The 144,179-nt window shown below is 41.7% G+C and overlaps 1 protein-coding gene across 1 annotated transcript; it reads right to left on the reverse strand.

Annotated features, from left to right (window-relative positions):
* Positions 1-8,668: 8,668 nt before the first annotated feature.
* PGR (progesterone receptor) lies at positions 8,669-94,995 on the reverse strand (the record flags this gene model as incomplete). Its single annotated transcript, XM_081327737.1, has 8 exons — positions 8,669-8,924; positions 10,425-10,582; positions 13,988-14,118; positions 16,646-16,790; positions 25,672-25,977; positions 64,398-64,514; positions 83,852-84,003; positions 93,509-94,995. The coding sequence occupies 8 exons, from the start codon at positions 94,993-94,995 to the stop codon at positions 8,769-8,771; spliced, it is 2,652 nt and encodes an 883-aa protein (XP_081183863.1). The 3' UTR covers positions 8,669-8,768.
* Positions 94,996-144,179: the final 49,184 nt, after the last annotated feature.

A 144,179-nucleotide genomic window follows, 5' to 3' on the forward strand; every position in this document is an offset into this window, starting at 1 on the left:
TCCAGTAGCATTTTTCTCCCTGACTTTAGTGAACAAGATAACTCATTTTCAAATTCAAGCTTAGATTCCAGGAATTAACATAGAAGTAAGCAAGCAATCTTCTTATTAAAATATGATTTTAAAGTTGAGGGGAGCAGTTGTCTTGATTTTTTCCAATGAAATGATTTTAAATTACAGTGGCTTCAAAAATTGGATCATTTCCAATAAAGCCATTTTATTTTACAGAATTGTTAAGGATCCACATTGCTTTATTCCATAGTTAGACTAACATTTCATGATTAAAAGTAGCACATTTATTTCCTGAACAAATTCATTTACACTATCATTTTAGGGGGGTTATCATAATGCAAGTTTTGAGAATCCCTACAGGTCACAGATGGAGTTGATTTTTTTTTCCATTCTAGTCTAGAAGACAGGAAAGATGGAGCGATATTCAGAATTTCATCTTTTGTTATATATGACATACTGAATTGTGAACAGTGGTTGGAGAACTACATTTCTGTATTTTTCCAGGCATTTGTGCATTAAAGAACTAGGCTTTTGAAAGAGGCTACCTGCTAGAGCAGGGGTGTCAAACTCAATTTCATTGAGGGCCACATAAGCATTGTGGTTGCCCTCCGGGGGCCGGGTGGGTATGGCCAGGGAGGGTGTGGCCTACTGGGTGGGCATGGCCAGCTCTACATCATTGGCATCAAGGGTGCCTATGGGGGCCTGGGCAGGAGTGGGACAGATGTGGGGGTCTCTGGCAGAAGGAGGGTCTCTGGGCCAAGGCAGCGGGGGCCGTTTCCTCACTGTTTCCAGGATGGCTTCAGGGGCCACATGAAACCACTTCGCGGGCCAGATCCGGCCCCCGGGCCTTGTGTTTGACATGTCTGTGCTAGAGAATATAATGAGGAACTAACTGGTATAATACAAATCTGATACTGCACCATACTCTTTCCTATAAAATAGCCTCCAAGTTGCTAAAAAAATCTTGCTAAAGTTTTTTACTGTGGTGTGGGTGGATTGATGCATGGATGGAAGGGAGGGAGAGAGGGTGGGTGGATAGGTGTATGGATGGACGCCTATATACCGTAAACCAGCTTAGTATAGTAGTTCAGGATAAACGTCTTCAGGAAGATCTTTGCAGACATAGTCACTCACACTAGACTGCCTTACAAAGTTGGTAAAATCCATGGGGAACTCTTAGATCATCTTCTGATGAATATCCAAATCCAAAGCATCCATGACAAATGTTGAAAAGACCTTGGAATGGGAGCCTACCTCTTTTCGTGGAGATTCAAATGTTCAACTGCCTTTACAATAAGGATACACTTTCCTATTCGTTGAGCCATAATCTGCCTTTCAGTAGCTTAGCAGTTGTTTGGCCTTTGAGATAATTTAAAAAGACGAAACAAAAAAGTCAAGGCCCTTTTTCTGTGTAGTGAGTGATTCTCCAGGTATTTGAAACGTCCCTTCATACTTATCTTCTAGGGCACAGGTCTGCAACCCACGGCTCCGGAGCCGCATGCGGCTCTTTCAGCCGTCTCCTGCGGCTCCCAGTCCTCTGCCATGTGCAGTCCAAAAAAAAAAGTGGGACTAAAAAAGTTCAACCAATCAATTCAAATATGCAGGGTAGGTGCATATCTTGCTTTGGATCCACTCTTCAGTCAAACCCTGTTCTGCGCATGCGCGCATGTACGCGCATGCGCACACACTTTTTGCGGCTCCCAGTTTTTCCTTTTGTGAGGGAACCGGTTCCAAGTGGCTCTTTCACTATTTCAGGTTGCTGACCCCTGCCCTATAGCACATAGCAGTGTTCCAATATCTCAGGGACTGCCACAAGAAAGAGGGAGTCAAGCTATTCTCCAAAGTGTCTGAAGGCAGGACAAGAAGCAACGGATGGAAACTATTCAAGGAGAGAAGCAACCTAGAACTAAGGAGAAATTTCCTGACTGTTAGAACAATTAACCAGTGGAACAACCTGCCTCCAGAAGCAGTGAATGCTCCAACAATGGACGTTTTTAAGAAGAGACTGGACAGCCATTTGTCTGAAATGGTATAGGGTTTCCTGCCTGAGCAGGGGGTTGGATTAGGGTCCCTTCCAACATTATTATTATTATTATTATTATTATTATTATTATTATTATTATTATTATTATTATTATTATTATTATTATTATTATCTGCCCTATGGAACACCTTTTCCCTTGAGATCTGAGAGGTCCCCTACCCTTTTAATTTTCCAATAAGCACTTACAACCTGTCTTTCTCCCCAAGCACTGGCATAGCGTGGCCTTGCTATAGGGCAGGGGTCAGCAACCTGAAACAGTGAAAGAGCCACTCGGAACCGGTTCCCTCACAAAAGGAAAAACTGGGAGCCACAAAAAATGTGTGCACATGTGCATACATGCGCAGAACAGGGTTTGACTGAAGAGTGGAGACAAGGCGAGATATGCACCTACCCTGCATATTTGAATTGATTGGTTGAACTTTTTTAGTCCCACTTTTTTTTTGGACTGCACATGTCAGAGGACTGGGAGCCGCAGGAGACGGCTGAAAGAGCCACATGTGGCTCCGGAGCCACGGGTTGCAGACCTGTGTGCTATGGAAATGGCAAACTTCCTAAGTTGCACCAGAAGGCGTCATTAAGAGAAGGACCTGGACTGTGTCCAATCTGATGGTCTTGGTGGATGTTCTCAGAAAGAGGCAACCCTACAAATAACCTAGTCCTATGCCATATAGGGCTTTAAAAGGAATAATCAGCATCTTGAATTGCACCTGGAAGGAAACTAGGAATCTATATAATCTGCCCAGCAGGGGTGTGATGTGGACCAACCTAGACACTGCATTCTGGACTAGTTGTATGTGGTTTTCAGGGGAGCCCCATGTAGGATGCAGTGCAGTAATCCAAACAGGAACATGATTGACCATGAGCAAAACCTCCAAGCCCAAGATCATCTGTTCCTAAAATGACAGAATTAGAAATTGCCATTTAGGCGATCAGATCTTATCCCCTACCAAGCAAATGAAGTGACATCAATCTCTTTTTTCAATGGATATTTGGTTCCACCATCAAACTACCCTTACTACTGTGTTTCCCCCAAAATAAGATGGGGCCTTATATTAATTTTTGCTCCAAAAGAGGCATTAGGGCTTATTTTTTGGTTAGGTTTTATATTCAGGGAAATACGGTACTAAATGTGTCCATCTGGCTGACAATCTTAACTGGGGCTTATTTGGGGGTTAGGGCTTATATCACAAGCATCCTGAAAAATCATGTTAGGCTTTATTTTCTGGTTGAATCTTATTTTAGGGGTAATACAGTACTATTAGTATTCAATCAGAATATACCACATACACAAGCATGTATATTTGTGTGTATGTATTTATGTGAAAGAATAATTTCTATCCAAGGAACAGCTTTTATGACATCCTTTCAAATATTTAAAGAGTGCTATTATATCCTTATTTATTTTTTTCCTCTTCAAGTCTGAACTTTACCAGTTCCTTCAAGTTCTTTAAATGAGGTTTAGATTGTACTTCCCTAATCATTCTGGTTGCCTTTCTATAAATTACTTCCTTCTTAAAATGTAGAGCCCAGAACTGGGAATAATAGTTGTGATGGAATCTGACCGATGTAGAATGCCTTGAACAATGCCATACCTTGATTTGGGAAATGAGCAGGTAGACCTCGCTTACTGATGACTCATTCAGCAATTCCTCAAAGTTACAATAACTCTGAAAAATGAGACTTATGCCTGACCCTCATAACTGTTGCCAACACAGCTTCTTGCAGCCAAGTAATCACCATTTGCAATCTCCACGGTAGTTTCCTGCAAGCAAAGTCAATGGGGTAGCCAGCAGGAAATCACAAGTTGTGGTCATGTGGCATCACGCTTAACAACTTGCAGAGATTCACTTAATTACAGCCAGAACTACCAGCAGAGTTATGTGTGAGTTATGTTCACTTAACAATCATGTCACTTAACAATGGCATTGCCAGTTCCAATTCCAATTGGTAAGTGAGGACTACCTGTAGTGCTTCTGTTGATGCAGCCTATAATTTTGCTTGTCTTTTTGTAGCCATACTACATGACTGACTCAAATTCAATTTCTAATAATCCTGCATTCCAGTACTATCCCAATGTCATCTACTGTATAAGTATTTCAGCATCATATTCACAATGATTCTTATGAAAATTAAGATGGTCATTGTATTAATACTTTTGTAATTTAATATAAGAAAACCCTTTCTGCTCCCAATGTGGTTTACAGTAAATGAAAACAAAAAAAAAACCAATCCTAAAATTATAATGTTCGGTACAGAATAATTCTACAATAAGGGACTTCCCTTCCCAACCCCAAAAATTATGATTGCATTTCTCCAAAGTGCATGGCAGAAACATTAGAACAATGCTACAGTTTTCTTGCTGTCCAACATGTTTAATAGTTGGATTAATGAGCTTAATTTACTATAGTCCTCAACTTACAACCACAATTTAGTCCAGAATTTATGTTGCTGAGAAATCTGTTAAGTGAGTTTTACCCGATTTCATGACTTTTCTTGCCAGTTTTGTTAAATGAATCGCTACAGGTCTTAAATTAGTAACGCAGTTCTAAAGTGAATCTGGATTCGCCCACTGACTTTGTCAGAAGGTTGCACAAGGTGATCAAGTGACCGCAGGACTCTGCAACCATCATAAATATTGTTGCCAAGTCAGTTGTCAAGTGTCTGAATGTTGATCACATGATCATGGGGGATGCTGCAATGGTTGTAAGTGTGAAAAATGGTCATAAGTCACTTTTTTCAGTGCCGTTGTAACTTCGAACAGTCTAAATGAACTGTTGTAAGTCGAGGACTACCTGTATTAATACTATAATCATAGGATGGGTATAACCTTGTACTATTTTTAATTTAATTGCATCAGTTTAATTTCCACTTACTGCCTTGTTCATATCAAGGATAGCGAGATTTTTTTTTCTTAATCAACCTTCTGACAGAAACAAATGAAAGTTCATATAGCTTAGAGGCCAGCAAATGAGTTGGTAACTGATGGCCATGCCACTAGTTTCAAAGGTTGAAGCTGTGTGGATGATTTGCACCTTAATGAAGCAGCTGCTTCACATCAGTCACCACAAAACCTTTAACACAGTTAGCATGGCAGCTTCTCCCTGTGCAAATGCCAGTTCAGTTTTTCCTGTCCTTGCAAAGCAATGAAATGAGTTTAGATTCACATCTTAAAGACAATGTCTCTTGCTTGCATAGCCAAAAAAAAAGTTGAGTAATATGTAAATAATCTGAGGATATTTCATGAAGTATACCACACTTACAATGGTTGGGTTCAAGCAATTTAGCAATTATTGCTTGGGAATATATAGCAGCCTGGGTATGTAACACTAAACTATCATGCAATCAGTCAACGACCACTGCATTGTAGAATGTATAGAAAGCCAAGAACCTCAAAGGCTGAAACAGTGATTATTATGAAATTCAATTAAACCAACTTAAACCACAACTGGAATGTTATTATATGAGGTCATATTTGTTCATCATAAATATTGTTTAGCCTACAATAAATCTTGGAAACAGCCTCTGTAACACTTCTCAGATTGAAGGGTAATAAAAGAACTTCTTATCTTATGAACTCTTTCCAAACTGAGGAATATTTTGTAAGCTTAACACTTTGTATGTGGTTGATTCCACAGCCATGGCTCATTGGCAACTTGCAGAGAAAATACATGGTGACTGCCATCAACAACAGAGCGTAAAGGAAAATAAATGTAAAAATACTGAAATATTTATTGCATTACTTCTCCTGTTTGGAAGGTTTGTAATTAACTAAAACACGCCCCTGCTGGCATATTTGCCTAGGGAATTCTGAATTCTGTATTTTGCAAGCTCCTGAGATAGCAGATTAAGTTCCATATTCCTCACCTCTGCTGAAGAGCTAGGGGTATAATGCCAGCCAGCATGGCATTGTCTGATGCCAGTGAAAAGGTATACATTAGTGGCAGCTGCAAAAGCCAATTTAAATATTTAAAATATTTCAATATTTTATTTAAATATTTAAAAAAGACAGCTTGTTAAAAGAATTATTATGGTGGTTGTAATTTACATTACCCTCTTCTTAAAGGAGTCTGTTGTCTCTTCTTCATCTCTTTTTAACAAACCAATGAAATTTCGATGTTAAATTACAAGGACCTGTTTCAATTCCTGTCTTCATTCAATTCTACATACGGTAATTGCAATGCTTTCCGTATCTCCTTTTGAACAAACCTATAGGATTCTGGTTTCAGTCTTGAAGAATTTCTGTCCTCTGAAATGCTTCTTTTTAATAACTAAGTGGTTTCCAGTTCTTTCAAGCTACTCAAAGTGCAAAACACCCCAAGAAGAGCTTCAAGTTAACAGAGTTAGTTTGTGATAGTGGTAAAGGTAATAACCTAGAACCAGGACAGTGTGAGTTCTAGTCTTCTCTTAAGCATGAAACCTGGCTGGGTGACTTTGGGCTAGTCATTCTCTCTCAGTCCAATGCATTTCATAGGGTTATCACGTAGAAAATAGGAGTATTGACCAAAATTATATTTGAAAAGGCAGGATGAAAAAAATCTAATAATAATAATATTTTTAAACGCTGCAGATAAAAGTAATGGCTTAAGTTCTCAACTCTCTTAAAATAATATCCATCTCTCTCCCCTCTTGAGTAGGAGAGGAAAAGAAGAATTAAATTAGAAACAAACACTGTACTTGATACAAGGTCATCTTGACATGAAACAGAAAAGCTCAACACACATAAAACAAGGCCGACAGATCAGACTTATTTGGACAGTATTTCCACAGAGGTTTGAGAAAAGCTGGGATGGTTTCGGTCAGCTGCAAAGTCTCCCTTGAGCAAGAACAAGAAACCAGCTCTTTGCCAGAGAGGAAAGCAGTACTTCATAACAAAATCAGACGTTTACTGGGTGAGCTGTAGATGTGACGTCCTCAATCAGGATTGGACAGGTTACCTAGAATTATTCATTCCTTACCTTTCATCTATCTTGTAAGGCTCTTGCAGGCATAGTTTCTTGCCTGAGCAGGGAGTTGGACTAGATGACCTCCAAGGTCCCTTCCAACTTTATTATTATTATTACCCCAACAGATGATGGCAGGAATAATCCAAAATAATTACTTTCATTAAAATTGCACCCCAAAGGCTTTATTTCAATATTGTGAAGCACTGCAGTGCACGCTCTGCAGCAGTGCCTTTTTTGATAATGGCACCCATCTTGTGAAATATTCCTGCCAATTAAAATTTGTTAAGTCAATTGCCACCTTTCCCAATCTTATGTGGTCCAGAAGAACAAAAGAATATATCTCATTCTTAGGCAGAAATGGTCAACCATGCTATTTTGGGATTATGGAAATTATAATATGACAGATTTTGCTCTATTGTACAGATATCTGAGCATCTTGCCTTCGGCTCCTAGTAGCGAAGTGAGATATAAATGTAATACACTGACATTACTTGGAGGAAAGAAAAAATCCATGCATAATGTCAAAATAAAAAATAGAACAGAACAGAGTTGGAAGGCACCTTGGAGGTCATCTAGTTCAACCCCCTGCTCAGGCAGGAAACACTATACCATTTCAGACAAATGGCTGTCCAATCTCTTCTTTAAAACTTTCAGTGTTGGAGCATTCACAGCTTCTGGAGACTGGTTGCTCCACTGATTACAATTAATAACTGTCAATATCACATTGTAAAGACTTTACACTTAAAAAAGATTAAGATTTGTATGAGTTGGCCTTTGTGCCCTAATTAGATGGATTGGTGGAGAAGCACACGCCTCTGCAATAAAGACACATTCTCACATTTTGCTGGTGCCTTGTGATTATTCAAACAAGGCTCACTTTTCACTTCCTACTGGAAATTAAAGGCTCCCATCCCTTACTGCAGGGGTCTTCAAACTTGGCCCTTTTGACTTCAACTCCCAGAATTCTTCAGCCAGGCACGCTGGCTCAGGAATTCTGAGAGTTGAAGTGCACAAGTCATAAAAGGGCCAGGTTTGAAGACCCCTGCCTTACTGCCTCTATAGGAGATTTGAGTCTGAAATGGTTTCATATGCAGCTGAATTCATGAGGAATATTTATATACATATACACATGTAACCACACACAGAGACAGAAACGTAATAAAAGCTGAAGTTTTACTCCATTATAGCAATTTAAAAATGAATAATATGAAGGGAAAATGTACAAGGTGACTTCCTGTTCTTAAAAAAAAACAACCTTATCTCAAAGGGATATCTGAGCAGAAATTTAATCAGGCCTATTATAAAATACTTCTTATGACATGTATTGGTCATTCCTTGGGCGAAAAATTCTTGCAAAGGAATTTTTAAAAAAGTTCATGATGTGTGAAGCGGGCTCAGCAAGTAAAGGTTTGCAAGCAAAGTGGACTGGCTCTAGATTTGGCCAGACACCAAAGAGATCCATGAAATCAGTGTAAATTACCGATCCATGTTTGACCTCTCTCTGATTCAGTGTGTTGCTTCTAAGTATGACCGAATCCAGGTCTTATCCATAAAATGTAGGCATACAAAATGACACAGAATTGGGGATGTCTCAACACTGCTAAATCTCATCCATCCAAAAAAAAATCTCCAACAATTTTTAAAAATACACAATTTCTGTATGTTATCTCTACAAATGATGAAAGTGAGAGAGAAAGAGAGGGAGAGAAAGAGAGAGAGGAGACATAGGGGTGGGTGGGATGGAATTGTGGACAGACAGATGGAGAAGCATGTCACTTTTTGTGAAAGAGAAGTGGTTTCACCATTCCTGCCAATATCTTCGGAAGCTGGGCAGCTATCACTTCTGACATCATCTCTGGGAATTCAACACTCAGCGCCCGGGACTGAAGAAATGTGTTGAGACAGTATAAGTGAAGTTGCTTCACAAGCTATATCAAAATAAAATAAGAGAGAGAGGAGGACAGAGGAAAGAGATGAAAATTATATTGCATTGGGTCAAATGGTCCCTGTGTTGTGCCCTTAACCTACATTATTGTTTTGACATATACATTGAGTAAGCATGATGCTGAGCCAAAATGGGATTGCTTACTGTAAATTAGTACCATGTTGGTGATCTGTAAACCAAGATTTATTTTTGTTTAGCAAAGGATGACTTAGTAGGTTTGTGTGAAGATTCTGTATTGTTAATCACTGATTGGCATGTGGCAATTTGTTAGCAAAAATGTGTTAGATCTGACTCTACCAACCCAAACTGACCACTGGGTAATTACACAATAAAATCATTTGTGCAATATACACAATTCTTCAATTTGAAGTTGTAATGGCTTGTTACAAACCCAAGTGTCATTTATCCTTGCTATTCTGCTTTAAATCTCAGTTAACTGATATTATCTGACCAAAGGCTGATGCAAATTGAAGCTTGTAATACTCTCACAATTTAACCAATCACAGCATAACTCAGGAAAACGTTTCTTTAACTTGGTAGCTTTAAGATACGTGGACTTCAATTCCCAGGTGGCTGGAGAATTCAAGGATTTGAAGTCCACACATGTTAAAGTTGCCAAAATTGAGAAACACTGGCTTAGGGATTCGTGTGAATTAAACCCATATGGCCATTTTTTGATTCAGTGTACCATATGAATCCAGAAAGCCTCCCAAAAGTTAGAGTTAAATTATATGGGAATGCAAGCAGAACCAACCACTTTGGCTTACTGAAATCATACTATACAACTCCATTTGATGCAAGAACAACATATGAATACAATATTATTACTCCTAACACTTGTTTTTGGCCAGTGGAAGATCCGGGTAAGTCAAGGGCCATCCTGATCTATAACTGATATGCCGAAGGGCATGCTCCAGAAATGGAATGAGGCCAGTACAAAAGCTAAATATTATACTCTGATAGTTATTCCATTTAACATTAATTAATGCCAACCAATTCAGTCCAGCTGAAATGATTGCAAACTGCCTATCTTGAGTGATCAGGAAAAAAAATATAAACAGTCTAATTAATCCTTGGATGACAGACTTCCAGGAATTCTCAGAGGTGTGGGCTAAATTGAGAAATTGGGTGTACACTCACAAAAGAATGCCATTGTGAATTAAAACCTACAATCTGAAGAGAATTAGGGGAATGAGTCTGGTCTCAGATTACACAGCCTTCTCCATAACAGAATTTTCAACCTTCAGCACACTGGCTGGGAACTTCTGGAAGGTGAAGTCCACACATTTTAAAATCACCCTTTTCATTTTTTCCCCAATTGATAAAAACAAAACAAAAAATAAATAGAGGGAAGAGATTCACTTACTTCTCCGTTCTCTAGAGTATCAGACCATCTGGCGCAAAACAAGAGTAATATCACAGTTCCCGAGATAGTACAAAATTATATTACAACATTATAATATAACTATAAAAGAAAACTTACATCATGCATGGAGTCCATAAGCTTTGTGAGCTGGTAGAAACGCTGAGAACTGGCTACAACCCCTTTCTGTCGCAGACCAATTGCTTTCACCAGCTCTCTGATGTAACTGGTTCTCATCTCATCAAACTGATTTTGGCTTCTGAGTCCTTCCAAAGGAACTATTTTTTTGGAGGAAGAAAAGGATATTTTTACCTCTGAAGCTCAAATTTCAAGCAATAGAAATACACTGTTGTCTCAAATGCATTCAGACTCGACCATTTTGAAACATGTATTCTTCATTAGCCAAGTTTTGAGACTTTAATGCTTGAATCTTGTACTGATTCCTAGTAGTCATAAAAACAGAGACAATCTTTGTATTGCTATTATATTTTATCACAGTTAAGATCACAATTAAGGTGTGCGAATGAATGACAGATGAACTAGTTGAACCAAGCATTAACCATTGATGCATCAATTTGAGCTTTTCTCTGATTACTCAAGGGCCAACTCACTCAGCATTGACAAGGGAGAATTGTCCCTACAGTGCAAGCAAGCTGTCCCCCACCCACCCACCCACCCCGGGCGGCATTACTTGCAATGTAGAAGTGCAAATCTCAAGTAAGTGCTATGCAAGTGGTCCTTGACTTATGTCTATAAATTGGGACCGATATTGCCATCATAAGTCAGAGTAATTGTAAACTGAGATGTCACATGACCACACCAATTTATGAAGCAATCCCGGCCTTCTCCACTGTGGATGATAAGTGAACACCCACCCCAATTCAAGCCATTCTGGGCTTGGTCCTTCCCAGCCCTAAGCCTGAGTAAGATAAGAGACTGCCTTCAACTCCCCCTCCCCGTCTATTCTTCCTCCCCAATTGCTTTTGGCTGTCTTGTACCCTGCCTTGCAGGACAGCAAGCAACCTCAGAAAGTGTAGGTCTGGGGCTGCTTGTCATGCCCCAGCAAGCCTCAGCTGCCCCAGCCTACCCCAACAAACCCCAGCTTCCTTCTCATTCCAATCCCATGTGCTCTCCAGCCCAGCAAACTTCAGCAAGCATTCCTTTGCTCCCCAGTCTGGTCTAGCATGCACCAGAAAGCATTTGTTCACCCAGCTGTCTCCTCTCCCAGTTCCCTGCAGGGACCTTTCACATTTTGCTGTCTTCTTTTTGGATCCAGTTTCTCCACTGAAAGTTTGCCACTTTTTTTTTCCCCTCCCCTTGTTTCTAAAGCACTTTCTTCATAAAGCTACACTGTCTTCAGAAGGCCTTTGGAAAGAGAGCATAGCTTTCAGAACACTGCACTGTCTTTGAAAAGCCACGCTGTCTTTGGAACAAAGCGTTGTGTAGTAGACAGTGCAACTTTCCAAAGTCTTTGGAAATAAGGGGGGAAAAGGTAGGAAAAACAGGAAATATTTGCTGGACAAGCTAAGTCTGAAAATGGACAAGGGCACAATCCAGATCTCTAGTTGTTGTTTTTCAGATTGCTGATTTATTAACCAGGACATAAATTTAATATTAAGATTTAAGATTTAAATTTAATAAATTTAAATCTATTTTTAGAAGATTTCGGATTCCCAGTCTGCAATTTATTGTCTTTTCTCTCATCAATAATTTACTTGAATTTTCCCTTACAATAGAATAGAATAGAATAGAATAGAATAGAATAGAATAGAATAGAATAGAATAGAATAGAATAGAATAGAATAGAATAGAATAGAATAGAATAGAATAGGAAGGGACCTTGGAGGTCTTCTAGTCCAGCCCCCTGCTCAAGCAGGAGAACCTATACCATCTCAGATAAGCGACTGTCCAGTCTCTTCTGAAAAATCTCCAGTGATGGATCACCCACGATTTCTGGAGGCAAGCTGTTCCACTGGTTAATTGTCCTCACTGTCAGGAAGATTCTCCTTAATTCCGGGTTGCTTCTCTCTTTGATCAGTTTCCAACCATTGTTTCTCATCCTTCCCTCAGGTGCTTTGGAGAATAACGTGACCCCCCTCTTGTTTGTGGCAGCCCCCCAAGTATGGGAACACTGCTATCATGTCTCCCCTATTTCTTCTTTTCTTTAGACTAGCCCAGGGGTAGGCAACCTTGGCTCTTTTATGACTCGTGGACTTCAACTCCCAGAATTCCTGGGCCAGCATGGCTCAGCATGGAAACCTCTCCCTTTCCCCTCAGCATGGCTGGCTCAGGAATTCTGGGAGTTGAAGTCCACGAGTCATAAAAGAGCCAAGGTTGCCTACTCCTGGACTAGCCAGACACAAGTCCTGCAGCCGTTCTTGGAGCAATAGGTTATTACATTGGGGGGGGGGGAATCACCAATCTTTGGTTGTTTTTGTTTGTGTTCTGCTTAAGAGTTTATTTATTTAAAACATTTATATAACCTTTATATTTATATTCATACCCAGTCACATTATTAATTGTTGCTGTTGTTGTTGTTTTGTTATTGTTGCTGTTGTTACATTTTCACAACATGATCCCCATTACCTCAGCCCTCTATTGTGATCCAAAAACGATGATACATATGAGAAGAAAATGTAGACTATCTAACCCCCAAGAGGAGAAGTCTCCTCCTCCTGATTCCCCTGAGCCTGAGATCATAGCTTTTCCATTTCATTAGAGCTAAAGAGCAATTAAATATTTAATCATATTTCCATGCAGCGGACTGCAACCACTACAAAATTAACAAGACCACTTTCCAAGAAGAGCGATGGACATTGTGGCTTTATTTGCACAATGCAATGCAGCCCTTTGGATTCAAATACAAAAAGAGTCCTCTGGAACACACAGAATCTTCAAAGCCTACAAGTCTTCAAAGTAGTTGTGTCTTTTCCAGCACTCGGCTGTAGCTGGACAGTAGTGTCATTCCAAGAAAAGACACAGCTTCTTAAAACAGTTGCAGACAGGAGCTACCTATATATTCCCAAGTGCCTTCTCAACCCTTATTCAAGTATCATACCTTATTCAAAGTGCTGGTAGTCCAACAGCGGCATAGCATTGGATCCCTCAGATACTACCTTGCAATGGTTTAATCCATGTGGACATCTCAAGAAGTCCACCCCACCTCACCAGCAACAGAGGGTTAGGGGGAAATAGACCACACAGCATTTCTTTGTATTTTTTAATAGAGTTGCACTTTTTTAACCTGCTTGAAACCTTTTGCTCTGGGTGGATCATAATACTGGGAATGCATGCATGCATGCATGCATGCATCCATTCATCCATCAACCCTCTGCTTTTGGCTGAGATATTTTTCAGACAGAAAGCTGAGTCAAGGCCCATATTTCTGCTGCCTTGAGACACTTGCCTTGACTTCCTTTCATTATGTTAACTCTGGCAGACACCTTTCTTTTCCTCACATTTGCTCAAGTCCTAAAAGGACAGGATAGTCTTAGAGAGAAATGAACTGATAAGTAGATAATTTGCACAAGACCTTCTGCATTCAACAGGCCAGCCCCACAACAGGATTCTGTAATGTTATTGAAAACTCTGCTTCTTTTCACCCAGGCACCTGGTTCAGTGAGAGGGGTACAACTTAACAACAATTTTGCACAAAGAAGGAAAAAAAGGTAGATATGGCTTACTGGTATTCAAGAGGAGCAAGGCTTTCATGCAAAGGAACTCTTCACAGCTTACTTGTAGCTTGACAAACTCTTGTGGAATTTGCCACATGGTCAGGCACAGAGAATAGAACGATGATTCTTTCATCCTCTGTCTTCACATCCCCCAGAAAAGAAAAGCAAAAGCTGAAAAAATAAGTATCAGGCCTGTGGGTTCTTTAAGGTCCTCACTTTGCAAAATGGTACTACTTGGGATATAATTCTTATACCAAGCCAGAATCAAGATTCAGTGAAAAGAAGGCTGAGCTGAGAAGATTGTCTTCAACCAACATTTTTTTTAACCTGGAGAATCAATCTTCTTTCCTGGGGAAGAAGCTGCATTAACTATTCTTGTAGGCCTCAAGCTTGTTTGCCTACATGCAGTGGTGGGATTCAGCCAGTTCTCACCACTTTGGCAAAACCGGTAGCTAATTTTTTGTTGCCCAGGCCTAGAATGGACTTCCGGAAGCAGCATCCACACAGAGAACCAGTTTTTCACATATTTTCACATATTTGAATCCCACCACTGCCTACATAAGTCCCCATTCCCTGAGTCCTTCGGGAAAGGGCGGTATATAAATCTAAATAAAATAAAATAAATATAAATAAATAAATAATCAAGAAGCTTAGAGTTATAAAAGTGTTGTCTGGATCTACAGATAGTCTTCAACTTTCAACCCTTTGTTCAATGACTGTTCAAAGTTAGAAAGGCATCGGAAAAAGTGACTTATAAACATTTTTCACATTTAGGACCATTGCACCCTCCCCAAAATTTTGATTTTGTGACCAAAATTTTGCTCAAGTAGTAAATTGAGGACTACCTATATATTCTTTAATAAGTTGCAGGAAATAAGTCCGAATAAGTACACATCTAATAAAATAAGAGGAATTTAAATATATTAACTTTCAATTAGTCAAAATTTAACTTTACTGTTACTTTTCATACTTCTGGTTTGGTTTGGGGTTTTTTTTAAAAAAAACTGAAAATATTTTGTAGCCCCTTGACATTGTGCCTAGTGGATAATATAATGCTGGAAGCTGTAGTACCAACATATCAGAGGTAGGTTTTTTTTATATATACAAGTTCTGCTTACTTAACATATGTATAGCTTTGTATACATAATATGTCATTCTTGTCCAGAAGCAATATAGTAATGAACTGCATCAGAAGAGGACCAACAAAGAAAAAACTGAGATGCCTAAGGTCATTCATCTCAACCAGGCTATGACACAATGTTACTTCTGAGTGATAAAGGTAAAGGTAAAGGTTCCCCCGCACACGCGTGCTAGTCGTTTCCGACTCTAGGGGCCGGTGCTCATCTCCGTTTCAAAGCCGAAGAGCCAGCGCTTGTCCGAGGATGTCTCCGTGGTCATGTGGCCGGCATGACTTGACGCCAAAGGCGCACGGAATGCTGTTACCGTCCCACCGGAGTGGTCCCTATTTTTCTACTTGCATTTTTACGTGCTTTCGAACTGCTAGGTTGGCAGAAGCTGGGACGAGTAACAGGCGCTCACTCTGTTACACGGCACTCGGGGTTCGACCCGCCAAACTGCCAACCTTCTGATCGACAAGCTAATCTGAGCTGTTCTCAGATCTAGACATTATTTTGAAGATCCAAGAGGTTTCTATGATTTGAAGATACTTTTATTAGTCAGAATAACAGAGTTGGAAGGGATCTAGTCTAACCTCCTGCTCAAGCAGGAAACCCTATGCCATTTCAGACAAATGGTTGTCCAATCTTTTTAAAAAACCTCCTGTGTTGGCACATCCACAACTTCTGGAGGCAAGTCATTCCACTGATTAATTGTTATAATTGTCAGGAAATTTATCTTTAGTTCTAGGTTGCTTCTCTCCTTGATTGTTTTCCATCCATTGCTGCCTTCAGGTACTTTGGAAAATAGATTGAACCCCCTCTTCTTTGTGGCAACCCCTTAGATATTGGAACATTGCTATCATGTCACCCTAGTTGTTTTCATTAAATTAGACGTACCCAATTTTTGCAACCATTCTTCCTCTGTTTTAGCCTCCAGACCCCTAATCATCTTTGTTGCTCTTCTCTGCACTCTTTCTAGAGTCAAGTAGATTCCCACTTCAGAATCTCTCCTGATCTGAGACAGTCAATGATCAATGCACTGCACATAAGCTGCTCATAGGAGCATTACATAATATGATAAAGCATCACAATCAAAGTCACTTCCAAAACGTACACAGCCATGTGCTTAATTTCCAGTCCATTAATTTAAAACTGGTTTCTGCTAGTGAATCACATAAAATATTGATCAAATTACCAACTCAACAAATGAAAACTCTGCTTTATTTGTCTCAATAATACCTTGTCTTGACAATAGTTTTCTAACTCGTAACACATTCTTAATACTACACTGGAGACTGAATTGCTTTAATGACAATGCTGTACTGTTAAACCATTTCAGCTATTTAGAGCTACAACTTGGGAGAAATAATATGTAAATAAGGAAAGCAAGAGAAAAATTTAAGATTAATAGGGACTTTGGTTGTTTTTATTGGAATATCATTGTTTATCTTTTATTTTGAACTGTTGCCCCCCCTTAAAGCTTTATAAATACAAAAACAGGCTATTAATTAAAAAAGTGAACATGTACAACACCATAAATCATACTTACTCATTGAATATTAAATCAGGAGCAAAGTACAGCATTTGACCACTGACATGTTTATATGATCTCCATCCCAGCGCAAAGGCCATTAGACTCATCCATGAATACTGGATAAGAGTTATCTGGTCATCAATATGCAAGTTCCGGAATCCTAGAAAGAAAAAAAGGAAGAGGAATGCTAAATTCTCCAGATACTCCCATGTTACACCTACATATATATATGAAATGAGATTTTGTCACATTTTTGGTTTACTATCATGTATGACAAGCAGGCTACCCTCACTTAGCTTAGACTGGGCCAGTATTTCAGTATTGTCAACTTTAAGATGTGTGGACTTCAACTCCCAGAATTCCCTAGCCAGGATGCTGGGGGAGTTGAAGACTTCTGGGAGTTGAAGTTTACATACCTTAAAATGGCCAAAGTTGTATTGTTACAACAGAAGAAGTTGCACATACTTAGGAAATAAGAGGCCCACACTATAATCTCCTTTTTCTCCTGGCTTAGAATTCATACAGAAACAGTAAATAGGGTGCATCTTAGAGTGACACTAAATCCAGGAATCACCCGGAAACAATCAAGTTATGATATAATTATTGTAAAATTAAAAACAGTATCTTTTAGTCACCGCAACTCCTACATAAGATGTCTCCTCTAGTCATTCAAGTTTATGTTTAGTGTTTGCAAAGATGAAAAGGCAAGCAAATTTCTACTTCAATTAGCAATGACATTTCTTCAAAGTCCCACCTTCAAACATTTAATGTATGGCTTAACTATTTTGTTGTTGTTGTTGTTCTTGTTAGCTGCGAAGTCATGTCCGACCCATCGCGACCCTATGGACAATGTTCCTCCAGGCCTTCCTGTCCTCTACCATTTTCTGGAGTCCATTTAAGCTCACGCCTACTGCTTCAGTGACTCCATCCAGCCACCTCATTCTCTGTCGTCCACTTCTTCTATTGCCCTCAATCTTTCCCAGCATTAGGCTCTTCTCCTGCGAGTCCTTCTTTCTCATTAGGTGGCCAAAGTATTTGAGTTTTAGCTTTAGGATCTGGCCTTCTAAAGAGCAGTCAGGGTTGATCTCCTCTAGGACTGACAGTCCAAGGGACTCGCAGGAGTCTTCTCCAGCACCATAGTTCAAAGGCCTCAATTCTTTGGCGCTCAGCCTTTTTTATGGTCCAACTTTCACTGCCATACATTGCAACTGGGAAGACCATAGCCTTGACTATACACACTTTTGTTGACAGGGTGATGTCTCTGCTTTTTAGTGTGCTGTCTAGATTTGTCATGGCTTTCCTCCCAAGGAGCAGGCGTTTTTTAATTTCTTGGCTACAGTCCCCATCTGCAGTGATCTTGGAGCCCAGGAAAATAAAATCTGTCACTACCTCCATTTCTTCCCAATCTATTTGTCAGGAATTGAGAGGGCCAGATGCCATGATCTTGGTTTTCTTAATGTTAAGTTTCAACCCAGGTTTTGCACTCTCCTTCTTCACCCGCAACAAGAGGCTCTTTAGTTCTTCTTCACTTTCTGCCATTAGAGTGGTATCATCTGCATATCTTAGGTTGTTGATATTTCTTCTGGCAATCTTAATTTCAACTTTTGATTCATCTAGCCCTGCCTTTCTCATGATGTGCTCTGCATATAAGTTAAATAGGCAGGGCGACAGTATACAGCCTTGCCAGACTCCTTTCCCAATTTTGAACCAATCAGTGGTTCCGTGTCCAGTTCTCACTGTTGCTTCTTGGCCCACATATAGGTTTCTCAAGAGACAAATAAGATGGTCTGGCACTCCCATCTCTTTAAGAACTTGCCACAGTTTGTTATGATCCACACAATCAAAGGCTTTAGCATAGTCAATGAAGCAGAAGTAGATGTTTTTCTGGAACTCTCTAGCTTTCTCCATGATCCAGCGTATGTTAGTAATTTGATCTCTAGTTCCTCTGCCTCTTCAAAATCCTGCCTGTACTTCTGGAAGTTATCGATCCACATACTGCTGGAGGCTAGCTTGTAGGATTTTAAGCATAACTTTAGTAGCATGAGAAATGAGTGCGATAGTTTGAACATTCTTTGGCACTGCCTTTCTTTGGAATTGGAATGTAAACTGATCTTTTCCAATCCTGTGGCCACTGTTGAGTTTTCCAAATTTGCTGGCAAATTGAGTGTACCGCTTTTACTGCATCGTCTTTTAAGATTTTGAATAGCTCAGCTGGAATACTGTCACCTCCACTAGCTTTGTTGTTGCTCAGCTTTTCTAAGGCCCACTTCACTTCACACTCTAGGATGTCTGGCTCGAGGTCAGTGACCACCTCATTGTGATTATCAGGGACATTAAGCTCATTCTTGTATAGTTCTTCTGTGTAATTTTGCCACCTCTTCTTAATCTCTTCTGCCTCTGTTAGGTCCCTGCCATTTTGGTCCTTTATCATGCCCATTTTTGCATTAAACTCCCTTCATCTCTCCTTGAAAAGGTTTCTGGTCCTCCCTATTCTATTGTTTTCTTCTATTTGTTTGCACTTTCATTTAAGAAGGCATTCTTACCTCTTCTAGGTTTTCTCTGGAATTCTGCATTCAATTGGGCGTATCTTTCTTTTTCTCCCTTGCCTTTTGCTTCCCTCCTTTCCACAGCTATTTGCAAAGCTTCCTCAGACAGCCATTTTGCTTTCTTGCATTTCTTTTTCTTTGGGATGGTTTTAGTTGCTACCTGTTGTACAATGTTGCGAACCTCTGTCCATAGTTCTTCAGGCACTCTGTCTATCAGATCTAATTCCTTAAATCTATTTGTCACCTCTACTGTATATTCAGCAGGGATATGATTTAATTCATACCTGACTGGCCTAGTGCTTTTCCCTACTTTCTTCAGTTTAAGCCTGCAATGAGAAGCTCATAGTCTGAGTCACAGTCAGCTCCTGGTCTTCTTTTTACTGACTGTATAGAGCTTCTCCATCTTTGGCTGCAGAGCACATTGAATTGTGCAAGCCCCTTCCCCACGACAAGGCAGACAGTAATCCATGAAGGATTACCTTTACCTTAACCATTTTGGGAAAGTTTTAAACAAGTAGACAAATTTCATCCTTCAATTCTTTACTTATTCAGAGCAGTAATCAGAAAAGAAGCCAAGATGAACTAAATAGAGTTACAAATGAAGGAAAATAGGGCTAAGATATATCAAAGTCAAATAGTCATATATAGATTTCCAAATATCTAACCCACACACTTAACAGCACATATATGCCTACTGTTATATTAGTAAAACATCTGAAACATAACAATACTTTATAAGGATATCTCTTACTAGTTTAGATTTTAAATCATTTAAGTTTTTAAAAACAACATTGTCTTGGCTCCAGTCACTGAGAGTCCCATGTAAGCCAAAATATGGACTAGAATGGTTGAATTCAGCCCATCCAGCTTCTGTTTACTGGTCCTGCATTTTAACATTTATATCACCCTGGCTATAACTCTTGTCATCCTTATCCATCGTGTCGGCTAGCCACAGTGAGTGCTGGCAATGAGAATTCTTATCCAACTTAGGCACTTTAGAAAGAGCTGATGTTATCCAGAGACGGTATTTACCGTCATCAGCCCTGTTTTGTGGGATTCTATTAAAAACTACCCCCTTCATGGATTACTGCCTTGTCATGGCGAAGGGGCTTGTGTAATTCAATGAAGCTATGAGCTATGCTGTGCAGGGCCACCCAAGACGGAAAGGTCATAGCAGAGAGTTCTGACAAAACGTTATCCACTGGAGAAGGAAATGGCAACCCACTCCAGTATCTTTGCCATGAAAACCCTATGGACAGTACCAAAAGGCAAAACGATATGACGCTGGAAGATGAGCCCCTCAGGTCGGAAGGCGTCCAATATGCTACTGGGGAAGAGCAGAGGGCTAGTACTAGTAGCGCCAGAAAGAATGAAGCGACTGGGCCAAAGCCGAAAGGACGCTCAGCTGTGGATGTGTCTGGTGGTGAAAGGAAAGTCCGATGCTGTAAAGATTTTTTCTCCATAGGAACCTGGAATGTAAGATCCATGAATCAAGGAAAGCTGGATGTGGTCAAACAAGAGATGACAAGACTGAACATCGACATCTTAGGTATCAGCGAACTAAAATGGACAGGAATGGGTGAATTTAATTCAGATGACCATCAGGTATACTACTGCGGGCAAGAATCCCTCAGAAGAAATGGAGTAGCCTTCATAGTCAATAAAAGAGTAGGAAAAGCAATACTGGGATACAATCCTCAAAATGACAGAATGATCTCAGTTCGAATCCAAGGCAAACCATTCAATATCACAGTAGTCCAAGTCTATGCCCCAACCACCAGTGCTGAAGAGGATGAAATTGAGCAGTTCTATGAAGCTCTACAGCACCTTATAGAACTAACACCAAAAAATGATGTCCTTATCATCATGGGGGATTGGAATGCTAAAGTAGGAAGCCAAAAGATAACCGGAATAACAGGCAAGTTTGGCCTTGGAGTACAAAATGAAGCAGGGCACAGGCTGATAGAATTTTGTCAAGAGAATACGATGGTAATAGCAAACACTCTTTTCCAACAACCCAAGAGACGGCTCTACACATGGACATCACCAGACGGTCAACACAGAAATCAGATTGACTATATGCTCTGCAGCCAAAGATGGAGAAGCTCTATACAGTCAGTAAAAACAAGACCAGGAGCTGACTGTGGCTCAGACCATGAGCTTCTTGTTGCAAAGTTTAGGCTTAAATTAAAGAAAGTAGGGAAAAGCTCTAGGCCAGTCAGGTATGAATTAAATCATATCCCTGTTCAATATACAGTAGAGGTGACAAATAGATTTAAGGAATTAGATCTGATAGACAGAGTGCCTGAAGAACTATGGACAGAGGTTCGTAACATTGTACAACAGGTAGCAACCAAAATCATCCCAAAGAAAAAGAAATGCAAGAAAGCAAAATGGCTGTCTGAGGAAGCTTTGCAAATAGCTGAGGAAAGGAGGGAAGCGAAAGGCAAGGGAGAAAAAGAAAGATATGCCCAATTAAATGCAGAATTCCAAAGAATAGCTAGAAGAGATAAGAATGCCTTCTTAAATGAACAATGCAAAGAAATAGAAGAAAAGAATAGAATAGGGAGGACCAGAGATCTTTTCAAGAAAATTGGAGAGATGAAAGGAACGTTTCATGCAAAAATGGGCATGATAAAGGACCAAAATGCCAGGGACCTAACAGAGGCAGAAGAGATTAAGAAGAGGTGGCAAAATTAAACAGAAGAACTATACAAGAATGAGCTTAACGTCCCTGATAATCACAATGAGGTGGTCACTGACCTCGAGCCAGACATCCTAGAATGTGAAGTGAAGTGGGCCTTAGAAAAGCTGAGCAACAACAAAGCTAGTGGAGGTGACAGTATTCCAGCTGAGCTATTCAAAATCTTAAAAGATGATGCAGTAAAAGTGCTACACTCAATTTGCCAGCAAATTTGGAAAACTCAACAGTGGCCACAGGATTGGAAAAGATCAGTTTACATTCCAATTCCAAAAAAAGGCAGTGCCAAAGAATGTTCAAACTATCGCACCGTTGCACTCATTTCACATGCTAGTAAAGTTATGCTTAAAATTCTACAAGCTAGACTCCAGCAGTATGTGGATCGAGAACTACCAGAAGTGCAGGCAGGATTTCGAAGAGGCAGAGGAACTAGAGATCAAATTGCTAACATACGCTGGATCATGGAGAAAGCTAGAGAGTTCCAGAAAAACATCTACTTCTGCTTCATTGACTATGCTAAAGCCTTTGATTGTGTGGATCATAACAAACTGTGGCAAGTCCTTAAAGAGATGGGCATACCAGACCATCTTATTTGTCTCTTGAGAAACCTATATGCGGACCAAGAAGCAACAGTAAGAACTGGACACGGAACCACTGATTGGTTCAAAATTGGGAAAGGAGTCCGGCAAGGCTGTATACTGTCGCCTTGCCTATTTAACTTATATGCAGAGCACATCATGAGAAAGGCAGGGCTAGATGAATCAAAAGTTGGAATTAAGATTGCCGGAAGAAACATCAACAACCTAAGATATGCAGATGATACCACTCTAATGGCAGAAAGTGAAGAGGAACTAAAGAGGCCTTTGAACTATGCTGCTGGAGAAGACTCCTACAAATCCCTTGGACTGCAAGGCGATCAAACCGGTCGGTCCTAGAGGAAATCAACCCTGACTGCTCTTTAGAAGGCCAGATCCTGAAGCTAAAACTCAAATACTTTGGCCACCTAATGAGAAGGAAGGACTCACTGGAGAAGAGCCTAATGCTGGGAAAGGTTGAGGGCAATAGAAGAAGGGGACGACAGAGAATGAGGTGGCTGGATGGAGTCACTGAAGCAGTAGGCGTGAGTTTAAATGGACTCCAGAAGATGGTAGTGGACAGGAAAGCCTGGAGGAACGTTGTCCATAGGGTCGCGATGGGTCGGACACGACTTCGCAACTAACAACAACATTAAAAACTACTTTTAAAAGCTGTTATCAAAAGGTAATATGTCATAATCACTGGAATCTATCAGTGTTCCTGCTTCAGGCTTAATATTGAAAACAGATAAAAGACCAGACAAGGTATAGAAAGATTCAATATAAGAAAAGCAATCAAATGGAACCTCAAGATCAGCAACCACCAGCTGCAACATTCCTATTCCTGCTCAAAATCTTGGAGCATCCATCTCCTTACAAAAGGACATCCATCTCCTTACACTGGCCTGTTGCTGGATAGCTTAGGTAAAAGGAATCCCGGCGGATTTGTTGCCGTCTATAGGGGGTGATGCTCATCTCCATTTCAAGGCCAGCACTGTCCGTAGATATGTGGCCAGCATGACATCATGGAGCATTGTTACCTTCCCACCAAAGTGGTGTCTATTTATCTACTCGCATTTGCATGGTTTCAAACTACTAGGTTGGCAGGAGCTGGGGCGAGGACAGGAGCTCATACCATTGCGTGGTGCTCAGGTCTCGAATTTGGTCTGCTGGCTTTCCAGTCAACAAGCCCAGTGTTTTAATTGCTGAGCCATCATGCTGTCCCATAAGCTGGATAGCTTATGCCACTAAAAAATCGGAAAAACTTTCTTATAATCGTGTCCATTCCGAAACAACCTTTCCCAAACTGATATCCTTCAGCTGTGACATACTACTGTTTAACACTGTGTATTAGATTTATATTTCCCCACTTCATTCAGGAGCTCAAGATGGTATATAAAGTGTTCCGCTTTCCTATTTTTTTTTCCCAAACAGTAATGCTGTGTGGTAAGTTGGGCTGCAAAAGAGCGAATGGTAGAAAGGTACTCATTGAGCTTCTGGGGCTGAAAGTGGACTACAATTTGAGTTTTCTCATTCCTGGACCAATATCTCAATTACTAGATCAACAGCTGTGCTTCCTTGGGGTACTTTGAACAGAATAGAGCTGGAAGGAATCTTGGAGGTCTTCTAGACCCTATATCATTTCAGACAAGTAGCTATCCAGTCTCTTCTTTAAAACCTCCAGTGATGGTGGACCCACAACTTCTGAAGACAAACTGTTCCACTGGTTAATTGTTAGGAAGTTTCTCCTTAATTCCACATTGCTTCTCTCCTTGATTAGTTTCCATCCCCCAGCCTCAGATGGGTGACAGGAGCCTGGAAAAGGCCTCCGGCGCTCAGATCGGGCCACCAGAGGGCCACAGAAGCATCCCCCAGGCTCAGATCCGGGCAGCAGCAGCCTGGAAAAGGCCTCCGACATCCTGATCCAGCCTCCAGAGGCACATGGAAGTGTCCCCCAGCTTCAGTTTTGTTCCCTGTTGCAAAGAACAGAGGCCTAAAGTACCATGAGATCACGCAAGATCAGTGGCATCAGTTCTTGCCCCACTGATCTCATGTCATCTTGCGTTACTTTAGGCCTCCATTCTCTGCAAACACACTGAAGGCCTGAAGCAGCCAAGAAAGTGAAGGATCTCGATCTTCGCAGGGTGGGTATTGAAGGCCTGGGGAGACCCAGGGTGGGGGTGGGGAGGGAGGGAATAACCAGGGTGAATGTTGAAGAGCCTCTGCAGTCGCTCATAAGGGCAAACAACTGCTGTAGTGCTGCAATATTTGTAATTTTCAGACTTGCACTAGGGGGCGCTTATCGCATAACACACACACACACACACACACACACACACATATATATATATATATATATATATATATATATATATATATATATATATATATATATATATATATATATATATATATATATATATATATATATATATATATATTGTAGATTTTCACGGGTATAGGTATGTAGGTCTTGGCATATTCGGGTCTTTTCCCATGTAGGATTGAGGGTGTCTTGGCGACGTTTTGACGAGGTCCCACTCGTCATCTTCAGGATGGTGTCTTCGGTTTTGTGCTTGTGCAAGCGAAGTGTGATCAGAGCTGCTGTCTCTCTATAAATACTGGTGGGGATGTTTGGGGTGCTGGCTTTGTTGCTGTAGGTGGATTGGTTGGCTGTGTTGTTACATCTCGATTGGTTACAACACAAAAGACTAACGAGCACACAGCCAACACCTCAGCCACACAGGATGTTGCAAATCAGCCAGCTAATCCCCTAATAATAACCTCATCAACCAATCAAGATGTAACAACACAGCGAACCAATCCACCTACAGCAACAAAGCCAGCACCCCACACATCCCCACCAGTATTTATAGAGAGACGGTAGCTCCGATCACACTTGACTTGCACAAGCATGAAACCGAAGACACCAGCCTGAAGATGATGAGTGGGACCTCGTCAAAATGTTGCCAAGACACCCTCAATCCTACACGGGAAAAGACCCGAATATGCCAAGACCTACACACACACACACACACACACACACACACACTAGAAATAACTTATTTTTTATATAGAAACAATTTATTATGGCATCCAACGACTTGTCAGCATTCTTCATAAACAACGTTGCTCAGAACCGCACACGGTGCTCTTGGTGAGATCTGAAAACAATGGAATCGGGTGACACAATTTCCAACATCAAAAGATCCTTCTTACCTGGTAATGACTTGGACCACTTGACTACAGAGAGGAGCTGCCTCTCACATAGGTAATTGAGGCTGGTCAACAAAGCACTTGAAGTTTCTGGTTTTGTGTTATCATAGCCTGCATAGATAACCTCTGGCTCAATGCTTTGTAAGACAGTGATCAGTGGAGGGATAAATTGAATGTCTTGACTCGGTGAAAAAGAAAGCCTCTGCACCAACGTTTGGCTTTCATTTGGAAGGGCTGCTGGCTGTTGAAGTGCGACAACATCTAAAGCTCTTAGCATTTTGACCTTATTAAACTTCTTAAACTTTCGACCTGCAATCCAAAGATACAAGGGTTAGCAGAAACATAAAAACAAAGCAAATAAAATGTTGCGATCTATAGAATGTGCCATTTAGTTCAATAAGCAAGGTATTTACATCATCACAATGCACCTTAAAAGTGGACCAAATGCCCTAAGTTCTGGGTTAATAATAAACCAAGCCAGGATACCTCCTGTGTTTATCTCATAAATAGTTTGCTCCTTGTCTTAATTTATCTATGAAGCCACAGCAATCTCCTTCTCTCCATTTGAAACTTACCTGGTACAAATAGCAATGATTAGAAAAGGATGGTGCTGCAATCTTCATGAGATTCTACAGGAACAGCATTGTGGATGAACTTGACTAATAATGGTTGCTTATCTCTTGAGCATTTAATATTCTGTTATTATCAATAGAACTAGGAAGGTTCAGTCTATCATTGGCCACTCCAAAGAGCATTTTGATTTTGCCTAGGCCAGAATTGTTGATGCCCGCTGTCATCAGGAGTTCCTCAAGTGGCTATTACTGAGATTTTTGGAAATTAAAGACCAGTCATCTGGCAAGCACCCCAACTGCAGAAGCTAATCTAGATTAATTCTCTTCACAGACTGAAAGCATGAAACAGCAACCAATAATCTTGGTTCAAAATACAAGGCCAACAGCCCTAGTCAACCTGAACAACCATGTCAGATGCTGCGAATTAAAACTCAGCAACATTTGAGGACCATGAGGTCTAAGCCCTTGGAGAAAATTTGTGCAGCTCCATCACACATGTAGTAAATACCCATAATTTTCTTTTATGGAAACGAAAATTACACATACGTTCCCAAACACAGCAACAGATTTATGCATGAAACAGGTCTTACAACTCTGAAGCAATGAGGGAGGAAGAAATGAAGGAAGATGTTTTAGGAAATGGATGAGTTTGCTCGCTGGCATAAGACAGCAACTAGGGAAAATATTAAAATATTAAGCAGTTGGAGTAGAAGACCCCACTGGTAGTATCAAAACTTCCCATTGAATGGGGAATATGATGAGCACTAGTTAAACTGTTGGGTACAAAATAACTGTTGGCCTGTACTTTAAGTTTACTTTGGTGGCCACTTATGTACTTTTATCTGTGATGTTGGTTGTGCTTTTTAATGGCCATTAGCCATGGTGAGATTGGTGGCCATAGAAAGTGGAATTCAATGAAATGGACTGGAATTAAACAAATAACCAGATAGTTGTGATGAGACTTAGGTTAGATGGCTGGTCAGTCTCCACGCCTCTTGGTTAGCAGCAATGTGCAGTTAAGCTAGGACTCTGAATCTTTAAAGATTGCAATCTTAACAAATCTTCCAAATAATAAACTTCAAAGCAAAGAGTGGCATCTATTTCTGGAGAAATTGTGCTGGACTAGTCTAAAGTAAGAAAAAAACCACCCCACCGTGATGTTAGATTCAAGTGGCACATGAAATAATGTAAAATAACTTGGAATAATGATCTATGGATATGTACCCATAAATATCTTTAACCTTATCAGAAGGGAGGGATGCAAATCAGTTAACCCAGATACTCTTCTACATTTCATTCTGTCACTTAAGAGACATCTTGATTTCTGGCTGACTGTTGAAACCAGACTAGGAGACCAAGGTTATGAATACTAATACCTTTATTATTACCAAAACCAAAGCTATGAATACTTTTAATATAAAGTTGCAGTAACAGAATGTAGCTAGTCTCCCTTTATCTTGGTGAGACCTAAGGAGGGTCATGACTGAGATACTTCCTCAAATTACATTTCTGCCCAGGACTCAGATTTCATTTATCTGCCTGTTACCTTGGTTGTGATTTTTCCTCCTGTTTTTTAATCATTAAAATTATTCCTTCTTCCCATTACACTAGCCCACCAAACAACCCTTTTAATTGCTAATGCTTAAATTCAGGCCGAGGCAACCAGTAGAAACACTCAAGTAGTCCTGATTAATATCAACCAGCCAACCCTGAACTTCTTTTAGTGCTTCTCACTCTCTGGCTAACCGAGGTGGCATTTTGCCAGGTATTGCAGAACACACCTTACTATCAAGCTTTAAGGTGTGAATTAATATACCAGTGAGTTCAAAATGGCCCCCAAAGCTCATTTGATTGTTGGATGGAAAAAGCTTTCTCTCTAAAGCTGATGAGAGCTCACTGCAGCTGAGCTATAAGGACAGACAGCAAACTCAGCTGCCATTTTGATGGCTCTAGAAAAATTGCAGGGCAGAAATCAAATTAATACCCACAACAAAAATGATTAAAAAGAAATATTAGCCCTTTCATATTACAGAGTTACTCTCTCAAACTTTCTTCTGAAACATGCAAGGTAGAAATATCCTCAGAAATGAGAGAGATGATATATAAAACAGAATAACAGATTTGGAAGGGACCTTGGGGGTCTTCTTGTCCAACCCCCTGCTCAAACAGGAGACCCTATACCACTTCAGACAAATGGCTGTCCGATCTTTTCTTAAAAATCTCCAGTGATGGAACACCCACAACCTCTGGAGGCAAAACCGTTCCACTGGTTGATTGTCCTCACTGTTAGAAAATTCTGAATTTGGTATATGTTGGTTTCTTTAACAGTGATGGGAAAAAAATGGAGGAAGGAGATTTATAACAGTCTTGCAAAAGAATTCATTCTAGATTTATCCCTTCTCCCCTTCAGCCCTCCGCCCATTGCCATCAGGAAGAAAGGGAAGTGAAAATAAACTGCATCAGACAATTCATCCTAAACAAACTTCTACCACTAAATGTGCATAATCTTTCCAACAGGTGAAAAAATGTGTAGCAATTTGTTACTTCTTGACAGAATACCACGATTCTGCCTGCAAGGTCACTGTGCCCCTGTAGTTTTCTAAAGCAGAGTGCTTTGTGTTCACTCCAGAAGGAGTGTACTCAGGTTGAGAGAACAAAGCAGAGCGATATATTAAGATTTCAGTGTGGAATCTGAAGTAACATCTTGTTAAAAATCTGACTTGGGAAACTATGTCAGGTCTAAGCTAGAGACGCCTCTTACATTTATATTTTTCCAGCAGACATATTTATCTACTAAAAGGTTAAATGCTTTAGATGGATATTTTATTGATAGAGCTCCTTTCTATGTCTCTATTTGCAGGAACTTTTTTATTTTTATTCTTTTGCTAATTAGTGTGATGTCCCAATTTCCAGTTGGAAAATTACCTTATACAGCGGGGGAGGGGGTGGATGGGGTGGTGGACAATGATGGCCCTTTTATGATTTGTGGACTTCAACTCCCAGAATTCCTGAGCCAGCTAAGACTACAAATCATTAAAGGGGCCATAGTTCGCCACCTCTGTTCTACAGAGAGCCCTTCACTCAGTCCTTCACTCAACTTCCCCACAGTCACATGATCAAAATTTGGGTGCTTGGCAACCAGCATATATTTACAACAGTTGCAGTGCCCTGGGATCATATACCATTTGCAACCTTTCCTAGCTGGCTTTCGACAAGCAAAGCCAATGGGGGAAGCCAGATTTGCTTAACAACTGTGTGACTCACTAAACAACTGCAATACCTGCATTACTTAAAACTGTCCTACCCCAACAGAAATTCTAGTTCCCAAATGTGGCCATAAATTTAAGTCAGTACTGAACTGGACACCTTTCACATGTCCTCAACTGCTGTATTCACCCCCCAAGCTAAGGAAGGGAGGGGGAAAATGGGTGCAAAAGGATAGGATAACAATTAGAGTACCTATTGATTAATTACAACTATTGTGCAGGAAAACTGCATAATCAGCTAGTTACATTATTGAAAGGGACCTTGGAGATCTTCTAGCCAATCCCCTGCTCGGGCAGGAAACCCTACACCATTTCTGACAAATGGTTGTTCAGACTCTTCTTTAAAACCTCCAGTATTGGAGCACCACAATTTCTGGAGGAAAGTCATTCCACTGATTAATTGTTCTGTGAGGAAATTTCTCCTTAGTTGCTTCTATCCTTGATTAGTTTCCATCCATTGCTTCTTGTCCTGCCTTCAGGTGAATTGGAGAATAGGTTGACCCCTCTTCTTTGTAGCAGCCCTTTAGATGTTGGAACCCTGTTATCATGTCAACCTAGTCCTTCTTTTCATTAAACTAAATGTTAAATAGCGGGTTCTCTGGCGCAGGAATGAAGACGCTGAACTGAGTACAGGGTAACTCATTGTTTATTTCTTGCTGGAACTGTACTGGGGAAATGCCTGCAACTAGCCGCAATATATAGTCTAGCCCAGGGGTAGGCAACCTCGGCTCTTTTATGACTCATGGACTTCAAGCATAGCTGACTCAGGAATTCTGGGAGTTGAAGTCCATGAGTCATAAAAGAGCCGAGGTTGCCTACCCCTGGTGTAGCCCCTAGGTGGCAGCCAATAGGTTTGAATCAACCATTGCCACCTGGAGATAGCCAATTGCAGCACAGGAGACTTAAAGTCTGGGTTGCTGGAGAGCCCAGTACATAACACTAAACATACCCAATTGTAGCATTCTTTATATATTTTACCCTCCAGTCCCCTAATCATCTTTGTTGCTCTTCTCTGTACTGTTTCTAGAGTCTAGAATCTCCCTGAGTGAGCTGAAGTTCATTAGATCTTTAGGGAATTTTCCAAGTTTCACAGTATCTGTACAGCTGAGTTACAGTTCATTCCACAGGAAATATCTTCAAAAATAACCCTCTGAGCCTAATTTTTGCTGCATTACTCATACACAGATCCTATCCTTGGATTCTTTCCTTTTATTTGTAAGTAAGGAGGTCACCCTTTACCTAAATTTTAGAGCGTACACAGAATTGCTTGTTCACTGAGAGAAGTAAACATATTCTTGTAACAGGAAAGTATACATAAAGGAAGTCCCATATTTAACCGGCCATACAAGAGACTTTTCAAGAGTTTATGATTCTCCTTATGTTTTGCTAATTCTCAACTCTTCCTAAAGTGTCACAGCCATGACATAATAAATATAATTAAGTAAGCTAAAAATCATGTGCAATTATGATCTGATCAGCTTTGCAAGGGAGAAGCACGCTTGTTTCATTTGTCCCTGTGATCACTAATGAAATTACGGTGACCTCACGGGCAAAGCTATTGTCTCCCAGCAGAGGTGGAACAATAGAGAACCATACTGTAAGGAAAATAGTGACAGAGTTGACCAAGGGCCAACTCTTGGAGAAGTGCAGGAATGCAATGTTTACAGTTAACAAAGAAAAATGCTTGATGCTGGTGCTGCAAATTAAATTGAAACACAAATGCCCTGTTGAAGAAAGTAGCTCCACCAGTGCCTCATACCATGATTCTGAAGGGTCTTACTGCAAGAAATGCAGGGGCAATTCAAAATTATTTTCCATCTCTGGTTTCAGTTGACGATAGACAGGTCAATGTTTACTCAAACTGTTGACCTTGCACTGAGATGTTGGGTTTGGCCTTGTAAGCCAACCAAGACTTTGCATTTGCCAGAATTGGGTTGTTGTTGTTTTTTAATATGGTGAGGTTTTGTTTCTAAACTTGTACTGCATCTTGAAATGCAACATGGTCCTTCCCTTCCAGCTCCCATGTATGGAAGGATTCCTTTCAACACCAAATAAGTTTCTGTTCCAAACTGAAAAATAATCAGAGAACATGCTCAGAAAACCTAACTGCAGCCTCCTTTTTTTCCCCCTCAGACTGATGGCGGCGCCTGGAATGGCTGCGGCTGCATTGGCTCTTGAAGGCAAATAGTTTTGGGAGGGATAGTAAGGGCTATAGGCCACAGGATCAGGAAGATTTTAATGTGTTTGAGCAACATGGTGGAACTAAGGTAATATACCACATACGACCAACAATCTTTGCTGGCCTGGCGAGTTTCTAGTTGTTTTGGAACTGTTGGTGAGACCGTTAAAAGTTGTTGGTGCTGTTTGAATTTGTTCTACCAGCAGCAAGATCTGACTGCTGGCCCAGTGATGGATTCTACTGCAAATCAGGGCTGTTTCCAGAGGAGGAAGAGGAGGAGAGGACCTGGAGCTTATGGAGCGAAGGAACTGGATGAGGCTGTCGGCAGGCCCAGAGGAAGAGAGAGAGGCTTTTGGAGGAGTTGGTGGCGGCGGCAGCAGCGTGCTCCAGGGGCGAAAAGAAGCAAGGCCTCTTTAAGGAAAGGGTGGAAGAGTCAGGATCAGAAAAAGGAAAGAGGGCGAGGTTGTCAGAATACAAGCAAATTTGAGGGCTAATCCACATGGAGCCCCATTTCCATCTGTCCTGTGTGCCATCGTTCACTCCCTAGATACTAAAATGGACAATGTGAAATTTGAGCGTGCCACGAACAAGGAGTATATATCGGAGGTGGTGACCCTTTGAGAGCTGTATGCAACGAAATTTCATTTTGATGTATGCCGATTGGTGTACATTCAAAGTGACAATAAAGTTATCATCATCAGATCTGGAGCATCCCAGTTTACTTTGCATTCATATCTACCAGGCTCTTGGTATTCAGAATCCCTGACAAGAATAACCAAGTATATGTATCTCCAGATCATCATTATGACTGGTAATAATCAAGCAAACACGTAGCTGGCTTGGCAAAGGAAGCAGAGGCCACATTCGACTGCTGGACACTCAACATTAGATGCAGGCCTGATCCAACTCAGAGCCCAATATGTGGATGGAAGCTCATGGGTTTGCTCTCCACTTTAGGAAGTGTGTTGGTTTCCTTTTTCCTTTTGGACAGTTCTACATTAATGAGGCACTCTGTGCGGGAGATGAATGGTTTCAAAACTTGATCAAATAAATGATGTATGTTCAACATGAAGACACCTAGTTCTTCCATATACTGTATACTACTGCTAACCTAGGCCTTTCTCATTCTAGGTTTATGGCCTTCCTTTTTTTTTAACCAGACACATAGAACTTTATGTTCCTTTTTATTCATTTCAGCTCATTGCTGTTAAAATGTGGGATCTCACACAGTAAAGATACAAGGAAACACATAAAGAAAGTATCTGTTAGCCTCGTAGCTTTATTGACTGAATAACAGAGTTGGAAGGGACCTTGGAAGTCTTCTAATCCAACCCCTTGCTCAGGCAGAAAACCATATACCATTTCAGACAAATGGTTGACCAGTCTCTTCTTTAAAACTTCCAGGGTTGAAGTATCCACAACTTCTGAAGGCAAACTGTTCCACTGGTTAATTGTTCTCACAATTAGGAAATTTCTTCTCCTTAGTTCTAAGTTGCTTCTCTCCTTGATTAGTTTCCATCCATTGCTTCTTGTCCTGCTTTCAGGTGCTTTGGAGAATAGCTTGACTCCCTCTTCTTTGGGACAGCCCCTGAGATATTGGAATACTGCCATCATGTCCCCCCTAATCCTTCTTTTCATTAAACTAGAAGTATCCAATTCCTGCAACTGTTTTTAATATGCCTCCAGTCCCCGATTACTTAAACTTTACACCTTCACATTCATGTTCCCCAACTCCCACTACTGTACTGGACAACTAATGTAAGGGATGTTGAAGACAGAGTGCTTGGTAGGATGGTGGCATGCATGGATAGTCCTTGTACAGTCCTTCATTTTATCTCATCACAGCAGTCTTCCACCACACATCACATCAGCTATCATTTCCTTCATTCATGATGCTGTTATGGCCAGGCTAAGAATAACTTGATGCTTTGAGGTCACTTTCACTCTTTGTTGACATGTAGAATTGTCTGAATTCAACTGACAATAGCTTGTTTGTTGTTTTGCCCATTTTTCTCTCCTTGGGATTATTCTCAGACAATTTTGCCTATCTTAAAATGGTGTCATCTTTGTTATTATAACACTGCCAAAGTTTGTCTAGATTTTTTTATAATCTTTCCCAGTTTTGTCTTATCTGCAGACTTTGTATTTGTCAGCTCAGTTCCCTCATTCAAGTCATTGATTTAAATGTTGAACAACAAAGGTCCCAGGACAGAACCCTTTGGCATTCTGCTCCACTCTGCTCTTCCAAACTGAAGAGAAGCTATTAATAAGCATCCTTTCGATATAGTCATTGAGGCAACTGGGAATCAATCTAACAGTGATGTCATCCAGCTTATATGTTACTATTTTATTAAAAATATAAGGAGGTACATTATCCCTATAGGATTTCCTTGATCTATTAAGCCAATCATTCTATCAAAGAAGGAAATAAGGTTAGCCTGTCACAATTTATTTGTGACAAGTCCATGCTGGATCTTGTTAATTGTAGCATGCCTATCCAAAAGCACACAAAGATGCTGTTTGATAATCTGTTTGAAAACTTTGTCCAGTGTGGGCATCAAGCCACAGGTCCTCTTGATTCCTCTTATGGAATATAGGGATGAAATTTGGTTTCTTCCAGACTTCTAGGATATCATCTGTTACTGGCAGTGGTTCTGTGATCATCCCTGCTGGAATGTAATTCATCTGGTCTTCAAAGTTGGATTCATTTAAATTAGCTAAGAATATTAATGTTTTGAATTTTGGTGTTGAAAAAAACAACTCCTGAGAATACTGTGGACATCAAATAAAACAAACAAATGGATCATTGAACAACCCCGAATCCTCACCAAAGTACAGATGATCAGGCTCAAATTATCCTACCCCTGACACATTATACAAAGACCTAACTCTCTGGAAAACACTGTAATCCTAGGAAAGATAGAAGAAAAGGTCGCCAGCATCAAGGTGAATTGACTTGGTTACTGTCATAATGAATGTATTGCTTTAAGACCTGAAAAAACAGGTTAGGGACAGTTATGGAGAAAATCTTTCTATGCAGTCTTCTCTCTTCTTGTCTACCCTATACTGGAGTTCCCTTATTTCTGCAATGGCATAATGATTAACAATTATCCTCTTTGACCAATTCTCTCTTGGTGAAGCTTGGAATCAGCATAGCAGATTACCTTGCCCTTCTGTTCCACTTTCTGTTAACTGAAATTGTAAGAACAAGAACTTGTTGGATCTATGACTTTTTGCATGTCTAGCAGACACCAGGATAATTCAAATCTTCCAGTAACATTCTTGCATATTTCTTTGAAAGATTCCTCATCTGGTGTAGAAGGCTTTATTTATATCTTTTGCCTGCCAATGTGACTTCCAACAAACTCCTCCAATGGCTTCACTTGTATTGAATGAATCTTTATTGTCAAAGTACAACTATGTATACATTGAGATTAGCTGAGCCTCCCTTTGTGCTCCCACCCCCCAACACACAGTGACAACAAACCCTCCATCTTACTACACCATGTGAACCAACTACACCACACACCGGCCTCCCAAGTCAATTCTGCATAAAATTCACACAAGTTATTTCTCGTTCAAAAGCCTAACAGCCCACGGATAAAAGCTGTTTTTCAGCCTGTTGGTGGAAAAAAAGAACTCTGTTTCTTTCTCTTTTTATCCTTAACTAAATACTTTCAGTACCAATGCTGAATTTCTATGCAATTATATATATTTTTTCTTTACAGTACAGTAAAAGACCTCTTTCTATTAGGTCTGCTCCTTTAAAGAAAATTGTAGTTTTCCAGTGCTGTAGACCAACCATAGTATCATCCTACCATGTTTCAGTAGCTACCACAGTACACTACATTAGCTACAACATCATATTTGCCTTTCTCAGGATCTCTAGATTTTCCTGTTTATTTCCATACTTTGTTGAATTGGTTAGAAACATCTGCGGTTCTCAGAACCACCTACCACTTACTATAATTTCCTGTGAAAATGAGTTTTCATCCTAAATCCCCATTTCTGTTTCTCCCATTATGTTCTGCTTCCCTGGCTGCTGACCTCGAATGCACATCCTCCTGGGGAAAGAGAGGGAAGCACCTGTCAAATACTTCCTTCTCAGACTTTGTAAAATGTATCCCATCTCTTTCCAGACGTCAAACAACAGAATAATAGAGTTAGAAGGGACCTCATTCTAGTCCAACCCCCTGCAAGAGATCCTATACCATTCTGACAGATGACTGTCTAGTCCAGGGGTAGGCAACCTCGGCTCTTTTATGACTCATGGACTTCAACTCCCAGAATTCTGGGAGTTGAAGTCCATGAGTCATAAAAGAGCCGAGGTTGCCTACCCCTGGTCTAGTCTCTTCTTGAGAGCTTCCAGTGATGAAGCACTCAGAACATCTGAAGGCAAATTTTTTCAGTGGTCGATTGTTCTCACTGTCAGAAAATATCTCCTTATTTCTAGGTTGAATCTCTCCTTGATCAGTTTCCACCCATTGTTCCCTGTCTAGCCTTCAGGTGCTTTGGAAAACAGGTTGACCTTTATGAAGATTGAATAGGACATTGATCTAGAACTCCAATCCTTCTGTTGTGACATGCATAGCCACTTCACTTTCAGAATCCTGTTTTCTCTTCTTGCATCATGACCCTCAAATAAAAGGAACAATGGAAAAAAAATACCTTCCTTCTTAAGACCTTTGTAATCCCCAGAAACTTTTTCAAGGTCTGTTCTAATTATGTCTTTCATCCATTCATGGATTAAGGGAGGAGTGTTAGTTTCCAAACCTTGTTTATAGGAGAAGACAGAACAGTTACAGAAGACAGTGTTTGATGAGTGAAATTTTCTTAGTAACTTTGGAAGTCATATTTTCTCTGTCGCACCTTGGAAGTCAACACTTCTCTCACAATGTTATATCAGTTCTATACATAGCTGCCTCTCCTTAGTAGAGAATCATACACCACTACAACACATGTGTTTTTCTCAGGGTGGCTGCTTGCTTGTTTGTTTTGGTCCATGAAGGTCAAAATGCCTCCTTCTACAATAGTCAATGACAAAGTTTACTTAGGTGACTTTCAATCAACCTCTAGAGGGAGACCTTCACAATGATGTCTTAGTTTCTTAGAACCAAGTACTTCTTAATCCAGGGGTCTTCAAACTTGGCCCTTTTTATAACATGTAGACTTCCGTTCCCAGAATTCCTGAGCCAGTGGTGCCTGGCTGAGGAATTCTGGGAATTGAAGTCCACAAGTCATAAAAGGGCCAAGTTTGAAGACCCCTGTCTTAATCCTTTTGCTTCTTTGGGTCATATTAATCCACATGTGTGCTTCTGCCAAAGGGTTTTGTTCTTGTTCTTAGGTATTCTTTTCACCTCCTGAAGAGCTTAGCTGTCCTGTTCAGAAACCTCTCATCTTCCCTCTTTCCTCAAGTCCTTTCACTTTCTCCTCCAATAAAGAAACAATTTTACACTTGCAGTAGGTGTAGTTTTAGTCCTGTGTAAGCAGGAAGGCTAACATCACAGTGATGCTTCACTGTCCATGTTGCTCAGAGACTGCCTTGCTTTCTCCTTTAATCAAATCTCCATGCAAATATTCCCTGTCTGCTTGCTCTGGCAGCAAGCTCCCCAAAGTTGCTTCTCTGAGTGAAGACCAGCTTAGATTGAATGACCAAGAGAAAAGAAGAGGAATAAAAGGTTTTAAAAAACTGTCTTCCCTCTCCACTTCCTTTGTCAAACTTGTGTTTGCTTTCCTTGTTTGCTTATTAAGTGAATGCATATCTGTGCAGATATGTGCAGGTGCACTAAATGTATTATTTTTTATAAAACAGGTGGAGTGTTTCTTCTGTTTTGAACAAAGGGTCATTTTCTAATTTGGCTCAGTTTCTAGAGCAATCTGCACTTATTTGTGACATATTATTTGTCTCTCCCATTCCTGGGTTTCGAGTAATAATATACCCAGCAATAGTAGCAAAACAGCAAATCTCCTTTGAAACAATGAAAGAAGAAGGAAATCATAGATTTTATTCTACTCCTAATCCTGATCTCTGGCTAGCTTTGTCTCCACCAATCAACAACTAGTATTTATTGTGAACCATTAAGATGAAGTTGCTATTCATTGAACAAAATGGCATGTATCTTTTCAAAATGTGGAGATGCTATAGGATAAAAACAAAGCACTACATTAAATCTGATTCATGTTGAAGTTGTGAGAAAGTAATCACGTAGCAGCTTACCAATATGATATTATGGCCAGCACAATGGATAGTATTCATTGGGTAACAACTCACGTAGCTCAACAATCAGCTTCTGCCAGCAGTAAATTTACCTCAGCTAATCCAATTTTATGTAGCCTGCAAAACTTAGAAACCATGAATATACTCTGAATAAAACTAGATATGACATTAATTGGATGAATTCAATTAACTGGCACAGGTTTTATTATAACTTCCAAAGGGCTATATTAGCCTGCTGTAGCAAAAAAAAAAAATCTTCTGGCCAACAACTTTATTATGATACAAGTCAGAAGAACACAATATGGTGCCTCCTGGCACCAATCAGCACACTCTTGGTCTAACACAGGGGTATCAAACTCCCGGCTGGCGGGCTGGACATGTCATCCGGAAGCCACGCCCACCCCATTGCCAGCAATGGCAAAATAGTCCCGATACGTCTCGCGATGTTACGTGACGTTGCGAGTTTGACATGTCTGGTCTAATAGAGGATCCCTGTCTTAATTATTTAATTAAAATAAATTGATGGAAAGCTAACTGCCTACAGAGCAAAATGTCTCTTGACCTCACATTGGCTCTGTTATGTATGCAGGCACCTGCATAGCAACAGCCACCAGGGGGAGTTGGTCTGAACGGTTTCGGCGGGAAACCCAGTTTCGGCGGGAAACCTAGGGCCAACCCCATTGGCTGTCCGCTTACCTGGCCGGGTATTTAAGGAGGCCAGGTAACCCTCACTCCCCAGTTCACTACCCCCCTCCAATAAAGAGCTGAACTCACACACCGGCTGGCGTCTCTTCCTTGCGTCGGACCCACTACACAATAGGCTCTGTAGGCATTTTCATAAAATAAAAAATTAAACTAGGGGAAAGAGAGCTCAATTGTGCACTTTATTTACAAATTTCGTACAAGATGCACATTTTATACATAAACCGAATACCATTTCATAGAAGAATAAAATGTTAAATACAGTGGTACCTTGATCCTCATCAGAAATTCAATCTGGAATATGTACCAAATACTGTACTAAAACTGATGGGTACCAAGAAAATCACGTGACTTTCAGCTGGAAGAAATAGTGAGTTATGAGGCAGCTGACATAGGCAAGTTTTTTTTCTCGCAAGTGGACTACCTGGAGAAAGATGAGTACTGGGACAAGATTTCGCTAGACAAACCAGACTTTCTCCCATGGAAACCAAGGTCATCGGCTGCTCCCAGGACTCTAGGCTGCGCGTTTCGTGAAAAGCCCGCCAAGTAGTTGTGTTGCGGAACATAGTAGCTTGCATAGCTTTAGGGGTGGGATTTTTCAACTTTGTATTGGGGATTGTTACGTGTCTATTCAGACTTGGTTTCACTTCTGAAGTGCCGATACTTTGTATCAATAAACATGTTCTTTGAGGAATTTGCAAGCCTTGACATTTTGAAAGTATTGGAGAAGAACTAAAGGCAATATTGGAAGAAAATATATGTCCCTTTATATTGTCCACATCACTGTTAGATTTTTTTAACAGCATGCACAAACTTGCTTACAATTAAATTTTGTCATCAAAGTGTAGAGTAAGATTTGTTAAAGAAAATCTTATTCCAGTTGAATGAGCACAAGATAGTGTCCATTTCAATACAGTATTTAGTCTTGGAAGGAGAAGACAGCAAGGTCTTCATTGCCACTTCATTTAGCAGCTCATTTTGTTTCTGCAACTTATCCAAATGTCCTCTGGTAATGATCTCCCTCCCTCCTCTCCCTCACCACTCTTTCTCCCCCCTCTCTCCCCCCCTCTCTCCTTTTCTCTCAATGCAGAGATTTGCTAAAATGTCTCCTTCATTCATTAATAGTGTTGTGACTTGTATTAATTATGAATAGAATGTAATGAGTGGATAATGGTTTTTAAAGCCCTACATGGCATGGGTCCGGAGTACCTCGGGGACCACCTGCTGCCGGCGTCAACTTCCCTCCGCCCTGTGCATTCCCACAGAGAGGGCCTCCTCAGGGTGCCACCGGTCAGAGAATGTCGGCTGGTGGCCCCCAGGGGGAGGGCCTTCTCTGTGGGCGCCCCGGCTTTATGGAATTAGCTGCCGGTTGAGCTCCGGATGGCACCTGACCTTCGCTCCTTCCGACGCGACTTGAAGACCTACCTATTTGAACAAGCCGGCCTGGCCTGATGGGGGATGCGTTGGGGTTTTTATTGGGGATTTTTTACATTTTTCTACTGTTTTTAGTTCGGGCTCGTATTTAATTCTCTTTTTAATTTTTGTAATTTGTATTTTTATATATGCCCTGTTCACCGCCCTGAGTCCTTCGGGAGAAGGGCGGTATACAAATAAAATAAATAAAATAAAATAAATAAATGGAACTAAATGTGTGTAACTAGGCAGTTATTCCAGATCCCATTCATACAGTCTTGGATAAGGACCAAAATGTTTTCAAGGAAAAAACCCCCAAGAAAGTCCAGCTGTCTTTTGAAAAACACCTTTGGGACTAAAGGACAGAAGCTATCCACCAATATTATGGTGCTGGTGATGACCTATAAAGCCCTAAATGGCATGGGTCCAGATTATCTTAGGGAGCACCTGCTGCCAGCATCAACTTCCCATCGTCCTGTGCACTCCCATAGGGAGGGCCTCCTTAGGGTGCCGCCGGTCAGGGAATGCCGGCGGGTGATCCCCAGAGGGAGGGCATTCTCTGTGGGCGCGCCTGCCCTTTGGAATGATTTACCTGTGGAACTCTGGACTGCCCCCGACCTGCGCTCGTTTCACCAGGACCTGAAAACCTGGCTTTTCAATCTATCTGGCCTGGACTGAGGGGGTTTTTAGTTTCAAGTTTTTAACATTGTTTTATTGTTGGGCTATTAATTAATTTTGTTGTTGTTAGCTGCGAAGTCGTGTCCGACCCATCGCGACCCTATGGACAACATTCCTCCAGGCCTTTCTGTCCTCTACCATCTTCTGGAGTCCATTTAAGCTCACGCCTACTGCTTCAGTGACTCCATCCAGCCACCTCATTCTCTGTCGTCCCCTTCTTCTATTGCCCTCGATCTTTCCCAGCATTAGGCTTTTCTCCAGTGAGTCCTTCCTTCTCATTAGGTGGCCAAAGTATTTGAGTTTTAGCTTCAGGATCTGGCCTTCTAGAGAGCAGTCAGGATTGATCTCCTCTAGGACTGACCGGTTTGATCGCCTTGCAGTCCAAGGGACTTGCAGGAGTCTTCTCCAGCACCATAGTTCAAAGGCCTCAATTCTTTGGCGCTCAGCCTTTCTTATGGTCCAACTTTCACTGCCATACATTGCAACTGGGAAGACCATAGCCTTGACTATACGCACTTTTGTTGACAGGGTGATGTCTCTGCTTTTTAGTGTGCTGTCTAGATTTGTCATGGCTTTCCTCCCCAGGAGCAAGCGTCTTTTAATTTCTTGGCTACAGTCCCCATCTGCAGTGATCTTGGAGCCCAGGAAAATAAAATCTGTCACTACCTCCATTTCTTCCCCATCTATTTGCCAGGAATTGAGAGGGCCAGATGCCATGATCTTGGTTTTCTTAATGTTAAGTTTCAACCCAAGTTTTGCACTCTCCTTCTTCACCCGCAACAAGAGGCTCTTTAGTTCTTCTTCACTTTCTGCCATTAGAGTGGTATCATCTGCGTATCTTAGGTTGTTGATATTTCTTCCAGCAATCTTAATTCCAACTTTTGATTCATCTAGCCCTGCCTTTCTCATGATGTGCTCTGCATATAAGTTAAATAGGCAGGGCGACAGTATACAGCCTTGTCGGACTCCTTTCCCAATTTTGAACCAATCAGTGGTTCCATGTCCAGTTCTCTCTTTAATTCTTTTTAATTCTATTTTTATCTTAATTTTATATTGTCTTTTAAATATTGCCCTGTAAACCGCCCTGAGTCCTTCGGGAATAGGGTGGTATAGAAAACTAAATAAATAAATAAATAAATATCTTAGATATCTTCAACTATTGATAACTCTAAAGCTGCCTGTTGTGTCTGTTATCATTAGTTGGTCTTCTTTATTTTAGTTTTAATCTCATTTTTTCCCCACTGTGCTCTTTTACTTTTACTACTAAAACTTCCAAATACCTTGCATTTTCAGCTGTCAGAGTAGTCTCCTCAGTGTGCCACAGGTTATTTGTGTCTCAGCCTCCAATTTTAAAACCATGCTCATTGTCTTCTAATCTAGCTACTCTCAATAAGTATTCAGCTTCCTCTTCAAAGTGGAATGTATCAAACAGTTCTCTTGTCTTTTGCCCAGCATGATGGCTGGAATTTTTTAAATTCTGTGTATTGGCTCCACCCATCCCATAATAAAGCTGGCTTTGGGCACTTTCCAAGCTTCTCAATTATGTTCTGACACTATGTTATGTTTGTAAGCATAACAAAGATAGAATTTTTTTAAAAATACAGACCAATACATAAATAGATTTTACTGGTAGCTTGAAGTTACATCAGAAGTAAACAGCCACACAGTTGGCTTCTTTTATCTACTTTTTCCACTCTACCCACAAGTAAAAACATTACAATTCAAAACAGATATTCATCTGGGTACTGCCACTGAGTGGATTCAAAATCCACCCCGAATGTTTTATCTTGGGATTAGCTAATGGATGCTTTTCCCCAAGATATGATTAATATGTGTTATAGTGGCTAACCTTAGAATGCATTTATTTGGCTGACATCTTACCTTTGCACAAACCTCAAGGAGGCATATATAGTGCTTCCTATGTCAAACAGGAAATCAGGAAACCCAGGAAGCTCAAATGAATATAAAGATTTATTACAAGCTTAAGATCTCTACAAGAATCTCCACTAGAATTTGACTCTCTACAAGAGTCAAAGCAAACTAGTACCAGGGCAGATAAGAGTCAATGGAATTCAAGGTGGGCTGGACCTAAATCTCTTCCATGTGCACTCGAGAGTGATGGCACATTTGACTCCTCCTTCGGGCTCAGCCTGTTTATCTCCTACATCCTCTGCCTATTCTTTCCAATAACAGCAAACTTTGAGGTAAGTTGGATTAGACAGAATGACTGGCCAGAGAGTTTTCATAGCCCAGATCTCTCTATTTCTAATCCAACACATTAACCATAACACCAGACTGGAAGAATGTCAGATTGTTTGGAAAAGCTAGCATAACCACCATTGTGTAGAATAGTGGGGAAGACCCATCTATGTGGCTGCAGGAGAAGAAGTATAAGAGAGAGCCTTCTGGTTATCTAAGAGGTCAGTGAGGATAGAGAGATCAGCATTTATAGCAATGGCACTTAGACTAATATACCGCTTCATAGTGCTTTACACTTACAGCACTCTCTAGGTCAGGGGTAGGCAACCTTAGGAGTTGAAGTCCACAAGTTATAAAAGAGCCAAGGTTGCCTACCCCTGCTCTAGGTGGTTTACAAAGTCAGCCCCCTACAATCTGGGTCTTCATTTTACAGACCGCAGAAGGATGGAAGGCTGAGTCAAACTTGAGCGGCTCAGGATCAAACTCCTGGCAGTGAGAAGATTCAGCCTGCAATACTGCATTCTAATCCCTGTGCCATCACAGCTCTTCAAAAACTTCACAATTTCATTTCAAGAAGTTCATAAATGCAATCAGCTTAGGAACTGGTGACTGAACTTGCTGGTTTTTCTATTCCCTGATTTTCTTTATTTCGTGTCCCGTGCCATTTAGACTGCAAAGCTACATGCAGCCGTTATCTGCATGTGGGATTTAGGAATTTAGCAGTGGCGACAGCATACTACCTTTAAGTAGGCACAAATTCCTGACTCATAGATTATCATCTTTTAGCCAAACATACTACATGGATTATTATGGAGATAAAAGGGAGAAATACAGTATAATTATACTTTTTAAAAAAAAAATAATTATTTTTTTATTCCAAGAGATGCCCATATAATACATTCACAAAAACAATGAAAGTAGTAAAACCCATTATTCATATAACCTTGGAGACATGTTTAGCACCGCTGTAGGAAGAAATCATTGTTCTTCATTCGATAAGGGAAGTGTAATCCATTTGCTGCATTCCTACACAATGATTATCTCCAATTCTTTATAACCTTATCTCAACAAGGAAAAGCAAACATGGTATATATACACTACTTGATCACTTGGCTCTGCCTGATTGCTAGAGCAATGTTCATGGTTCGTACAGCTTTAAACATTATCTCTGGCTTGTTCCTCTCCAAATAGGTCAGAACCATAACTCTGGGTTCTTGGGTGGTGACTGTAGCTTGTTAAGGGACAAACAGAACAGGGATCCCAATTTTGGATAACGCTAAGTAAGCCACAGATAGGTCTGATTAAATATTCTGCTGGCAGAAGAAAACAAAGGGGGGGGATTGGAATACTAGCGCATTTGCTCATCTTTGATAATGTGCTGAGTACAGCTACCAAGCTTTGTTAGCCCTGGCATCATAAATAGAACAGACTGAGTTTCTGGATGAATACCATCTTGTGCAATGCAAGATTTGGGCTGGAAAAGAGCAGGTGAAAATGGAGTAGCCGTAGTTGTCTTTATAGATACAGGCAGAAACGTGGACTTTTAGCTTCCAATGGTGGATAATCCCTATCACCTTCATCCAAGTCATCGTCTTCATGCTTATAGTCTTCCACTTCGTTTCCCTTCCTACTCCCATTTAGAATACCTTTAAGCAGGGCTCCCCAATCCCCAGGCCATGGCCTGTTTGGAACAAGTGGCAGGTGAGCATACCCGGGCACACAGCTCCACTTGCATGACTGGTGAACACATGCGCTCCCGTGCAAAGCTCCATTTTCACAAGCGGCAGGTGCCCGCACCTGTCACTCCTGCAAATGAAGTTGTACATGCTCACATGCATGTTTGCCACTGGCATGGAACCATCCCCTCTTCCCCACCCCATCTTTGCCGGTCCACCAAGCTGGAAAGGTTGGGGGCTGCTGCTTTTAAGCACATATTCCCCATGAAAGATCCTGCAAGAACAGAATGATTTTTTGGGGGGGGAAACAGCTGAGCCAGCCAGAATATCACTAGAATCAAAAAGAGGCATCCAATCAGCAAGCAGGTAGGGGGGGAAAATAGAACAATGAGGATCATAGCATCAGTTGATAGGCTGACTTGTTCATGATGGAATCAAATGCTTGTGTAGATTCCCCATCTCTCATTCCATCTCTAACAATATAATCATTTATCATCCTTTCCTACGTCTCACTTCTTCCCATCTATTAGCCCATCTATTATTTCCTCTCCTATTCTCACTTTCTCTGAAGAAATCTCTGCTTTCATTCAGAACGTTGTACAAAAATGCAATTAAATCTGATAACAAGGTAACAAGGAAAACAAATCCATCTATTAACACCATTTTTTATTTGTATGCATGTAGTCCTTACAACCATTTTGGTTAGCAACCATTTGAAGTTACACCAGCACTTAAGAAAATGACTTATGATCAGTACTCACATTTACGACCGTTGCAGCAGTCTTACAGTCATGTGACCAAAATTTGGGTCCCTGACAAGTGGCATTTGTTTAACCCCTGTTCCCGCATACCGGGGGTCATAAAATTGCCACTTGCAACCTTCGCCGCTCCCTTATGACAAGCAAAGTCAATGGAACAAGCTGGATTCGCTTAATGATCACCTAATTCATTCAACCACTGCAGTGATTCACTTAATAAGCGTGGCAGAAAACGTCATAAAATTGAGCACAACTCACTTAACAAATGCCTTCCTTGCTTAGCAATGGAAATAGTGGTCCCAACCGTGGCTGTAAGTCGACCTGACATTTCCCAAACCTTTGGCTTGCAACAATAAAAAATATCAATGATAAGTAACGTAAACAGGGACATTTGATTCAACATAAAGTAACTCCAATGGAAAAGAATAATATCTTCAAACTCTCCGGCAACATCAGCCAGTGTACAGATTTATATTCAATTTACTCACTTTTTAAAAACTCTGTAAAGGTCAAAAGTCTTCATCTCGAATGGCAAAACTCTGAAATAGTCCAAGTTTCCAAGAAGAAGGTTTTATAAATAAGGCACCATGCACAAAAAAAAAAAACATTTGCAAGAGCCATGTAACATAACTCATTTGATGAGGAAGCTCAGCAAAAGTCCTAAAGGGATCAATTCAAGGTTTATATGTGTAGAAAGAAGGGAACCATTAAGTTAAAAGTAACAGCAAACTGTGATTTGAACAGCATATTAGATACCTGAAGCTCTAGCGATGGGAATGGATGCAGCACATCTCAAAATTGCCAGGTTTGGAAAACATTGGTTCAGATGTTCACATCAGAGAATATCTAAAGCAGTGTTTTTTTCAAATTTGGCAATTCTGAGATGTGTTGCTGGCTGAGAAATCCTGAAAGTCCAGAAGAGATGCAACAGCTTTAGAATATTCCTGTCAAATTATTTGTACCAACCCATTCAGGTGTTGAATCTCTTTTAGCTCTTTGAATCCAGAGGCTGCACAGCCATAACAAAATTATTAAAACCACCTCTCTGAGTTGGGCTTAAAAACCCAGAAAAGACAAGGCAACATCAAGTCAATAAATCTGGCTGTTTCAATTGAACTCAATGAGGCCCTGGACCATTTTCAACCCACCGCAATATTGCAAAAGCGGAACTGCGATTCATTCTACTGTACAATCCAGAAAAATACTCATTCTGCATCAGATCTCAGTGATCTAAAACCATTCTGTCTGGAAAATTCTGGAAGTTGAAGTTCACACATTACGTTGTTAAGGTTGAGAAACACCAATTTAAAGATCTCTATGTACTTGAGGAAACTACCTGAGTTCACCTGAGACTATTATTAGGACTCTTGAAGACAATGGTGCACTCCGGATACTGAGGAAATATTTCCCTGCACTGCCACTGATTACACGACTGGGCCGATGCAATTGCGACCTGTAAAAAGGCTTCAGAAATGGAAATATATGAGCGTAGTATTTCCATTGGTGAGGATTTTTTGCTTTGCTTCACTTCACTTCTCACCTTCTGGTTCCTGCAATAACTCCATGCTGGCCTAATCATGGAAAAGTGCCAAATTGTGGGATTCCTTGCATGCTAGGTGTGGCATGTGGGTTTTATGCTCTGACTCAGCTGGTATGAGTCAGCAGCAGAAGAAGAAAAGTGGGGGAGGGAGAATAAGCACAGGAAGGCTTTGAAGTACAGCTTGGCCAAATCTAGTAGACAGGTGTAGGGGTTTCCTCTGAGTTGCCGTTTGAGCTGTAAACAATTACAGAATAACAGAGTTGGGAAGGACCTTGGAGGTCTTCTAGTCCAACCCTCTCTCAAGCAAGAGACTCTATACCAGGGGTAGGCAACCTCAGCTCTTTTATGACTCATGGACTTCAACTCCCAGAATTCCTGAGCCAGTATGAGTCCTGCTCTTAGGTCCTTTGGAGAATAGGTTGACCCCCTCTTCTCTGTGACAGCTCCTCAAATATTGGAAGACTGCTATCATGTCACTCCTAGTCCTTCTTTTCACTAGACTTGGCATACGTAGTTCCTTCAACCATTCATTGTATGTTTTAGTCTCCAGTCCCCTAATCATCTTTGTTGCTCTTCTCAGCACTCTTTCTAAACATTTTTTCTGGTGGAGATTAGAAAAAGCCAAAGGCACATGAAATGGTGGTGCAGTGGTTAGAATGCGCTTGTTGTTGTTGTTAGCTGCGAAGTCGTGTCCGGCCCATCGTGACCCTATGGACAACATTCCTCCAGGCCTTCCTGTCCTCTACCATCTTCTGGAGTCCATTTAAGCTCACGCCTACTGCTTCAGTGACTCCATCCAGCCACCTCATTCTCTGTCGTCCCCTTCTTCTATTGCCCTCGATCTTTCCCAGCATTAGGCTCTTCTCCAGTGAGTCCTTCCTTCTCATTAGGTGGCCAAAGTATTTGAGTTTTAGCTTCAGGATCTGGCCTTCTAAAGAGCAGTCAGGATTGATCTCCTCTAGGACTGACCAGTTTGATCGCCTTGCAGTCCAAGGGACTCGCAGGAGTCTTCTCCAGCACCATAGTTCAAAGGCTTCAATTCTTTGGCGCTCAGCCTTTCTTATGGTCCAACTTTCACTGCCATACATTGCAACTGGGAAGACCATAGCCTTGACTATACGCACTTTTGTTGACAGGGTGATGTCTCTGCTTTTTAGTGTGCTGTCTAGATTTGCCATGGCTTTCCTCCCCAGGAGCAAGCGTCTTTTAATTTCTTGGCTACAGTCCCCATCTGCAGTGATCTTGGAGCCCAGGAAAATAAAATCTATTACTACCTCCATTTCTTCCCCATCTATTTGCCAGGAATTGAGAGGGCTGGATGCCATGATCTTGGTTTTCTTAATGTTAAGTTTCAACCCAGGTTTTGCACTCTCCTTCTTCACCCGCAACAAGAGGCTCTTTAGTTCTTCTTCACTTTCTGCCATTAGAGTGGTATCATAGAATGTGCTACTGCAAGCTAACTCTGCTTCCAGTCTGGAGTTCGATTCTGACAGGGGCTCGAGATTGATTCAACCATCCATCCTTCCAAATGAGGACCCAGATAGTTGGGGGCAATATGCTGACTCTGTAAACTGCTCAGAGAGTGCTATAAACTTATAAAGCACTATGGAGCAGTATATAAGTCTAAGTGCTATTGCTAGCTGGTGCTGCAGTAAGACATCAAGGCAGAATATTGTGAATATTGTGACTGTTCGAGTGGGTGACAGCCATTTCCTGAGTGAGAGAAGAGGGGCAAAGAGATTGCTGGAAGCTTTCCTGGGAACAAAGTCCAATAGAAACAGAGGAGCAGCCCAAGAAATATTCTCATTGGCCATCGTGAATGTCAGCAGTAAAGGCAGATTGGCTGGCAGTTCTCTGCTGAACTACAGGCAGAAAGGTTGGACTGAACTAACTGAAGGTTTTCTCTGAATTTTAGAATCCCAAATGCACCGAACCAACCAAGTTACTTAAAAAAAAAAGCTTGATCAATCCTGTATGTCAGGGTTCTTCAAACCTGACAACTTTTAAGACTTGTGGACTTCAACTCCCAGAATTCCTGGCTGAGGAATTCTGGGAGTTGAAGTCCACAAGTCTTAAAGTTGCCAATTTGAAGACCCCTGCTGTATGTGTTTGAAACAGGTTTGAGAAGGACTGAAAGGCTGTTCATCTAAACGCATACACAAATAGTACGTATATGATCTATACATGTGTACAGACACTCTTTACTACATAAGCAATTGGAGGACGTTCCCCTTAATCTTTTTTTGCATGTAGTTCAAATACATTTTAGAAGGAGGATGACTAATCTAGGGATGATTGAAATGCTGCAGGTCAAAAACAGGAGGCGGCTGAAATTTGATCCTCTGGCAACTCCTCTCCATTCTCACTCTCTTTTGCTGTCTCGAGGATGTGTTGGGATTACAGTTCTCTGCCTTCCCAGAAAGCGTGTCAAGGAGCTTTAATCCATGCTCACTTGACACTCTGAGAATTACAACGTGAATGCCTTTGGAAAGTGTCAGGTTGGATAAAGAGGCACAAAGCTTCAGCAGAAATAAAGTAGGAATGGAGACCAGAGCTTTGTTGCTGCTTTGAGCAAAGAAGAAAGAAAGAGAGGAAGAAAAGAAGTTTGGTCACCCTCAAGTTCCTTTTCTCTGAACGACGCAAATTTCACCCCAAATGCTCTGAATGAGGCTAATTCTCATATGCTGAAAAAGGATACTAGTATTACCTGAGAAAAGGGGGACACTGCTAAAATAAAGGTAGCTCTTTATGGGGTTCCCCTTGGAAGGTACCCATAAGCTTCAATTGATTCAAAATGTGGTGGCCTGCATTTATACAAGTGTAGATTAAAGTAAAAGTAAAGGTTCCCCCGCACATGCGTGCTAGTCGTTTCCGACTCTAGGGGCCGGTGCTCATCTCCGTTTCAAAGCCGAAGAGCCAGCGCTTGTCCGAGGACGTCTCCGTGGTCATGTGGCCGGCATGACTAGACGCCAAAGGCGCATGGAACGCTGTTACCTTCCCACCGTAGTGGTCCCTATTTTTCTACTTGCATTTTTACGTGCTTTCGAACTGCTAGGTGGGCAGAAGCTGGGACGAGTAACAGGTGCTCACTCTGTTACACGGAGCTCGGGATTTGACCTGCCAAACTGCCAACCTTCTGATCGACAAGCTCAGCGTCGTAACCCACTGAGCCACCGCGTCCGAGTCTAGATTAGCACACATCATATCTCTTGTAGGACTCTCATTGACTCTCAATTTGCTTCTGGGTCCAATTCAAGGGGTTGGTTGTCACGTTTAAAGAGCTACATGGGTTGGGGGCAGGTTATTTGAAGGGCTGTCTTTTCCCAATTATATCTAGCTGATGCAGAAGAGCAGGGAGGCAGGGCGTGTAATGAGTCCCCTCTCTTAAGGAGGTCCATCCCTATGAAACCTCATTCTTATGGAAATAAGATTGGCCCCCACCTTGCTACTGTTCTGAAAGGCCATGAATACCAGCAGGCCTGAGGACACAGTATGATATTATGGAGCCCATCAAGTGGTAGGTGTGATTGTGGTCATCGCAAGGGCGGGGGTCTATTGGGTTTTGCATTGGGTTTTTATTTCTGTAAACTGCCCGGAGTCATCATGAGTGAGTGGGTGGCCATATCAGTTTTCTTAAGAAATAACAATTGGTTATCAGGCAACAGGCTTGTTCAGACAGGAGTTTATGTGTTTGGTCAATCTGAGAGCAGGCCTTCACAAACTGCCTCCATCCCCACTGTTACACAATGCCAGACACTTAAAGAGAAAGGTTTCTCATTTGCAACCTGTAGTGTATATGCATAACATATTATTAAAAAAATAAATATCAAATGAAGTAACATTAAGAATTAATATCTATAAAGAATATTAATTATTAATAACATTGATATTGATAAAATAAACATCATTATAAAATAACAAAAACAACAATAGATTTGGTGTGTCCTATTTAGGTCCGGAATGAAGATATGTCATTTTGGAAGCATGTTTTAAAGCAGAAATTTAAATCATGATTGGCTGAGTGTAGCAAAGAGTGCTAAGGACTTTGAATAAGCAAGATAGGAATAGTATTGAATGCTTTTGAACTGTGGTGCTGGAGAAGACCATGAGAACCATGAGAATATCATGGATAGCCAAGGGAAAAAAAATGCACCGCCAAGCAAATCAATCCAGAATTCTCACTTATGGCACAAATAAAAGTAAAAGTTTGCCCTGTCCAGATGTGTCAGACTCTAGGGTCTGTGTGTGTGCTCATCTCTGTTTCTTAGCCGAGACAGCCTGCATGTCAAGGTTGAATTGCTAAGATGCCTATTAACTTCTATCACTACTCAACTTGCCATAGAAATGGGGAGGGGGAGAAAGCATGAAAAGGAAATGGGAATCTAAGAAGCCATCCACGGACCATGACAGCCAAGGTCACTAACGCAGGTGTATGACAGATAAGTGGACCATTCTCATAACAAACCAAAGAAGTATGATTGATCAATATGAACACTTGGTGGGTGAGGGTTAAGGGAAGCTATTGTTAACTAAGTAGATTTTCACGTAGGAAAACCAGAGCTGGTTTTCCTTTTCAGTTCTGAGATGTGTACTCAATAAAGTTTTATCTTTTCTGGCATTTCAAAGCCTTGAAGATTCCTTGAGTTTGAGATCACTAGTCAGACAGTTGACACAGCGTTGTCTAAAGACATTTCCATGGTCATGTGGCCAGCATGACTATACGCCGAGGGGCATGAAATGCTGTTACCTTCCCATCAAAGTGGCACTTACAGGTAGTCCTCAACTTGTGACCACAATAGAGCCCAGCATTTATGAGAAATTTTTAAGTGAGTTTTGCCCCATTTTATGACTTTTCTTGCCACATTTCTTAAGTGAATCACAGTTAGTAACACGGCTGTTAAGTGAATCTGGTTTCCCCATTGACTTTGCTTGTCAGAAGGTCACAAAAGGAGATCACATGACTCTGGGACATTGCAACTGTCATGAAAGTGAGTCAGTTGTCAAGAACCTGAATGTAAATCACATGAGTATGGGGATGCTGCAATGGTCATAAGTGTGAAAAATGGTCATAAGTCACTTTTTCCAGGGCCGTTGTAACTTTGAACGATCACTAAATGAACTGTTGTAAGTTGAGGATTACTTCAATTTATCTACTCGCATTTGCCTACTTTTGAGCTGCTAGGTTGGCAATAGCTGGGACAAGTGAGGGGAGCTCACCCCATTGCACCATGCTCAGGTCTTGAACCTGGGCTGTCAGCTCTCCAGCTGACAAGTTCAGCATCTTTAATCACTGAGCCAACACACACCCCAAGGCAGAAATACCAGGCTCAAATTATCCTACTTCAGATGTGGAAATGGAAGGAAAAAGCAGAAGATAACCAGAAGTATGATGAATGTACTCAGTTTCTGTGAAAGACCTGAAAGACCAGATTATGGACAGATAGATAATCATGGAAAAAACTTTATCTATGTGGTCACTAGGAGTCAAAAATGACTTATTGGACTTAATCCTTGTATACAATCAATGTCCTGTTTATTGCTTCCCCCCCAGGCTTTAATTTCCCATCAATATTCAAATTAACACTATTGTTTATGATTTCCAAGTATTTTATATTTAAGTGACCAAAGTTTCCCTTATCTCAATTTCTCCCTTTTTCCCTTTTCATAGCAAAGTCTAATATTCTGGTTATATATCTTAACTATTTGATTATAGTATTGCTCTGTTTTCTAAACAATTAAGATATGTATAAGCTAAAAATTATTGATAACTGTAACAAAGATATTTTATTTAGTTGATAATAATAAGAATTGTACTAGCCTAATATGAAATAGCAGATATTAATGGAAAAAGAGAGGAAATGTTTGATGTTGTAATATGAGAATTATACTAAAGACTTATGTACGTACACTATTGAACTATTGATCAAGCCAGTCATCATGCTGCTTTTTTAAATACCCAATTGTAAAATGAGAAAAACGTTAAAATATTATATAAAAATGACTTGTTGGCACATAATCAATCAGGGAGTGTTAATGGATAATTGATCCATTTTACCAGCATAAATGTATTCACAGACTATACCTTATTTGGTTAGAATTAGAAATCAACTTTATTTCTCATAACATGTATCTTTTGCGTTAACATTTCCTGTTTCCGCTGGAATATGGAAAAGTGATTTTTAAATCCCACTTGCTGAGGAACGTATTAAATAACTTATTTGAACTATTAATATTTTAAACATATTAATCTTTCCCCTACTCTGTAATTTCCTTTAATAATGATGTAAGATTACAGCCAGTTTCTTGCATTATTAGCTCATATTTTAACTCTATTGAACAGAGACTTTTAACAACTCATCAATAAAACATGTTTTATCTTATTGCACACAGTATGATTTGTGAATGTTGTAACTGAATTGCAGTTTAAATATAAATATGTATGGAAATACATTAGTAAAGAGTTTTAAATCAAGTTAGTAAAACTCCTTTTCTAATATTATATATTCCATAGCACAGTAATTATATTCACACTTAATTAACCTTTGAAATTAAATATTAGTCTCATGGGTTAGATGGAAAACATTTATCTCTTGGAGAAGCTATATATTTTTCTATCACATCTTCAGACCAAATTACAGACAGAAGACTGATTTTAAGATCAACCATTTGAGATTTACTGTATTTGAATATGATGCTACCACAAATATAATCCAACAGGCAAAGTGGAAAGAACAAAGTGACGGACTAGTCAGGTATCATGCTGCTAGTTTGTGTCTGAGTGAGAATTGACTTTCACACCAAAATTCACAATTTCTATGGATTTATAGACATGTAAACATACAGTTTGCAGTCCTGAATTATTATTATTTTTTGCCCTTTTAATATTTTGGAGGGGATAAAGAGGAAATTGCAAATTCTGCAAAGATAAAAATTAGTTAAATTAAAATGCCAGGTTTTTTTTCCTTTCAAATCCCTCCAAATTCCAGAAATTCAAACAAGGACTCAAAAATTTCATTCTGCCTGTTCCATTGACATCACAGCCTCACTGGCTATGTGCCCTGAAGTCCCCATACTGAAAATCCTAGTAAGATGCCAAGGCTGATGAAATGTGCTAAAACAGCATTGGGATTTTTGTGTGTTTGTGTGTGTGTTTCCATGTGTGTGTGTGTTTTCAAATCAACGTTGACTCCTGGCAACAGCCTGGACAAGTCCCTGCAGTTTTCTTGGCAAGGTTTTTCAGAAGTGGTTGCCGATTACTTTCTTCCTAGAGCTCAGAAGAATTGACTCAAGGTACCCCAAGCTTTTCTTTCATGCCTAAGGCCTGGTTTCTAGCCTACAGGTCATCCTTGACTTATGACTTACAACCACAACTGAGTCCAAAGTTTCTGTTGCTAAGTGAGACAGTTGTTAAGTTTTTAGCTCTGACCCATTTTACAACCTTTCTTGGCACAATAGCTAGATGAATCACTGCAGCTCTTAAGTTAATAACACAGTTGTTAAGTGAATCTGGCTTCCGCATTGACTTGGTTTGTCAGAAGGTAACAAAAAGGGGAATCGCATGACTCTGGGATACTGTGACTGTCATAAATATGAACCAGTCGCCAAGTGTCCAAATTTTGATCACATGACCATGGGGAGGCTCCAACAGTCATAAGGGTGAACAAAGGTCATACGTCATTTTTTCCAGTGCTGTCCTAACTTTGAATGGCCACTAAACGAATCATTGCAAGTTGAGGACTACCTTTAGTGCCTTAACCCAGAGGTAGGCAACCTTGGCTCTTTTATGACTCGTGGAGCATGGCTGGCTCAGGAATTCTGGGAGTTGACGTCCACGAGTCATAAAAGAGCCAAGGTTGCCTACCCCTGCTAACCAATACACCAAACTAGCCTCACCGTATAGCACCGCACCATTTAGCAGCTTAATAATTATTTTAAAAGGCAGAGAAATAACATTCCAACATTCTGTAAAACAAAGTTTTACACTTTGGATATTCATGGTTTGGGCATCCGTGAGATAGATAGATAGATAGATAGATAGATAGATAGATAGATAGATAGATAGATAGATAGATAGATAGATAGATAGATAGATAGAAAGATAGATAGATAGATAGATAGATAGATAGATAGATAGATAGATAGATAGATAGATAGATAGATAGATAGATAGACAGAACTATCATTGAAATGAACTATATCTTAGTATTACAACCAAAACAGGCCAATATAAATAATGATTTAATGTAAATAAAAATTAATTTAATTGGTTGTATGCAAGCATAATGCTCTCAGTCCAATAAGCTAAAGCTTAGCAGGCCAAGAATGAGAAATGTGCTTTACTTTCATTGTTTTCCTATATCCCTGTTAGGTTTCAATGGGTATGTTGGTGGAAATGTTTTTCTTCTTTTATACAGCACCTTGGAAACAGGGAACCTTTGTGAGAAGATGGTCTTTTCTCATGGTTGTTTTTTTTTCATAGCAATAGTCAATAGCGCTTAGACTTATATACCGCTTCACAGTGCTTTACAGCCCTCTCTAAGCAGTTTACAGAGTCAGCCTATTGCCCCCAATAATCTAGCTCCTCATTTTACTGATCTCAGAAGGATGGAAGGCTGAGTCAACCTTGAGCTGGTCAGGATCGAACTGTTGGCAGTGGGCAAAGTTATCCTGCAATACTACATTCTAACCACTGCAGCACCACAGCTACTTGATATGAGTAGATATGAGTTTTATCAGTTTTCCTTCTTTAAAAATCAGACACTGTTCAGCGTGAAAATATTGTTATGCTCCATGTGAATTCCACCAACAGCAAGTCAATCAATACTTTTGGAATGTCTATAAGGTCTATAGATATCTGGTCATGTTTTTTCCCCCTCTGTGGTCTATCTCTACTCTCTAGGATATTAGTCACAGATTTAATCATTTATTTTCTAAAACACTTAGTCTTTCTTCTGGAGACTAATGATATGGGGGGAAAGTAGGGTTCTCTTTCATATGCTGTTTTAAAACAGAATTATACTCATACTGTAACTGAGATCAAAGTTAATCATTTTAACTACTAAAAGAAAGCATATTTACAACCCCCAAAACATGGCAGGAATACAAATCTTAGTTCAAACTAATCAGACAAATATCTGAACCAAATATAATAAAATCAGTAAAATCAGGTCCTGACATTATTCAGTCAAATAATGTTCATTAAAACTTGTCTTTACCTTTCAATGTTCAATGACTTAAGTCTGACATGCTTGCAGCATGTTATGTTAATTGTTAACAAAAAGGACAATGTTACTGCTATTCATAGCATCAAATGGAAGATATATAAGTACGTACCCAGAGATCTTACAATCTAAAATTCAAACCATAATTAAATGAAGAATAAATGAGAACGGATGAGTATAAACAAAGGAAGAATTTGTAATTATTTCATTTGGGTGTGCTTTGTTCAGTTACTAAAATTAATAGAAGATAATATAGAACACCTTACACAAATTCATTTTGAAGAACATTAAATTTGGAGATTGGAGTTTTGGTTTGCTTGTTATTGCACTTTATGTATTGTTCTTCCATGATGTCCTATTGACTAGTGCTAATGATGATGATATTGACGATAAGTGTTATATTGAAGTTTTTGTTGTTCCATTTTAAAGCCAAAAGATAGCTTATGACTGATCTGTCATATACATTTATTAAATACAAGCAGTAATAAGGAAGTTCATTTAATTGAGATAAGTGGATGAACGTAGAAGATTAAGAAAGGATTAAGAACTAATGAACTCATAATTTAAATGCATTACGTCATTAAACTATGCTCTTGTAATCATCTCTGCCTTTTTACTTTCTTAAAAAAAATATCACTGGAGAAAAGCCAAGAAAGGGTTAGAATTGTTACTGTTATTTTGATAAAATAATTTTAATTTTTTGAAGAAACAAAAAAATGGCTCCACAATTGATTTTCTTCCATACTCTGGAAGTTGAAAAAAAAAGAATTTCTGTTGATTTTTCATATACAATTTATATGTGTGTTTGTATGCGTGTGTACACACACACACACACACACACGTGCCTGTTGAGGAACAGTCAAAGGAGATGCAGTGTGAAGTCGTGGTGGTCAATTTGCAGCACAGAAAGAAGTAAGAGTGTGATTTTTGATCTTCCTACTCTTGTTTCTAGTCTTGAAGAGTGTATTGGAAAGTTATTGTGATCATGCAGTTACATGGGTCACTTGATCACTCCAGAAACAGCTGACTATAGAATATAAGAATACAGCTTCACCTACTGTATCTACAAGCAAACCATTCTTTTTTAAAAAAATCTCTCTGTGTTTGTGTGTGTGAAGACAGAGAAAGAGAGAGAGAGAGAGAGAGAGAGAGAGAGAGAGAGAGAGAGAGAGAGAGAGAGAGAGAGAGAGAGAGAGAGAGAGAGAGAGAGAGGAGAGATGTTAGTCTCTTTGGCCATATATTAAAGAAAATTCCAGACTTACAAAGAGATTATGGCTTAATAAGAAGCTGACAGAACATACAAAGATCCAGGTCTATAGAGCCTGCGTCCTGAGCACACTCTTGTACTGCAGTGAGTCTTGGACCCTTTACACACGGTAGGAGAGAAAGTTAAACACCTTTCATATGCGCTGTCTCCAATGTATTCTTGGCATCACCTAGCATGACAAAGTTCCAAATAGCGCAGTCCTGGAATGTGCTGGAATTTCTAGCCTGTATACACTATTGAAACAGCGACGTCTACACTGACTTGGGCATGTCGTGATAATGGCTGATGGCCGGATTCCGAAAGATCTCCTGTATGGAGAATTAGTGCAGGGAAAGCGCCTCAGAGGGAGACCAGAGTTGTGATATAAGGATATCTGCAAGAGGGATCTAAAGGCCTTGGACATTAACAGCTGGGAAACCTTGACCTCTGATCGCTCAGCTTGGAGGCTAAAGACGCAGCATGGCCTTCTCCAATTCGAAGAGACACTTGTGCGGCAGGCTGAGGCAAAGAGGCAGTTCCAGAACCAGCGAAATCTGGGGGCTGGACAGGGGACAGACTGTATCTGCCCTCAGTGTGGAAGGGACTGCCACTCTCAAATTGGCCTTTTCAGCCACACCAGATGCTGCTTTAGGGCCTCTTACCAGAGCAAGATACCATAGTCTCCCGAGACTGAAGGATGCCAATGATGATGATCTTACCTCTCAACTTTAAATTTGTCTAGAAAATCTTACTCTTCCTGTCCTTGTTTAATTTTCTATCCAAAAACAAGGAAGTAAAACAAGACATTGCTTATTTCAATATAGAGAGCCCTTGACTTAAAACCATTCAAAGTTACAACGGCACTGAAAAAAGTGACTTATGACCCGTTTTCACACTTACGACCGTTGTGGCATCCCCATGATCATGTGATCAAAATTCAGGATCAAAATTAACAACTATGGCAAGAAAGATCATAAATGGGGCAAAATTCACTTAAGATATGTCTCACTTAGCAAGAGAAAATTTGGACTTAATAATTGTGATCATGTCAAGGAATACCTGCATGCAGAAATTGAATGATCACTCCCAAACAATTTCAGTTCAAGAAAAATCTCAGCCAGGTTATATCAGACAGAGAAAATGTTGCTGTTTTCAGCTTTAAAAATCATTAAAAGAAACCCTGCTTTTATTGAGGTGCAGAGAGAGTTTCCACCTTTAAATTTCTGGGAGTCTACCTCTGTGAAGATCTGACCTGGAAAGTTAACACAACTCAGGTGGCTAGAAAGGCCCAACAGAGGCTTCACTTTCTTAGGGTCTTGTGAAAGAACAGGGTAGAACAACGGCTAATGACTGTCTTTTACCGGTCTACTATAGAGAGCGTCCTCTCGTATGGTATTGTGGTTTGGTATGCTGGTCTGACAGCCGCGGGAAGGAAAGTATTACAGAGGGTAGTGAGCACAGCACAAGACATTGTGGGCTGTTCCCTGACACCACTGGATGACATCGCCAGGGCTCGTTGCCTTGGAAGAGTGAGGAAGATTCTCAGGGATGACTCACACCCTGGACGGCATCTCTTTACTCTCCTACCATCCGGTAGGAGATATAGGAGTATAGCCAGCCGTACCAACAGGCTGAAAAATAGCTTTTATCCGTGGGCTGTTAGGCTTTTAAATGGGACATAATCTTATGCAGAATTGACTTGGGAGGCCGGTGTGTGGTGTAGTTGGTTCACATAGTGTGGTGGGATGGAGGGTTTGTTGTCACTGTGTGTTGGGGGGAGAGAGCACGGGGGGAGGCTCAGCTAATCTCAATGTACACATGTTGTACTTTGACAATAAAGGTTTATTATTATATTATTATAATTAGGATTTAATCCACAAAATGGACAGCTCAGCTTTCAAGCTAGCAAATCAGACTGATTCATTTACTTACTTGGAGGCTGAGGCATATGCCTTAGAAGACAGTTTGTGTAATTGTAAAACATAATATTTTAGAAGCAAGTTGATCCAGAGATTGTAAGAAAGCGGCACGACTGTTATTTTAAACAGAGGCCAGCAATTCCAAACACTACTAAAAAAGAAGCCAGGTTTTGATAAATACATAATAAAACAATTCAAGAGACAGTCAACAACTTCAATCCCTAGTAACGATGTTTAAAATCTGCTCCAGATTTTGTAATATGTTAGCCTTCAAGTTTTAATGGAAAAGACTATCTATAACCCAAAAGCCATTATGAAGGAAATCCAGTCTCTTGTGTCCAATATCCAAATCAACCTTGCAAGTGCAAATTTACAGTTTGGGAAGTAAGCACTTTGGCCTTCCATTTCAACCCACTGTACAGTGCCAGAATTGAAATTAGAACACCACACAAAATACAATTTCTATTTAGAGACATCTCCTCAATATTTCATCAATAGGTCACATTCATAGATAACTTTTAGAGTTAGGAACTTTCCTTGCAGTCAACAGGAACCTGCCTCTTCTCTTTGATTCGAGATCCTAAAGTCTGGAATTATAGAGAACAAACTATGGTAGTCTTCTATGTGACCACTATTCAGATGAAGATGGCTACCATAACTCTCCGCTTAATCTTCTCTTCTCTTCTCAAAACATATCTAGTACCTCACACACACCCCTTTTGAAGGATCCAATTCTCAGTTTCCTGACCATCCTTATCACTTTTATTTCCAATTGGTCAGAATCTTTCTTGAAGTTTGGGATCCATAACTAGACACAATATCCACAATATTCTGCAGAAGAGAGTAGCCATCTCTACATTAGATCTTAATATTCAGGTAACTTTGATGAGATTAAACAATGTATGCTACATCATTCAGAGCTCTGAATTGGGCATGGAACTAATTGCCATCTGGTACAGAAATATAGTCTGTATCTGACTTGCTTTCCCAACCGTGTGTTTTGCACCAAATGAAGTTTACAAACTACCTGCAAAAGAAAAGTTCTACTTTACTCGTTGTTCTTGTTTTTCCCCTCTGTATGAGAACACTATATAGCAGGGGTAGGCAACCTCGGCACTTTTATGACTCATGGACTTCAACTCCATGAGTCATAAAAGAGCTGAGGTTGCCTACCCCTGCTATATACATTGCCAAAGCAAATGTTAATCTTATCAGACAATAGAATGGTTCTAACTGTGACCAAAATAATAAAAAGTAGCAATTTGAAGATGTATATAGTCCTGCTCAGCAGCTTCCAGGTTAGTTTTATTCATGATTCTAGTTTCTCTTTGAGAACCACATGCCTTCCTATAATATAAATTATAAACTATAAACTATAAATTCAAGGCCACAAGGGGACAAAGAAGAAAATGGATGCAAAAGTCCACGTTATAATCACTGCTGCCACAGTACTGCCTTGAAACAGATCTTTTCTCTAAACTCTGTTTCTGGGATAGACAAAGCCATAAATTGACAGGACATCCCAAAGGTTTTTTTTTCAGGAGGCAACTGGACTTTCTTGTTCTTCTTTGAAGAAGTTTCGCTTTTCATCCAAGAAGCTTCTTCAGCTCTGACTGGCTGAAGAAGCTTCTTGGATGAGAAACAAAACATCTTCAAAGAAAAAAAAGGAAGTCCAGTTGCCTCCTGAAAAAGCAACTTTGGGACAATCATGACCTGGATGACTGAGAATCTCCACAGACAAATTGGCAGGGCCTAACTTTTGGGGACAGTGACCTGTGGGATTTTTTAAATTTTAATTTCAGTTGTTAAACTTGTTCACTGGGAAATCACACAATGCTTTTGTTGGCAAGCTTCAGCAGTTTCTACAGAGCCCATAAAAAAAAAGAAACTCAGAAATAACTTTGTGCCCACAAATTGATCAAGCCGTGAGATATGCAAATAGCAGATCAAGAAAGATGCCTCTGATATGAAAAATGAATACAGATAGTCCTCAACGTACGACCACAATGGAGCCCAAAAGTTCTGTTGCTAAGTGAAACATTTGTTAAGTGAGTTTTGCCCAATTTTACGATTTTTCGTGCTACAGTTGGTAAATCAGTAACATGGTTGTTAAGTGAACCTGGCTTCCCCATTGATTTTGCTTGTCAGAAGGTCACAAAAGGGGATCACATGACCCCTGGACATTGCAACCATAATAAATGTGAGCCAGTTGCTAAGCATCTGAATTTTGATCATGTGACTGTGGGGATGCTGCAATGGTTGTAAGTGTAAAAATGGTCCTAAGCCCCTTTTTTCGGTGATGTCGTAACTTTGAACAGTCACTAAATGAACTGTTGTTAAGTCAAGGACTATCTGTACCAGGTTTTATTTTCTGAGAACTTATTCTTCTGCAGCAAAAACAAGATCATCTATGAACAAGTAAGTGTCCGGAAGACCTGCAGTATTATTTAAAAATGTAAAAAGGACTTGGAAGGAAAAATATTCCAAAGTCTAATGAGAACTGAGCATGCTTAATAGGCTTAGTAGGCATAATCTGTTTGGAGAGGGGATGAGAACCAACAGCAGAGAATGGATTTTTTGCAAGATGGCCGCCAGCACTTGAACAGAGGCCTCTAACAGAGCAGGAAAGTAGCATATGAATCCAGCAAATAAACAGCTGCATTTATTATAGACTCAATTTGTTTATAATGGCTATCATTCCGATGTATAATGCTTCTTCTTTTACATTGGAAACGCAACAACTTCTAATTTAATTGAAATTAAATTTGATTTATAAAATGGATTAAACGCTTTCTTTAGCTAAGCCTTTGTTGTTGTTGTTAGCTGCGAAGTCGTGTCCGACTCATCGCGACCCTATGGACAACATTCCTCCAGGCCTTCCTGTCTTCTACCATCTTCTGGAGTCCATTTAAGCTCATGCCTACTGCTTCAGTGACTCCATCCAGCCACCTCATTCTCTGTTGTCCCCTTCTTCTCTTGCCCTCGATCTTTCCCAGCATTAGGCTCTTCTCCAGTGAGTCCTTCCTTCTCATTAGGTGGCCAAAGTATTTGAGTTTTAGCTTCAGGATCTGGCCTTCTAAAGAGCAGTCAGGATTGATCTCCTCTAGGACTGACCGGTTTGATCGCCTTGCAGTCCAAGGGACTCGCAGGAATCTTCTCCAGCACCAGAGTTCAAAGGCCTCAATTCTTTGGCGCTCAGCCTTTCTTATGGTCCAACTTTCACTGCCATACATTGCAACTGGGAAGACCATAGCCTTGACTATACGCACTTTTGTTGACAGGGTGATGTCTCTGCTTTTTAGTGTGCTGTCTAGATTTGCCATGGCTTTCCTTCCCAGGAGCAAGCGTCTTTTAATTTCTTGGCTACAGTCCCCATCTGCAGTGATCTTGGAGCCCAGGAAAACAAAATCTGTCACTACCTCCATTTCCTCCTCATCTATTTGCCAGGAATTGAGAGGGCCAGATGCCATGATCTTGGTTTTCTTAATGTTAAGTTTCAACCCAAGTTTTGCACTCTCCTTCTTCACCCGCAACAAGAGGCTCTTTAGTTCTTCTTCACTTTCTGCCATTAGAGTGGTATCATCTGCGTATCTTAGGTTGTTGATATTTCTTCCAGCAATCTTAATTCCAACTTTTGATTCATCTAGCCCTGCCTTTCTCATGATGTGCTCTGCATATAAGTTAAATAGGCAGGGCGACAGTATACAGCCTTGCCGGACTCCTTTCCCAATTTTGAACCAATCAGTGGTTCCATGTCCAGTTCTCACTGTTGCTTCTTGACCCGCATATAGGTTTCTCAAGAGACAAATAAGATGGTCTGGTACTCCCATCTCTTTAAGAACTTGCCACAGTTTGTTATGATCCACACAATCAAAGGCTTTAGCATAGTCAATGAAGCAGAAAGCTAAGCCTACCCACCCACATAAATCTTGGGTTTATAACACAGACAAGCACATAAACTGAATATATTTTTGAGACCTGAGTCTTTAATTAGTTATGTGGATGCTAACATAGTCTCAGAAATTAAGTTCCAGCAGAAGAACTTGATCAATATGTCATCTTTCACTTTTGCATGCCAGTTTTTGCTGACTGTAATGCAGTATATAATGGGGTCACTGCATGTTACGGGAACGTGGGCATCTGAAGCAGGGCAGGTGGGAGGGGAAAAAGTAACACGTGGATAATGAAGTCATCGCCCAAATATTGTGCATAATACACTTGCATTCCATGACATGCTTGGGAGCTGCCCAGAGTTGGTTGTGGGTGGCTATATAAATGTAATATGCAAAGAAACAAACAAATTAATTAATTAATATTATGCAAGTACAGTTTTTGCATGATATTGTCCCAATCTATTATACATGCCACTGGGAGGGACTTTTAGACAAAGCAAAAGGTATTGCAGCCTGTAGTCCTTGATTTACAACCACGACTGAACCCAAAATTTCTGTTGTTAAGCGAAACATTTCATTAAGTGAGTTTTAACCCATTTTATGACTTTTCTTGCCAGGGTTGTTAAGTGAAACTGCAGTTGTTAAGTTAGTCACATAGTTGTTAAGTGAATCTGGCTTCCCCATTGACTTTGCGCGCCAGAAGGCTACAAAAGGGGATTATTGCATGATCCCGGCATGCTGCAACGGTCATAAACACGAGTCAGTTGCCAAGTGTCTGAATTCTGATCACGTGATCGTGGGGATACTGCAATGGTGGTAAGTGTGAAAAACAGTCATAAGTCACTTTTTTCAGGGCTGTTGTAACTTTGGTCATTAAATGAAATGTTGTAAGTTGAGGACTACCTGTATCCCACAAGATTCAAGTAAATCCCAAGAACCAAGAGTTAAGAGACAACAGGCTGAGAGCTAAAGGGTTCTTCTAGCCAAGGATAGGCAACCTTGGCTCTTTTATGACTCGTGGACTTCAGCTCCCAGAATTGCTGAGCCAGCCATGCTGAGGAGAAAGGGAGACGTTTCCAAGCTGAGCCATGCTGGCTCAGGAATTCTGGTAGTTGAAGTCCACAAGCCATAAAAGAGCCAAGGTTGCCTACCCCTGCCCAAGTATCCTGATCCGGTTAATTGGTGCCTTCGGTTCAGAAAATATTTGTGAGGGTCTTACTCCCATGAATCCAAGGTTTCCAAGTGCCTACCTCCAAGTATCATGCCAGCTTGACAGCACTTTCTCAAGCGACACGCAGGGCAGTTTTTCCGACGAATCTTATCCACAATGCAGTCATTCCTCCCTGCACATAGATAATTATGTTGACCTGCCAGAAAGAAAGGGGAAAAAATGCAATGCAATGAAGTTATCTGAAGCACAGCTTTAAGAGATGCTCAGAATTGCAGTATCATCCACCCAAGAGAACAACTTCCCCATCCCATCCATTTGAAGAGGAAATAAGCCACATATATGCATACTTTGCTCTCCCACCAAATCAATGAGATTCAAAGAAAGCTAATGCAAGCTTTCTCAGGGCATGGCTTGTAATACAGAAAAGATGCCATAATGGCTGTAATAGAAGTAAAGGTAAAGGCAAAGTGTCCTGACAGGTTTTACTCCGTTAATTGTCGCTGACTTTAAGGGGGCGGCGCTCATCTCCGTTTCTTAAGCCATTGAGCAGGCACTGTCCCAAAAACGATTCTGTGATCATGGGGCCAGCATGACATCACACTGCAGGACAGAGCGTACAGTGAAATATGGAACATTGTTACCTTCTGACTGAAGTGGTACCTATTTATCTACTCGCATTTTTACATGCTTTTTCATTACTAGGTTGGGCAAGTCATGGGAGCTCACTCCATCACACGGTGCTAGGACTCGAACTGTGAAAGCCTAACCTTCTCCTACATATATTAAGCCACTAAGCCACCACGCCTCCTTGGCTGTAATATATACAGAGGAGTAAATCCCGTTGACCCATCTCTGCTGGCCTTTAGAAAGGCACTAAAAATGTGGTTCTTTCCTTGGATATTGGGACCAAATTGGCTGGAGTTTGCACCTCGATGGATGCACTATAAATTTGGGTTCCTAGCTGTTTATTAAATTTAGCAGTTGTTTTTAACACTGCTGTTTACTTGTGGGCTGACTTTATGCTGCCCCAAGTGACAATTGCTCCATCTGGGCAAAGAAAAGACAAATGGCAGTAATGTAGTTCTGCTGCTTTGCCATCAAAACAGCCAGCGTGAAATGAAAATAGAAAAGGGAGACGTTAAGCAACTTAGCTTCCGAAACCTCTCAAAAGTTCACCACTTCTTATACCCTATGGCAGGGGTAGGCAACCTTGGCTCTTTTATGACTTGTGGACTTCAGCTCCCAGAATTCCTGACCCAGCTGTGCTGGCTCAGGAATTCTGGGAGTTGAAGTCCACGAGTCATAAAAGAGCCAAGGTTGCCTACCCCTGCCCTATGGTGTTTCAGTCAAAGCACCGTCCCCTAATTCAGCCAAGATTCCAAACAGAATAAAAGGACACCAGACCTAATCAGGAAAGATGCAGAAATATTTTAATATTTTACTGGAATATTATTCTGCACACCAGACTGTAATTAAGAAAAAAGCAATAATGCCCATTTTAAAATTCAGCCTGAAATCAATGTAACTCAATTTCATTTTCATCCTTGCAAAACCTTTTGCAGATGTAAAAGATGAACAGCCTATAAAATGGCCTTCAGCCAGAATGATTGACTGTAATGGCTTCAAAAATTGCAGAGCGTATTTATTCTGGCAAAATAACAAGTATTAAGATCATTTGTTATTTAATCTCTCTTTGACTATTCCTTCCTTATTACAGTTAATTAAATGTATCTTGGAAGTAACTTCATTATCTACCAGGGTAGGTTTGTGTTTTATTGGGAAGTTTAATGGAAGATATGCTTGAATACTTGGAGGCTAAGTGCATAGCCTCTTAGCAGTCACATTTTGCTGGGGGGGGGTTTTCCTTGCTTTGGGTCATATTAAATAGGAACAAACCAATCTGTTCCTACTTAACATGACTCAACAGATGGAAGTCCTAGCATCTTATGGACTTTTAACAATGAGAGGGTCACCGTGACATCACAAGTGAGTTATTATGATCAGTTAGTTGTTATTGGTGAACTGTTTGGTCATAGACATGCATTTCAAATGTATATTTTATAACAGATCTTTTGCTCAAAAAAAAATATATGCCCAAGCACACAGTTTATACTTTTGAATACAATGCCTTATTAGATGCAGGAAAATACAGTTTTTCACCTTTGAGTTGTCAATATTTTAAAGCTTAACTATGGAATTAGGAAATCTAGCTTCAACTTTCCATTCACAGTGAAGTGCATTTAGGATTTTTCAACAATGGGTCAAGCATCAAGCTTTACAGAATAACAGAGTTGGAAGGGACCTTAGAGGTCTTCTAGTCCAACCCCTTGCTCAAGCAGGAGACCAGGCAGAAATAAAGCCTACCTTCCTAATGCCACAATCATAACCTCTGTCATCTCTAGGCAGAATGTAATTGGCTAGAGTTGTAGACCTCCAGCTTGGAAAAAGACAATAATAACAAATACTATGATTAATGAGGTTGCCTCTCAAACTAACCTGAGTTCTCTGGTCATTATAATATTTCAAAAGCACCACCATTCAGTTCTGGAAGGGCTGTTTATAGTCAACATCTGAAACCTCATATTACTTTGACCTTTGTAAACCCATGAATTAAACTCAACCAGTTTCAACAGCCTATGATATACAAAAGAATAAACTTCTAGTAGCACCATTCAGCTAGGCTTGTTTATAAATAACCTCCAGCAGATTATTTACATCTATGTTCATTGGAAGCTTTCCTAATTAAGCAAGTGAAAAACAAGCATGCATTCTGCATCTCACTTCCTTCACCAACCCAAATCAAGCAACAGCCTATCCCACAATATGTTGCTCTGTAGGTGTTGTGCCTTTGAGTCAGTGTTGACTCCTGGTGACTGCTTGGATTAGTCCCTGCAGTCTTCTAGAATTTTCAGAAATTATTTGCTATTGCCTTCTTCTTCCTAGAGCTAAGAGTGAGTGACTAATCCCAGTAACTATTCCAAACCCAGTTGGTTTTGTCACAGCCGGGACTACAAATGACAGACTCCTGATTTCTAGCCTGGTACCTTAAGCACTACACCAGACTGGATCTCAAGATGTTACTAGAGTCTACCAATTCAGACTCCAAATGGGGTATCAAATGTTTCCCTCAGAGGACTGTATGTGGAGGCAAATTGAAATCTGCAACATGGCAAGCTCTGCCTCTTCTATATGTACATGAAGTGATGAAACATATAGAAAACACTCAATGCTGACAGATACAGTAAACAAAATGAGAAAGTCTTGGACTTTGACACCATGACTGTCACTGTGTAGGTTTTGACACACACATACACACCATGGATACCACTGGTTTTCCTGCATTGTGAGATGATAGATGATAGGTGATAGATGGATAGATGGATAGATAGATAGATAGATAGATAGATAGATAGATAGATAGATAGATAGATAGATAGACAGATAGATAGACAGATAGAAAGAAAGAAAGATAAAGAGACAGAGACAGAAATAGAGAGATACCCAAAATTGGGGCCTTTCAGATGCTGAACCATCATCGAATCAACAATGAAGGATAAATCTATTAATAACTACAATACTAATGTTCTGTTTATAATCTTTGCACTGGCATCTGCTTCACCATTGTGGAAGCAATTGAAGCCAGCACAGTTTTTACTCCACTGACTGAAACATTTAATCAAGATTCAGATTGATTTTACTTAAACTTAAATTGACCCACTTGATTAGAACTCTGTTTTTTTCACTCATACATTCATTCTAAACATGTGGTCATTTGTTACTATTTACTTGGTCTCAGCAGATGTTTCATGGAACAACTTGAATGGATTTTGGTCAAACTTATAGTCATTATCTCAAGCTAAATATTTGTGTTTACTGAATGCTGAAGTTAGGAAATGTTACCATTTGTTTGACCTTTGCATGAAAATTCCTGTGCGTCTCTGAAGAATAAAATATAAAACTATTAAAGAGAAAAATATGCTAGATGCTTGCCTAACCCCAAACTTGGAGAATGATACTGAAGTGGCACAAGGCCACTTAATATCAGCCATATATTTAACGCAATTTTTTTGGCCAAATTCTAAGTGTTTTTGTATAGTACTTTTTCTGATTTACAATTTTTTCAATCTTTTTTCTATATAGCAAGAAAATAATCTAAGTGCGAATAAAAAAATCAAGAGAAGGACAAGGTCATCTCATAACATGTTTGGCACTGTAACTAGGTAATTTATTCAGTGTGTAAATTTAGGAAGACTAGACTGACTAGGTTAAATAAACCGACAATCTGATTCTGTTGCCCAATTTATGTGTCACCATTACAAGCCACCATTTCAGATCCTGTTTTATTGCTTTAAGTACTTTTGGAACAAGTGATTAAATCATCATTTCAATTTCTCTAGTAAGGATCACAGCTGGTGTCAAAACAAGCTCCTAGATGCTCTGCCTAATGAAAAGAACAGAAGAGTCATTTTTGCATAGTGAGGTTAGTGACATATAAATTTAAGAAGTAAGTACCATGGGGCTTCCTCTATAGAAGAGAAAGGTGTTCTTTGGAATCAACTAAGTGAAAAAGACTAAAGGAGAATGTTATTTATGTAATTTTATTTTATTAATTTATAGGCCATTTCAGCCCATCAATTCTAAAATATATATGTAAGAGTAACAGTCAAATTTAATATACCATACAATTACAAAAAAAGTTTTTATTTTGGCAAGAAATCAAGTACCGTATTATGAATCACAACTGACATAGTGAGCTGATTATGGAGATGAGTGGCATCTGGTAACCTAGGTGCAATATGCAGACAAGCACCCTCTATAATCTTGTCCACACAACACAACAGATTGCAACCATTTGGGTAGGGAAGGTCGGACTGCTCCCCGACCTTTGCTCATTTTGCCGGGACCTGAAAACTTGGCTCTTCGAGCTGCTGGGCCCAGACTGAGGGGTTTTTAATTTTAATTGGGTTTTAGATTTACTTTTGGGGCTTGAATTTAATTAATTGTTTTAATTGATTTTAATTTTTGTATTTCATGGTTTTAACTGCCCTGTAAACCGCCCTGAGTCCTACGGGAATAGGGCGGTATACAAATTCAATCAATCAATCAATCAATCAATCAATCAATCAATAAGAGCCTTGTCAAAGTGTAATGATTTAACAGCTAAACAGCTTATGTAAAGATGTAATGTGGATGATGCAATAATAGTAATGACTCAGCAGGTGTGTGTATTCCTTTAAGAGTCTGAGTATAAAAGGGAGTCTTTCTCATCCATTTGACTGCTGTAATTGCTGTATATTGGAGTTTGCTGTTTCACCATGTGTATGTATTTTGTTTCTAGTGTTTATTTGTAGATAGTGTGAGATAAGCCACCATTTAATTACAAACCACTGTTTACTGTATTTACTCCTGGGTTACCTCAGTGCAATAAGACTGCATGCTCTGACAAGCCTTTTCCAGAATTCTCACTTATGGCACAAAAGCTGTGGCTTAAATGATTGATTGTGGCTTACATTTCTTGACTGATTGTTCCTTTACTGTTGATGGTTGACTCTAAAAATTTCAAAATTTTCATTGCCTGTTCCAAAACTGGTGGGTTGTATCTGTTTGATCTTCTTAATATTTAATTTTAATCCCATTTTTTCACTTTTGTCCTTAACTTTCATTACTAGAGCTCACAGAGCCCTAGCATTTTTAACTATCAGAGTACTGGTATGAACATAGCAGAAGTTATTGAAGTTTCTTAAAAACTTCAATAAGTCCACTTAAAAAGCATACTCATCTTGTTCCAATCTAGCTTCTTTCTGCTAAGCTTGTAAGCCGCCCTGAGTCTTCGGAGAAGGGCAGGATATAAATGTAATAAAAATAAATAAATAAATAAATAAAATAATAATAGATTGAATAGTAAATAAAATGAATAAATAAGTTGGGAACTCCCAAATCAAGATGGCAGTGCTTTTTTACAATAGCAGAAAAGGAAAAATTCCAAAGTGAAGCTTGTTTTACTCTCCATAAAGATAAATTAATGCATACACATAAAACACTCATCTGACCAAAGTGAACTACAACCATAATACACAGAAGCAGAAGTAAACACAGCTGAACAAAATGAAATAATACTTGTATCACTTGAGTAAGCAGAGTGCCAGTGATATCTCCTAATCAAATTAACTAAGCAGAATAAGAGATCATTAATCACTGTTCACATGGCAGATTTATTCCACATGTAGATGGTTGTTGGAACATGAAATTCATTTCTTAATAGCAGAAAGGCCATAAATCCAGCCTATTAACAAGTATTGTCCAATATTCCATTAGAATCTCATGAATTATTTTGTTGATCGTGATTAGATGATGACGATGATAATAATGAGGAGGACGATGACAACATCAATTTATTTCACTAAAGCCTAAACAGTTTGGAACCTAAGCCTTTTCCCCAAACTTGAGGAATTGGCCAAGACTGTAAGATTCAGTTTTAGAGACAATGTTTGTGACTACATACATTATTAGACAATAAAGACAGGGACTGTGGTTGCTGGTCCCAAATTTACAGAATGCCTTCCTAGGAAGATTCTTCTACTTGGATGGTGTTTCACATAAGCCTTGACTAATTTATTTCAAGCTGTTCTAAACTTAATTTATCTGAGTGCTTTGGTTGGTTTTCAACAATGTATTTATTTGAATACTCGATTTTCAAATGTTTTAATTAGAGTAGAAACGTCTTTGTCACCATTTGAACATTTTAGTGTGAACTTGTGTATGACTGTTTTGATAAATTTTATGACACTGTCCTAGATTACGTAAACTATCTTACAAGATGCATACAAATACAGACATACAAACATAGAGATAGAAAGCCAGTCTGGTCTGGTTAAGGCAGAGGTCCCCAACATTTTGGGCCTCAGGGACTGGTTCTGTGGAGAGAGGTTTTTCCGTGAACTGGAGGTTTTGTGGTTTTGTGAGCTGCCTGAATCCTGTGGATGGGGCTTTGCTCGTTGTGCAGACCAGTTGCTGGCATGCTGCAGCCCAGTAGTGGTCCACAGACCTGGGGTTGGGGACCCCTGGGTTAAGGCATTGGGCTAGAAATCAAGAAATGTTGAGTTCTGGTGAAATGATGAAAGCCAGCTGATTGACTTTGGGCCAGTCATTCTCTCTCAGTCCAAAGCACCTCACTGGGTTGTTGCGGTTGTGTGGAAAATAAGGAGTATAAAGTATATTTGTCACATACTTGTCAAATAATAAAGGCTAAATAAAAAATACAAAAGATGCAAGTACATCCTTTCATATAATCAGTTGGCCCTACCTGGTGGGCCTCTTCCACACTAAGAGCAGGTTAGAATTACATCTAAAGCAGGATCTGTTCTACATTAACAGGGCATCTTGTAGCTTTAACAAGACAAGTTGATTGGATGCAATTCATTCTTTCACCTGCTGGGATATCTGTTGTCACAACTGTCTGCTTCATTTTAAGTGCCCTGCCTAGTAAGCTTCAATGTCATTTGAGCCCTGGTGGCTTATGGTTAAAATGTAGTGTGGCAGGCTAACTCTACCCACAGCCTGGAGTTTGATCCTGATGGCGCTTGAGACTGACTCAGCCTTCCATCTGTCTAAGGTTGGTAAAATGAAGACCCAGATTGTTGAGGGCTGACATTGTAAATCTCTCAAGAGAGTGTTGTAAAGCTCTATGGACCAGTATATAAGTCTAAGTGCTTTTGCAATTGCTATTTGATAGCATGAGCTTGAGGTTCAAGCACTAAAGAGAGAAGCTATATTATTTTTTTTTAAAAAAAACCTTGATGTCACACCTCTCCAAGCCCAGTAATAAATCTTACAAACTGTTCCTAATGATGATCTAATCAATAACATAGTGAGCCTTCAAACTAGTGGTGCCAGGTTCCCACACTAATCTGAAGGAGATAATCTGTGCCAACTTTGATCTGGAAAAAATGTTTAGGTAACACCCAGAAGAGTTTTGCTGAAGCCAGAAAGGATAAGCTGTGGCTAAGAGGCTCAGTTCTCTGACTCAGGGCACACTGGATTCCTGAGGCGTATACATTCATTTCAAAGAAAATGTAGTCATGAAAACAGACCCATAAAGAGTCAGCAAAAAAAACCCCACAGAGGATGTCATTTTAACATGGAAAGACATAAAACTAGCAGTTCTTGCAAGGAGCCTCCAACATTCCTGAGAGGAAGCTGTTGTGTAAAGAGGAATGGGATTCCTCCAAGTTCTACAGGTAAAGCTAATGTTAAGCTGAAAGGGGTGCCAAGTTCCGTGATTCACAAATCACAATAGGCTGTCCAGAGTTTGCTTAGATTTTGGCTTCTTATGTTCTATAAACCTACACGCTGTGGTTTGAGACAATAGCTTATAGTTTATTTTGTTGAGCAAACTCGATCTGCTACAATTGATTTAGTAACTAACACTAAGGTGTTTTTCTGTGGTCGCTACGTGTATTTTTTTCCTCTTTTCATCTGGCCTTTTGAAAATATAGAATAGAATACACAGTAGCAGAGTTGGAAGGGACATTGGAGATCTGACTTATACCTTATATCAGGGATCCCCATCCCCCGGGCTGTGGACTGGCACCAGTCAGGGACATGGCAGAAACCAGGCCGCGCAAACAAGCAAAGCCCCATCCACGGGATGCAGGCAGCACATGAAACCACGCCCCCCCACCGGTCCATGCAAAAACCTGTCTCCACAGAACCAGTCCCTGGTGCCCAAAAGGTTGGGGGGGGGTCACTGCCTTATACCATTCCAGACAAGTGGCTGTTTAATCTTTTTTTTAAAAAAAACAACCAAATGTTGGAGTAAGCCATTCCACTGATTAATTATTCTCACTGTCAGGAAATTTCTCCTTAGTTCTAGGTTGGATCGCTCCTCGATAAGATTCCGTCCATTAGTTTTTGTACTTTTATATATTATACTTATGATTTGTTTTTTTTTAATGTTTATATGATTTAACTTTTCTGCCACTGTAAGATTCTACAATTGGAGAGGCATATTAATTAACGAAATAAATCAACTAACCATAATCAGACAAACATAGAAACCAGAGTGATCAAGGGATCCTTTTTTTTCTCCTCCCTCTCAATATTCTCAGACTAAAAGTAGAAACGTGAGCTTCCATCAAGTCATTTTAGAATATATTTCAATTGCTATTTCAGGTCATTTAGTTTAATATTATAGGATTAAAGTACTTTTTCCCCAGAGATGGAGTCAGACAAAGCTTTGTATTAATTAAAAAAAATCCTACTCTTATCCATAAGGGGCTGTATCTGAAAATGACCTGGAAGCTAGACTTCGTGCAGAATGCAGAGTAATAGAGCTAATAGGCCTGACTTATTACATTAATATAATATCCATTCAGTTTCCATCCTGGTGGCCAGCAGACCTCCAAATTCTAATCAAAGTTCTCACTTTCACCTATAAAGTTTTATAAGGCTTGACTCCAAGAAGCCTTAAAGACCATATAATTCACATTGTGTGTATGCAATTAGGAGATATAAAATAGTTGCAAGGTCAGTCTGAGCTCTAAACTATCAGCCTTCCATAAGGAAATTATGTTTGAATGCTTTTCCAAAAGGCAACTAGACTTTCTTGGGTTTTTCCTTGAAAAACGGAAGAGCTTCTTGGATGAGAAGCAAAACATTTTCAAGGAAAAACCCAAGGAAGTCCAGTTGCCTTTTGGAAAAGCACGTTTGGGACAACCATGACCCAGATGACTGAGAATCTTCATAGACGCACTTCATTTTCAGATAGTTTTCTAGAGGATGAATTGTAATGCACTGCTGGCATGTGTAGAGACTGCCAAGACAAGCTCTTATGTACAAAAATGGCAACAAAATCCAAGCATTCAGGTCCATGTCAGACAACTAAGAAAGACAGACCAGCTCCTCCTACTGTACAAGCAATGTTGTTCAAAGGATCTCAGAGGACTTTATTCAAGCAACAGAATAACAGAGTTGGAAAGGACCTTGAGGTCTTCTAGTCCAACCCCCTGCTCAGGCAGGAAACCCTGTATCATTTCAGACAAATAGTTCTTCTTAAAAACTTCCAGTGTTGGAGCATCCACAACTGCTGGAGGCAAGCCATTCCACGAGTTACTTGCTCTCACTGTCAGGAATTTTCTCCTAATTTCTAGGTTGCTTCTCTCCTTGATTAGTTTCCATCCATTGCTTCTTGTCCTGCCTTCAGGTGCTTTGCAGAATAGGTTGACCCCCTCTTCTTTGTGGCAGCCAATTAGATATTGGAACATTGCTATCATGTCATCCCTAGTTCTTCTTTTCATTAAATTAGATATACCCATATTCTCCAACTGTTCTTCATATGCTTTAGCCTCCAGTCCCCTAATCATCTTCGTTGCTCTTCTTTGCACTCTTAGAGCTAGAAGCTCAAAAAGCAAGTAAAAAAATGCAATCAGAATTAATCAACAGAAAGCTACTTCAACAATATTGTATAGACATTGTCATTATTTCACCAATTTATTAAACTGGACTTCACTTTGTATACAGAGTCACTTTTAAAATTTTATTCTTGGTTACCAATAAACCTTACATACCACACCTATCTTAAAATAGGAGACACAATAAGTAGAGTTTGATATTGAGATGAATGAGATACTATTAAGTCACGAGTACTTTGCTTCAGTAGTAGAAGGCAGCAATGAGACAGATGGACCAGTTAACACAGATAATAAACTTGTTTGTCCAGCAGTCGGGACAGAATCTGCCACAACCACTAAGTCTTGGATTATCATGAACCAAGATGCAGCAGTGCTTCTGCTCCATCAGCAGCTGTTCTATACCAAGCACTGGTGTCTCTGCTGAACAAATAGTCTAGGAAGCTGGGAATCGCAAAGAATTGGGGATCAACCCATTCTCCAAATCACCTGAAGGCAGGACAAGAAGCAATGGATGGAAACTAATCAAGAAGAAAAGCAACTTAGAACTAAGGAGAAATTTCCTGACAGCGAGAACAATTACCCAATGGAACAACTTGCCTCCAGAAGTTGAGAGTGCTCCAACACTGGAGGTTTTTAAGAACAGATTGAACAGCCATTTGTTTGAAATGGTATATGGTCTCCTGCCTGAGCAGGGGATTGGATTAGAAGACCTCCAAGGTCCCTTCCAACTCTGTTCTTCTGTTAAGAATCTGTTAATGATAAGGAAGTATTCTGCACTAAAATGCTGTATTTATCTCCTTGGATCTAATCAGACTCATGAAAGAAAGACAAGGTGTAGTCCGAGGAGTATCTATTAGAACAGTGAAACCAAAGTTAAAATAGTGCATAGTCTACTGATATTATTTAGCTTCACCACTTTCCATTTTGAGAAGACAAATAATCTCCCTATCATCATCTCCTCTGTAGCAATGTGTTAATCTCATTTATTTGTTTGTTCATTCTGATTACTGGCACTCTTGTCCATTTCCACTACTTTATGCTTTTCATCTCACCCTCTTACCCTAACAATTGTGTTTTGACTCAAGAATTAACAGCAGGATTGATAGAGCATGTTTCTTTGGGAAAGGCACAATTTATCCATTATTGCATGACATTTACTAAAACCAAAATACTACTGTTAAATAAATTGAATACTTGCAATTAAGGCAATCCTACCTGCTTTTTATCTATGCGGCACAAAAATGACACCAGGGGAAAGCTGCTTAAACGGTGGTGTACAATTAATGCTGCTGTAGCCCTCAGTTAATTGGGCCACAAATCAAAAGGTGGCCTTGAGGAACAAAGGCAAAATTAGCTCCACCTTCACTATCAATCAGGTCCAGTCAAAAGATGCACAGAACAGAGTTATTTGTATGCTATCGATATGAAAATAACGGGAGTGATCTCAGGGCATGCTAAAAACAGTTTTTGCCCAACTGGTATCTTTGAAATGTGTTGGGGAAAAAAACATCTTCAAAAATTCACCACCAGCTTGACCAATGGATAAAATTCTGGGAGTTTCTAGAGAGCTCCAGTTTGGCCAAGAGTGTGCTAAATCATGACTTGCACAAGAAATAAGTCAGAGCCACTTGAAACATGTCTGATCACTCATCCAAATAATGAAAGAATAATGAACCCATCACCCCTGCACTTTTAATTAACTGTATTTTATCAAGTCAACCTGTCAGAACCCAGTTACTGGGAGTGGGGGTTGATTTCTTTATTCTATGTTCCTGTGGGTTCTGCCATACTCCTGGAGGGGGGGGGAAGATATGGGTGCAACAATGTATCCACTCCATTTTGCTATGACTGCTACAATGTATCCTCTCTGCTTTTCTCTCTCTGCCTGCTCTTTGATCTCTTTCCCTTGGTGCCAGCCTGGGCTGAGAATGGAATGTCCTTCCGGCCATCTGCCTTATCTCTAGCTACGGAAGAAGAGGCGCGAAGACCTAACAGCCTAACAACCTTGGGAATGGCGTCTTATCAACCCCATTCCCACAGCGGGTTCACACGTGGAGATTGGCTCATTTGAATTGACCGGATGGACTATTGGGGTGGGGTTTGCCAGTTACTCTTTTAACCTATTGGTTCTCATGGGGAAACTCTCAGATCCTGCCTTCTATGCCTGCTGCCAACTCCTCCTAATAAAAGTTTCTTTTGGAATGAAGCTGTTCCAGGATTTATTTATTTAGCGTATGGCTGGTCACACACAGAATTAAAAGCACTTCATATTTACAAGTTAGAACAGTTAAAACAATTTTTTAAAAAAAAGAAACAATTATAAAACCTAAGAGGAAAACAGAAATAACATTTCAGAGTTTAATGTCGAGTTTGGAGATCCAGTCAGTAGCTGCCATTGTTACGTAGAGGAAGTCCTTAAAATCTCCTGGGTATCTTCTATTAGTGCATTCCCTCACTATATGTTGGATAGTCTGTCGGGGAGCCCCACAATCACATTGTGCTGAAGGTGTCTTTCCCCATTTATACAGAGAATCAGCACACACCCTATGAGTCGTTCTAATTCAATTGTATGTCACCCATATGTGTCAGGGTAGATTAAATCCTGGAGGTATACTAATAGGATTAATATGCTCAGAAATATCTTGGGAGGTATAGCTATTCCATGCTTCCATCCACTTTTGTATAGTGCTGTGATGTTCGGCTAGCAGCTTAAGCGCTGTGAGGAGTGGTGGATTTCTTGACTTTAATCGACATCTTAAGAGATCAGAGGTATAGGCATGAATGGGTAGAGAGGAGTTTAGCAGGATCTTACTATACTCCCGAATGAGAGCTTCTTGTCGTCGTAAGTGCGGGGGAAGTATGTGGCTAAGAACTGGTAGCCAGTAAATAGGTGTAGATTTTATGCACCCAGTAATTATTCTCATCATATGGTTGAGTTGAACATCAACAAGTCTTGTATGTGAGCTGTTTATCCATACAGGTGCGCAGTATTCTGCTACAGAGTAGCAAAGCCCAAGGGCTGCACATCAAAGAGTTGGAGCTGAAGCTCCCCAAGTTGTTCCACATAGTTTTTGCAGAATGTTGTTTCTGCTGTTAACCTTGGCAGCCATATTCTGAATATGTTTTTTAAAAGACAGGGTCCTGTCTAAGGTGACCCCCAGATATTTTGGAGTTGCCTCATATGGGAGCAATTTGTTATTTAGGTATACATTGAGTTCTCTTTTTGCCAGTTTATTATTAAGGTGGAAACATGATGTGACTGTCTTACTTACGCTTGGGATTAACCTCCATTGGTGGAAGTATGTGCTCAGAGTTGTAAGGTCGGCTGTAAGTACACTTTCTGTAACTTCGATGTCCTTGTGGCTATATGCTAATGCCAAGTCATCAGTGTAAGAGAACTTTGTTGATAGCGTGGGTGGTATATCAGAAATATATAAGTTGAATAAGGATGGGGCCAATACAGAGCCCTGAGGGAGTCCATTATTCAGATGTCTTTGCTTACTAATTTTATCGCCCATGATGACTTGAAAGGTCCTTGCTGAGAGCATGTTATTTATTAGGCGGCCCATGGTACTACAAGGGACAGCGTGGAGGAATTTGCTTAATAGACCATCCCTCCACACCGTATCGTATGCTGCTGTGAGATCCACAAATACAACAGATGTTTTCAATTTATTCTGATAGCTGCTTTCAATGTGGCTAGTAAGACTAAGGACTTGATCGGCACAGCTCCGATAAGATCTAAACCCAGCCTGTTCAATCGGTATTTGTTCGTTAATTTTCTGTCCAATTCTGTTAAGTGTCAACCTTTCAAGTAGTTTATAACAAACACTTAAGAGAGCAATGGGGCGATAGTTTCTGCTTTCTTGAGAAGAGGGATCGAGGCAGGTCCTCACGCAACCAACGCAATCAACCGTGGTTATCTTGATGAAATTTTATTGAAAACAATCAATTTTGCAGCTTTCAAAACTGGTAAGCCTAGTTTTTTGGTTTAAAAAAACACACAGTAATTTTGCAGTTAATTAAAGTATTTGTTTATTATCCCACTTTTATTGTGTGTTTTTTACAAGTAACTCAAGGCGGCAAACATAATACCTAATATACGCACCTTCCTCCTCCTATTTTCTCTACAACAGCAACACTGAGGTTAGTTGGGCTAGAACAGGGGTCTTCAAACTTGGCCCTTTTATGACTTGTGGACTTCAACTCCCAGAATTCCTCAGCCAGCTTTGCTGGCTGAGGAATTCTGGGAGTTGAAGTCCACAAGTCATAAAAGGGCCAAGTTTGAAGACCCCTGGGCTAGAAGAGAGTGACTGGCCCAGGGGCAAATCCTCCTAACTTTGTCTCTTGATCACGCTGTTGATGGGGAAGAGGGAAACTAAGTCTGAAGCTCATTTCAAACATATCAAGACAAGTACTCAGTAATATTATGGTATGACTACTTCCATCAGGACAACAGAAAAATTTGTGGCATCTTAAAAAAGGGACTACAACATGTGCATTTATGACCTAAAATTTGAAAGTATTTAAAAGCACAGAAGCACATTTACTTAGAAAGACTCATAGTTCAGATAGTCCTCGACGTACGAACACAACTGTGCCCAACATTTCTAAAGCTAAGCAAAACAGTGGTTAAGTGAATTTTGCTCCGTATTACAATCTGTCTTGCCATGGTTAAGTGAAAACCCTGCAGGTGCTAGTAACGTGATTGTTAAGTGAATCTGGCTTCCCCTTGGCTTGTAAGTAGGTCGCAAAAGCTGACCCCATGATCCTGGGATACTGCAAACCATCATAAATGTGAACCAGTTGCCAAGCATCCCAATTTTGGTCATGTGACCATGAGATGCTGCAACAATCGTAAAAGAGAAAAACGGTCATCTTTTTTCAGTGCCATTGTAATTGTGGACTACCTCTATTCAAGAAAGCAATTTCCCACATAAACAAAGTCCCCAGCGTTGCAATTTCAACTTTTCATTCAGACTGCTTCTCTTTAGCATCAAACAGCAACCTGTGCATTTTTAAGGTGCTCTTGTAAACAGATGACATTTTCATTTGCAAATCAAATCCACAGTTTTCATCACAGTCCTTCTGAAGTAAGGAGGGTTTCCCCCCCCCCACACACACACAACACTCATACAGTAAGCTGTGTTGATTCCCACTGAAATGATGGAATGCAAAATGTAACCCTGGCCACACAAATCTGTTTAGGTAGAAGTTCTAACAATCCAGACTGAGCCACAGAGGAAGAATGCTTGCTTCTGTTCCCTGTTTAGGAAAACCCAAATAATAAATTATCCAAATCTTACAGCAGTTTGAGGAGCACAGTTCTTGTAAATTTTAAATTGATAGCTGGAGAAGGGATATACTTTTTTTAGACAGGAGTTCAAATAACCTTGAGCAAAATCTTCCATTATGTCTAAAACAGATGAAACTGTGCTATAGACAGTGGAACAAATGGGACTACTCTGGGTTTTTTCCTTGCAGCAAGATCTTTCATATCATTTGCTGCACAGTTCTTGTCTGTGAATGAACCTTTGACCTTCTGCCTGCTATATACTGTATGTGCCATTACTGCAGTCCAGACCAATTCTTTCACAGTCATCGGTGGAAGGAAGATATGCTAGCCAGCTGCCGAATGGATATTTGTACACATTGGAAAACTGCACTCAACTGCGTGTCAAATAAAATTTACGAGTGGGCAAAGCCAGTTTTTCTGAAGCAAGAATTTCCCCCCCCCCTACATTTTCAGACGGTATATTCATGCATTAAGGCAGACATTTTCTTAAAAGAAACTTTTCTTCTGTGTATTACAAAAAGAAAGATAAATATTTTCTAAAGCGATTTTTTAAAAAATAATTATATAATTAATTAAAAAAATTAAGCACTGCCTGTCCCGTAGAGCACAGGTTTAGCCTCTCCTAAAGTTAATTTTTTATTATAATTATATAGTTAAATAATTAAGCACTGCCTCTCCTGCATAGTACATGTTTAGTCTCTCAAGTTATTGTTATAAATAAATAATTAAACATTGCCTCTTCAAAATAATAATTAATAATAATAATAATAATAATAATAATAATAATAATAATAATAATAATAATAATTTTATTTATATACCGCCCTTCTCCCGAAGGACTCAGGGCGGTGAACAGGGCAAACATATAAAAATACAGAAATACAAAAGTTAAAAAAGAATTAAACACAATGCCCAAGCTAAAACAGTAAATACATATATTAAAAACAACAGTAAAAACCCAACCCATCCCCCATCAGGCCAAGCCGGCTTGTTCGAATAAATATACTAGATGTTAATTGCAAATGTTCTCTTTAATCAAAGATACTGCACTTGAATGTAGCCTAAAGAGATTCTTTGAAGTTTTGAGTGGAAGCAACAAAGAAATCTTGTTCTTAACCTTACTGCATACAGTATAATAGCAATGGCACTTAGACTTATATGCCACTTCACAGTCCTTTACAGCCTCTCTAGGCAATTTTACAGAGTCAGCAGATTGCCCCCAACAATCTGGGTTCTCATTTTATCAACCTCGTAAGGATAGAAGGCTGAGTCAACCTTGAGCCAGTCAAGATTGAACTCCTGGCAGTTGGCAGAATAGCTGAAGTGCTATTGGCGTTGATTTGATTGATTGACTGTTTGATTGATTATTCACCATCATGTTGGTATCAACTCTTCATGATAGCATAGATAGCTTGGTTGTTTTCTTGCAAACATTGCATACCCAAACTAGGCAACATCACCAGTGCACTGACTATTAGTTTGGGTAATGAAACATCTGCAAAAAAAAAACAATAACAACCAAGCTCAGAGAGCACCAAGGACCCCTCACGTCAACATTGAGCTACAAATATTCTCCTCTATCAATAGTTTTATTTCTTGGTGATCTGCTCGATTTGGTCCTTCAGGTCTTCCAAACGTCCATCCCTTGCCAGTTTAATTTGAGTCCACCCAATTTGCTGCTGATTGTCCAATTCTTCTCTTTTCTTCCACTCTTGCCATACTAGAGCCATCTCCAAAGACCTCACATATTATATCCAAAATAAGATAATTTGAGTCTGGTTATTTGTGCCTCAAGTGAGAACTCTTGATTGGGGTTTTTTTGATGATCCATTTGTTTATTTTCTTGATTATCCATGATATTATCAGGAATCTTCCCCAATACCAAAGTTCAAAAGTGTCAATATTCTTTGCTTCCACAGAGTGTCATAAGGAATACCCATTGCTTGCTTACCTTTAAGTAAGTACCTTTAAGTACAGACATATCATAGCATCTAAATATTTTTTCAAAGCCATCATGACTGTTGTACCAAGTGCTTAGTTATGGCATATTTTCTGACTCCTTATTCTTTTATTGATGATAGCTGATCCTAAAAAGTGGAAGGTATCTACCACATTCATATTTCATTGTCAGTTCCAAAACTGGCTATTGAGCCTGTTGTCATTAGTTTGGACTTCTTTATATTTAATTTTGATCCTATTTATTTGCTTCTTGATTGGTATAACTAGTTTGCATTTTCAGCTATTAATAGAATAGAATAGAATAGAATAGAATAGAATAGAATAGAATAGAATAGAATAGAATAGAATAGAATAGTTTCTTTACACAATGCAAGTTATTGATACTTCTTCCTCCAATTTTAAAACCATGTTCATCTTCTTCCGATCCAGCTTTCCTTAATATATATTCATCATATAGGTTGTATAAAAAAGGGGAGACTATACAACCTTGTCTCATTCCTTTGCCAACCTGGAACCAGTCTCTTCCATCATGTTCTGTTTCTGCTCTGGCGTCTTGATTTATTTATAGATTTTACATGAGGACAATGAAATAACTTAAGATTCCCAAATACATTCCCAAGTAGAATGTGATTCTAAGTACATTCCACAGTTTGACATAATTATAATACAATTAAAGGCATTTCTATAATTAATGAAGCACACAGTGACTTCTTTCTATTATTCTTTGGCTTTTTCAATTATTCAATTAACAATTATACCTCATGTTCCTTGGCATTTTCTAAACCAAACTTGAATGTCTGTTGTCTGAGTCCAAATCTGTGTTGGATGATACTAAATCTTATTTAGCTAGTGTATGAAACAAAGGATACTACATGGTAGTTGACACATTCTGTTAACTCTCCTTTTTGGATATTAAAATATTGATTGACCTCCAATCTTTTGGCTGTTGTGTTGGGTCTCCAAATTTACAGGAATAGCTAAGCTAGAATATTTACTCATTCTTCTGTTGCTGGCCATATTTCAGTGAACTTTCCATCAGCTTCTGCAGCTGACTGCCAATTTAACTTCATCTTCTAATAGTAGAGGTTCTTGTAGGTAGGGAAAATCTTCCAAAGTATCTTGGATGTTGACATCTCTACTGTACAGTATTTCAGTGTACTTCTTCCATCTTTAATATTTTTTGAATCAGCTGTTTGTCTATTGACTTCCTTTAGGTTGAGGTTGGAATCTTCTTCTAATTTCAGAGATCTTTTGGAACACTTCCTTTTGCTCCATATCTCTTTCTTCAAAGTCTTCACAAATGCTGTTGTAACACTTCTACTTGTATCTTCTAAGAACTCTCTGAAATACTTTGTTAAGTTCCTCTCTGAGACGTTTAGCCTTCTTGGCTGTAACCTCTCTACTTGGTCATCTCCATGGTAGGTTCTGCCATCCATTTCTTCTGTTTCTTCATCTTAGGAAATCTGCTTTCACATTCATCCTTAATGACTTCTTTGGCTTCTGGTTCTCTAGCAATGAGATTTGGGACTTCAAATCCATTTCTGATGTTCTGCTTGAACACGATGGGTATATGCCCAAGGTCATATTATAGAAACAACCTCCTCCCCCTCTCTCTCCCTCTTCATCCACATAAGCAATTTGTCATCTGTCCTACGATCAGCACCTATGTCTGTGGTGCTGTACCTGAGATCCTTTACCTCCTTTTAGAAATACACACCCACCAAGACACATAAATACATACATACATATATATCCAGACATACATACTATCTCTTGCTGAAATGCTGTTGGCATAACACATTACCACCAACAAGAGCATCAACCAATATCAGTTTTAAAATTAACACAACCAGAAGGGAAAAAAAGTACCTTCCATTGCTCTTTTGAAGAAGACTTTGCAGCTTCCACAAGTGAGGACACCATAGTGGCACCCAGAAGCTTCATCACCACAGATAAGGCAGATCTTCTGGGGCAAAGGTTCAAACCCATACTGAGGGCTCTGACCCGCTTCGCCATCAGACCTAAACCAAATAGACAAAAATAAGAAACCGAAAGTTAAGAGGGAAGCAGCAGCAAATCTTACTCTACAAAGGACACTCAAATCCTGCGGGGTTTAGAAAAACCAGAATATGTACTGTACTTGATAAATAAGAGAGGTTTTTTTTTCAAAAGAGCTATGAATACAAGTCAACCATCTTAGATTGCAGGACAGGCTTAATAGCTCTTGTGCAGGGGCCTGTCTCTTGTAAATGCTCACCTGTGTCCATCCGTGTCACCTAAGGCAGGATTTTTCAACCAGTGATTTGGGTACCACCTGTGGTACATTGGCACCTGGCAGGTGGTACGCGACCATCCTAGAAAAGTGGTAGTGGGGGAGGGGAATGAGCTGAACCGGTGGCAGCACCACACAAACCTGAGCGAGAGACGGCTGGAGCTGCAGGGCTGTCAGGGCTCAGCGGAAGCGCCAGGATCAGCACCAGGCTCCTGCTGGAGCTCGGCGCTCATCCTGGCGCTTCCGCTGATCCCAAAAGAAGTGCCGATCAGCTGGAATGCTGCTGCATTCCAGGGTTCTTGTGATTTACATTCAGATGCTTGGCAACTGATTCATATTTATGATGGTCACAGTGTCTCAGGGTCATGTGAAGTGACCAAAACCTGCTGCAACCACCCAGCAGAGGGGGGGGGAATAAAAACCAAACACCCCCACCCCCACCCCACCCCCGCTGCCAATCCTCAACAGAAATGCTCACAACAATGAAAACCTCAGACAGGAGGAAGAGTGCTGCCATACTTCATTTTTTTCCTTTTTTTTTTTGGTCATCACGTTTTTGACACTTTGCTAGGCGACTGGTGGTACTCTGATGTTGCCATATCCTAAAAGTGGTACAATGGGTGAAAAGGTTGAAAAGCCCTGACCTAAGGGGTGGGAGATCCAGCTATAGGCAAATTAAAGCCTTGCCCTCCCCCAAATAAATAAATCAATAAATGACAGAATAAACACTACTAGCATTAGAACTGTCTGGACATTTTTGTGAGGGCATGCTTGAACATCCAAGAATTCGGTTCAAAATTTCCCCACTTGCATTTCATGAAAATGTCACCTTTTATTAAGAAGGGGACTCCTACAACAAAACTCAGAAGCACACCCTCCTCTCATGGAAGGAAGTCTCCAGCTCAGGGGCTCCAATGGGGAAGTCAAGAGCAAAATGACTCAGTTGAGCAAAAGAATATTCCATCCCTACAGATTTACTCAGTCTTGTCTCCCAGTTCCTGGGTTCACTGTCAATAAACAGGCCTGAAAAAAACAGCTTAGGTTCAGATCCTCCCTCGGGACCATCTCTTTGCAAACTAGGATAAAAATACAATTGAATAAATCAACTCCAATGTCCATCTTTAATATGCATTTTTTTTAAAAAAAACACCTCATTCGAATATTCTACCTGCTAGCATCATAAGAGCAATATTCCTTTAAAACAAAAAGATGAAAATGTGCAAAATGCATTTTAAAACCTAACTTAAGATCCAGCTGGAGGAAGAAAACTAACATGAGAGTGAAGTGGGGCTGAGCTCACAGTAAATTATCTGCAGCAACTTCTGGAGTGTTATTTATTTCCCAGGATTCAGTCACCTCTTCAGCACTGGGAAATAAATCACTTCTTTCCATTGCTGGCACCAATTGCAGAGGAAGAGAGAATTATTGGATGAGAGGAAGGTCCCTATTTTGGAAAAAAAAGAAATGAGGCAAGGAGGCTTTCCTCTGGTCTTTAGCAACAGGCAATCGAATTGGATCATCCAGAGGCTAAACCAAAACTGTTTAAGGGAAGCTAAGCAGAGCCAGTCCTGGTTAGTTCTTGGATGGGAGACATCGGATAATTTAAAGATTGAAGGTGAAGTCAACAATCTTCTCAAAAGAAATGCAAACCACTTCCACGTTATTGCCATAAAAATTGCATGGACAAAGCCACGAAGAGCTCAAACACAGCTCAAGGGAGTTTTTAGCAAAAAAATAAAGCTGGTTTAACTTTGCATCCAGCATACTTCCATTCAGTCTCCAATATCCAGATCAGGATAAGTGCACAGCCCACTCAGTTCAGCTGGTATAAAAATGCCACTTGATGTTCCTTTATCAATCATCAAAAGAGTGTATTAGCAAAAGTAGAAAAGGCAGGGGAAAGCAAAGGAAAAAAAAGTCAAGAATTTATAGCTCATCCATCCGTTTATCCATCTATTGATCTAGACTGAAAGACATATAACTTTCCAGTACCACTGGAAACAATACTGTGGGTAATTAACATGGACAATTCCAGAGGAAGTGTCCTTTGGTTTTCCACCTTTTAACCCTTTCAAGTACATAACAGCAGCAGAATCAGCATGGAAAGCAGGACACCAGGTGATCCCTCCTCCAAATTGCACCATTAAATAAAAAATTGGGTGGGTGGGTGGGAGGGAATGATATAGCTCAGGGGTCCTCAAACTTGGTCCTTTCATGACGTGTGGACTTCAACTCCCAGAATTCCTCAGTCAGGTACACTGGCTGAGGAATTCTAGGAGTTGAAGTCCACACATCATAAAAGGGCCAAGTTTGAAGACCCCTGATGTAACTAATACAGTAGGTAAAGGTTCCCCCGCACATACGTGCTAGTCGTTTCCAACTCTAGGGGCCGGTGCTCATCTCCGTTTCAAAGCCGAAGAGCCAGCGCTTGTCTGAGGATGTCTCCATGGTCATGTGGCTGGCATGACTAGACGCCAAAGGTGCATGGAACGCTGTTACCTTCCCACCATAGTAGTCCCTATTTTTCTACTTGCATTTTTACGTGCTTTTGAACTGCTAGGTTGGCAGAAGCTGGGATGAGTAACAGGCGCTCACTCTATTACGTGGCACTCGGGATTCGACCCACCAAACTGCCAACCGTCTGATCGACAAGCTCAGCGTCCTAACCCACTGAGCCACTGCATCCCTATGTAACTAATACTTGGCAGCAAAAAAAAAATCCTGCTTAGAGAGGAATGAGGAGCCTTACTGAGAGAAAAGTGATTTAGAAGGATTAAAATGTAAGAATATAGGTACAACCATTCATTTAGCAACCATTCAAAGTTACAACAGCACTAAAAAACGGTGATTTGCAATCAGTTCTCATACCTCACAGTATCCCCATGGTCTACAATCATAATTTGGGGGCTTGGCAACCAGCCTGTATTTATGAATGACTGCAGAATCCTGGGGTCATGTGATCACCACTTGTGACCTTCCCAGACTTCTGACAAGCAAAATCAATGGCTGGATTCACTTAACAACCCAAACGATTCACTTAATAACTGCAGTGATTTGTTTAATAATATATTTGTGTGGTAAAAATGGTTATAAAACCAGGTGTGAGTCACTTAACATTTGCCTTGCTTAATAACAGAAATTCTGATCTCAACTGTGGTCACAAATCCAGGACTACCTACATGGTCCTCAAGCAAGCATGACAGACAGCCTTTAGTTGTCTACACCCAACCAACAAAGTGAAGTTTCTATGCTGAGAACAAGCAAAGATCTACCTTGTTTTCACTTCATCTCCCTACACCCCACCCCCACCCCCACCCCAAAGACACACATATAAGGAGGAGAATCAAGCATTATGTACCACTTCTAAACTGAATTTAGTCTTAAGAATATCTTAATTAAAGTAAAACTGGGATGAAATATTTGCCATTTTTCAAAAGCACTTCACCCATGAAAAGACTCCTGCTGGTTTAATTTTTAATTCTCCAGATTTTGTTTGTTTGTTTGTTTGTTTGTTTGTTTGTTCATGTTTCCTGTTCTGCCTCTTACCAGGCTTCAAATCTTTAAAAAGCCCAATGGAAGAAATTCTTTCCTGTTTTTCCTGTGATGGATGCAGAGAAAGCCAGAAAAGCTGTAACCATTCAGGAGACAATTGCATAAGGAAAAACAGGAGTTTCATCCATATCACTTGGCCAATGTATAAGGAAGTACAAGATCACTATACCCCCTCCGTTCACAAGACCTTCACCACCATTCCCTTCTCCTTTGAAAGATCTTCTTACAAAAGCAAATTCAAATCCATCAAGTTTAACACGAATAGTGCAGGGAGACTGCAAGAGGAACATAACTGCTCTAACTGAAACACCATGCATTGAGGTTGCCTTGGTTCAAACCTTGGTTTATCATACTATCAAAAGCTGTGGAAATGCACGAAAGGCTGTGGCTCCCTTAGAAATGAAATTACACGCAAGCCTGTGACGTATTTTCTAATCCTCAGCTGTACATGGGAACAGCACTATGATTCTGCCTTCCAAGTATTTCAACAGAAAAGTAAAATTTAAAGAAAATTGAAGATGGATTTCACATCTCCTTAAAAACTGTTTTTTTTCTCCTCCCGAAAAAATGGTACAAAGAAGTACAACTCCAATAAGTAGTAGTTGTAGTAGTAGGTCTGTCCCTTCTTTAATAGCCTACCCTACGGCTGCGTACTTTTCTCTTAAGTGATAAAAGATACTAGGTACTTTTTTTATTGGAAAAGCTTGTTTTCTTGAAACTACATGAATGTATGTTTCAAAATGAAGATTTTAGGGCTGTGGCGGGCGAACCTATGGCACGTGTGCCACAGGTGGCATGCAGAGCCCTCTCTGTGGGCACACGTGCCATCACCCCAGTCCTAGGCCTTCAGCTGGGTTTTATAAAACCTTTTCGCTTTAGGCCTCTGCCGCTGTGTGCAAAAAAAACCCAAAGGTTCAATCAATCAATTTCAACTTCTCTCGGGGGAAAAAAAGATCTCGCAAAGTTGGAATTGATTTATTGAACTTTTTAATTCCCACCCAGTCTGCCGTTACCACTGCAGTCACACCCACCCAATGGGTCACGCCTACCCAATTGGCCACACCTACCCAATTGGCCATGCCCACCCGCCACCCGACGATACCTAAGTGGGTTTTGGGTTGCAGTTTGGGCACTCGGTCTCTAAAAGGTTCGGCATCACTGTTTTAGGGTATCATTTAGGAGTTATCAGAGGAAATTTATCCATGATGGCTGGGCCTTTGAAGATATTTTCCTAACCAAAGCTGCTGCATAAAATATCAAAAATTTTCTTCTGTATATTTTTTTTCCAAATATTCTTATGATGATAACTTTATTGTCACTTTGAATGTACACCAATCGGCATACATCAAAATGAAATTTCGTTGCATACAGCTCTCAAAGGGTCACCACCTCCGATATACAGTATACTCCTTGTTCGTGGCCCGCTCAAATTTCACATTGTTCATTTTAGTCTCTAGGGAGTGAACGATGGCAATCAGGACAGATGGAAATGGGGCTCCATGTGGATTAGCCCTCAAATTCACTTGTATTCTGACAACCTCGCCTTCTTTCCTTTTTCTGATCCTGACTCTTCCACCCTTTCCTTAAAGAGGCCTTGCTTCTTTTCGCCCCTGGAGCACGCTGCTGCCGCCGCCACCAACTCCTCCAAAAGCCTCTCTCTCTTCCTCTGGGCCTGCCGACAGCCTCATCCAGTTCCTTCACTCCATAAGCTCCAGGTCCTCTCCTCCTCTGCCTCCTCTGGAAACAGCCCTGATTTGCAATACAATCCATCACTGGGCCAGCAGTCAGATCTTGCTGCTGGTAGAAAAAATTCAAACAGCGCCAACGACTTTTAACGGTCTCACCAACAGTTCCAAAACAACTAGAAACTCGCCAGGCCAGCAAAGATTGTTGGTCGTATGTCGTACTGTATGTTACCTTAGTTCCACCATGTTGCTCAAACACATTAAAATCTTCCTGATCATGTGGCCTATAGCCCTTACTATCCCTCCCAAAACTATTCGCCTTCAAGAGCCAATGCAGCCGCAGCCATTCCAGGCGCCGCCATCTGAGCTGATTCACCCATCAACATCAAACCTCACCTTGATGGCTTTGTTTTATGCGAAACAAAAACCGCCACATGATTCCACATCTAAAATGTTTCCATCAACACATCCAGTAGCTGGAATAAGTTTCACCTCTGAATTGATGTCACACCAGATAAATCTAGTAAATCTATGTCACTTACTTCCAAAGCAGAAATTTCAGTTCCCTATCAGTATGGCTAGTTCTGTGCATCTATCAGATTTTAACCAGGAGGAAGACCTACTTGAAAATCTGGTGCATAGTTATCAGTCTTGAACAGAGGCTACAGTTGCTTATACTGTATATTATAAAAAATGATCACCAGTGTCATAAAAACTCTGCAAACTGTCAGGGAGCTACATTTATTTTTAAGTATGGTTTAGGAGAAGCAGCTTGTATTTCTTTCGTAAGACAGAGTTATCTGTATGCCAGCTGTTCATTTTTTTTCAGCATTGTTAGTATTATAGAAGCTTGACTGATAATAAGTAAAAACAAACTTTGACACTTAACATCAATGAATATAATGAGATTTCTTAATAGAAAATTTGTAAGGAAGAATGGAATAGGGAAAAGGATTTGCACATTTATCCTTTAGTACAGGGGTCTTCAAACTTGGCCCTTTTATGACTTGTGGACTTCAACTCCCAAGATTCCTCAGCCAGGCACGCATGCCTGGGTGAGGGATTCTGGGAGCTGAAGTCCACAAGTCATAAAAGGGCCAAGTTTGAAGACCCCTGCTTTAATATATATCAAAACTGCTCTTTTTGCAGAGTGACATTTGGTTGTCTCTTACCTAGTCTATTTTATTCTCACAACAACCTTTTTAATTATATTATATTTTAATTTTGGGTCACAGAGAAAAAGACTATGTGAAAAATAGGAAACGTCCATGCAAATTTAATTTATCCCAATGCTAGTCCAAAAGTCAAATTATAATGGCTATCAATTTTAAAATCTGCTGTTGAACAAAACTTTCAACAAGTATCAATAAGCAAGACCAAAAGTTTTTTTTAAAAAAAGAGGAAATCACATAACAAACAGCTGTAACTGACATTCCAATGCTGAAAATGGAAATGGCTTTGACCATGAATTATAGCCATTAGCCAAAGCGCATTTAATCATTAACAGCCACAGTCTACTTTTGTTCATTCAAAAACAAGTCCTACCATGGAGCCACAGCCTTAAGCAACTAAAATGAACAACCAGATAACCATTATTATCCATAAAAGATCTCTTGAAGTCCTATCCCAGACTTCTTAACATAGAATAACAGAGTTGGAAGGGACCTTGGAGGTCATCTAGTCCAACCTCCTGCTCAAGCAGAAGACCCTATACCAGGGGTCAGCAACCTGAAACAGTGAAAGAGCCACTCAGAACCGGTTCCCTCACAAAAGGAAAAACTGGGAGCCGCAAAAAATGTGTGCGCATGCGCATACATGCGCGCATGTGCAGAACAGGGTTTGACTGAAGAGTGGAGCCAAGGCGAGATATGCACCTACCCTGCATATTTGAATTGATTGGTTGAACTTTTTTAGTTCCACTTTTTTTTTTTGGACTGCACATGGCAGAGGACTGGGAGCCGCAGGAGACGGCTGAAAGAGCCGCATGCGGCTCCGGAGCCGCGGGTTGCAGACCTGTGCCCTATACCAATTCCAGACAAGTGGCTGTCCAGTCTCTTCTTGCAAGCCTCCTGTGCTGGAGCATCCGCAATTTTTGAAAGCAAACCATTTCACTAGTTACGGGGTCTTCAAACTTGGCCCTTTTATGACTTGTGGACTTCAACTCCCAGAATTTCTCAGCATGCTGGCTGAGGAATTCTGAGAGTTGAAGTCCACAAGTCATAAAAGGGCCAAGTTTGAAAACCCCTGCATTAGTTAATTGTTCTCATTAGGAAGTTTCTCCTTAGTTCTAGGTTGCTTCTCTCCTTGATTTGTTTCCCTCCATTGGTTCTTGTCTTGCCTTCTGGTGCTTTGGAAAACAAGGCGACCCCCCCACTCATCTTTGTGGCAGCCCCTTTCTTCCTTCTGAAGCTCTCCAGATAAGCTAGGACTAAATATTTGAGAATTCAGAGAAAAATGGAAAAAAGGCCACTTGGAATATACTTAAGTGGTAAAAACCAAAGGGCATGTTATGATCCATACTTTAATAATGGTTCATAGCTGTCAACTACTGTAGTCCTGTCAACTACTGTAGTCCTGCAGCTTTAATATTTCACCAACCTTCTCCAACCTGGTATCTTTCAAGCGGTGCCAGCTGACAACTTCTCTAACTTCCCAGAACGAGGAAGATGGGACTTGTAGTCCAACAATAATGGAAAGCCATGTAAGGAGCATTAATTGGGAGATAAGACATTCTATCTAGTAAAATTGCAACAGTCTAACAGGAGGATGCACTACGGACACAGCAGATGGCAGCATTGAGCAGATCCTGTCTGGTTTTCTAGGGAACTAAAGTAGTGGTTAAGATGTTGAACTAGAAACCATGTGATTCTGAGTTCTAGTCCCACCTTAGGCATGAAAGCCAGCTGAGAGACTTTAGGCCAGTCCCTCTCTCTCAGCCCAGCCCACCTCACAGGGTTGTTGTCATGGGGAAAATAGGAAGAAATATCAGGTATGTTTGCCCCTCTTGAGTTACTTGTAAAGTAATGAAGCTGGGATGCAAATCTAATGAACAGAATAAATAAATGAACTAAGCCTGGTCAGATCTTGTTAGTCTAAGCACAGAGCATCACTAAGAAAGGATGAACGCTGGGCTGGGAAGTTGCTAAACCTCTAGAAGGCAGTGTAATTTTTGCCAAGGACACCCTGTGGATATGACCATCAAAAGTCAAGTTGACCAGGATGAAAAACTAGCCACTGTTTTTTTGTTTTGTTTTTTTTAAAAAAGCTATTTTTAAACTATTCTGATGTTGAAGTGTCGCAATGTGTGCGCACACAGACATGCAGTGGTGAAAGGGCTGGACTCTTTTTCTTAGCTTTGTTTACAGATTGACCAGATTTTTTTCAAACTGTCTCTTCACACATCCCAGAGACAAGATTCGTCGATCTGTTTTTTTTCTGATTAATAATGATATGTACCCTTAAGTCATTTTCAACTCTTAGCGGCTAGATCCATATTCTTTCTAGACTGACTTAGCCACTAGACTTGGAAACAGACAAGAGGCAGGGGAGTGAACGGATCCAGATCCAAGATTAACTTGCCTTCTGAAGTTGTGGGTGCTCCAACACCCGAGGCTTTTAAGAAGGGAACTGGACAAACATTTGTCGAAAATGGTATAGGGTCACCAGCTTGAGCAGTGGGGTGGACTAGAAGACCTCCAAGGCCCCTTCCAACTCGGTTATTCTGTTAATTATAGGCGTGGGGGAGCCTCATTATTACCTTTCCCACCTACTGCTAACACATCGAAATAAAAGAAGTTTCCACCGGGGGTTTTAAATGTGCCTCCTGGGGCAGGTGGCTTCCGAAGGGCAGAATGACCCCCCCCCCTCTAAATATTATTTATTTACGGTTCGCCACAACTTGACAGGTGCCGGCCATACTGACAGGCCATCTTCGGAAAAGCAGGGCAGTACAACACTACAATTCACGGAAGCCTCTTCGAGCCAGGGTGGGTGAAGGACCCCCCCCCCCCCGCTTACCTTAGGTAGCCCAGGTAAGGCGAGTAGAACGGTTGCTGGCCGTGAAAGGCGAGCGGCTGGTAGAGGGCTTGAGGCGGGGCGCCCGAGGTAGAGGGCAAAGCGAGAGCCTCCCTCTGCGCTATGGAGCTGGCGGAGGCTTTGTAAGGCGCTAGTCCGTAAGAGCCCGGGAGGGCGCCGACAGTTGCCGCCGCCACCTCCGCCTTGTAGAGAACGCACTCCAGGGTCGACGAGGGGGGCGCGGTAGCGGCGGCGGCGGCTTCCTGCGCGCTCATGCTACTCTTGGGCAGCGAAGCGGCGGCGTTCGGCGGAGCGTAGTCCGGGCAGGGCGCCGCGGCGGCCGGCAAGGTGCCCAAGTGCGCCCCGCCGTCGCTACTGTTTTTGGCCACGGCCGCCGCGAGGCTCTCCTCTTTGATCTTGAAGCTGGGCTGAAAGTCCCCGCCGGAGCCCAGGAGGTAAAGCGGCGCTGGGGGTGGGGGCGGCGGGGGCGGCAGCGGCGGCGGGAGCCCCTCTCGGGGCGGATAGATGAAGCTGGCGAAGTCCTGGAGGTTGCACGGGGCGGGCGAGGAAGCGGCGCTTGGGTGCCCGCAGAAGGGGCTCCAGTCCTGGGACTCCTCCACGTCCAGCAGCTGCCGCGTCCGGGCGGCTAAGTAGGCCGGGTTGAGAGGCAGGATGGGCACGTTGAGGAAGTCGGAGCAGCTGGAGGGGGCGGCCAAGGGGGAGCGTCCCGCGGCTGAAGTTGGCGGGAGCTTGCAAGAGGGGGAAGAGGAGGAGGAGGAGGAGGAGGAGGCGGCCGCTACCGCGTGGCCAGCCCCGGGGACCAGATCTCCCTCGGCCGAACCCGGAGGCTGCTGCTGCGCTCCTTTAGGCAGCGTCGAGGCTGCGGGGACTGGGGCCCTGCCCCTCGGGCTCTTAAAAGGAGCTCCCTCCGCATCCTTAGCCGCCTTCCAAAGGGAAGGAGAGGCGGTGGCCGCGGGAGAAAGAGGCGGAGGCGGCAGGGAAGCGGCGTCTGCCGGCGCGCCCTCTTCTTTGCCGTCGAGGGAGCGCCGGTCGGGGAGCCCAGCGGTCAAGTCGGGGATTTCCGAGCCGAAGAAAGGCGACCACGCCACCGAGGGGCTGTCCGAGTGCCTGGAAGCCGAAGTCAGAAAGGTATCAAGGACCCGGTCCAGGGCGTCTTTGCCCGACGGCAACCCGGAACTTTCCTGGACCAAGGAGGAGCCAGGTAGCTGTTCTTGCTCCTCGAGACAAGCGTTTTCTTCCTCTTCCTGGTCTTCCTCCTCCTCCTCCTCCTCGTCGTCGTCGTCGTCCTCGTCTTCGCTGCTTCTGGCATACAGAAGCCCGTCCAGAGTCAGATCGATCGCCTCGACCCTCTCCCTTCCAGCGAAAGGATCCCGATCGGATGGGTGAGGAGGTACTAGGAGGACTGACCCATCCTGGGTGGAAGAGGTGGAGGCAGCAGAGGGATCCCTGGTCCCTCCCTTGGTTTTCATCTTCCCTGGCACACCCCTAAAGTTTCGCGAAGGTGGCGGACCGCACACCTGAGTAAGCGTAGCCGCGGACCTGAAGTTCGACGCGACGGGAGCTGCGCAGCCTCTGCACCACTTCGAAATCCTTCGGTTCGTCACATCCTCAGAACCAACGGGGGCTCCGTATGTGTGTGTGCGGCGCTGGAGAGGAGGGCAGCCTCGTTGCTCAGCTATTCCACTCGGATCGTGTTTCACGTGGAAGAAAGTTGCTGGACTAGAAAGGCTTCAAGCGTGTTTGGCTCGCCACCGCCACTCCATGCTGGGCTGGCGTTGCCCGCTCCCAGAGTCAGCCGGTCCCGGGTGCAGAGAGTCCCGCGGACAATTCGGAAGGAGGCTTCGGGGCCGCCACCTGTTCTGCTTCCCCAGGGGAAAAAAAAGGAAAAGAAAAAAAAAACAACCAAAAACCACCTGCGCGGCAACCCAGCGCCCAACTCGACGGCGTTGGCTTATGTCGCAAACTTTCTCCTCCTAAGGGGTTGAGCACCGCCAGTCCCTCCGGCAGCGGCCGATTTTCTTACTGGAAACGGAAGAGACGCTTCCCCCGGCCCAGGTCGGCCAACCCTCAGCCTCAGGCGGCTCCCCGAGCTCGGCGCCCTGTCCAGGATGAGCGCCGGACGGAATGATAAGGCGAGAAGAGTAACGCGGTGGGAAAGTCCAGCTAACCTGCCTGCCTGAAATCCGGAACGCGCGCTCCGTGCTGCCCCCTGGCGGCCAACGTCTGCTCCCGGCAGAACTTGGCAAACGCGGCTGCCCGGGCGCCCCGTCGGCTCCTCCTTATTTTCTCTTGATTCCTCCGCCGCCGCCTCTAATCGCTAGCCACGTCTCCCCTTCTTTGCATCTTCTTCTTCTTTTTTTTTCTTTTTTTCCCCCAGATTTGGGAGAGGGAGGAAGAGGGACACGGGCTGCAACTTTAGCAAAGTCAGAAAAAGCGAAGGGATGGATAATTCAAAGGTGCAAATCTGTAGGTAGCAAAGGGGCGGGTAGTCACAACCCACGGCTAACCTTGTGGGCGAAACTGGCTGCTGCTCTGGCTTCTTCTGAGATGGAGGGATAGGGACCCATCCCTACCAGCAGATAGATTAAGCAATCCCGGCAGAATGTGGTGGGGGTGGGGTGGGGTGGAGGGTGGTTAATCCCCTTGAACTGCCCACTGTTCCCCCAGGCACAGTGCTGAGAAAGGCCAAGAGGATCTACAGCAGTGCATCATCAACCTTGCTCACACCTGACACAATGCGTTACTTTTTTTTTTTAGCTGTGTCCCCATAATAGAGCCGCCTTCTTATCTCCAGCTTTAAACCTAAAGCGGTAGGCATGACCACAACTGAGCCCAAAATTTATTAAGTTATTAAGTGAGACATTTGTTAAGTGTTTTACGACCTTTCTTGCCACCCTTGTTAAGTGAGTCATCTGCAGTGGCGTAGCGTGGGTTGTCAGCACCCGGGGCAAGGCAAGTAATTTGCGCCCCCTAACCCGTGGATTTTAGCACTCGAGTCTGCCGCAGGGAGCCCCGCATCCTGGGGGTCTGCCGCACCCCCCACCCACGCCTCCCCCGGGAAAAGGGGGAAGGTCCGGCATCCCCTCCCTCACGTGCGGCAGAAGCGCCGGGACCCGAGGCCGTGCCAGGAGGCGGGCGGCGCAGCGGAGCCTCCGCTTCGGAGCTGGCGGGGGGGGGCGGCTGGGGGCGCCGCCGTCCCTTTCTTACCTCTGATGCCTGGAAGAGAGCGGGACCCGCCAGCGCAGCTGCCCGTCTCGCTCAGGCATGCTCCGCGGCTGGCCGGGGCTTCCGCTGGGGGCGCATCCGGGCGCGGGGAGCAAGGGAGGGGGCCGGCACGACGCCCCGTGAGCTTGGCAGCCCTTGGCCGGAGCTGCGGCTGAGCCTGGAGCCACACCAGCCCGCACCTGCTGCCCCGGGAGAGCTCGGCTCGCTCCTCTGACCCCCCTCCCGCCACCGCTGCCCCCTCAGCCACGTGCACCGGGCCGCCACCGCAGGGGCCGCTCTAGCGCGGAGAGGGGGAGGCCGGTCCCCGTTCGGCCCGCCAGCCCCGGGAGAGCCCCGCGCGAGCGCCTCGCCAGCCGCTGAACTCTGGCTTTTGAGCAGGAGCGACCTTGCCCTGCTTGCCCTTGCCCGGCGCCGGGAGCAGCCGCCGCCGACCGCCCCGCTTTTCGCAAGCCCCGCTACGCCGCTGCCACCTGCCACGGGGTGAGGGAGTCGGGGCCGCACTGGCGGGCGCTTCTCTGGCAGTGGGGCATGCTGGTGCCCTGCACTGCGCTCCGTCTGCGGGGGCCGCCCTGGGAAAGGTGGAAGTGCAGCTGTGGTCTGGGATGGCTCCGAGCCCTGTCTGGCCGGCTTTGTGCCTCCGTCCCCCAAGAGTAGCTGGTTGTGAGTTGCTGCTTCCCCGAGTGCGCCTCAGCCCCGGATCCCCCCGCGGGACTCCAGCCACGCGAAGGGCGCTTCGGCGGGTCTTCCATCCCTCCCGAGTGCGAGCGCGCCCCCCCAGATGTTGCGCCCGGTGCGGCCGGCCCCCCCTGCACCCCCCACGCTACGCCACTGGTCATCTGCAGTTGTCAAGTTAGTAACACGGTTGTTAAGTGAATCTGGCTTCCCCATTGCCTTTGCATGTCAGAAGGTTGAAAAGGGGATCATGCAAGCCCAGGACACTGCGGTGGTCATAAATAGGAGTTGTTAAATAGTGGGCTCTGGACCGCATGGCCACGGTGGACGACTCAGGACACCAGGGTTCAGCATTCCAACACTTTATTGATGTAGCACAGACTGGACGAACAAAGGGGCAACTGCCCCACTTATATACCTAGCCAGGTATATTCTGGAACCAATCCCATTATCTGGATTTCCCGCCAAAGATTACCCTGCCAATCCGGACAGGGCACCCTGCCACCTGGTGGTGTCAGTGGCTTATGTCTGTGTAACATCCCCTATATACATAACAGGAGTCAGTTGTCTTAACGCCTGAATTTTGATCACCCTGGGGAATGCTGCAATGGCCATAAGTGTGAAAAAGGGGTCATAAGTCACTTTTTACGGTGCCGTTGTAACTTTGAACAATCACTAAACGAACTGCTGTAAGTCAGGGACTACCTGTATTTCTCAAAGTCCTGGCAACTTTAAGAGGTGTGGACTTCAACTCTCAAAAACCACGGTGCTGGAGCTTATTGTGGTATTTTCCGTGGACAGCCTCAAGGTGTAGAAAAACTCCTGGGATGTGCTTGAGAACAGGGGCAAATAGAGGCAGGACAGTAACCACCACAACCCAGCAGCAAATTTCATGCCAGGGTAGTTATCTGCAGACAGGAATATATGTGAAGAGTATCTCAACTTGGACAAAGAAGATAACTTTACTTACTGGGGTGCTGTTAAAGGCTGGGCTACCAAATATTAATCCCAAGGTCCATTTTGCCTATTTTGTGGGCTGTTGGGGCTGCCGGAGTCGGCCCCCGTTGCCAGGCCTTGGCAGTGCTAAGCCCAAGTGATGTGAATTGTTCCCTACTTCACTTCACTCTTCCTCTGTATATCACTGGTGCAACTGACAGGTCATAGACGTGCAAAGCTGGACAGAAATCCCTCAGTGATCCTTGCCGTTTGCAAACGGTCCATCCAGCTCTTTCTGAACGTGGCCGTCCCATTCTAAACCTGGGTCTACAAGTACAAGCAGTCCTCAATTCACAACCACAGTTAGGAGGTGGTCAAGTGAGTTTTGTCCAATTTTGCAACCTTTTTTTCTGCCTCAGTTGTTAAATGAATTACTGCAGTTGTTTCAAGTGACTCTTAACAGTTGTTAAGTGAATCTGTCTTCCCCCATTGACTTTGCTTGTGGGAAGCCAGCTGGGAAGGTCACAAATGGGGGCCACATGACCCCAGGACAATGCACCTGTCATACCTACATGCCATTTGCCAAGTGCCCAGATTTTGATTCATTTGGCCATGGGGATGCTGCGGTGGTCATATGGGTGAAACCAGTGAGAGGGCACTTTTTTCAATACCGTTGTAATTTCAGTCACTAAGCAAAATAGCTGTAAGTTGAGGGCTACCTGAAGCTCAACTACCCAGGTTTCAGGTGCATGGGAGGGGTGTAAAATGAAGTGGAAGAGAATTCTTCTATGCTGTCCACCAGGTCTCCTGGTGTCTCACTGTCCATCTCCATGTCTCGTCAGCCAGGCTATTTTTGTTGTTGTTGTTAGCTGCAAAGTCGTGTCCAACCCATCGCAACCTCATGGACAACGTTCCTCCAGGGCTTCCTGTTCTCTACCATCTTCTGGAGTCCATTTAAGCTCACGCCTACTGCTTCAGTGACTCCATCCAGCCACCTCATTCTCTGTCGTCCCGTTCTTCTATTGCCCTCAATCTTTTCCCAGCATTAGGCTCTTCTCCAGTGAGTCATTCCTTCTCATTAGGTGGCCAAAGTATTTGAGTTTTAGCTTCAGGATCTGGCCTTCTAAAGAGCAGTCAGGGTTGATTTCCTCTAGGACTGACCGGTTTGATCGCCTTGTAGTCCAAGGGACTCGCAGGAGTCTTCTCCAGCACCATAGTTCAAAGGCCTCAATTCTTTGGCGCTCAGCCTTTCTTAGGGTCCAACTTTCACTGCCATAGATTGCAACTGGAAAGACCATAGCCTTGACGGCCAAATTCTGCTCGTGGGCCATCAGCATTCCCATTGCATTCCCTGGGAGAGACCCGGTTGGACTAGTTTTCCAGCTCTACTAGAGACGATGAAGCAGCAGCGGAATGGGTGGAGGAATTACCTGCAAGGGAGTTGAGTAAGTCCTCTGAGATAGAGCAGATCAAGAAATTGATACTTCAGGAATGCTATATTACTGGTAGTCCTCAATTTGTGACTGGAATTGGGGCTGGAATTTCGGTCATGAGTTGCAATGGTCATAGGTTGAGGCAAACACATGAATGGACCCAATTTTATAACTATTTTTATAGTGGTTGTTAAGTGAGTCGCATGGTCATAGGTCCAAATCATGTGGTTGTTAAGCAAATTATGCTTACTTTTAATCCCTCATTCTCTGTCGTCCGCTTCTTCTGTTGCCCTCAATCTTTCCCAGCATTAGGCTCTTCTCCAGTGAGTCCTTCCTTCTCATTAGGTGGCCAAAGTATTTGAGTTTTAGCTTCAGGATCTGGCCTTCTAAAGAGCAGTGAGGATTGATCTCCTCTAGGACTGACCGGTTTGATCACCTTGCAGTCCAAGGGACTCGCAGGAGTCTTCTCCAGCACCAGAGTTCAAAGGCCTCAAATCTTTGGCGCTCAGCTATTTTTAGATCCAGACTATTGCTAGACTCAAATTCAGAGACAGCCCGCCTGACAGTTCACAGAGAAAGAGAGCAGTTGGAACCTGTCACTCAAGCGATGCATCATTCCAGACATCAAGCAAGCCTTGCCAGGTCCACCCTACTTCATAATAATGAAGCAATTGGTGGGACTTTTTTCCCCCTTCCTTTGCCATTGCCAGCAGTGCTGTTGAAGATAAGGAAAACAAAATTAGGAGACTACCAGTTACTTTTGTAACTTTCCCTATTTTACATTACTTTGCAGTCTGGCTACACTGCAGCATGGCATGCAGGAGGCTGTTTTTTTATTATTATTAGATGTCCTAAAGTTGCTTTATTGGTGCACAAGAACTAAAGTTTTTTTGCTTTTTTTAACTGCTCTAAATTCTCTCTTCTGCCTTCTTGCTTTTCTGGGACCTTCTGCTCTGCTTTCCAACAGGGATTGTTGGAGAAAGACTGCAGAACTGACTTTGGTCAAATGTAGAGTATTTTCTGCCCCACTGTCATCTCTGAGATTTTGTAACTAGTAAGGTTAGTTACAAAAGTTTGGGGCTCCAAATCAACAATGCCATTAAATACATTTTGGCGTGGCTCTACTAACTGGTTGAGTAGCACCTGTTTCACACAGATCTTCTCCACATTTTCAACAATGTTATTTGATACATGTAGAATGGCCTATGTTTATAGTGTAAATAAGAGCTTTCCAAATAGCAGGTGTATTTTTGACTTTGGGGGTGGTATTGTTAAGTAAAGTGGAATAGCTCTTTTCAAGGTATGCTTGATTGCCCAGGGATCCACCCTAGGCTTCTTCATGTGAGAAGAAGTCCAGTTGCTGTTTTAGCTGCACAAGTGTTCACAATAAGCCTTGTTTCCCTGCATGTACCAACAGCTGTGATGTCAAGCACAAAAATCAGGAAACCCAGGCAGTTCAGATGAATGTAAGGATTTATTGCCAGCTGAAGCTCTGTACAAGAATCTGAACTTGTTGTTGTTGTTAGTGGTGAAGTCATGTCCGACCCATCGCAACCCTATGGACAACGTTCCTCCAGGCCTTCCTGTCCTCTACCATCTTCTGGAGTCCATTTAAGCTCACACCTACTGCTTCAGTGACTCCATCCAGCCACCTCATTCTCTGTCGTCCCCTTCTTCTCTTGCCCTCAACCTTTCCCAGCATTAGGCTCTTCTCCAGTGAGTCCTTCCTTCTCATTAGGTGGCCAAAGTATTTGAGTTTTAGCTTCAGGATCTGGCCTTCTAAGGAGCAGTCAGGGTTGATCTCCTCTAGGACTGACCGGTTTGATCACCTTGCAGTCCAAGGGACTCGCAGGAGTCTTCTCCAGCACCACAGTTCAAAGGTAAAAAAAAAAAATAAGGTGGTAAGAGTCAATGGAATTCAAGGTGGGCTGGACTTTGATCTCTTGTGGGTGCAAAGGGATTCAAAACTGATGATGTGTTTGACCCCTCGCTCAGCCTGGTCATCTCCTATATGTAACATCATTCACTGCCTCAGTCCCTGCCTTCCCAGGCTCTCAACTAGTACAGGTAGTCCTTGACTTACGATGACCACAACTGAGCCCCAAAATTCTGTTGCCAAGTAAAAGAGTTGCTAAGTGAATTTTGCCCCATTTTACAATCTTTCTTGACACAGATGTTAAGTGAATCACTGCAGTTGTTAGGTTAGCACCACGGTTGCCAAGTGAATCTGGCTTCCCCCCCCCTTGGCTTTGCTTGTCAGAAGGCTGCAAAAGGGGTTCAAATCTCTGGGACACTGCAACCGTCATAAATATGAGTCAGTTGCCAAGCATCTGAATTTTGATCCCGTGACCAGGGGGAAGCTGCAACGGTTGTACGTGTGAACAATGATCATAAGTCGCTTTTTCCAGTGCCTTTGTAACTTGAACTAAACGAACTGTTGTAAATCGAAGACCACCTGCATAGCAAATAGCTTTTTTCAAAGAGAGGATCATTTCTACTTGGAAAATTTTTAATTTTTAATTTTAATTTTAATCCCATTTATATCCCGCCCTTCTCCGAAGACTCAGGGCGGCTTACAATGTAAAGCACAAATCAATGTGCTTAGCAATAGCCTTCATTCTATGTATATGCCTGCCTATTAGAGCTTTCACCCCCCCACCCCCACAAGCAGCATTATTACAAAGTCAGCTTATTGCCCCCAACAATCTGGGTCCTCATTTTATGGGGTGGTTGTTGAAATCTATCCATCTTAAAAGTTGCCAAGTTTGAGAAGGCCTGATTTGGAGTCTTCAGGGATATAGAGAGATTGTAAATCAAACTTTCCCAACCTGTCATACATGAATTCTGAGAACTGGAATACATATGAGAAGCATAAACAGGAAAGGATGCTGTAAATCTTTAAGAGCAAATGGCCCTATTAAAAAAAACAAACTCAAATCCCCCCCCCCGAATTTGGTTTTCTTGATCTCATACTAATGGCGCTATTCATAATTTTTAAATTACTCTTTTCATCTTTTAAATTTCAGAGGATATCTGTTTCTTGTCCCCCTTATTAAGCTTTTAATGTGGGCAGAACTGATTCTGTTTAACATTTTTATTTGTTTACTTAGGATTTATTAAGATGGATGTTTGCTCTGTTTCTGGTTAAGCTTACATTTGTATTATTAAGCATTGTGGAAATGCACTCATAAATATGTGTGCATACATATTAGAATGTGTATGTTTCAATAGAATACATGTGCATTACAGTACTTACACATGCACATTAGAATATGTGTACGTGCAACTTCATACCCCATATTTACCTCATAAACCCACAACTAAATTCACATGTGTTAGAATGACACAACATTTTGCCAGGGCGTTTTCTCTTCTAAAACACTCCTGATGAGATTGTTGAGGCAACATATTCAGGCAACATATTCAATAATCTTTAGTTCCCAGCATTCTTCCATTCCACTTTAGAAGAGAATTTATCTTTTTTTTTCTTAATCAAAAATCTAATTTTAGAAGCATTCCCTCAATCATTATTTCTTTACATATATCGTTTCAGCGTGGCATGCAGTTTTTATGCCCACTGTCTAGTAAGATGGAAGGGTTGGCATGCTCTCATGTTTCGTCTGCCATGGTAGCAAAATTCTGTCGGGTTCTTATCGAGCCAAGCTTCAGTTTAAAAATATATTTCTATGCAATTGGTCTGCGAGAGTGGCCACAAAATGCACGTGTTCTGTGTCATTTAACAGTTTGCAGACGATGACATCTGTGGGTCAAAAAAGTAAAAGACGGCAATCAGAACTTCCTGGTTCAAATCCCAATTCTTTTTACATGCATCAGTGGAGATTAAAAGTGCCCTGTCCTTTATCATTTGCTTGTGACCACCATCTAAGTTTTGTAGAACCCCTGGACATCCCCACTTGCAGCTACCTATGTCCACCCCGTCTCTGATATTCAACTGCAAACTATCCAGTATCAATTTTTCACCTATTTTCATGAGAAAGCCACTGTGCTAGTGCTTCTGCGGGTATATTAATGATATGTTAAAACAGGGCTTTTTCACCCAGTGGTATGGGTACCATCTGTGGTACATTGGCACCTGGCAGGTGGTACGTGACCATCCTAGAAAAGTGGTAGTGGGGGAAGCGAATGAGCTGAACCGGTGGCAGCACCACACAAACCTGAGCGAGAGACGGCTGGAGCTGCAGGGCTGTCAGGGCTCAGTGGAAGTGCCAGGATCAGCTCCAGGCTCCAACTGGAGTTGGGGCTGATCCTGGCGCTTCTGCTGAGCCCAGAAGAAGCGTCGATCAGCTGGAATGTTGCAGCATCTCCAGGGTCTTGTGATTTGCATTCAGATGCTTGGCAACTGATTCATATTTATGACAGTCACAGTGTTCCAGGGTCATGTGAAGTGACCAAAACCTGCTCCAACCACCCAGCAGAGGGGGGGGGGAATAAAAACCAAACACCTCCCCACCCCACCCCAGTTGCCAATCTTCAACAGAAATGCTCACAACAATGAAAACCTCAGACAGGAGGAAGAGTGCCGCCATACTTCATCACTTTTTTTCTTTTTTGGGGGGAGGGGGGTCATCAAGTTTTTGACACCTTGCTAGGCGACTGGTGGTACTCAGATGCTGCCATATCCTAAAAGTGGTACAATGGGTAAAAAGGTTGAAAAGCCCTGCGTTAAAATACAAAGATCCACAAGTCATGTTCTGCCCTTAATGACATCATTCTCTCCCAGTCTCCTGCTGATTAGAAAAAAAAATAGGAAACATGTCCCCTCCCCCCACTCCCCAACCAACTTTGGGCTATGTCTGCATTAAAGATTTCTTAAATTCTGGCAATTTGTGGTAAGGTCTAGAGGTGGGTTGCCATCAAGATGAAGCAGGAGAAAGTTGTTTCTTCTTCTTCTTCTTCTTCTTCTTCTTCTTCTTCTTCTTCTTCTTCTTCTCCTCCTCCTCCTCCTCCTCCTCCTCCTCTTCCTCCTCTTCTCCCCCCCTTCTCCTCCTCCTCCTCCTCTCCTCCTCCTCCTCCTCCTCCTCCTCCTCCTCCTCCTCCTCCTCCTCCTCTTCTTTGAACCAGAAGCAATTTAAAGAATAACAAAAGAGGAATTTCTGCTTCTATCATCCCAAAGGTGCTTTCACAAAAGGCTAGTGGTCTTTCTTGGGTTGTTTTTTTCCTTGAAAACATTTCGCTCCTTATCCAAGAAGCTTCTTCAGTTCAAGGGGAAAAAAACCAAGAAAGTCCAGTTGTCTTTTGGAAAAGCACCTTTGGGATAACCATAGACATTGGGAATCTCCATAGACATTTTGCTTTTGTCAGAAATATGAATCATTTACCTGAATTGAGCAAGGTTAGAACCTTGGTGGAGCAGTGGGCTAATGCCTCCTTAAGTAACACAAGCTGCCTGCAATTAGTGCAGGTTCGAGTCTCACCAGGCTCAAGGTTGACTCAGCCTTCCATCCTTCCGAGGTAGGTAAAATGAGGACCCAGATTGTTGGGGGCAATAAGCTGACTTTGTAATAATGCCGCTTGGGGGGGGGAAGCCCTAATAAGCAGGCATATACATAGAATGAAGGCTATTGCTAAGCACATTGATTTGTGCTTTAGATTGTAAGCCGCCCTGAGTCTTCGGAGAAGGGCGGGATATAAATGGGATTTTTAAAAAAGGGTTCATTTTCTTTGGGCATTAGGAACGTGATTAAAAATACTTTTGATGTTCATCTGGTTGAAGGCAAATTAGCCAGGTAAATTAGCATATAGAAGTCTTACCAATGAAACTAAATCCTGGAAAAATCAGGGTAGACAAAAGTATTTTTTAATACAGTGCATTGTGTAATTTGCCTTGGAATTTGCTACCAGGAGATGTGGAATTTGCTACCAACTTGGCTGGCTTCAAAATAAGGGCCGGACCTATTCATGGATGTCATGGGGATCATTGGCTTTTAGCCTTATTGGGGAAGTAATAACCAGTACCCAGAGTAATGATGAGTTTGTCTTCTTGAACTGTAATATGTCTTCTTTTAGAAATAACAGAGAAAAGCAAGCAAAATTGGGCGAAGCAAATGGAAATTGATTTTTTTATAACTCACATTCTTAAAATTGATTAAAAATAATAATGAAAGGTCACATGGGCTACTAGAAGAAACCCAAGCTCTGCAGTACATAACCTGATTAGAAGAACAAGCTAATATTGGCAATGAAAAGAAATAAAATTAAAATTGGTTTGATCACAATAATACTGTGTAGGAAAGCTGGCAAATTAAACACCAATAGGTATGAAGGGGGAAAAAAACATTCAGGGATGGAGCATATGATGTATATTTGCACAAGCAGAAGAGTTTGTAGAAACTTTTGCAAATGTAGAATTGCTTTCAGCACTGATGTTCCAATCCAACTACAGAGAAACATGCACTTTATAAGCACAAGCCTTAAAAAATGAATCCCAAGTAAGATGATCAATTATGCATATAATCGCTGTTGCTAGAGTGCAGCCAGCAGCAGGAGATCCAAGGCCTCAAATACAATTTCTAAATGCCTGGGAAAAAATATTTGATATACTTTTCTCATCTGTAGATTGCAAGCCTATGATTTCCCATCTAAGTTATATCTTTATGTCTTTATCTCATTGGATTACCTCTAATCATTCCTCCCAAGAGCAACAGAGATAGGAGACTATTAACAGATGGAAAGGAGTAGCTACTTTAAGTGTCAAACTGAGATCTGAACCCAGGACCAAGGTACTGCTCGCCTTTCTCATCTCTCAACCCCACCTCACTTCCACTGTGGATATCACACTACGTTTCAGCTTGATAGTTGCAGAGAAGAGCAACTAAGATGAAGAAAGATCTGGAGACTAAAACATATGAAGAACAGTTGCAGGATTTGGGTATGGCTAGTGAAGAGAAAAGAAGGACTAAGGGTGACATGATAGCAGTATTCCAGTATTTGAGGAGCTGCCACAAAGAAGAGGGGGTCAACCTATTCTTAAAAGCTCCAGAAGGCAAGACAAGAAACAATGAATGGAAAATAATCAAGGAGAGAAGCAACCTGGAATTAAGGAGAAACCTCCTAACAGCGAGAACAATTAACCAGTGGGACTGCTTGCCTTCATCCATCACTGGAGGCTTTTAAGAAGAGACTGGGCTTGTCTGAAATAGTATGGGGGTGTGTGTCCTGCTCGAGCAGGGGGTTGGGCCAGAAGACCTCCAAGGTCCCTTTCGACTCTATTATTTCGTGTTCTGATACCTTTCTAAAAATGGAAATTATTGGGTAGCTGTGGGTAGAATGATAGATAATCTGCTTCCAGGGAGTGGTGAGTAGAAGAGGGCACATGTGGGAAAAACTAATGCTTCTCCCACTTTAGCAACTCCTAAAGGGTCCACTCTCCAGATAAGATATTGAGTCCTCTTGAGCAGATCTTGGTAGCTTTTCAAACAGTATATTCATGCAATAAGTGTTTGTTGGTGCAGCTTATAAGGTATTAATCATTATAATGCCTCTGGCTATTTCTCCAACAAAGTTTACTGAGCAGGTTAATTATTAAGATATAATTAAGTATTCTTCCTCCTCTACATGCATGCAGAACAGATCTGTAATGTAACGATAGTCTATGAGTCTAGTAGAGTTGGCTTAATGGTAGGATTGGCCCTGAGGACAAGGGAATTGAAGAGTACCACCCTCCCCAGTTTTATATAGATTTTTACACTTAATGAAATCAGCAGTGCTATCCATGCATATCAGTCGTTGTGCTTCTTCTACATTTTTCAGAATTCATGTAATTTTCCTAGAGGCGTGATTTATGTGACAAAGAGATCAACATGACCTCTTCCCATTCTGAGCAAAATCCAGAAATCTCCCGAAAGAGGCTTTTTGGTGGCATAGAAAAAGAACATTGCAGGGTTTTTAAACAGTGCCCTGATGTAGTTAAAACAGACAAACAAGTAAAAGCTTACAGCAGAAAAGCAAACAGGGAAAAGATGACTTCATTTGATAATAACAGTGATAGCAGAATGTTGGGAAGTTGGCATCACAGTTTTGGAAACTCAAATCCCAGAGATATGCATTAGACAAGAAGCAAACAAGTGGGGAACAAGGACTGACTTAGGGGGCCCTATCCTGCATGCCACTCCCACCAACCTATTTAGGCCTGCAGACCAGTAATGGGCATGAACGAGACTTGATAGGTTTCAGGAATCTTTATATTTGTTTTCGTAGATTTTCACGGGTATAGGTATGTAGGTCTTGGCGTATTAGGGTCTTTTCCCGTGTAAGATTGAGTGTGTCTTGGCACATTTCGACGCGGTCCCACTCGTCATCTTCAGGCTGGTGTCTTCGGCTTCGTGCTTGTGCGAGCAAAGCACTATATATATTCAGGAATTTAAATCAGTATTTATTCATTCATTCATTCATTCATTCATTCATTTATTTTCTGTCTTGATTTTTATTTTTTTACAAATAACTCAAGGTGGCAAACTTATCGGAACACACCTCCTCTTTTCCATTTCTTTAAGCAAACTAATAGTCAGAAAAAGTATATATTGGATAAAGTTCAACAATAATGTTTTTCCTCTTCTTTAATACAATTATCATGGCCATCATCCTTATTATTAATCTTCTGTTTTCTATGTGTTGTCATGGAAATGTCATTGACTGATTATGTGCCATAGCAATAGTAATACCATATACCGCTATTATATATACCACTTCATAGTGCTTTACAGCCCATTCTAAGCAGTTTACAGGTTCAACATATTGCCCCCAACAATCTGGGTCCTCTTTTTACTGATCTCAGAAGGATGGGAGGCTGAGTCAACCTTGAGCCGATCAGGATCGAACTCTTGGCACTTGGCAGAATTAGCCTGCAATACTGCATTCTAACCACTGGGCCACCACAAATTATTGTTGACTCTTAGTGACCACATACATGAATCTTCTCTAGGATGATCTGTCCCTAACTTGATCCTTCAATTTTTCCAATGGTGCACCAACTGCAAATGAAAGTAGGTACATTCATCTTCTTGCTGGTTGTCCTCTTCTCTTTCCACATTTTTCCAGCATTGTAGAATTGTTAAGGAAACATAAAGTGTCCAAAATAATTTGAATCTCCTCCTTTCTGTAAAGGGATTAAAAGTAAGCATAATTTGCTTAACAGCCACATGATTTGGACCTATGACCATGCAATTCACTTAACAACCACTATAAAAATAGTTGTAAAATTGGGTCCATTCATGTGTTTGCCTCAACCTATGACCATTGCAACTCATGACTGAAATTCCAGCCCCAATTCCAGTCACAAATTGAGGACTACCAGTAATATAGCATTCCTGAAGTATCAATTTCTTGATCTGCTCTATCTCAGAGGACTTACTCAACTCCCTTGCAGGTAATTCCTCCACCCATTCCGCTGCTGCTTCATTGTCTCTAGTAGAGCTGGAAAACTAGTCCAACCGGATCTCTCCCAGGGAATGCAATGGGAATGATGATGGCCCACGAGCAGAATTTAGCCGTCAAGGCTATGGTCTTTCCAGTTGCAATATATGGCAGTGAAAGTTGGACCATAAGAAAGGCTGAGCGCCAAAGAATTGAGGCCTTTGAACTATGCTGCTGGAGAAGACTCCTACAAATCCCTTGGACTGCAAGGCGATCAAACCTGTCGGTCCTAGAGGAAATCAACCCTGACTGCTCTTTAGAAGGCCAGATCCTGAAGCTAAAACTCAAATACTTTGGCCACCTAATGAGAAGGAATGACTCACTGGAGAAGAGCCTAATGCTGGGAAAGATTGAGGGCAATAGAAGAATGGGATGACAGAGAATGAGGTGGCTGGATGGAATCACTGAAGCAGTAGGCGTGAGCTTAAATGGACTCCAGAAGATGGTAGAGGATAGGAAGGCCTGGAGGAACGTTGTCCATAGGGTCGCGATGGGTCGGACATGACTTCGCAGCTAACAACAACATCAACAAATGTCATTCTCAATTTGCAATGAGAAATTTGCAATTGAATTCACTTCTACTGCAGCCATATTTTTTTCTGTAAGGCAAATATGGTGGTCTCTAATAAATAATCCACTGTAAGTTCTGAATTTGTACTTGCCTAACCTGAGAAACTGAACAGGGAACAGAAAGATTTTTCCTGGCAGTGCTTGAAGTAACGAAACTGAAAAAGAATTGAGAGGATTCTGCAGCTGTAACTTGCAATACTTACAACATGTGTGTGTTCTTGCCAAAAAAATCTTGGCAACTCTAGCAAGTACAAACGTATAGTGGTCCTTGAAGAAAAAGTAAAAGTATCAGAACAGCAAGTGGTATACTTCAGCTCTTTCAAGAGGGTGACAGTTTCCCAAATCAAACAACAACAAAAAGAATCATCCATGACAAAGACAGTCAAAGAAAAGAGCAAAGCCAGTGAACAAGAGTATATGATAGCAAGCAAGATAGTATAGTTAGTCCTCATTTAACAACCCCAATTGGGACCAACACCTCTATTGCTAAATTCACTCTAAGTGAGACCTCATGTGATCATGATAGACTTGCAGTCTCAATTCTGCCATGGTTGTTAAGCAAATCACCCACTGTTGTCAGTGAGCTGCAATCTCATGACTGTGAGACAATGTAATGATCACAAATGCCCACTGGTAGTGATTCTGGAGAAGCTGGAATGGTTATAAGGGTGAGGACTGCTCATAAATTTACTTTTTCAGCACTGTCATAACTTTGAAGGGTTCCTCAACAAGGCAGTCATTAAGTAAGGTGCTATATGCATCACTAGAAATGAGAGATTTCAAAATCCTGAGGAAAAAGCAGAGAAAGAAAAAGAGAGGGAAAACATGTAAAATAGAAGGATGATGTAACCTGAAAGTCAGAGGAACAAAAAATTGGTTTTGAATCTATACTACAAGGAACCAAAACAATGTTTTCTTTTACTTGTCAGATGTGTCATCAGCCATGAGAATGATCAAGTATATGACAGAACAATGGCCATGGCTTATCAAGTCTACTGAGAATTATCCTTTCCTCTTCAATTGTATGAGGACAAATGATAATTCAGCTCCAATTGTATCACCATGGGCTTCAACAATCTAGGAAGGAAGCTCAAGACATTAGAGGCTCAGCCATGGGCATGGTAGAGGTCCATGGAAGAGGACTATGGAAAAGGTCTTCAAAGGGAAAGAAGAATCCAGCAAGTGAATAGTGCGGAACAGAGAGATTTGGTTTCTGGGACTGTGGGTTTCAGTTATCTAGAGCAAAGTTCCCTAACCTTTTGGGCACCAGGGACTGGTTCCATGGAGAGAGGTTTTTCCACAGACCGGAGACTGTGTGGTCTTGTGTGCTGCCTGCATCTCGCAGGTGTGGCTTTGCTTGTTTCTGCAGACCAGTTGCTGGCATGCCACGGCCCGGTACTGGTCCACGACCTGGAGGTTGGGGACCCCTGATCTTGAGTATAGAGTGCTGTTGCAACTCACAAGGACCAGTAAAAATATGTTTAGCCAAAGCATGGTGACTTTGGTGAGAAGGACTTTCGATTGAAACAATTGAAGGATGAGAAGAAAACCTGAAGTAATTACCTCAGATAAAGGTTTGGACAATGTAAAGGAGATGGGAAAATTGCTTCAGTTGAAGTAACTCAACTGAATCAAGTATTAGAAAAACACTGGCTCATAATGCTCATCGTATTTGGTTTTATACACTAATGTTCAGAGTACGGGGAAAGAGCCTTGGTGGAGCAGTGGGCTAATGCCTCCTTAAGTAACACCAGCTGCCTGCAATTAGTGCAGGTTCAAGTCCCACCAGGCTCAAGGTTGACTCAGCCTTCCATCCTTCCCAGGTAGGTAAAATGAGGACCCAGATTGTTGGGGGCAATAAGCTGACTTTGTAATAATGCCGCTTGGGGGGGGGGGCGAAAGCCCTAATAAGCAGGTATATACATAGAATGAAGGCTATTGCTAAGCACATTGTGCTTTAGATTGTAAGCCGCCCTGAGTCTTCGGAGAAGGGCGGGATATAAATGGGATTAAAAAAAATAAAGAAGATGAGCTTGAACGTTTTAGAACAAGAAAGCAAATATACGATAAAACATGTACAGAGATCTAGTGAGGAGAGTTTCCTCACTGGAATATAGCAATTTTAAGGATGCAGTTTCTTGAAAAGAAAAGTAATAACAAGGGAGGAGAAGCACACAGTAAGTTATGAGTATCATTGCCATCAAACCAAAGGAATGAATTTGATGGTATTGTAGAGAGAGCGGGGTTACTGGGCGGGGGAAGGGGGGGAAAGAAATAAAAGTGATACGGTTGTTGCAGAATACAATACAGATACAATATAGAATACAGATGGTTGACTGAGTGAAAGAAAAAGTCCACCCCTGTACCATCTGTGCTCTTAGTTTAAACCTTTAGTTAATTATTATTAACCTTAATTTCAATGCCTTTAATATTTATGCCTTTATGTTATTGTCAGTCACTAAGAGTCACTTGGGGCTGTGAAACAATCAGCATATAAATTTAATAAATAAAATAAATAATCAGCACCTTGACTTGCATCTGGAAATTAATTATAAGCCAGAACAGTTCATGCAGCAGTGTTGTTATGTGAGTTAATTACAGAGCACTCAAAACTGTGCCCACCACTGCATTCTGGACCAGTTGCAGCTCCCAGAGGTCCTTCAAGGACAGTCCCATGTAGAGCAGATTGCACTAATCCAAACAAGAAGTACTCAAGGCATTAGGAAATAGGAGTATTACATTTATGGATGAAGAACTCAAGCATGGCCAAAGGAGACCAGTCATAATTAAAATAAGCTTGGAAGAACTAAAAAAGAGAGGAAGAGTTGGAAACATTGGGGATGTTAAGCCCGAAGAAGAGAAGATTGCCGGACAACATAGTATCTGTCTTCAAGAATCTTCAGGACTGTCATGCAGGAGATGGATCAGAATTGTTTAGTCTCACCCATCTATTCCGAAAAACAGATAAGAAATCATTGGTTTGAATTACAAGGAAAGAGAGTTCATAACAGAAAGAACTAGGGCTATTTAGGGCTTTAGATCTAAATCTGAAAAGGCAATTGGGAGAGACTAGGACCTGTTAGTGCTTCCTTGAGAGAGAGCTTCTTAAAAGAGTTGCTGACAGACACAGCCTGTGAACCCAGGTGCTTTCCAAAGCATTTTTTTCAATCTTCCAACTGGAAGTATCACATATTCCTAATAGTTCACTCAACAACCTCCTAACAGTAAAAGCAGTATGACAGTGGAACCAATCACTCAAATATGTGGTACGTCCCCATTCATTGGACATGTTCAAGTGGAGACTGGACAGCCACTTTAGGGGGGGGGAAGTGTTAATTGGAATTCCTGCAGGAGACAAACGGTTGAAATCAATGGGCAAAGTGTCTCCTTCAAATTGTCCCAAAGATGCTATTTAGGAGGCAACTGAACTTTCTTGTTTTTCCTCTAAAGACATTTCGCTTCTCATTCAAAAAGCTTCTTCAGAGCTGAAGGAGCTTCCCTGGATGAGAAGCGAAACACCTTCAAAGAAAAACAAGAAAGTCCATTTGTCTCATGAAAAACCATCTTTGGGACAACTATGACCTAGAAGACTGAGAATCTCCATAGACATCCCCTTCATGAAGATTATTCCAAGCTGAGTTTATTTTTATTGCTTCCACACCAGTGGTCGGATTCAAATATGTGAACAACCGGTTCTCTGTGTGGATGCAGCTTCCAGAAATCCATCCTGGGCCTGGGCAACAAAAAATTAGCTACCGGTTCTGCCGAAGTGGTGCGAACTGGCTGAATCCCACCACTATTCCACACCTATAGACAGAATCTGGCCAGACTAAGCAACTGTTAAGCAACTGCCCCCTCTATCTCTGACACAAAATATCTGGACTCAGTTATCTCCTATTCTTCTGGAACACGCCCCGTCCCTCCTGGAAATCCATGGCGTTACATTCCATCTCACCTAATCATATATACTTGCATATAAGCCCATTTGTGGAAAAGCTACCTGCTCAAAGATTGCATTAAAATATGCCACCCACAGATAAGCTGACCCACATTCTTTGTTGTATTTTGGTTAAAAATTTGAGGGCCATCTTATCCAGACATGGGTATCTGCAAGTATATATTAGGAATACGTGTACTTTTAAAAAGTATTACCATATATACTTGTGGATAAGCCCATCCGCAGATACCTTAAACCTGATTTTAGGTGCATTTTGGCACCTAATATTCTTGATTATATATATGATAAATCATCCTCCAGGGATAATAAGGCCATGGGATTTTTGAATATGCTCTTGCCTCACGAATGAGAAAAAAATTGAAATTCAAGTACAACATTATTTCTTTTATATTCCAGTTGAGATTATCTTTGAATTTCATTTTTTTTGTTTATTACTAGAACACCTCAAGTTCTCCAGAGGAGACAGCTTGAGTTAGAAGTACAGAATAAATCATATTTTCCACTTCTTTATAGAGAAATGGTCATTATACCAAAGGACACTGACATTACTGAAATTATTTTTTTCTTTATTATATTAGTGAAATTTCATAGTTAGAAATGATAATGCAATCATGTAGATAGCTTATCTAGAAATATAAAAACAAATGAAACAGCATTTATAGTCTAGATTAAATCATATGTTTAAGATCTGCAATGATTGCATATTAATCCTGTAAGGCTCTTTTTATTTATAATTTTAGTTTCTTTTTTATCAGAGTTATGGAAATGATCAAATGGGAGATTTTGTTTTACCACAAAAGCTCAGAAAAGATGACCTGGTTAAAAGAAAACTGCTTTTTTTTTTGTTTTGTCTGTATCTGCCCTTCTCATTTGAACAAACAAAAAAATCTCCTGGCAAATCAGTGCTGAAATTGAGAGAGATTTAACTGTGCATGTCACACTTCATTTGCAGATCTAATTAGATTATTTTAGGGGCTTCACCTTTCCTATTTGTTCAGGAAAAAGCCACCTTTGCTTATCCTCGCAAATATATGTTCTGCAAAGCAGAAAGCCTCAAAGCAAGAAAGGAAAGGAAGAAAAACATATGAATTGATTAACCATGGCAACAGCAAGACAGTGGTTATTTTTTTGGCCAAGAGCTAGAAATAAATTCTAGACGTAACTATAATGTTATCCAAGGACCCAGATTGTTGGGGGCAATTAAGCTGACTTTGTAATAATGCCGCTTGAGGGGGGGGCGAAAGCCCTAATAAGCAGGCATATACATAGAATGAAGGCTACTGCTAAGCTTGTAAGCCGCCCTGAGTCTTCGGAGAAGGGCGGGATATAAATGGAATTAAAAAAAAAAAGTCAACTTATTTTGGAACACAGGCACACACAACATTCTCTAGATTCACGTAGTTGGTGATTCTCGTCTGTTCCTTGAACCCTGGACTCTGGCAATTGAATGCTTCCACCTAAGGGCCAAATTAAACATAACCTATGTATTTCTTCAGCTGAGTGTTTGGCTTTGCCTCAGGGGGCATTGATGGAGAGTGCCCTCGGGAACAAAAATGGGTGTAGTGTGGGAGAAGGTCCTTTTCCCTTTCAAAATTACACCTTGAGAAAAGATCTCTGTGAGCTGATCCAACAGGACCAGTGGTGGGATTCAGCACTGAACCAGTAGCTAATTTTTTGTTGCCCAGGCCCAGAATAGATTTCCGGAAGCGGCATCCACACACAGAGAACCGGTTGTTCACATATTTGAATCCCACCATTGAACAGGACTACAGATCCCCCTTGACTCACGAACACAAATGGGCCCCAAACTTTCCATTGCTAAGCAAGACAGTTGTTAAGTGAGATTTGCTCCATCTTAGGACCTTTCTTGCCACAGTATTTGAGTGAACCAGGCTGTCCTTAAGTGAATCTGGCTTCCCCCGTTGGCTTTGCTTGTTGGAAACCAGTTGAGAAGGTTCAACAACCAGTGATCACATGAGCCCAGGACAATGAAGCTGTCATAGGTGCATGCCATTAGCACCAAGATTAATACCAGACCCACAGTGAAGAAATAAACAATATCCTATTTAAGGAATTACCAACTCAGATAAACAAGATAGCAATAAACAATAACTTCATACCCAGACCACTCCCACCAACACTGAAAGGGCAGGCCGCTATAGGCAGTCCTTGACTTACAGCCTTTCATTTAGTGACCATTGGAAGTGACAATGGCACTTTTAAAAAAAAGTGACTTGTGACCATTTTTCACACTTCTGGCCATTGCAGCATCCCCATGGTCATGTGATCAAAATTTGGGCACCTGGCAAGTGGCATGACAATAGCACTCTCCCAGGATTGTGTGATCGCCATTTGTAACCTTCCCAGTTAGCTACCAAGAAGCAAAGTCAATGGGGGGGGGAGCCAGATTCACTTAATGACTGCAGGATGCATTCAATAACTGCAGTGATTTGCTTAACAACTTTGGCAAAAAAGAAAGTCATAAAATGTGGCAAACCTCAACAGCTGCCTTGCTTAGCAATGAAAAGTTTGGGCTCATTTATGGTTGTAAGATGAAGACTACCTATAGTGTATAAAAAGAGAGCAATGCCCACTTCCTCCATAAACCTTTTTCAAGAGGCAACTGGACTTTCTTGTTTGTTTGTTGAAGACATTTCGCTTCTAATCCAAGAAGCTTCTTCAGCTCTGACTGAGTGATGGGGAATGGAAGGATTTTTTTTCATTCTTTTCTCATTTAAAGTCCTTCTGTTCTCCAGTCAGAGCTGAAGAAGCTTCTTGGATGAAAAGCAAAACTCTTCAAAAAAAACAAAAACAAAGTCCAGTTGTCTCTTGAAAAAGCACCTTTGGGACAACCATGACCTGGATGATAATAAGCAGGCATATACATAGAATGAAGGCTATTGCTAAGCACATTGATTTGTGCTTTAAATTGTAAGCCGCCCTGAGTCTTCGGAGAAGGGTGGGATATAAGTGGGATTAAAATAAAAAATAAATATAAAAAAATAAATGCAGATTCATATGTTGTCCTTTTGTCCTTTGCATTAATTATCTGTCTCTTTTTGAGGATCTCCTCAAGTTTAACCATGATTTTCTTAGCTTCTTCCTAGACTGAATTTTTTCGTTATGGTTCAATAAAAGATAAAGTACAAAAAGAACAGAAAAATTGGGGGGATATGGAAAAGGAAGTTTTTTTTAAAAAAAAAAAAGCCAAGTCAGAAGTGTATGGTGAAATAAAAAGAAGACAAAAGAAGGAAAGCGGGGGAAAATAATAATTCCCAACTTTTTTTGGCACAGATACAGATATAGATCTTTCTCTAAAATCAGCAGTAATGCATAGTATTTCTTTAATCATAAACAGTGCTAACTTCAAATCCCAAAATTAAATTTTCATTTCTTAGTTTCTAGCAAGAAGTCCCACAGTGGTTTCCAAGTAGAAACAAAGTTAGCCAAAGTCTTTACTTTAATTAAAATAGTCATGTTTTCTTGGCCTTCTTCACAAGAGCCTTGGTGGAGCAGTGGGCTAATGCCTCCTTAAGTAACACCAGCTGCCTGCAATTAGTGCAGGTTCGAGTCCCACCAGGCTCAAGGTTGACTCAGCCTTCCATCCTTCCGAGGTAGGTAAAATGAGGACCCAGATTGTTGGGGGCAATTAAGCTGACTTTGTAATAATGCCACTTGGGGGGGGACGAAAGCCCTAATAAGCAGGCATATACATAGAATGAAGGCTATTGTTAAGCACATTGGTTTGTGCTTAAATTGTAAGCCGCCCTGAGTCTTCGGAGAAGGGCAAGATATAAATGGGATTAAAATAAAAATAAATAAATAAACTTCTCCATTCATTCACTCATCCTTCATATGTCCTTTCAATATTTTATATGATAAATTCATCATCAAATATTCCCATCACACTATTCACTCACTTTTGTTTTCAATCCACTTTAATTCAAAACCCCTTTATCCTTAACCCTATCTCTTTTTGATTTACCACACACCTTCCCACTGGCTTCATAAAGGATAGAGGTCAAGATACACATGTATGTATTTAAATTGATTTGTGCTAATTAAGTAAATTATATTATTTTAATTAAAAAAAATCCTATAATAATAGTATCATGATTCTTAAAGATACATCGTGTGGCATATCATAGGCTACCTGTCCCACAGGACCTATTTATGTATTTTATTTACAATTAAAGATAATTAAAAGGAAAGTGGACAACCTGTAAAGCAGGGGTGTCAAACTCAATTTCATTGAGGGCCGCATCAGCATTGCGGTTGCCCTCAAGGGGCCGGGTGGGTTTGGCCAGGGTAGGCGTGGCCTACTGGGTGGGTGTGGCTAGAGTGCATATGGCCTACTGGGTGGGCATGGTCAGATCTACATCGTTCGCATCAAGGGTGCCTATGGGGGCCTGGGCAGGAGTGGGACAGATCTGAGGGTCTCTGGCAGAAGGAGGGTCTCTGGGCCAGGGCCAAGGCAGTGGGGGCCATTACCTCACTGTTTCCAGGATGGCTCCGCGGGCTGCATGAAACTACTTTGCAGGCCGAATCTGGCTCCCGGGCCTTGTGTTTGACATGTCTGCTGTAAAGCAAAACATCAGCTTGTGAGATCCATTTTTGTAATGCCTTCTGGTGAGCAAACATTTGTATTTGGTTACACTTTCCATGGCAGGATAATTCATTGGCCTATGCTATGGGAACCTCTTTGGAAGATCAATAACAGATTCTCAAATTTGTAAGTGGGATGACTGACTGAGAAAGTCTGCTACTGAAATTTGGTTTGTCTGTATTTTATTCCCTTTTATTACATACTGCACACCCACACATAAAATAATAATGCAGTGGGGATCTTAATACTAAAGTAATTAGTTTCAAACTGAAGCAGTTATCACATAAACATGATTTTGATATGATATGCCACTGTCATAATTTTATGCTTTCAATATTAACATCAAATGCTATTAATACCGATAGAATTTTTACTTCTCTATTATTTTCAATAGTTTATGTTCTCTAATTAATACAACGTTAGAGTAGTTAAAAATGCTGTCAGCTGGAAAACTGACAGCCCAGGTTCAAGACTTGAGCACCAAAATATGGGGTGAGCGCCCGTTACTTGCCCCAGGTCGTTGCCCACCTAGCAGCTTGAAAGCATGCAAATGTGAGTAGATGAATAGGTACCACTTTGGTAGAACGGTAACAGTGTTTCGTGTGCTTCAGTGTAGAGTCATGCTGGTCACGTGAATATGGAAGTGTCTTCGGACAACAAACAGAGATGAGCATCGCCCTTTAGAGTTGGGCACAACTGGACAGGAGAAACTTTTATCTTTATCTTTAATTTATAATCACCTTATATAAATATTATTGCATTGAAATTTGCATTAAGATAATGCATTAAGATTTATAACATTACAGTAAAAGAGAAAAAAGACTGCTACTCCTGCAATATAGCAGCAATAGTTTTTACTTCAATATTCTCCATGTACCTTACAACTTTGCTTCTTGATGCTTCTCCTTAAAAGCTGCTATTATTGTGAATTTGTACAGAAGGGAAAATAAAAACAGTCTTTGCTTACGTTATCCCAGCCATTTTACAATTTAGGGAGTATCTTTTATTTTCTTGGAAATCTTTATTGATAAAAACTTCATTTGTTGAGTGGAAGGAAATCTTTCAGGGATGTATTTAAACAAGGGTTGTGTCCAATGAAATGTGTCATCAGTTATGGGGAGCAAAAGTAACAAAAATAAAAACATGTATGTTCCCATGATCTAAAGTAACCTATTTTCCTCTTTAAAAGAAGGATATTTCACATTTACGTCCCAACTAGCAGTAGATTTTTCCATCTGGCTCCTGTTTCATTTATGGGCTTGTTTTGCATACAAAATCATGGAGAATGTCAGCCTGACTTTAGGAACAGTGTACATTATTTAACTTGGGCTGCCAGAGATAGAAAACCTTGCAAATGTTTGAGAGGCACAGTTTTGATGTTCTTTTGGCAGGTGTAAAAATTCTGACCATTTGAATGTTTGTATATCACCAGAATTATGGGCTTCTCAGTTTAGTAGTGAGGCCTTGCCTTCTGCCTATATCATGATCAGTGAAGCTAAAAATTGCCTTGTTGTTGTTAGCTGCGAAGTCGTGTCCGACTCATCGTGACCCTATGGACAATGTTCCTCCAGGCCCTCCTGTCCTCTACCATCTTCTGGAGTCCATTTAAGCTCACGCCTACTGCTTCAGTGACTGCATCCAGCCACCTCATTCTCTGTCGTCCCCTTCTTCTCTTGCCCTCAACCTTTCCCAGCATTAGGCTCTTCTCCAGTGAGTCCTTCCTTCTCATTAGGTGGCCAAAGTATTTGAGTTTCAGCTTCAGGATCTGACCTTCTAAAGAGCAGTCAGGGTTGATCTCCTCTAGGACTGACCAGTTTGATCGCCTTGCAGTCCAAGGGACTCGCAGGAGTCTTCTCCAGCAGCATAGTTCAAAAGCCTCAATTCTTTGGCGCTCAGCCTTTCTTATGGTCCAGCTTTCACTGCCATACATTGCAACTGGGAAGACCATAGCCTTGACTATACGCACTTTTGTTGACAGGGTGATGTCTCTGCTTTTTAGTGTGCTGTCTAGATTTGCCATTGCTTTCCTCCCCAGGAGCAAGCATCTTTTAATTTCTTGGATACAGTCCCCATCTGCAGTGATCTTGGAGCCCAGGAAAATAAAATCTGTCACTACCTCCATTTCTTCCCCATCTATTTGCCAGGAATTGAGAGGGCCAGATGCCATGATCTTGGTTTTCTTAATGTTAAGTTTCAACCCAACTTTTGCACTCTCCTTCACCCGCAACAAGAGGCTCTTTAGTTCTTCTTCAAAAAATTGCCTACTCAGGTTCAATTTGCTAGCCATTTGCTAATGTTATCATAACATTCTTTTTACCAACATTATTCTCTACCAGTAAGATCTTTGGAAAAGAGATGTCATTTTGACTCTGGTATGAGTATCTAGGTGTAAATAAAAAAAAATCATACAGGATGCAGAGTTTGGCTTTTCTTATTTGAAAGATGCCCCACAAGATCTGGTGACAGCTGTGCAACCACAGAAAGATCCAAGAGTCTTATGCCTAACAAAAGGGATCAAGGGCTATTCATTGTCTCTCAACCTAAGTATCTCAAAAGGATGTTGTTATGGGAAAACAACACAGAAGGAGCACTACGCATACCACCCTGAGCTCTTGCACCAAAAGTGGGATTAAACAAACAAACAAACCAAATCATATAAAAACATTGGATTGCATTGGGTCTCACTGCAATGATGAACACCAGCCAAATAAGGAAAAGCAACAACATCAGCCTGGCAACCAAATGTAGGTTAGTCTGGTCTATTATGTTCCTTGTAGCTACCTATGGTTGTGAAAGTTGACCTTAAAAAGGCAAGACAGAAAGTAGATCAACTTGTTTGAGCTGTGGTGCTGGAGAAGGCTTCTGTGTATTCTTGGCCAACAAAGGTGACTAACAAGCAAGTACTGGAGCACACAACGCCAGACATAACACTGGAATGAAAAATTAAAAAAAAACAAAACCCTGTATCTCACTTATTTTGGCCATGTCATGCGGGAGAATTCAATGGAGAAAGCCATTATGTTTGGAAGAGTTAGCAGTGGAAGGAAACCAAGCCGTCAGAACACAATGTTTGGACACCATTAAAGCTGACACCAGTCACAGCATAGAACAACTCAAAGAAGCAGTGCAAGATCAGAAGAAGTGGAGAGACCTGTCCCATAGAATTGCCAAGAGTTGGACATGACTGAATGGATAACATTATCATCACCACCACCACCATCATCATCATCATCAATCAATCAACCAGATCTGTTAATCACTTGATAATTTGCACTGTTTAACTTGAATAAGAACAGTTCCTCATTAGAGATCTTTAGCACAACTCTATCCTTCCTGTATCATTACAATGTCTTCATACTATAGCAATATGCAGTCCAGGGTTGAAATCAGTGGTGGGATTCAGCCAGTTCCCACCGGTTTGGGAGAACTGGTACCTAAATTTACCTGAATTTGGAGAACCAGCTGGCTTCTGAAAGTCCAGTCTAGGCTTGGGACGCCTCCCAGGCCTAGAACGGTCCAACAGAAGTGCATGGATACCACTTCCAGAAGTCTGTTCTAGGCATTGGAGGCCCGGAGAAGGCCTCCCAGACCTAGAATGGGCCAATGGAAGTGCATGATGCCACTTCCGTAAGTCCATTCTAGACATCAGAGGCCCAGGCCTGCATCAGATAATAGAATCGGCTGTTCAGGTATTTGAATCCCACCACTGGTTGAAATGGGTGGTCCTTGGTGCTTTCTGAGCTTGGTTGTTACCTAATTTGGTTAATGAAAGATGTTCAACAAAACAACCAAGCTCAGACAGCATTAAGAACATCTCAATACATAGTCCTAACTCTTGTTGAGGGCATGGCTAATTACCACAATGCACTGTCATCACTGATGGGGGAAAATATTTTATTTTTTTATTTTTTTATTTTTATTGAATTTATATACTGCCCTTTCCCGAAGGACTCAGGGCAGTTTACAGGGTACTTAAAACATTGATACAAAAATTAAAAACAATTAAAAAGAATTAAATTTAATCCCTGAAAAAAATATAAAATCCCCAATTAAAAACTCTCAGTCTGGGCCGGAAAGCTCGAAGAGCCAGATCTTCAGGTCCCGGTGAAATGAACGAAGGTCGGGGGCGGTCCTAAGCTCTGCAAGCAGCTGGTTCCAGAGGGCAGGCGCACCCACAGAGAAGGCCCTCCCCCTGGGTGTTACCCGCCAGCAATTTTTAACCGGCGGCACCCTGAGAAGGCCCTCCCTGTGGGAGCTTACTGGATGAAGGGAGCTTGATGCCGGCAGCAGGTGTTCCCTCAGATATCCCGGACCCAAGCCATTTAGGGCTTTATAGGTCATCACCAGCACCTTGAATCTCACCCGGAGGGCAACCGGAAGCCAATGCAGCTCATGGAGTAGAGGTGTTACATGGGAGTGTCGGGAAACCCCCATCACAACTCGCGCGGCCACATTCTGCACCAGCTGAAGCCTCCGAGTGGTCCTCAAGGGCAGTCCCATGTAGAGAGCATTGCAGTAGTCTAAACAGGAGGTCATGAGCGCATGAGTGACTGTGCGTAGGGCATCTCGGTCCAGGTAGGGTTGCAACTGGCGCTCCAGGTGAACCTGGGCAAAAGCCCCCCTGGTCACGGCTCCTATGTGATCTTCAAAATTGAGCTGTGAATCCAGGAGGATGCCCAAGTTGCACCCTATCAACGGGGGGTAACACCTCACCCCCCATCGTTAAAGATGGAATAGTCTGGTTAACCCGAGATGCCGATATGCACAGCCACTCAGTCTTGGCAGGATTGAGACGAAGCCTGTTTCTCTCCATCCAGACCCGGACCACCTCCAGGCAATGGGACATCACGGCGAGGGCATCACTGGGTTGGTTCGGGGTAGAGAGAAAAAGTTGGGTATCATCAGCATACTGATGATACCCCACCCCAAAACCCCGAATGATCTCACCCAGCGGCTTCATATAGATGTTGAACAGGAGGGGAGAGAGAACCGACCCCTGAGGGACTCCACAAACGAGAGGCCTCAGGGTGGATCTCTGCCCTCCCATCAACACCGACTGCGAGCGGCCCAGGAGATAGGAGGAGAACCACCGCAAAACAGTGCCTCCCACTCCCAACCCCCTGAGACGCCGCAGTAGGATACCATGGTCGATGGTATCAAAAGCCGCTGAGAGATCTAATAGGACTAGGACAGAGGAACAGCCCCTGTCCCAAGCCCGCCAGAGATCATTCACCAGTGCGACCAATGCCGTCTCCGTGCTGTGCCTGGGCCTGAAACCCGATTGGTACGGGTCCAGATAATCAGTTTCCTCCAGGAACAGAGGAAGCTGATGCGCCACCACACTCTCAACAACCTTCGCCAAAAAGCGAAGGTTGGAGACCGGACGATAGTTATTTAAAACAGCTGGGTCCAGGGCAGGCTTCTTGAGGAGGGGTCTCACCACCGCCTCCTTCAAGGCAGCGGGGAAGATACCCTCCTTCAAGGAAGCAGTTATTACTGCCTGGAACCAGCCTCGTGTCTCCTCCTGGGCCGCATAAACCAGCCAGGAGGGGCACAGGTCCAACAAACAGGTGGTGGAGCTCAGCCTCCTCATCATCCTGTCCACATCATCAGGGGAAACAGGATCGAACTCAGTCCAGATAACATGCTCAAGACCATCCGATTCCTCCACATCAGACTCTGCCCAGTCAGAGTCCAAACCGGCCCGGATCTGAGCGATTTTGTCCGTCAGATGATGACTAAACTCCTTGGCCCGTCCCTGTAAGGGATCCTCCCTCACCTCCTGGTTAAGAAGGGAGCGAGTCACCCTAAACAGGGCGGCCGGGCGATTATCTGCGGACGCGATGAGGGCAGCGAAGTAATTAGCCTTTGCCGTCCTCATTGCCGCAAGATAAGACCTTATAAAGATTCTTAACTGTAATCGGTCAGATTCGGATCGGCTGGACCTCCAACAGCTCTCTAGACCCCATCTCCTATGCTTCATCTCCCGGAGCTCCACAGAAAACCATGGAGCCCACCGGGATCTGCGCCGGGTCAGGGGTCGCAAGGGTACAACATGGTCGAGCGCCTCAGTGGCAGCCCTTTCCCAGGCATCCACCAAGGCGTCGGCCGGGCTGTGAGTGAGGGGGGTAGGTATAGACCCAAGCGCCGTCTGGAACCGTTCTGGATCCATTAGGCACCTGGGGCGGAACCATCTGGTCGGTTCCGCAGCCCAGCAGTGGGGGGTGGCATAACGGAAGACCAACCTCAGGAGGTGATGATCGGACCATGACAGGGGGACAATAGTTGGCGAGCCCCCTCCCAGATCATCAAGCCACTGCCCAGATAAGAAAACTAGGTCAAGAGTGTGTCCCCACCATGAGTCGGACCCTGAATTACTTGGGTCAGGTCCATGGCCGTCATGGAGGCCAAGAACTGCCGAGCTAACTTAGATGACCCTCCCAGAGAAGGCAGGTTAAAGTCGCCCAGAACTATAAGTCTGGGAAACTCAACCGACAACCCTGAGAGGGCATTGAGAAGCTAGGGCAGGGCCGTTGCCACACAGCTGGGCGCCAGGTATGTTAGCAACAAGCCCAACTGAGCTCCAGGGCCACACCTCAGGAGGAGGGACTCACTCCCGCCTATCTGTACAACAGTGGACTCCCGCGGACATAAGGTCTCCCGTATAACTACCGCCACCCCACCGCCCCTGCCCTAAGCCCTCAGCTGATGCAAAACACAGAAACCTGGAGGGCAAAGCTCAGTCAGAGGGACACCTCCCTCTGAGCCCAACCAGGTTTCTCTAATACATGCCAGATCCGCGCGTTCCTCCTCGTTCAAATCGTGGACGAGGGGAGCCTTGTTCACCATGGATCTGGCATTAAAGTACACCAGCCTGAGCTCAGGGACCTGATCCCCCTCACCCCCGGATAAATGGGTACCAACCGGAGGGTCGGAGCACGCCACCGCTTGAAGACAGCAGGGGCGTGATCCCAGATGTCGATATGGCCCTCTGTGTGACCGCCTGCTGCCATTCCCAACCGTCGTGGGGATTTGAAACCCCACCCCAATGCCAGGAAAACCAGAAGACCCCCAACCCCAACCCCATACCGCCGGGAACCATCTCAGGCCCAGACTGATAACCGGTTGAGGAAGCACATCCTAATTCCCTCCCAACCCTACCATTCCTCTCCCTCCCTAACCCTTTAAAACAACCGGCTAAAAAACATTCTAGGGGCCTCTTAATGCATTTCCACCAGAGGCCCCTATCCATGCCCAGCCACCTCTCGGGGTCCCAAAAATTGGGCCCATCATTAAGGGAATTACAGGAAAAGGCGGCAGGTCGTACCCAGGAGGGAGGAGCCCCCCTAAGGGCGTACAGGTCAACACTAGAGTAACGCAGACGAGCCATATAGTACAAAAGATATCCACATAGGGCAGTTGTAAACAAGTGGGTAGTCAGATGGTATTAAGTTAATATCAAGATGACGTTGATATTGAGTCCGGAAGTACCTCAAGTCCCCCAGTCTGGCTCCGCTCTCACCCGAGCCAGTAACCAGGCAGAAAGAAACCCCAACCGCCCTCTCACTACAGCTGAGGCATCAAGCCTGGGGTGGACAAAGTACAACTACCGGGGTAAACCTACCCCAACTGGTCTCTCACACCAGAGGGGTGGTTGATTTTGAATATACCTATGGGCTTATGACTAGCTAATGGTAGATATTTCCAAATTTTCACTGGAACCTCAATGCAAGGAGAAAAGAGGAAATGTCCGTATCGTATGTGATCTATCTAATCCTGATCCTCAAGCTTTAAGTGACTAGAAACAAGTTCCTATTTTCATTTGATGGCGTGGGACTTTTCTTCCCAGTCAGGAAAATTTAGGTTCTGCAACAGAATTGCCTAATTAGCCTTATGACAATGAAGGCAAATTAACCAGCAGCACATTGCTTAATTTAATATATTGCACGAGGCCATTATGTGTTTAGTCATCACTTATTCAATGAAGCACAATTGACTGGGCTCATACTACATGCTAAGCCATAGAGGTCAATATGTGAACACATCGCTACATTGTTTATGAAGCTGCCTTAATGACACATTGGTCTTCAGCTTCCAGAATGACTAGCCAGGCTAGGGTCTTAAAAAAACCTTCCAATTTTTGATAGTTAGGGAACCAGAATAAGATTTTTGGCACCCCATCTTGTATTAAGGAAACCTGCTTGTCTAACCTTGATTTAACTGTGCTCTGTACATAAGCAGTGACCTCACATGGATCACGCAATGTCTGAATCATTGGAGCAAAAAGTACCACTTGTGACCTTTCCATTAATGCTGCTTTGAAAGTGCAGCATTGTGTTCCAAGGGAAAATTGCTTATGTTTTCCCCTGCATTAATACTACATATCCATGTATTGAATAAAAATATGAACTGACCCCTTAGATATTTCAAATCCCAAACTCCAACTCAAGGGAATTGTGTGCAACCTATACTGAACTGGAATAACTGATTTCTGCAGAATTGTCTTCCAAATTAGCATACTTATGATGCTAAGAACCAATTACAAATGTGTGTGCAATCCCATTCCACAGAGGAAATGTTATTTCTCCGTTGGACACTGAACATTAGGCTGTAAAAAACCTTGAAAAGATTTGTGGGAGAGAAAAGAAAGGTGATTGCAAGGTATTGGAAGCTGTAATTGCAGGTAGTAATAAAACTGAAGCAATAGCAGCAAATGGACATGTTAACCTAAAATGATAGTTAATGATAGAATCAGGGCTGAAATGGCCCTCTGTATCCAATCCCCAAATCAACACGGGAAGGCTAGAACTACACAACCCAATCTGAGACCATCCATACTCAGAGTGAAGATTTCCAGTGATGAAGGCCTTCAAGTAGATGATTCCACTGACAAACTATCATTATAGTTTAGAGTGGCTGTGCATACCGGCATCTCGGGTTGTCCATTCTATTCCATCTTTATCTATAGTCGGTGAGGTGTTACCCCCTGTAGATAGGGCTCGCAACTTGGGTGTCCTCCTTGATTCACAGCTCAATTTTGAAGATCATATAGGAGCTGTGACTAGGGGGGCTTTTGCCCAGGTTCACCTGGTGCGCCAGTTGCAGCCCTACTTGGACCGAGATGCCCTACGCACAGTCACTCATGCGCTCGTGACCTCTCGGATAGACTACTGCAACGCTCTCTACATGGGGCTGCCCTTGAATACCACTCGGAGGCTCCAGCTGGTGCAGAATCGGCCGCGCAATTTGTGATGGGGGTCTCCCAATACTCCCATGTAACACCTCTGCTCCGTGAGCTGCATTGGCTTCCAGTTGTCTTCCGGGTGAGATTCAAGGTGCTGGTGATGACCTATAAAGCCCTAAATGGCATGGGTCCGGGTTATTTACGGGAGTACCTTTTGCCGGCGTTAACTTCCCATCGTCCTGTGCGCTCCCACAGGGGGAGAGCATTCTCTGTGGGTGTACCTGCCCTCTGGAATCAGCTTCCTGTTGAGCTCCGGATGGCTCCCGACCTTCGCTCTTTTCGCCGCGACCTGAAGACTTGGCTATTTGAACTTGCCGGCCTGGACTGAGGGACTGGGAGTTTAGATCTTAAATTTTAAAAATTTAAAATTTTAGAATGTGTTTTATTGTTTAGGGCTATTTGGTTCAATTTCATTTTAACTTTTGTATATTATGTGTTGTTCATAGTGTTTTAATTGCCCTGTACACCGCCCCGAGTCCCTTGGGAGAGGGGCGGTATATAAATCCAAATAATAAATAAATAAATAAATTATTGCTAACCAATTGTTCCTGCTTTCGAGTGAAATATACCATCCTATACTATAATGTATTTAGGTTACAAGATAACCTAAGATAAGGTTATATTTAGATTATAAGATAACCTAAGATAAGATAACCTTTATTGTCATTTTTTTTACTCTGGGCACAACGGCACACATCAAAAATGAAATTTAGTTGCCCATTCTCAAAGTGAAATACATACATGACACACACCTAAACATACTATATACAACATAGGTACAGACCCACACCCCTACATATACATAACAATCAAACATTAAATATTGTCCATCTTGAATCTATAACAGAAGGAAGAAGCCTGAGAGTTCACAAGGTTAATGCTGTATGGAATGAAACTATGGCTGAATCTGGATGTTCTGCTACGGATACCATGAAGTCTCCTCCCAGAAGGTAACAATTTGATCTAGATTTGCAATTTGCGGACATTAGATGTAACTTTGCTCTTTCTGTATATTAATTCAATTATATTGTTGTAATAGACTTCCATATAGATAAAATAAAATCAATTTAATCTGGCTGAGGATTGTAGCAGCTATGAACGAACATAGCTGAATGATACCAGATTTAAAAAGCTGCCATTAGCACGGAGAATGCATAAAGGTTTATTTGCTTGTCTGCTTATTATTGATGAAAATGTATACGGCTTCAATTCAATTAAAATAATTGAAATACAACTTGTTAGCAGCTTGAGCTCATAAGACTCAAACTCTCTTGAATATTTAATTCTAATTTTCAGATCGCTTGTATTTACTTACTTACTTAGTCATTTTCTACAAGGTGTCTATACTGTCAACTCAATCCCTCTCTGGGCTTTATAATTATTCCCCTTGCCACACTGTTTGTTCATCATCTAAAAGCAGCAGAACAGCATTGTCTTACCCAAAATGGATTGAAAATTGTCTTAGTTACATTAATTATAATTAGTTAGATCCACTGTGATCTGTCAGATTAGGTTCATCACGATCCACCTTATGTTTCATTAATCTTGGTGAATTTACCCAAAATATGACTGGATCAGCATCCAACCTGTAGCCTATAATATGGTTGAATACCATCCATCCTGCCCTACCTGCCCCCCAGCAGTTGGGATTCCTTTACATTTTACCCAGTTGGACTTCCCCCAACAACTGTCTGAAGGTTTCGAGCAATCCAGAAAGGCAGAATTAACCCAGAAAGAAAAACCCACATGTCTTTGTGCAAAAATGCAACATCCTAGGATTATCAGCGCCTTCCTTCTCCTCTTAAACAAATATGGCAGCATTATATGAGAATGCAGAAGTTTGCTGGCTGAACTGGAACACGGTTGGAATATAATAGGAAACACAATGCTTGTGTTCCCCATGGCTTGCTTTTCCCTGGTTAACGTAGTCATGATTTGCTTAACCCCATTTTGAAGGTTTGTGCTAATCATAAGCAAGCCATTTGATCCAAGTTTCTTTTCTCCATTTTTCCTTGAGATTGATGATAAGTAAATATGGTGACATTATTAGCATCAGGTTGAATATAGCATTCAAAAGAGGTACTTCAGTTTTCAGGAACATGGTATGCAAAGCAAAACTTCAGAAGAACAGAGTTGGAAGGGACCTTGGAGGTCTTCTAGTCCAACCCCCTGCTCAGGCAGGAATCCCTATACCATTTCAAACAAATGGTTGTCCAATCTCTTTTTGAAAACCTTCAGTGTTAGAGCTCCTACAACTTCTGGAGGAAAGGCATTCCACTGATGTTTAATTCAAGCAACTGGTTTTTTTTTTGCAAGGCTAACAGGAGGGTTTATTTGACTGTCAATGTATCCATGTACACTCAGAGACAACACTTTACACAACAATGCAGGGCGATGGCTGTTTGTATACATAGGCAAGAGCAGCTGGGGAGAGCTTTCAAAGCAGTTGTGTAAGCTTTGTGAAAGCATTACTGTCTCGAGAATTTGAAGAGATACTTACTTGTGTCACTGCATATTGTGAAACACTTTTGAATGTTTTGCACAACAGCATAATATCTATAACATAGAATGTTTTTAGCTAATACCCCCCTGAGGACAATTTTGGGTGGACGCATTGTTCTGTGTCCTCTTTCAAAATTATTTCATGAAGACTCCTTATTTTATGGTCATATTTGGCTATATAGCAACACTTTTACATTATTTCTGAATAAGAATTATGGTCAAGTTCAGTGTAGCTCTTTGACCCCTTAGAGATCATTAAAAGAAGATTTGTTCTTGTACTTGGGAGAATAAGTTCATTCATTTCAGGCTTTTTTTTAGGGAGAAATACTATTTTCTAGGTATAGGGATGTAGAATGCAAAAAATGGACATGAAAGGGGTTTAACATATCAGAAAAATATAGAATGTAAATATGAAAACATTGGGAACATTGTGTTAGGATGCAGAAACATAAGGCATTGGCAAATGACACTAAACAGGCCCCCAAATGTGAAGTAATATTTTGGCAGGTCATATCCTCTATTATAGTAATGCATAATATATGATCTCCAGATGTTGCTGGACTAGACCACTTATTACCCCTTGTTGTTGGTCATCCTTGACAGGGATGTTGAAAATTAGGGTTGGCAACATCTAGAGTTCATGCATTGTCCATTTTCATTCTATAATTGTCATAAAAAGTATATTTTGACATTTCAGACATTCTATGGTTAGTATCACTGAGTCATCCTTGACTGACTTCAGAACCACTAGGGCAGGATCACTAGGCCAGTGGAACTGGAGGGCTTGTAAGCTAGACTGGAACTTTTAAAAAATGTTCTGGGAAAACATAATTTTCCTATGATCACCCAGAAAACAGTGTGGATGTCTCCGTAAAATGGACTCAAGGGAGACTTGAATTTACAAGGAAACAGGTGCTCAAAAAGTATTTATGAGCCCCAAGGAACGTTCAGCCTCAGTGCCAGTTCTCATATTCGCTGTGATTAGCTATTTTCTTGAATAGAAATAATGATATTTCAGACAATCGTACTATATCATCCTGCGGAAAACAGAATACTTCTGAATTCCTAAGTCAAGGCAGATGCCTCGACTCTGTGGCATGGGAGCACGGTGGCTCATGAGGTTGGAACACTGGGCTGCTGATCAGCAGGCCCATGTTCAAGACCTGCTGATGCCACAGGATGGGGTGAGCTCCCGTTCCACGCTCCAGCTCCTGCTGAACCTGCAGTTTGAAAGCGGGCAACCGCAAGTAGATCAATTAAGTACCACTTTGGTGGGCAACTTCACAGGGACCCCCCAAATGGGCATCCCTTTTTGCAGGGAAGCACCAATGCTTCCAAACCGAGGAAAAGAAAAAAGAAAAAAAACGTGCATTCTAGAGGTCTGGGATTAACCATATTCCTTCTTCTAAGGTGGTGAACATCACCACACCAACCATGAAAGGAAAACTTCCCATGAGTTGCCATTGATACTATCCCATCAGTCTCGATTACTTTCTTTCTCCAATGCTGGCCAATCCTAATTTTGGAAACCTTCAAATCAAAGGATTATGGGGCTGAACAAGGGACAAAGTGAAAAGAGCTTCAGGATACCGGCTACTGAAGAAAAAGGAAATTATACCGGGCAGACTAGCCATTTGAGAAAACCTTTTTCCATTGTGAGGCCCAGGAACAGGAATGTTGTGTGCAGAAAAGAAAAAGGAAAGAAAGGTGTATCTTTGGTAATCAAATGCTGGTGAGGCTTTGGAGTTTTGCAAAGCGTTTTATCATTGGAGTGTTCCACCTTCTTTTTAGGAGCACTATGTTATAGTATTAATCCATCTTATTTATTTGGTCAATTTATATAAATGAACAATTAAAATAAATACTATAAAATAAGATTTAATAACATATACTGTAAGAAAACAAAATAAGCTTTTGCTTATTTTGGCCAAAGAAGAATAACAAAAATTATAAATATTCCAATATTTGAAGGGCTGCCACCAGGAAGATGGGGGTCAATTTATTCTCCAAAGTGCCTGAAGACAGGACAAGAAGCAATGGTTCGAAGCTCATGAAAGAGATCCAACATGGAACTAAGGAGAAATTTCCTGACAGTGAAAATAGTTAATGGAATAACTTGCCTTTCAGAGTTATTGATGCTCCATCACTGGAGATTTTCAAGAAAAGTTTAGACAACTACTTCTCTGGGATGGAATAAGGACACCTGCCTTGGGCAGGGGGTTGAACTAGAAGACCTCCAAGGTCACTTCCAGCCCTATGATTCTATTATTCTATCTTTTGTGTAGTGAGTTCTTCGCGCAGGAGAGAAGACGAGGCAAGTGAGTGTAACAAAGCTCATGGTTTATTGCTTGCAGGATCTGAACTGAATTGAACTGGGCTGCAGCTTGCAGCAATTTATAGCCTGGCTCCTAGGCAGCAGCCAATAGATGTAAAGTAACCCATTGCCGACTAGGGGCGCCCAATAGCAGCACTGGAGACCTGGAGTCTGGGTTGCTGGAGAGCTGTTAGCTGCTCCAGCTAACCACGTGGTGTTACACTTGAGCCCAATACATAACACTATCACTGAGATAAATACTGCCTCTTCCTTTGAGGGAGAGTTTTACAGATACACCTGACTCAATATCTGATGTTTCAAATAGATATTCAAAGTCTTATGAAGGGTAAGCAGAATTTGGAACATCCAATTCCTATTAATTAATTAACACACAAGGACCAGTGAATATTGTGATTCAAGTTTACGTCATCAAAGCAGTGTTTCTCAGCCTCAGCTACTTTAAGATGTGCGGACCTCAATCCCAGGATTCTCCAGCCAATATGCTGCCTGGCTTTTACTTATATTGCCCAAAAGAACAGTACTCAACTATGTTTTGAAACAGGGGAATAACTGCTGAGAGATAAACATTGCAATCTCTTTCTCAGATGAGTTGGAACAAGTAAGGCATTTTTCTGCCAGTTGCACAGGAAGGTAGCAGTGAAACATTTTTAGTAATAGACAGTTATTGTGTTGAATACTACACCAGTATTCAATGGCAGGCAGTAAAATGTATTAAAGGATTATAGCTAGGTCAGAAACATCATGGTTATGTCAAATTCTGGAAATATGAATCTTTCTTGTATTCTGCAATAGCATTGATATTGTATTATACACACATACATGGACAAACATACTGTATATATGTATGTACAATATATATGCACATGTATGTATGTATGTATGCTTGTATGTTGTATGTAGGATAGGATATTCCTCTATCCTGTCATGCTAGACTTCCTATTGTTGTAAGCTTGTCAGGTGCAAGCAACCAATCACACTTGAATGCACACTTGAAGTTTTATTGTTAGTCACCTATGTTACAAGAATCTCCCTGGACTGACTACATTCCCTTGAGCAGGGGTCCCCAACCCCTGGTCCATGGACCAGTACCGGGACACAACATGCCAGCAACCAGTCTGCACAAACAAGCAAAGCCCATCCATGAGATGCAGGCAGCACACAAAACCACGTTTTTCTATGGAAAAACCTCTCTCCATGGAACTGGTCCTGCTGCCCAAAAGGTTGGGGTCCTCTGCCCTTGAGAATAATCAGATAAGACTTCAGGGATTGTGGGGGAGGTTATGGCTGTGCTAATTTTTGCAATGAAAATACTTTAAACTCAATCTCCTCTTAAAACCTCCATCTACTCTAACTGAACATTCCACTACAAAATGACCATGAAGGATAGAACAATCAAAAAGGAGTATATCACTTGCATAATCAATCACCCTCAAATCAACCTTACTTGACCAAAATGAGAGGGATTGACCAACTGTGAGCTCCATGATTAAATCCAGATATGAACATGGGTCTCTCCACAGTTCTTCCATGCAACAACATGGGCGGAGAGAAGATGATTGGCCCAGTCACCCAGTGGGGCTGAACATAAATTTGAGCCTGGGACACTCTGATCCCAATCCATACCGACCTGATCCCTTCAAATCACAGTCCAATTCCTTCAAAGCAAAAACAACTCTGTCCAGAAGAAATTATCAGGAGTGACGTTGGTGGATCCCCCAATATTTATTGATGACAAACAATTTGATTTCAGAAGGATTTAATTTAGTTTAATTTCAGCTCAGAGCTCCAGCCAGTTCAGACTCTCAATATCATGTTCAGTTCAGCACAGAATAGCAATGCTATTTAGGGATTTGAAATTTGACTGGCATGGTTCTAAATAATCCATTCATTTACGATCATTGGTAATTACCCATATCTTGATGACCACATTGCAAATCTCCGTTTGCTTGTTGTTTTTTTTAAATTTCCAAATAAGAAAAAAAGAAATTCAGAAATCTATCAAATCTTTTACAAATAACGTGAGCTAAAACAGACTTATATCTCTTCGTTAATCCCTATCTCCTCCATTTTGAAAGTGATTTGGGAGTGTTACTAGCAACCAGAACAGTAGCTGCCTTATTTCCCCATAGAAATTCTTCAGAATAAGCGAGATATTATAATATTGTTTCCTTCTGAGAGATGGGCCTGAAAATTTAAATTGTGGTAACAAGAAGTAAGCCAGCCTGCATTTCCTGGTGGTGCTTATTCCCCAATCCTTCCTCTCATAGCTCCTGGACAAACAAACACCCTGGGACTGGACTGCCACACACACAAGCGCGTTCAGGACCCTTAAGAACATGCTAGCCGGGGATGCAACGGTCACTCACTTCAGGGAGGACCAGCCCATCTGCCTAGCATGTGATGCATCCCCTTATGGGATAGGGGCAGTCCTCAGCCACTTAAGGGAGGACGGCTCGCAGGCTCCCATAGCATACTATTCCCGGACCCTGTCAGCGGTGGAGAGAAACTACGCGCAGATAGATAAGGAGGCGCTGGCAGTGGTCGCGGGGGTAAAAAAGTTCCACGACTACCTGTACGGGAGGGAGTTCCTCATTTACACGGATCACAAGCCCCTGCTGGGATTATTCACCACGGAGAAGCAAACGCCACAGATCCTTTCACCAAGGATGCTCCGTTGGTCCATTTTTCTTTCAGCATACTCCTGTAAGCTAATCCATAGACCAGGAAAGGAAATGGGACACGCCGACGGACTCAGCAGACTTCCCCTAAGGGAGGCTGGACCGGATCCTGCTCCTGCTAATCAGATATTAGCAATACAGGAGCTGGCTGAGTGCCCATTAGACACTAGCGACATAGCAGCCAAAACTCCCAGGGATAAGATCCTTAGCAGAATTCAGTCCTGGGTTAGCAGCGGGTGGCAGGACAAGTCACCGGGACCTGAGCTCACAGCATTTTTTACGCAGCGGCACGAGCTCTCAACCCATAAAGGCTGCCTGCTGTGGGGGTGCAGGGTCATCATCCCCACAAAACTTAGGGAGAAAGTCCTTCAGTCCCTTCACGAGGGTCACCCGGGAGTGGTAAGGATGAAGGCTCTGGCCAGGAGTTACCTGTGGTGGCCTGGGTTGGATAAAGAGATAGAGGGGTTGGTAGCAGGATGTTACACATGCCAAAGGTCTCGCCCAGAGCAGGCACACGCTCCAGTCCACAAGTGGGAACAAACTCACACCCCCTGGTCCAGGGTCCAGGGTCCATATAGATTATGCGGGGCCATTTCAGGGACACACCTTCTTAGTCATCGTGGATAGTCACTCCAAGTGGTTAGAGGTGGTACCTGTGTCCAACATGACATCAGCGGGCACAATACAGGCACTAAGGGGAGTGTTTGCCACACATGGGCTACCAGATGTAGTAGTATCTGATAACGGAGCGCAATTTACCTCCTCGGATTTCCAAGTGTTCCTGAGGACCTTGGGGATTAGGCATGCCACTTCAGCGCCCTTTCACCCTGCCAGTAACGGGTTGGCAGAGAGGTTCGTGCGGACTACCAAGGATGCACTCAAATGAATAGTACAAGGGGACTGGAAACAGAGACTGGCCACATTCCTCCTCCATCAACATGCAACACCCTGCACAGCCACAGGAAAGAGCCCAGCGGAGCTCAGGTGGGGCAGACGCCTCATAACTACGTTAGACAGACTCCACCCAGACAGAGTATCAGCAGACACAGAACCCCCAACCCTCAAAACCAATTTCAACATAGGGGAGAAGATCTGGGCCAGAAATTACAGCACAGGCCATCCAGGGGTGCCAGGTGAAGTGGTGGAATGGATAGGCCCCCTCTCCTACAGAGTAAGGGTGGAGGGGGGACTCCTGTGGAGGAGACACTTAGATCAACTAAGGAAGAGAGCCCCTGAGAGGACGGGTGGATAATCAATGGAAACAGCAAGGGAGGAGGCAGAACAAACACAAACACACACACAGCCACAGTCACCCAGAAGAACAGCAGGAAGGGTTTTGGGGCATCCATCTGTCTGGCAGGGAGCTGACAAGGAAAGTAGGCAAGAGCCTGAGGGCAGCAGGTCAAAAAGAGCCAATACAGAAACACATGCACACACACAAATCAGACCAACACAACCAGACCAAGGAACAGGAAGCAGAACTGAAACCACTACAGAGCCAAGCCTAAGAAGATCAAACAGGGCACACAGAGCCCCCAGCTACCTCAGTGATTATGTTCACTCTTAATCCTGGGGGGAGGAAGAATCTGAAGGGTTAAATGTAAAAATTGTAAATAAGCTGTATATAGTTAAGAAGGAACGACAGAGGATCATCCTCACTATGGGGGAAGGGGTGCAGTGTATGCCTCCCAGCATACACAAAGGGACAGCACAGCAGGAGGCTGATGGTGCAGATCAGCAGAGGGGTTGGACAGCTCCGGGCGATAACTGCTCACTCAGGATAAGCCTAATGACTTAAGCTGTTGACAGCCCCAGGCATGGTCAGCCTGGTGGGAAGCCAGGATTTACACCCATTGTCACCTGCACTAGCAGGAAGCCCAGGTTTGAACTGATTGGATGCCATCCACCTGGGCAGGTACAAATAGACGCCAGGCTTCCCTGTTTCCCCAGTTCGTTCTGTTCAGAATAAACTCATCTTTACCCCAGCTCTGTGTCCGTCTCTATGTGAAGCACGCGACTTTACAACCCCCCCCCCCCGTCTTCTTTGTGACAGTCCAATTTGAGGGGGTCAACCTATTCTCTAAAGCACCTGAGGGCAGGGCAAGAAATAACGGATGGAAATTTATCAAGGAGAGATCCAACCTAGAAATAAGGGGAAACAATCCTGTGAGGAAAATTAATCAGTGGAATAGCTTGTCTCCAGAAGTTGTGGGTGCTTCCTCAATAGAGATTTTTTTAGGAAAAGATTAGACAGCCATTTGTCTGGAATGGCATAAGTTCTCCTGCTTGATTAAGGGGTGGTACTAGAAGACCTCCAAGGTCCCTTCCAATTTTGTTGTCTCTATTCTATTAAATGACTAAGCATGGCGTACTTAGTTGATCAACAACTGAGCAGTCTCTCACAGTGGAAGCCTCTACAAGAGTTCAAATGAACTACCGGTATTTCAAAAAGCAGAACTAGAACTACTGTACCAATGTAGTGGCCAGATACTGAAATATGACAGGTAAAAAATAAATTTGGAAGTATTTGTGTGGAAGAGGGTCAGAAAAATGAAGTCTATAGCTGCAATCTTGCAAATGAAACTCCATCCGGTTTTCTGCATGGGTCACACATGCAATGCATATTAAAAAGGGGCAGGGCTTTGGTCAATTGGTCAATTGACGGAATTGCTACCCTAGAGCATTGACAGGCTTCCAAATAGCACATCTTCTTATACTTACATTCTCATGGGAAATGTCCAAATTTTAAGCATCTGCTGAGAACAAAGACCTCGTAATAGAGCTGCTTCCGGAGATTAGTGAAATATTTGTTAAGGCCTACAACAACCAGGCCATGCATCATTCTTGCTTTTCTCAAGGAACAAAACACTTCAAATATTGTTGTTGTTGTTAGCTGCGAAGTCGTGTCCGACCCATCGCGACCCTATGGACAACATTCCTCCAGGCCTTTCTGTCCTCTACCATCTTCTGGAGTCCATTTAAGCTCACGCCTACTGCTTCAGTGACTCCATCCAGCCACCTCATTCTCTGTCGTCCCCTTCTTCTATTGCCCTCGATCTTTCCCAGCATTAGGCTTTTCTCCAGTGAGTCCTTCCTTCTCATTAGGTGGCCAAAGTATTTGAGTTTTAGCTTCAGGATCTGGCCTTCTAAAGAGCAGTCAGGATTGATCTCCTCTAGGACTGACCGGTTTGATCGCCTTGCAGTCCAAGGGACTCGCAGGAGTCTTCTCCAGCACCATAGTTCAAAGGCCTCAATTCTTTGGCGCTCAGCCTTTCTTATGGTCCAACTTTCACTGCCATACATTGCAACTGGGAAGACCATAGCCTTGACTATACGCACTTTTGTTGACAGGGTGATGTCTCTGCTTTTTAGTGTGCTGTCTAGATTTGTCATGGCTTTCCTCCCCAGGAGCAAGCGTCTTTTAATTTCTTGGCTACAGTCCCCATCTGCAGTGATCTTGGAGCCCAGGAAAATAAAATCTGTCACTACCTCCATTTCTTCCCCATCTATTTGCCAGGAATTGAGAGGGCCAGATGCCATGATCTTGGTTTTCTTAATGTTAAGTTTCAACCCAAGTTTTGCACTCTCCTTCTTCACCCGCAACAAGAGGCTCTTTAGTTCTTCTTCACTTTCTGCCATTAGAGTGGTATCATCTGCGTATCTTAGGTTGTTGATATTTCTTCCGGCAATCTTAATTCCAACTTTTGATTCATCTAGCCCTGCCTTTCTCATGATGTGCTCTGCATATAAGTTAAATAGGCAGGGCGACAGTATACAGCCTTGCCGGACTCCTTTCCCAATTTTGAACCAATCAGTGGTTCCGTGTCCAGTTCTCACTGTTGCTTCTTGGCCCGCATATAGGTTTCTCAAGAGACTTCAAATATACACCAAGTAATTTTCTTGTGAAAGACTTCATTTCTTCTAAAGCTTTCTCTTTTTTTAACCTGGTTGCTCATAGGTACTTAGGGGGGAAAAACCCATTCTGTGGTTGTCTCCAACATCATCACATTTTTAAAATGGATTAATGTCACTGTGGCTCCAGCCTCTTGACATCAGCTACAACTGTCTGTCAGGTCAGCATCTTGAATGCTTTCTTTTAATTGATACCTTTCAACCTTTATATGCCAATCTTAAAACTCACTGGAAGAGTTCTTTGGGTTTTATATTTTAAAAAGAGAAACCATTTTTCTATCAGATGGGTCTTGCTTACTGCTAATGTCAAGAAAATGAAGAAACAAATTTAGCCTCAGGCATTACGCTGTAGTTATGCTGACACCCAAAGTGCAATGTGTCCCAGGAAAGAAAACTGGAAAACAATTCAGCACAGTCAGGAACCTTTTTTTGTGCAAAGAATCCAGAATGGGGAGGGTGGTGACTGTTGAATTTGGGAAATTATGGGATAAGAATTGCCAGGTTTTTACTTAACAAGATGCTCCAAGATAAATATGGAGATCTTGTGTTCTAGACAGGGTTGTCTTGCAATGGGAAAAATGACATTATAGGAAGAATGATGAAATGTCTTGGACATTCCTTATCATTTCCTTCTTGCAATATTTGACTTTACTATGGGTCATATTAACCATGTTAGTTCTTATGTAAGGTCTAATCTATTTTTTTCTGATATACTCTTGATTTGGTTTTGGTTTTATTACTGGTTTGTCACACAGTCAGCCAGATGTTTAGACTGGGTTTAGTAAGTCTGTCCACCAACTGAGTCCTTCCCAAGGATCTGATATAAGCAAATGTTATTTGATGGTGTTAAAGGAATTGTCACTGTTCCAAGTAAAGCGGTTTTTTGCAATTGACTGATGGTGATTTTGTTAATGCTGATAGTGTTTAACTAATGCTCCAGATGTTTTGGAATTGCACCCAAGAGGCATATCACTATTGGTACTATCTTTGCTTTCTTTAGTTAATAACACATCTTTATTTTTTTGTTTTCAGACATTTGCAACAGATAAACACCTTTTAGTCCACTAGTCCTGCAGTTGCTGACCCTGGTTGCTCAGCCAACAGTCCTGAGTCCTGTAGCCTATTTGTCACCAGACATCCAGGAACTTCAACGTCTACTGCAGTTGACCCTTATTGACCTGGGTGATGACTGATCCAGTATGGATTTCTGTAAATTAGAACTCATTATATTGTTTTTGGGTCCTCTGATGAGACTTGTCTGGTATGTTTGAATCTCTGGCATAGTTTTCATTTTCTGTGAACGTATCTAATACACCGTCCTCCTCCTATTTTTCCACACAAAAACAACCCTGTGAGTTGAATAGAGCTGAAATAAAATGACTGTCTCAGGGTCACCCAGACAACTTTCATGCCTAAGCTGGGACTAGAACTCACAGTCTCCTGGTTTCTAGACTGGTCCCTTAACCAGTAGGCCAAATTGGCTCAATGTTTTAAAAATGGGTTCTTTTCGTATATTTATAATGATCTATGTTATTTTCAAATGATCCTGCTATGATCCAGCATAAAATAATTTTTCAATGCTTATAGTCAGTTACATGGCCCACAATTGGCCATTACCACTTTATGAAATGATAGCGGTAGGCAAGGCAATGTAATTCTGTAGCATACTTTGAGCGTTACTGCTTGAACAAGGAGGTGATTTATTTATTTATTGCTTTGTGATGTTTGCTAAATTGTCATATGAACATGCAACAAAATGTTCTACAGATGGTCACGATGGAGCGTGGTGACCAATTGACCAGATCACAATCTCTGGTATTATCTTGGCATTCTATAGCCGGTTCCAGACAACGCTGGGGGCAATTGTGCAAAATACATGATTGATGCACGAAAAGAGTAAGTGACAACACTTATTTAAGCTATTGGGTAATCTGGGAAAAGCCTATTAGATAGTTATTTTTAAAACATGCTGGAATACAAACACATACACATACACAATTACCATGGAGAAATTAAAAAAATGAAAGAAGGGCATCAGTGCATAATCCTGGCACAATAGCGTACTGTTTTCTCAGTCTAAAGTTACGATTATGGTCACATAGTGGGACATCTAATCTCAGTTTTTCCACATTCCTCCAGGCTACTTCAGAAACTACAATATAAGAATGGGCCAAAGGGTCAGGGTTGGGCAGAGATTGAGGATCTGAAGGATCTAAATCTACTCTGTACTCCAGGATACATTCAAACCTAAATGTGAAAATAGGGGGAAATATATAGATCTAAACAAGAGAGCATCACAGTGGCCTAGAGGTGAAGATGGTCACCTCCCACTCAGAAGGTTGAGAGTTCAATCCCAGGTAATGACAGAGGTATCTCTATCAGGATGCAAAAAGAAAATATCTGCAGTGACCTCTGCATAGGTGTCAAGAAGGGCATCCAGCCAGTAAATGCTCATCTCCATTCAGTCACCACAACTCCACCCAAAATAAAGGAATTACAGGATCATAAAAAGAAAAAAGGGGAAAAAAAGGAGATCTGGACAAGAAGTGCCGTCTCCAGATGCGGTATCTACTATCTTTTCTCACAGAAATGTAAAAGAAGAAAAATGTTAGAATTATTATATTCCCTAAGGTACTCCGGGGTCCGGAGTACCTTAGGGAACACCTGCTGCCGGCATCAACTTCCCTCCGCCCTGTGCGTTCCCACAGAGAGGGCCTCCTCAGGGTGCCACCGGTCAGAGAATGTCGATTGGTGGCCCCCAGGGGGAGATCCTTCTCTGTGGGCGCCCCGGTACTATGGAATCAGTTACCGGTTGAGCTCCGGATGGCGCCCGATCTTCGCTCCTTTCGCCGCGATCTAAAAACATACTTGTTCGAACAAGCTGGCCTGGCCTGATGGGGGATTGGTGGGGTTTTTACTGTATTTTATTGGGGTTTTACTATGTATTAATTGTTTTTTAGTGGGCATGTATTTAATTATTTTTTAACTTTTGTAATTCTGTCTTTTTATTCTTGCCCTGTTCACCGCCCTGAGTCCTTCGGGAGAAGGGCGGTATAGAAATATTAATAAATTAAATTAAATTAAATTAAAATTAAAATTAAAATTTAGATGGGACCTGGACTCAATTCAATCCATTACTCAATATAGATCTCCCATATATGCCACTTTGTTCTCCACCAGGGAAGGAAAAATCACCAGTCAGCCATATAGTTGCTTAGATGAGATATTTTAGCAAAAGGAATTGTGACTGGAAATGCTTGTAGTGGGTTCACTCTAATTGTTGGAACCAGATAAAGAATGGGAAGAATGAAGATCTATCTAAATAAAATATGTGGAAGTGCCCAGTGAAGCAAAGTGCACAGGATGCTTCTAATGCCACCTTCTTTGCTTTGAAAACTTGTTCAGCCCTTGAACCTAGGACAGTGTTTCTCAAACTTGGCATTTTTTAAAGAGGTGTGGACTTCAACTGCCAGAATTTCCCAACTTGCATGCTGGCAGAGGATCTCTAGGAGCTGAAGTCCACACGTCTTAAAGTTGTCAAGGAAGTAATAGTGAGCACAGTACTGGGGGAGTAGGAAAGACTTGGGAAAAACCTGGAAAAAGTAAGAGATTTTTTTTTTTTTTTAAAAAAAAGGAGAGCAAGCCATAAGGATAAGAAAAGCGGTTAACTGCTGGTTGAAGAACTGTGAATGGACTTGAGATGTTTGGGATTTGCTAGTCAATCAATGTATCTATTGCAGCTTTGTTTTACAGTATGGATTTCTTTCCTTCCTCTGATTTTGGAAGAAAAAAGGGACCTAGAGACTCAAGGGGCTTTTGGAATAATTTGTATCTATTTACTTGGACTGGTGTGTTCCGTAGTGGTTTCAGAGGCCACATTAACTTGTATAATGTGTAATTAATTTTATTTATTTTAATTCCATTTATATCCCGCCCTTCTCCGAAGACTCAGGGCGGCTTACAAGCTTAGCAGTAGCCTTCATTCTATGTATGCCTGCTTATTAGGGCTTTCACACACACCCCAAGCGGCATTATTACAAAGTCAGCTTAATTGCCCCCAACAATCTGGGTCCTCATTTTACCTACCTTGGAAGGATGGAAGGCTGAGTCAACCTTGAGCCTGGTGGGATGCGAACCTGCACTAATTGCAGGCAGCTGGTGTTACTTAAGGAGGCATTAGCCCACTGCTCCACCAAGGCTTTTAACTATGGAGCTTTATGAGAAAGCATTGCTTGTACATCAGCAGCAAACAGTTGGCAAAAACCGGGTGCTTTTTTGCATATCTTGTCTTATGTATTTATCTCCTCACAGAGATAATGGGAAGGTGATGTTTTGCGAAACTTTTGCTGCTGCTGTAGTTTCTTGTTGTCACAGCTGACGAAAAAACCAGAGCTGATTGCAGTCTTTATGGAATAGCTTTTGGCATAGCTTAATAAGCATGACTAAATGTATAACTCGGGCCAAATTAGTTGATGTAGCAACTCATTCTCTTTGGAAAACAGTTTGCATTTTCATGTTCAATCTCTTTCAGCATGGATAAAAGCACATTTCAAACAATTCATCTGCATCTGCCCACCTGTTAAATATGGTGCATTTTGTTATGTTACCTTTTTCTTAGTGTCAGGTGCAAAGCCTTAATAGTCAGCCCATTTAGTCAGGAGCAAATGATAATTTTGCAAGAAAATGCAGCCACATTCTGTTCCTCTGCATTTATTATTTAAACTTCACTTTCATTAAGGCAAAGGAAGAGAAACCTTGTCATAAAAATTCTCAGTTTCCTCTGACCTCAACTTCCTGTGGAATTTATACTGAGTCTCTAACGGACATTCCTGAGATACAAGATTTATAGGATTTTCATTCCAAAAAACAACAAATTGGAAAAATCACTCATTACATCCTTATACATTTTTTCATGACAGCTGCAGTAACTACCAAGATATCATACAGTATAAAGAAGGAAGGGCACAATCTCCATTGTGCTGTTGAAGAGAATATAGGCAAATGGCCAAAATAATTTCTGCAGCCTAATTTCTGCACCCACATTTAAGATAGAGGTTTGAATTCCTTTATTGGTGAGGTGAAAGACCAAAATTATGCAAACACAGAATTGGTACAATCAACTGTCAGATAGGTGAATGAAAAACTGATTG

The sequence above is a fragment of the Vipera berus genome, assembly GCF_964194415.1.
Source record: "Vipera berus genome assembly, chromosome: 4".
In the NCBI taxonomy this organism is placed as follows: Eukaryota; Metazoa; Chordata; class Lepidosauria; order Squamata; family Viperidae; genus Vipera; species Vipera berus.